We start from the raw sequence: 100,945 nt of genomic DNA, 5'->3' as shown, positions 1-100,945 counted from the left end.
GGTCTGGGTGCTTTATTGTTTGCTTTCTTTTCCCAAATATATTCCGATCTCCTCCGGAGATCGTCTTCAGGGGCTACATATATTGACAATTATTACATTTAATGACATAAAAACATTTTAAACCCTGTTTATACGTACAATGCTTTCAAATTAAAGCGCTCGACGTCCGATCTGTCCGCCGTGGAGTTAAAAAAATAAATATATACGAGTTTTATTTAAATAAAGACAATTTTCTAAAAATAAAAAAGTTCTTTATCGATTGAAGAAAACAATTCCTAAGTTTATGAAAAATACTTTCTATATTTTAGAAAAATATTTCTTCCTTTCAGAAAGTTTTTTCTATATTTAAAAAAATTTCTTTCTCGACAGTATGGTCAATCGCCATCGACTCAAATACATGGCGAATTTCTTAATGTAATGGCGATTTCGTTCTGCTTTTTTTGTGATCGTACACAACATATATTCACCACAATAAAATAAAAGAAACGAAAAATTAGCGAAACATTTGTATTAAATGAACGAGGTTCTTTGACCTTGCGCGGGTAAAAAGTACAATGAAATGTGACATTTAAAAAGTATATAAGCAATGCCTTACTACGCCACTGGGTCTGGGTTTTGGGAATATTCTATTTATTCAAAAATAATAATATACCAATGTTAACGGCAGTCCAAATTATTGAAATTACAGGACAATATTTTTAAATTACACCAAAAATGTCGGCTTCAGAGAGTCCATACTTTTTCAGAAAGGTGCAAGTTAGTTTATCAATTTTATCCTTGTTTTCAGCACCTAACTCATCCTTGTGGGAGCCGACAATACCACGACGCATAAATCTAAACATTAAATATGGATTACTTTTCAATTGCAAATAACACATATAACTTACTGGAAATCATCGTCACTTTTATGAAGAGCTTTCAACAAGCCGGTCTGATCACCATATTTACTTTCTGGAAGTACAACGTTTTAATTAAGAAATTGTTTGGAAGTATACACACCTTTCATATTCTTAAAGCTCAAGTGATTTAACAGCTTATCCATTTCACTTTCGGTTAATTCCTTGCAGCCTAGGAACCGTGATAGTCTCTTGATAACATCCTGAAGATTTCGGCTCATTTCCTCGTAGGTAACAAAGAAAACATTATCTTCATCGCGCATTCTATAAAAGTCGATAACATGCGCCCAGTAGGGGTTATAAGGAATCTTATCAGAAATAAATTCGTCCACATATTTATCAAAACTGCCATGCCAATAATTAAGCCCAGTGGCATAGTGATATGATGAAACCACAACATCCTTAGGATTTCGGGCCACGTATATAATTTTGCGGCCCTGCTTCCATAATTGTTCGGGTAGCAGTTGAGCAGGCAAATGAGATTTGATGAATCGAGGATTATCCTTCATTTCATCACAACGTGCGATAGAATCCGGACCATCAGGATACAGGATAGATCTTCTATAGAAAAAAGAATGCAGACATACATTCCAATTTAGCTCCTAATTTGTAAATAGCTTTACTTACTCCAAGTATGGACTCCTAACCATTGCATAACTGCTCTGAGCTGCTTCGTAATCCAACTGATTTAGCAAAAGCCAGGCCAGTTCCTGCATCCACGTAGTGCCGGATTTCATGAAAGTCACCAAGAAAACGTCACTACTTCGCGTCTCGAAGTCACGGATTCGGCGTGCGAATTCATTTGTAAATCGATCGGTTAGTGTACACCAGCGTTCGCTCCAATCCTGTTTCAAGGGCACCCACTCTGGACCAGATCCATTATGTCCTTTGCATTGCACCTGAATAGTTGGCATAGTTGCCGATGAATCACTCGGTCTAGTGGCGTACATGACGACTTTTGGATCACTTTCAGAGAAATGCCGCTACTATAACGAGAAGCCAGTGGCTCGGAATAAATATTTATAAGCTTTCAATTGATAAGATTGATAAGAATCTACACTATTCAAAATCAAATGTCTTAAAAAGTAAAAAAACCTTTACATTTTTGCACTACATTTCTATATTATTATTATTTTTTTTGGTGCTGCGTTGTTTGCCAAGTATAGACGGAAATGTTTATATAATGTAATTATTGATCATTGCGATTAACATATACGTTGCACAAGGCCACTACGTATACAGATTTAGTTATGAATGGTCGAATAGGAAATCAAATAGAAAATAAAAAAAAAGAAAGCTAACTTCGGTTAGCCGAAGCTTTATACCCTTGCAGATTATTCCTATTAAATTAAAAATTTCAAAATGTTTCATTTCGTATTAGTAATGACATTAATTTTTCTATCCTTCCTATAGCGGCTATAAAATATTGTCGTCCGATTGTTGTTGAATTTAATTTGAATTTCTGAAATATTAAGGAAGAGTCATATCCCAGAGTAGAAGAAAATAGAATAAAAACAAACGGAGCTATAATTTCTTTCCTATTAATTTTTCGATCGTTCTATGGCAGCTATATGATATAGTCGTTCGATTTTAATTAAATTAAATTCGAATCCCTCCTATCTGCAATAGAAAGAAGACTTTTAGGAAAATTTTAGCCCGATAGCTTGAAAACTGAGAGGCTAGTTTGCGTAGAAACGGACGGACAGGCGGACAAACGGACATGGCTAGATCGACTTGTCTAGTGATGCTGATCAAAAATATATATACTTTATGGGGTCGGAAACGTCTCCTACACTGCATTGCAAACTTCTGAGTGAAATCATAATACCCTCTGAAAGGGTATAGCAAGTGGTCAAATGCTTAATCGTTTTACGTCATAATAGTATATATTAGAGCTTCTTAATACATATTATACAATGTTCAATTTTAGTTTAAAAATTTCCATTAACCCACTTCCAGCAATCCCACCCAAGACTTTCCATTTTCTTTTTAAAATTGTACAATTATGAATCCCAGAGCAATCCCCGATAGATTTGCCGCTGCTCGCCTTGCCAATCAGCTGAAAGCAAATAGCCAAGTCTGAATAATGCATTATGCGGCACATCCCCTTCACTTTGCCCTTGCCATGGGGTAGTTTATAGCAGCACATCCCTCCAGGACGAGCCATTTGTCCAGCGCCCGCTGCAAGCCACTGATATCGAAAAGCAATTTCCGTTATGATTGCCACAGCTCCCTAATCCCCGCAGCGGATGCACGCAAATGAGGAGCCGAGGAAGAAGGCGTTGCCGGGACAACGGCGACAACAAGTAGTCCTGGCAACAGTCATCAATCAAATGGAAGCAGTAATAGAGCTCAGAGCAGGGAAGCATAACCAAATAAGTCCCAACGGAACCGAGTTAAAAGTAGAAATTAGAACTAAAGAAACAAGATGTTGTGGGGACTCAGTTCGGCTTTGGATCTGTACGAGGAGTATCTGAAGGCCTTTAAGATCAAAGATGATCCGGAAGCAGAGGCAGGAGCCGGTGGAGATAATCCCCTAAACATCCTGATTTGCGGCGGAGCTGATCCGCGTCATGTGATCAAGACCCTGGCCAAGAGATACACCCATCGTTTTCAGCCCAAACTCAACATATATCTGCTGGATGGATGCGCCGAGATTGCAGCCAGGAATATGCTGCTCCTGGGCGTGGCCCTAGAGGATCCCGAGTCCTTTAGCCTGGTGTGCAAGGTGCACTTGTTCATGGACCTCTATGGCAATGCGGTGATTCGTCCCAGCTCGCATCATTACATGGCCGCCAAGGGTCGCACTCTGCTCCAAATGGTCACCGATGAGGCCAAGCTGCAGCGTCTGGCTCCCATGCTGAATATAGAGGGGCTCAAGTACAAGGAGCGTGATGGCCTGGAAATGGCCTTTACTTTCTGGCAGCCGCATGAATGGAACGTCTTCGAGGTGACCAAGTACTGGGAGCAGCGGTCGAGGGTTCTTCTGGGCACCCGATACGATCATCGCGAAGGGGCCTTCGACTGGGACTTGAGCATGACTTTGAAGGATCGTGGAGGGCAGCAGATCTGCTCCCAGGAGTACCGCTACTGGCGGGAATCGGGTGTGGCCTTCGTTTTCCCCGAGTATGAACAGTGCAAGCCGAACAAGACGCTGGCCGCTGGATTGGTCCGCAATGGACGCACCTTCCTTCATCGTGGCTATGTGGGCGACATCCAGACGGGACCCTTTTGCGGCTTCGGACTGCGCACCTCGGAGGAGCGGATGCATCACTCGATGCATGGTGATAATGACTATCGCGCCACCGACATAACCGAACGCAATCTCCTCGAATTTTTCCATGAGCTGCAGACCCAGAAGCCTTACGAGCACGATCCCACGCGTTCGCGAAAATATGGTTCCGTTAAGCTGCTGATGACACCGTTGCTAAACCACCAGGAAGTGGATGCTGCGGGGCAGGCGTCGTACGAAAGACCCTGGATCAAAGTGCCCGGGGTAACCGTGCACTACGTGTCGCCATTGGAGATGGTCCAGTTGCAGCAGGGCTCTGGTCGCTGGAACAGCATGTTCGATGTGGCCTTTATGGCCTATAATTACTATAGTTTCCTGAGCAAGGACTTCTTTCAGGCTCTGCGCCCGCAGGCTCTCTTCATCCTAGAGACCAAGCTAATGACCGTGGAGCGCAAGGATCATGTGGCCGAGTACGAGACCAAGGCCAAGGAGCTGATGAAGCAGGCCGGCCTCAAAGCGGCCATCAACTATCAGGCAATTAATGTCAAGAACATGTGGCTCAAGTACAAAAAGACTGATGAAGAAGAGGCGAAAGATGAGCCGGAAGAAGAGGCGGAAAGGGTTCCTCTCGCTGATCCCTCTGAAGAGTTTTCCAGTCTAGTGATTGAAGAGATTCCGGCAGGGAATTCAATTGTTGCGGAGATCAAAAAGGAAGTAGAGGCAGAAGGTCCACTGCAGCCAAAGTACAACTTCCCGTAAATCATCTACAATCTGAGAACTGAAATAAATGTACAATTTTAATGAATACAACTGGTAACTTTAATTTTGTCTCTGCTTTTTCTTCTGCTTCCCCGTCGCCCAGGTGTCCAGCTGGAACTCCATGCCCTCCCGTCGCTGCCTGACCTTTTGCGGCGTTGCAAATGAGCTGGCCTGCCGGCGATCCTCCTCAAAGTCCAGCAAATGATCGATTCGCATATTGAGCTTGCGGGCCCGCGTTCCCGTGCCCCAGTGATCCTTCTCCCTGCGCTGCTGGAACTCATTTTCGATCACCTTCCGCCGGGGCACGTGCTTCAGGGCCGCCTCCCAGTCGCCGGTTTTCTTGAGGTCCAGCATGATGTTGATCATCTGGTTGAGAGTGAGTGATTTTCCTGATCCGGAACTCCACTGCAGGTAGCGATCCAGGGGCAGTCTCGCCATTCGCAGGCCCAATCGCTTGGCCTTGGCCAGCGACAGAGGCTCGTTGTTCATGGTGTCCACCATGGCGCCAACCACGTAGATGTCGTCCGGATTGTAGGTGACCAGATCCTCGCGGCAGTGGGGCGTTAGATAGACCAGATTCTGCTTGGGAAACAGCTCGGTGAAGCACTGCTGATGTACATTCATCGGGAACTCTGGATTGTGCATGGTGGGTATGTAGCGCTGGAGACTCTGCATGCACCGGCTGTCCATCTGGGCGTTGCAGTAGTGCAGATCGAAGGGTTCGTCGTTCAGCCGGTTCTCGGCGAAGCACAGCATAAGCTGTTTGGCTGCGTACGATGCCTCCCGGTTGTTCATGTGCTCGTCGTAGGAGCAGTCGAGCACCATTTTGGGTGCAAATTGCATGGCGCGGGTGAGCCGGTTGTTCTGCCAGTGATTAATGGTCGTGTCGTAGATGCGCAGGAACATGGACGTGTGACCGAGCCCGTAGATGATGTGCGTGTTCTCCTCGCGCTCCTTTCGCATCTCCGCTATCCGCTTTTCAGTGTCCTCCGCCCGCTGCGCCTTCTTGCGCTGCTCCGAGGCCTTCTTCATCTCGATCTGCCACAGAAAGGCGTAGTACTTGATGCGAGCCGACTTGGTGGGCAGGCTGAGCACGTGCTGCCAGTGGTGATCCTGGAAGAACTCAAAGGCCGGCACGCGGCGCCCCTCCTGGTGGGCAATGTCCGCCTCCAGCTGCAGCACCTTGAGGCGCTTGTCCCGATCCTCTTTGGTCTCCGCTATCTGATCATTTGTTGTTACGGGAGCAGCCTGGGCGAAGGGATTAACAAACTTCTTGGGGGATTCCTCCGAGCCGGTGGATGAGTTTCCACCGCTGGCGGATTTGGACGCCTGTCTGACTGAAGTGGCACTTGCCTTCAGCAGTTGGCTGCCCAGCCGCCATCGTGCCAGATGCTTTAGCATTTTATCTATAGCCTAATGGCAGTAAATCGTATTCTTAAGCTAAATCGAAAAATCGAATCGAGAATTAAATAACAGAAGCAACGTGCTAGGGTTGTCATCCCCCGCGAATTGTGTGCGCGTTTTACTGTGACTGGCAAACGGAAAGAACAGCTGACCATTTTACATATTTTTACATATACATACATATTATACATATTTTACATATAATATACCTAGCCATTTTACAGTAAAACATCCGATCTATTTTAACCACGTTACATATTTTGATAGTACATTTTAAGGGCAAATGACCTTTTTTAAATTTTATTGCATATTGCATTTATTTGCTACTCAAGTTTTATTTAAAAAAAAAAAACAAAAATGCATTGAATTCATAAAAAATGATGTATTATTTATTTTAGCTTTTTTACATATACAAAATAATAGCCAAATCCGTCCCATCTGGCAGCCCTGTTTTCGATAACTCCCGCGCGGCCGTGTGACTGGCATAATAACAAGAAGCGGCTTTGCCGACAATTTAGCGCTTGGCTCCGGGAAAAACGTGTAAAACATTTAATTTACCAACCAGACTGCGCGAAAAGCGAAATAGACACAAACAGCAATGGCTTTGGTTTGCGCACGTAAGTAAAGGGAAGTCCTTTCGGTGGTACAACTCTCACTATAGGCCGCACTTTCTGTTGCAGTGACAAACGAAGTCCCCGAGACGCCCGTGGTTTCCCCGCATTCGGGGGCCGTTTTCGAGAAGCGGGTGATTGAGAAGTACCTCCTCGAGAACGGCTGCGATCCGATCAGCGGCAAGGAGCTGAAGCCGGAGGAGCTGATCGAGATCAAGACGCCGGCGGTGGTGAAGCCGAAGCCGCCGAGCGCCACCAGCATTCCGGCGACGCTGAAGACGATGCAGGACGAGTGGGACGCCCTGATGATCCACTCGTTCACACAGCGCCAGCAGCTGCAGACGACGCGCCAGGAGTTGTCCCACGCACTCTACCAGCACGATGCCGCCTGCCGTGTGATTGCCCGGCTCAACAAGGAGGTGGCCGCCGCTCGCGAGGCTCTGGCCACGCTGAAACCCCAGGCGGGCATTATCAATGCCCCCACGGCCATTCCCCAGCCTGCGCTGGCCTCCGAGGCCGGTGGCTCGGCTGCCCATCCCATGGAGCAGGCGGGCATGAGTGCCGAGGTCATACAGAAGCTGCAGGACAAGGCCACCGTGCTGACGCAGGAGCGCAAGAAGCGCGGACGCACCGTGCCCGAGGATCTGGTCACAACGGATCAGCTGAAGGGCTTCCTCACCGTCGCCTCGCATCCCGGCCTGCACTCGGCCTCGGTGCCCGGCATTCTGGCCCTGGACATCAACAGTGCGGATCACAGCAAGATTCTGACCGGCGGCAATGACAAGAACGCCACCGTTTTCAACAAGGACACCGAGCAGATGGTGGCCATCCTAAAGGGGCACACCAAGAAGATCACCAAAGTCATCTATCACCCGAATGAGGACACTGTAATCACCGGCTCGCCCGACATGAACATCCGCATCTGGCATGTGCCCACTTCGCAGACCCAGCTGCTCCTGCGCTGCCACGAGGGACCCGTGACCGGGCTGTCGCTGCATCCCACCGGCGACTATCTGCTGTCCACGTCGTCCGACAAGCACTGGGCCTTCTCCGACATTCGCACCGGTCGCCTGCTCACCAAGGTCATCGACACCGCCGAGGTTGGCCTGACGACGGCGCAATTCCATCCCGACGGCCTGATCTTTGGCACCGGCACCGTGGACTCGCAGGTCAAGATCTGGGATCTCAAGGAGCAGAGCAACGTGGCCAACTTCCCCGGCCACACCGGTCCCATTTCGGCCATCTCGTTCTCGGAGAACGGCTACTACCTGGCCACCGCCGCCGATGACGCCTGTGTGAAGCTGTGGGATCTGCGGAAGCTGAAGAACTTCAAGACGATCCAACTGGATGACGGCTACGAGGTGAAGGATCTGTGCTTCGACCAGAGCGGAACCTATTTGGCCATTGCCGGCAGCGATGTCAGGTGAGTGAGGGGTTATTGTAGGTTGATGTGCACTAGAGCCCTGCTTGAATCATTACATTTTTGTTTTATCATAGTATGCCATGAAATTTCTGATTTGTTTAATTCAATTCTACGTGAAATAAATTGAATGTTTTTCTAATTTATTTCGAACTGAATGAAAGAGTGAAAAATTTAAATAAATTTTTTGAATTTGCCAGATTTTTTTTGTGCCTTCTTTCGAGAACAAAAAGTGGACAATTTTTAACAAATCAATGTTAACTGCTTAGTAAATAAAATTCAGGCAGATTAAATCACAAAATATGGCACTTTCTTATTCAAAAAAAATTGTCGTTTGAATTATTTCGGAATTCATGCCATTCATTCAATTCTATTAAAGTCAAAATTCAAATTCATTCAATTCTATTGAACTCAAAATTCTAATTAATTTATTCATATAAAACAAAAAATTCGAAATAATTCATTGAATCCATTTATGCAGGGCTCTTATGTGCACTTTATTAGTCATAAATAGTCCAGTTTAGACCTTGTTCTTCCATCGCTGCTCCACTTGCAGATGATGGTGCTTCTTGAAGTGAGCCATCCAGTTGTGCAGTCGGTTCTGTTTGACCAACGCACGACGAGACATCTCCTTCTCGGCAGCCATGCGACGGCGGACCTGCTGCTCCACGCTACGCAGCTTATTTGGTTCTATGTGGTCCAGTTTGGCCAGGAGTTCCTAAGAAAGTAAAACCATTTTTGGTAATACTATACATTAGCGGGCTCACCCCCGAAATTCGCGAAAAAATTATCCTCGATGGACCGCGATTTCTTAAGAATTTACGTGCAAAAAGAATTTGGCGGTCGGCCATGGTTCTCTTGTAATTAAATTTCAAAGTTCCCGGGTTTGCTATAAAAAACAAGGGTGCTTTTCTCATATTTTCAATCAAAGTAATTAAGTTTTAATGAGTTCCTATTAAATTAATAAATTGTTTAAATGAGTTCCTATAAAACTATTTAATTGTTTAAATGAGTTCCTATAAAAAAATGTAGAATTTTTTTAAATTAAAAGTTTTAATGAACACTTTTCCGCACCACCATTGAGGTAAAGTTCCAGGTTTTTTCTTTAATAACCTTTTATGGCCTAGATATCTCTCTGCTGAAGTATTCCCGAATAGGAAGTATTTGAAAGAAGTGCGTTTAAAAAAGAAATTTAAAAAAAACTGAGCCGCAATCGAAAAAAATTTAAGAAAAAATCGCGCGATTTTTTCTTAAATTTTTTTTGCCTGCGGCGCAGTTTCTTTTGTTCAATATTAAGCTAGTAGTTTCAGCTGAATTAGGGTTGGTGTGTCGCTCAGAAAAAACAAATTCAATCTTTAAGTTTAGTTTTGGGTGGAAAAGACTAAAAGAAAGGTTAAAATATATAATCCTCCTTGGACCGCGATTTCTTCTGATTATCATAATAAAAATACACATGTGGTCATCCATGGTTATGAGATTTCTTAAGAACTCGCTGTCCATCGAGGATCATTTTTACGCGGTTGTGAGGACTAGTTCCCTATAATACCAATTACTCAGATGTTTGGAATTTTAAATTAGTCTTATTTTGACAAAAAAGGAAAAGGGTACATATATACATATATAATTTTTATAGCAAACGTTAGAAAAGCATACTTGTTTTTTATAGCAAACCCGGGAACTTTAAAATTCAATTACAAGAGAACCATGGCCGACCGCCAAATTCTTTTTGCACGTAAATTCTTAAGAAATCGCGGTCCATCGAGGATAATTTTTTCGCGAATTTCGGGGGTGAGCCCGCTAATGTATAGTATTACCCCATTTTTTAGTACATTTTTGTGTTGAGTGAGCAGAAAAACCAATACCAGAACATGGGCTTGAATCTTCTCCACCTTGGCCAGTGTCGTGTCCTGCTCGTCTTCGTATGTGGACTTTGGTGGCGGCGGCGGAGGCTGCATGTCTTCTAAAGTCCGCCATTGCTTGGATGACTTCTGGGTTGCTGCTGGTTTAGGAGGCGCCTCCGCCACTTCTCTTTTTTGCTCTGGCTGCACTTTGTTCTGGATTTGCTTGAGTATTACTGGGATAATGCTGTTCAGTTTGATGTTCAACTTGCTGGCAGGAGAAAAAACAACTTAATTTAGCTGGAATCTAATCCCAAAACCCTTTTTAACTTACTCCTTGCAGTATTTTTGTTCGTAGTCATTCAGTAAACCCTTCGCACGCTCCTGTAGACCCGCCACACGTCGCTGCAGGAACTCTGGATCTTTGAGAAACACATTGGCCTTCACCTGGCGCTCGTATGTCTTTTCAGACTTGTCATGCAGGATGCTTACAATGTGATTTAATAGAGCCAGCTGAGTGAAACGCCTGTTGTAGTTGGAAACCTTCAAGCGGTTCCTTTCGTAGCCCCGAATCCAGATGTCCGCATTGAGGTGATTCCGTTTGGCCAAATAGGGTCGCACTATGTTCTCCATGTAACTCTGAACTTGACGCACTTGCTCCAGACCAGCTGGATGCCGTTCGGTGATCTCCATGGCAACAATTTCCTGCGGCATGATGAGTCTATTGCTGTCATCATCTCCTTCGGTCTGCTCCTCCTCCACCGTGTCGTCAAAGTAACTGATCAGCTTGAGCAGATACTGAAATCGACCGTAGACTTCCTGCACTTCCATCAGCACGCGCTGGTGCTCCAGCTTCACCTCGTTGAGCTCCTCGGCCAATTTGCTCTCCTTCAGTTTTTTTAGCTTTTCCTGGGCCTCGAGCATTTTCTTGAACTCATGCGCCTCCATTTTCTTCAGCGAGTCCTCGGCAAACTTGTGAAAATCCTCGGCCTTCTCGTACAGGTTGTCTTGGTACTCCTTCTCACGTTTCCGATCTAAAAACAATTCCTGCGTGGCGTAGTACATAAAGCGGTTGCGAGTAATCTCTCGCAAGAGTAGAATGTCCCTGAAAGAGGGATAGTCTATAGCTTTGCCAATAGTTTACTTTTCATTTCTTACGTTTTCATCCGAAATTTCCTGGCCAAGCGCTGCAGACTGGCATCTTTTATGTAATCGGGATCAATGGTGGTTACGACACAGGGAGCACGTGGATTGGCGATTTCTCCGCGCTAAGAAAAAAGGTTTTTAAGTGTGGAAATATTTAAAGGGTTCTATAACGCACCGCATTAAAGTCCTCGATTGATAAATTAATGGGCTTCGGCGGTTCCGGTTCCACATGGGTTTTGGGTCGTACGAAGTCTTGAAGAACAAAAAGTTACAGTAAAATATATAATTCTTTTATTACAAACTTACTTTCATATTCGCGGTATACTTTTCTTTTAAACTTCCTCATTTTAGATGTAGCTTCGCAATGAAGGATTCCCTTACTAAACTTGTTTATTCTGTTGCCAAGGTGAAAATATATGATTATGATGGATTTTTCGATATATTTACAGGGTTTACCTGTGCAAACAGTGGCAGGAACTGAAGGTATTCAACGACCACACGGCCCTGGCAACGGGTGTGCGATTCGGAAAGCATGCCCAGTATCTCGCCTCCACCAGCATGGATCGCACCCTGAAGCTATACGCCATCGAATAAGCACTTGCAGAGTCCACATATTTAGTAACTAAGTCCAGATAATTTTCTAATACAATTATATCCAACTGATTGTGTGTTTTCTTGAACAAATCTTGCAGAAAAATAAACCTGACCCTCTATCCAAAGTGATTTTGCAATTATTTACTACTTTATAATAGGAAATTATTGTGTCTATTCTATGGAAATGCAAATCTTCATGAAATGTAAAGTTAAAGAAAAGCCTTATAATAGGTTTTTTTATAGAGATTTCATGAAAATTTGTTTATTATCTTTAAAGTTTAATCATTAAAACCATGAAACGAACTTTTCGAAAGATCCAAAATGATTATCAAATCATTCACATATTTATAATCGGAAATTATTGTGTCTATCCTATGAAAATTCAATCCTTCATGAAATGTTTAGTTTAAGCAAGGGTTCATAATAGGTTTTTATACCCGTTACTCGTAGAGTAAAAGGGTATATTAGATTCGTGCAAAAGTATGTAACAGGTAGAAGGAAGCGTTTCCGACCCTATAAACTATATATATTCTTGATCGGGATCACTAGCCGAGTCGATCTAGCCATGTCCGTCTGTCCGTCTGTCTGTCCGTCTGTCTGTCTGTCTGTCTGTCTGTATGAACGCTGAGATCTCGGAAACTATAAAAGCTAGAAGATTGACATTTTGCATGCAGATTCTAGAAGTTCCTACGCAGCGCAAGTTTGTTTCAAAAGGGTGCCACGCCCCCTCTAACGCCCACAATCGCTTATATACGATTTTTAAAATTTCAATATTTTGGAAAAGTAAAAATGCAGTTTTATTGTGTTTATCAATACCTATCGAAATGTAGAAGAAATTTTTTAAATCGGACCATTCGTTAAAAAGTTACGCCGGATCAAAGTTTTTCTCCATCTCTTTCGCACTCCCTTTAGCTGAGTAACGGGTATCTGATAGTCGGGGCACCCGACTATAGCGTTCTCTCTTGTTTAAAATAGAGTTCTCATGATAATTTGCTTATTATCTTTAAACATTAAATCTATTAAATGAATTTTTCGAAAGATCCAAAATGATTTTCAAATCATTCACAACTTTATAATCGGGAATTATTGTGTCTATCCTATGGAAATGCAAATCCTTCATGAAATGTAAAGTTTATAATAGATTTTTATAAAAGAGATTTCATGATAAATTGCTTATTATCTTTAAAAAATGAAACCATAAAACGAACTTTTCAGAAGACTATTCACAGATTTAATTCAATGGTAATGCATACACTTATAAACGTATTCAGTTCGAAATATGTATTATCTTTATGAGGCCGAGATCTGCTTGAGGGGTCGCTCCAAATAGGAGGCCAGTGACATGGCCTTTTGCTTCAGAAGACCCAATCCCACGGTTTGCTTGGCATATAAACACAACAGGACACTGGCCACCTGAAATAGGGAGTAAAATAAGTAGTTTATAAAAGAAAATCTTTAGGATCACCCACCTGTGTGATGGCCACATGACCGTTTTCACAGTCAATCAGGACAAAGGTAAGCCGATCCTCGCGGAAGGCATTCCGGCCGTGCTTTTCGTAGGCTGCCCATATATTACTGGCAATGGCGGCCGTAATCCTGGCATCCTTATCGCCGTATCCCGAGTAGGCCAAAAGAGCTCCTTCCTGGCTGAGCAAGCTGTGGGCGTAGGGAAAACTCTTAGATGGTGGGCTAAAACAGGTAAGTAACTTCCTTACAGTGTGTTCTCCACTCCGCCGGTGTTGGCCTGGCTAAGGACCTGCGTCAAGGCCTTCGGTTTAAGCATTATATATGGTTTTAAATATGGAAAAAATGAAAACAACAGAACTACGCCTTCACAAACACTGCAATCTGAATGGCAAAAAATGCAGATGATAAGGTAAACGCGTTGCGCTGGGAATGGCAAATTTGTGGCGCCAATTGGAAAAATAATTTGAAATTCATTTTCGTTAACACCTTAAGTAGTTACCTTTATAAACATCACTTGGAGCAGTATGAAATTAAAATTTTTAATAAAATGTTACATTAATAAATTAACTTTTTTGCATATTTTTGTTAAAAGTGGATTGCTATTTATTTGCTAAGTATATTCTATTATATTAAATTTTAAATAATTGTTTAATAAAATTCTGAAAATATTAAATTGTTTAGAAATATAACCAACGCAATACATAATTTAATATGAAACGACTTAAAATTAAACGATCAGCTTTTTGTTAATAAATGGGGCGTATTTATCTTTTAGGTTTCAAATGATTGTGTTCCAGTTCTTAAAAAGATGTACTTTTTCTATTCTGCCATCAGAATTTCAGTTAAATATTTTCAACCCCTGTGGAAAAGTAGTTTTGGTGATTCATAATATAATCTCAGGATATTTTATGCTTAATGGTATCAGATACTTTCTTTAGGGCACTTATCTCAGCTGAAATGGCAGCAAAGTTATCTTTATTCCGCCCATAACTGCCAAATAACAAGAATTCTGAGGCGTATTCGGTGACGTCATTGTCAAATGAGGTCACGGTGTATTACGCAGCAAAAAATGCACTCTCCCTCGCTCATTCACTTCTTTTGTGCAATGCATCAACGCTCCACGGGGTCAGAGCAACAGTCGTCATTTTCAACCACCGATTCTAGTACGCTTCATCGCCCGAATACCTGTACTTTGGCCTTTGGTGCTACGCAGTTTGCCGAAAAAATCATGGCTAGCAGGGTGCATTTTTGGGACTGCAAATTGCGCATGACTCAGCAGCGCCTGCCCCCCATCCTTGCGAGAAATTCCAAGCCAACCATGGCCAGGGTTTGTTTAGCTGCGAACGCAGGAAACTGGGTCATTGGCAACTACGCCGTGGATAATCTGTACCAGGATGGGAAGGGTACAAATATAAAAAGACGATGTTGCATTAAAAATTTATTTATTAACTTAGATTCAACCAAATTTAGTCTTGGGTATAATATATAAACCGAGCAAACCGACGTTCGCCGCGGGGGCGAGCAGTACCTTACGCACTGCATTGGTACATGATATCGCAATAATGATGGAGTCTTATGTTAATTAAATATTACTACCGCCTAGTATTATGTACACTTTGACAAAAATACATCGGGGCTGCCCCCTCTATATGACATTGTTTGGTGTAGCCTTCAATATTGGTTCGTTTTGTGGACAAAGTGGGTTTGGGGGTGTGATGCATTTAAAGAAGGGTGATGTTTAGATATTTTTTTTGAGTAAGTTCTGGGGGGACTTGGTGAGATACTGTGTGTGGGGTGCGCTGGCTGATCTGTAAGCTGAAGTTTAGAATACATACGCATGGCCTGTCTCTGGCTGTTGTTCCGCTAGCTAAACTTAACTACAATCTTATTTACATGCTAAACATGTCCGCCTCTCCTTTCGAGTATCAAAATACATACATATGTGATGTGTACAACTATAAATGTCCTTCGTATTCGATCACAGCGCGCGCTCAATGTAAAACAAAACTTTTAAACAATAGTAACGTAAAGTTCTGCAACTGAAACAGTTTCCGTGGCGAGGAGGCACCGCTCCCCTCCTCGGATTCGATTTATTTTCGTGGTAACGAAACGGGGGGGCAGGCCTATTGCGTTGTGGAGCGGGCACGTTTTGGGTTCGAGTACAGCGAAATAATCATGGACGGGTCTGGCTGGCTCATGTCCAAGCGCCTCCTACGCTGCGGCGGCAGCCGCTCCGCGAAACGTTTGGGTATCCCGGCCCCCAGTAGCGTCTTTCGGTCGTACAAGTCCAGATTGTCATTGTAGTAGGTGATCGCGTCCCAGCACATCTCGCTCAGCTTGGGCACCGTCATCCACATCTTGTACAGGTCGTTGCGACGGCGCATCTCCTTGTCATTGTACTCGATGCCTCCGAACACGTACATGCATCCATTATCCGAGTGGGCCGCCGAATGGAAGTACAGGGGGCGCGGCAGGGTGGCGGTCTCTATGCGGAACCAGTGCTTGGTGCGCAAATTAAGCTTCCAAATGTCCGAAAAGTATGTGGAGAAATCGCCCTGAAAATAGAGATATTTTTAGTATATTTTAGTATAGTATTCAAGAGAAAGATTCTTTCAGACAATACTTAATTGTACCTAAATCTAAGGATAAACATCTTTAAAGGTATATATTAATACAAGAAGTAAAAATAAAACAATTCGAATTTTTGGGCACTTTGGGGTCGTTTTTTGTTCTAATTTGTACCTCACACGCGGCTCCAAATTATTTTATTAATTAATGTGATTTTTTCAGATTTTTATGACAATCCGTTCTGGTTGGAAATTGCTACTGACCGTTTTTTAGAGGTCGAATTTTATATTAGTTTAGATTAAATGCTTAGCTCACCTGCAGACCGCCCGTGATAAAGGCCTCGATCTCCCCGTTGGAGGACTGGTGCTGCACACAGGAGAAGCACTTGCGTGGCTTTGGATAGCCTCTGTTGCCATCCAATATATCAGCGGCACGACGATCGGGATACGTGTCGAAGTAATCCCAGCAGTTCGCCTCCAGGTTGTAGGCTGGAATGCGCTGCAAATCGTAAACGGAGTGCGATGTCCCACCGCCCAGCACAAAGATGTGCTTGCCATCGTAGACGACCTCGTGACGATAGCGACCCTCCGGATCGTCGCGCATCTCCGGACGACTTATGTACACATTCTCCCAGGTGCCGGTTTGCAAGTCCAAGCGATACACATCACAGGTGTAATCGAAGCCCGTCGTTCCGCCAATTGTATAGAGGAAGTTCTTGTGGATCACGATGCCCGGTCCGTACTGAGCAGTGGGCAAATCGCCCCTAACCTTCAGGCGCTTCACGCCCGGTGTCGCGCCAGCGCTGGCTGTGCAGTAAACATAGCAGTCGTTGGAGCAGGATTCTCCAAAGGGATACCCAGTGCCACCATGAGACTGAAAAGGGAACAAAAAAAAGGATTAGTTGAAAGTGATATAATATGTATGGTTTAAGAAAGCTTTAAAAAGGTGCTGATGATATTGCTAACTTATTTGAACAATGTAATAAAAAAGTTATTTATTAAATATTTAAAGTATAACCAGAGACCTTAATCATTATGAGTTTTATTTTAAAACTCACAAAATAATCATTATTTTTGATCAAAATAAATAAAATTCAAAAATAACAAGAGAGAACGCTATAGTCGGGTTGGTGTCCCGACTATCTAATACCCGTCACTCCGCTAAAGGGAGTGCGAACGCTGTGTCGGGTTGGTGTCCCGACTAATAATCGTAACTCAGCTAAAGGGAGTGCGAGGGAGATAGATATATGTTGACAATTTATAAATCGTATAACTTTTTAATGAATGGTCCGATTTGAAAAATGTCTTCTACATTTCGATAGGTATAAATATACACAACAAAATTGCATTTATACTTCTCGGAAATCTTTAAAGATGTGGGCGCAGGACCCATTTTAAAATCGTTAGTGGGCGATTGTGGGCGTTAGAGGGGGCGTGGCGCTCGGCTAAAATAAACTTGCGCTGCGTAGGAAGCCAAAGAATATGTGTGGGAAATCTCAACCTTCTAGCTTTTGTAGTTTCTGAGATCTCAGCGTTCATACAGACAGACAGACGGACAGACGGACAGACGGACAGACGGACAGACGGACAGACGGACAGACGGACATGGCTAGATCGACTCGGCTAGTGACCCTGATCAAGAATATATATACTTTATGGGGTCGGAAACGCTTCCTTCTAGCTGTTACATACTTTTGCACGAATCTAGTATACCCTTTTACTCTACGAGTAACGGGTATAAAAATAAAAAATAATCATTATTCTTGAGTTTTTAAATGAAAATAAAATATAATTATTATTTCCGATTGGAAAAAAATAAAACTAAAAAATAATGATTATTGTTGATTATTTTTTTAATCAAAAATATAACTCACTTGGACCCCACGGCTTTTCTATACCGATTTTTGGACTTTTTTTTTTGCATAGTCCTATTAAATATTTAAAGTAAATAGTATTTACTAAATACAAAGAGGAACCTAGCAGAAAATCCCTTTCCCTATCAAACTACTGTTATTTCTAGACTTTGCAGATCATTTTTGGTATACAGATATACAATATATAGAGAGTTAAGCGGGTGGCATCCATCATTAAAAATGTAATAAAAATGTATTCTATTAAATATTTAAACTACATCTAATACAAAAAAATTGTAGTAGAAAATCCCTTAACCAAACTATTCTTATTCCTAGATCATTTGCAGATCATTTCTGGTACATAGATATACGATATATAGAGAGTTAAGCGGGTGGCATCCACGCCCCTGGCATTGCTGCCGATGCATTCAATTAGCAGATACTTGAGCGGCAGCAGCTTATCATCGCCTGGTGGCGGAGGAAAATGGGAATGAGGAGGTGAAAGCATACAGAGATGAGGAAAATGAGGAGAAACAGCCGGGGGGAGGCTGAGCTGCAGCCCAGATAAGCGGAAACATGTGTCTCCAGTGTGTTTTTGTGTGTATGTATCGGGGCATGATTCGTCATCAAATTATAGCTAATTGTGGAATGCAAGGGAAGGGCATTGCTGCCAGCATAAAATGCCAACAGCTCCCGTTTGGCTTTGCTTTCGGTTTTTCTTTTCGGCTAGTTTGTTTCCTCCCGAATAGACAAAAAAAAAGCGCGCGCACTCAGCTGCTGGGTGGGTTGAAATGGTAAATACAATGTTTTGAGTTTTTCCAGCAGCGCGCGAGGTGGGGAAAGCTGGAAAACAAGTTGTTGCATGCGGCAGCAGCATAAACAACAACTGCGTAGTAACCAATGTGGAAAAGAGGGTTGCCTGGCATGCGCAGAGGCGGAGGAAAAGGGGGTGGAGGAGGAGGAAGAGCAGGGGGAGGAGGAGGAGGTTCCCCCGAGTGAGAGGCAAACGGCAATGGCCATGGGCAGCTGTTTGGGTTGACATTTTGGGTGTTTAGAATGCATAAACAAAAGCCAAAGGCGGAGCAGTGGAGGCGGAAGGCAAAGCAGGGCGTGGCATTGGCCCTGGCGTTTTTCATTGCCCAGAATAAACCCCTCTCTCTCTCAATCTCTCTCTCTAGTTTTCACTCTCTTTCTCTCGAGATCCAAACGATCAGCTCAGCTGATTCAGCTATGTGGGATTTCTCTGCTCATTTCACCATTCAATTGTGTTTTCTACTTCAGCGCAAACAAGTTTTTTTTATTGCAATTGATGGTTTCGCTAGCCTACACAGAAAAAAATACAATATTTATACAAAATACAATATTTAATCGCTCTCATGAAACATTTGGAACTTTTTCTTGAAAATATTATCCTATTGGCAAATGTTTTTTAATTCCTATTTAAAAAATAAACCCACTGATCCAATTAGAGAATCTTGTAAGGGCATAATTACATCTTAAATTCAAATCATAGGCCAAACATAAACGGAAATATCTGTAATTGGTTAAATAAAATACCTTGTTGAGGTCTAGATTTTGTAAAAAAAAAACTTTAAAACTTAACTTTAAAAGTGCTGATAACAACTTTTTTACAAACAAAAATGGCACATGGGTTACATTTTTCGTTATCATCGTAGAGATTTCGTTGGTTGAAACAACCACAGACCAATTTGTTTGGATAGTTTTTAAGTTTATCTGCATATCACCACCATTTTGAAGTGATCTACATTTTTCTCTGTGTTTACCAACACACCCAGCAATCGAGCGAGAGAGAGAGATAATCGAACTCATCTATTTTCGTCTGCTTAACAGCCCTCATCCCCGACCCCGCCCCCTTTTCCTACATCGATTTTGATGGCATCAAATGGATACTCACAATCAACACGTTATTGTGAATGGTCAACGCATTGGAGGCCAGCTCCACGGGCATATTGCTGGCATTGTCCGCATTCAGCTCCAGCCGCCAGGTCCTCGTGGCGAAGTTGTAGCTCCAGAGCTCCTGGAAGAGCAGGCAGCGTCCGTGGCGCGAGGCGGACATGGCGCTGCGCGGATTGTAGCCGCCCAGGGAGTACAGATGCGAGTTGGAGGCGATGATGCGGTGGCCACTGCGCGCCAGGGGGAATCCGCCGGGCATGTGCTTGTCCCTGTACTGGCACTTGACCAGGCGCAGCGGCTGGAAGGCGTACGAGGGACGTGGTTGGCTGGCCAACTGCTGCTCCGGCGAGAGGAAGACATTGAGCACGCTCTTCGACAGCTCCTTGCCCTCGTCCAGTTCGTCGCTGGAACTGGTCGACTCGTCGGAGAACATTTCCTCGAACTCCGATTCCGAATCGGTATCGCCATAGTCCACATCCACGTCGTCGTCATCCTCCTCCTCCTCCTCGTCCAGATCGCTGGCTGCGTCCATGGGCTCGCCGGCCCAAGGGGCAACTATGTCCACTTGATCCAGCTGCTCCAGCATTCCCACCTCCTCCTCCGCCTCCTCCTCTTCCGCCGCCGCCTGGGGCAGCTCCTCCTCCGGCATTTCCTGCTCCATGATCAGATCGTTGTTGTTGTTATTGTTGCTGTTGTTATTGTTATGCTGATTGGCCAGCTGCTCCTGGTGGTCCGTGGCGTAGAACTGGGCCAGAAAATCGCAGAGAAACAGAAGAAACGTCCAAGTGTGACGCAGTTGGTTAAATACGATGCACTTGAGTTTGGCTGGTTTTAGTATGTTCATAACACGCTTGCTTTGCTTTGGGTGACGATAACGTAACAAACAATTTTGATTTTGGTTTCGCTCGATCCTGTTTTTGTCAGAGAACAGAAAAGTTTTTGTCAAATATTGTTTTTCTACTTTTCAGGTTGGGGAGGGGGGGTGAAACGACCTCGCACAGCTGGCTGACTATACTGTTGTTTTTGTTGTTGTTGATTTGCTCTCTGCTGCTTTTGTTGTTGTCTTTGTTGTCGTTGCCACTGCTGTCATTTTGACACACGCTCCCTCTCGCTCGCACCCACGCATACACGCACGCACATGTGTTACGTTACGTGGTTCGTGAAAATGTTTGCTCGCTTGCTAATTGAACTGCAGCTTTGGTTTTTTTTGCTTTTCCTCCCCCTCGGGCTATTGCAATTTCACTAGTTGTGGCACGCGGGCGAATTGTTTAATTACTGCAGTCGATGGCATCCGCGCATCGTTTTGTGTACGACAAACTACGCTTTAAATTTAGATCTGAACGTTCGAGTGCAGTCGGACTAGAGATGACAGGCTATCGATTGTTACTGGCTATCGATAGCGAAATTGGGATCTATTTGATTTTTATTTTATCAAATTTTTAAGATCTCATTTGGTATGACTTCTATTTTTAAAGGTCATCTGAGAAAATCACACACTATCAAGAATTGACCATCATGTGATTCCCTAGTCTACAATTTAAAATATTCTAATAGTGAGCATAAGCTTTTTCTGTAGAACTTTTGTAACCATTTTTGCCATTTTTTAATTTATTTTTAAATTTGCTGCTCAAAGTTTAGTTAAAAAATTAAACAATTATTTTACATAAAAATTAAATTAAATTAAAAGTTAAATTAATTTTTTAACCATTGGTTCAAAGTGTGACCAAACCCAGCGTCATCCCTCAAAGTATGCCCCGTTATTTTGGCGCTCCCGATAACTTGCGCCTTTCAGCGCCATCGAAAAACGTCCACACCGAATTCTGAATTATAATATAAGACCGACCGTCGGCACACATTTTCCACACGATTCTGTTCTTTTCTTGTGTAATAAACGGATGCGGTGTCAACTCGTAAAAATGCAACACCCCCACAAAGCGCAAAAACTTTGATATCGCCCAAATATTCGGATGTGGTACGGATTCGTTTTCGGACAGTAGCGTCCAACGCTGCCGACTCGTTGGTCAGATTCAGATTCAGAAGTTCCCCCGTCGGCCTTTTGAGAGTATCCCGCGCAATCCCCCCTCTGGGCATGATTACCACGCGCCCGAGCGGCATTTGAATTGCAGAGCGCCAGGAGCGGAACAGCAGGATTCCCAGGATCCAGAAGCCAGGACACCAGCCAGCCGCAAGGAACTGCGTTTTCCCCTAGGCCTAACCTAAAAAGGCACGTGCAGCGCGCGTAGAAGAGTTTTCTGCGTGCCACCACAGCCAATCGGCTGCTCTCCAAAACAGAACAGAAAAAAAAAAACAAGTACAAAATTCCCGAAGTCGAACCATGGCCACTCTACTCAGCAACGGCCAGCAGTCGGTGATGGCCACCAGTAATGGTCAGGAGCATCAGAAGGACGAACCGGAGCAGGAGCAACAGCAGCAGCAGGTCGAGATCAGGAAGTCCAGCTCACCGAAACCAGGCGCCATGCCCAACTTGAAGCTCAACAGGATGGGTTCGGTGTCCCCGAAAGATAAGCGCGTCTACAAAATAGTCCTAACTGGCGGTGAGTTTAATTTGGGGTTCCCTCTTAAAAATCTCTGGGCCTTTTTCCTGTGTATCTGTTACAAGTGTCCTCGTATTCTCCTACCCGATTGCGATTTGTTTACGATTTGTGTCAAGGTCGCGAATTTCCACGAAGGGGTAGAGAAAGAGAGATTTTGTCCTGCGCGCAGCTTCCCAGGCTGCTTTCTCCACCTTTTTGTTCCGCCGATTGTTCTGTGATATTTTTTCTATTTTGTATTCAAAATAGCTACCGGCTTTTTGTCACCCCTCAGTCGGCGCTTCAAAGACCACCATCTCACTATTCATATGTAAAAACAGCGCCATAAAACCTGTTTGGACGACCATCATATGAGCAGTGGTTGGGCGCGTGGTCTAATCATTTAATTTGGCCCAAGTTATGGCTGTGATTAGAAGCCCCACAAATAGCATTGATGTATTGTCGGGCCTATCTCCCCAATACATACTTGCGCAAGTACTATCGCTTACGGGGCGGGCTTCCTCCGATCGGAATACTAATATTCTCAGGAAGAGGCTGATAAAAGACAGGCCCTATCACCACGTGTATGGCACTCGTTCGAAAATCCCCACTAAGACCCATTCAAAGAATTGCTTATCGGTTAGTCGGGGCTTCACTGACAGGCCCGACTCTTTTTAGAGTGCATTCGGTTTCGATTTCCCCAGATCGCTGCGCACTCAATGGAGGTAATTGCCTTCAGGGTCAGGCCGCAGACCTAATCGAGTGATATGCACATCGCCGAGAAACTCGGCTGCACTTGATTTTCATTGGTATTTGGGCCACGAGTCGTAATAATTCGTTTCCGCCTGGTCGAACCAAGCAATGAACAATTAAAGAAAATCATGCTGAACTAGAAGTTCCACATATCTTATCTGAAAAAATTAAATTGACATTTTACTTGAGGTTTATTTAATACGATTGCAAACATTGTAGGTGCATATTATCTTGAGGATCATTAAGGATTTTTTATTTGCATTATCGATAGACATTTTACTCTTCCAGAATAGATTTGCATTTTAAAACTATTCGTAATCTCCTATCTCCGATATGTAACGGCATTTACAAACTTAATTAACAAGCTAGATTTTTAATATATGTAAATTATAAGCACGTGTGAGAATTTCTGTGGCTAATTAAAACAAATAATTTTGTAAACTACAGAGACGTGTGGTTTCCTAAAGTCACTTTTCCAGTTATAATGATAAAACAAATGCAGAAAATTAAATTATGCAAAAAAAAACCTTTAAACAACTCAGTCAGTTATTTTATTTGAGTTGTAAAAGTATTTTATGGGAATTTTCCCACAAGTTTCAGCGCGCCTTTCTCCCGTTTCCCTGCCAAACCAAACAGTATAGAATTTAAGAACGTAACCTTAGCCCATTTGCCAATAAACAAATGAAATTAACGAATACATTATGCATTTTCAGGGCCCTGCGGCGGCAAGACGACGGGACAGTCCCGGTTGTGCACCTTCTTCGAGAACCTTGGATGGAAGGTGAGTGTCGTGGGTGTTTTCATTATGTTCGATTTGGGGAGGGATTCGACTGCCTAGATCCTAGACTTAGGCGAATTAGCGATTGCTTTGGGCCGCGGGCAGCTCTGTAAGTAGAGGAGAATGAAGAGAGCCATGGCGGTAGCGGGATTACCTTTAGATACTCCCTCATTACAATTCTATTGTCCCGAAAACTCGAAACAAAGCAATGAGCATGTTAAATATTTTCAGGTATTCCGCGTGCCTGAAACGGCCACTGTTTTACTCAGGTAAATTCTCTCTCCACACACTCTTACACTCAAAAAAAAAGTAAAGTAAATCAAAATAAAAGCATGGCTATCAAGGCGAAAGGAGCCGCTCAGGAGTCCGCCACCTGAGATCGGACCAAGTAGCTTTGCCTGCCGCTCGTCTTCTACCTGAGACGATGATCACCCTTGCGATAAATACTTAACTCGATTCGAGATCCATTCTCGATGCTCTTGAATCTTGAATCTTGAACTCTGAAATACTCTATCTAGTGAATACAAGTAGGCTTTTATGGATAGATGCTAATCCCCGCTTGTGTTTCTCTCTGTTTCTCCCCCGACATCCGAATATCTAGTGGCGGCGTGAAGTTCTCCGATCTGACCGAGAAAGAGGGTAAGTACAGGCGGTGCCATCGAACGGGAGACCAAAGATACTTGGTAGTTGACGGAGCAGAGGAGAGGAGTCTTACATTGCAAGCATTTTCCGAGACCAAATATCACATTTTCCGAGCACTGTCAAGTTCGACACGGCGGTTTCTCGAAACAACGAAAATAAATCAAAATATTTACTTTGCAAGCGAGAGCGACCAACACAAAGAATCCCTATACTAAACGTACATATAATATATGCTAGGGGTATTTTTAAAATCAAGCAAGTGCGACAGCCGCCATACTATAGATAGTACGAGTATATCTAGTCTATATCTGAGTATATAGCCAGAAGGCCCCCAAGAAAGTCACGTCTTCAATGAAACTTACGTAATTCCTTGGGACACGATTCGAATTCCCACTCGATATCCTGATTGCGTGACTCGAGGTCATTTCGCTAGCAGTCTTCCTTTTAACTTGGCAAGCAATTTGTCAATTATGGTTATTAATGGATTTGCCAACGGGGTTGACGGGTTTGCCGGGGGGCGGAGGCCCGTTCGAAATATCTAAATTGCCGAAAGCGCTATCAGATAAGATATAGAAAGTAGCGAAGTCTGTGATCACATGTCTGCCGATTAGTCGCCATTCCCCACAAAAGCCTTTATGAATAATGGCATTTGCAAGCAGGACAATTAAAGCCTTTATGAGTCACGACCGGACGGGGGAATCAATCTATATATATATATATAGGGGCTAATCTAATACCCACACAAAACAAATCGCCACCCACACTCACAGACCCGCCCACGCCAACCACGTTCGTTTACAAAGATCTGCCCTTCGCCGCTCCGGAGCACAGTCTCATCGACCTAACCGCATCCTGTCCGCGCTGCTTGGCCAAGGCTGCATCCCGGCCCAATGGCAGCGAAGGTGAGTGCCATGTGGTGAGCCGTCGGAGAGCCACAGATCGGTTGTTCTATCCTCGTTTTGCAACTGCCCAGCGATATAACCAAGTTACCCATGCCAAGTCCAAGTCCCGTCTACCTGTGCGTCCTTGAGCTGCTTTCCTAATACATTTTTTATCGGATAAAGTCTTGAACAGCAGACCTGTCCCGTATTGTGTTTGTCCCCCGGATGACTTGACATTTAACAGACAATCCAGTCTGCTCTCTTTTAACCCCCATTTATATATTATGTGTATTTCTGTTTGTTCTGGCTTCGTTCTATGATTTATGTGCGTTCCCATAACACTTGTGTCCACTAACACACGATCTGTACAATGTGTCTCTACCTAACAGATATGTATCTGCTCATTTCAATAATAATATTTCACGCCAAGCCTCTGCAATTCGTTTAGTCGCTGCCATTTCAGCCAATTTAAATGGGCCATTTAAATTTAGCCGCCACATAGGCAAAGACAAGAGTGGGTATATCTATCTATATCTATATATCTGTGTATCCTAGTGGTCTGTGGGGTTTGTGCCGAGCAACACGTGTGTGTGCTGAGGAGGTCTGATATCCGAGCACCCACTCCCAAAAGTCTGGATTGTTGAGACGTTGCAAAAATCGCTGTTGAATTTATTTTCTTTGGGGATTGCTTAAGACTTTAATTACCTTGGCATATACTTATTTTGCTTATGCAGACAGTAATACTCAGTCAAAAGTTACAGGGATTATATTTTATATCTTTTAAAAACACATTTTTTAATCTTTTTTACCTACTTTTATGTGTATTTTGCATTTTGTATTATGACTGGAAAAATTATTTTATTTTTTATTTTAAAAATTCCTTAAATTTCGTGGCATGTTTAAAGCAATTCCCACTGTGTATGCCAAATAGACTTTCGGCGATTGTTGGCCAGTCAGTCAGCCATGGCCACATGGCAATTTCCCAGCAGAGAGCAATTTTCGTTTTCATTTCGGCATTATTTATTTCTGTGGGGGTGACCGAGCTTTAGTATTCGTTCTATATGCTGGTCTTCTGACTGACTAATTAAATGTGTGTATTATAGGCAAAGAATGTGAAATGTTTCACCGCATCACGTGCCTGCTGACGCGAGTTCGACATCCGCTTCCCACCCAAAACGCGCCCCCTTTTCGACGCCCCTGTTGCGCCCCACGAGCGCCAATAGAACCCCCCCAGACTATTGTTTACTCTCTCTTCGCAGTTGGTCGCTAAATGCGCTCCATTCAATTACTTTTGTAGTGTTGCGATTTATACAGTTGGGGTCAAAAATATGGAACAATTTTATTAGCATTAAAACGATAGGAACTTTACTAATATCTCTTGTGGAAAAAACCATTGATATTATTATTATTATTGTTAAATTGTATAATTGCTTTAAATAATACGTTAGTGTTAAATATATTTAGCGGTTATAATAGTCATCATTTTTATTGTGAGGATTTTTGTTTTTAATATAAATATTAAATGAGGTATAATTTTGAAAAATGACTTCTCTGAAAAATATATATTTTTGAATGTAGTATAACATGCTAATAGAACAGATATTTCAACCGCAATTGTATGTATATGCAAGTGTGTGATAGTTATACAAAAACATATGTATGTATAGGAACATTTGATAGATAATATATTAGGAGAGGGGCGGGTCTGAGGGGCGGGCTTGTCGCAAGTCTTGCCAAGAATTCTCGTTTGAACTTGTTATCGCTTACTGTCTGTCACTCGCTTTGGTTGGTGGTCCTCTCTGCTCGATTGATTTCCCGAAATTGATTGCTAAACGATTTTGTTTTTTGCCTGTTGATTTGCTACCCCTGCTAAAATTCGCCCTTCATTTCGCTTTTTTTCTTGCGGTAAATACCTATCCAACTTCTTCATTAGACAACCCGTTTCTCTGGCATTATGTAAATTAACTTGACTAATTATGTATGTGGCTAAGAACCTCCTAATCTGCATACATTTTTATTATCTCGAGAGTCCATTAAAGGTTGGCTGGGCAATCAGAACACACAATCAAAATTAACACACACGTCCGCTTTAAAACAATCATCCAGATATTTAGTACACAAGAAGAATATTGTGGTTTTTGGTAGAGATTTTATATTTTGTTGAAAGAGTTATTAAAATTGTATGGTAAAAAAACCGAATTATTTAAAATGTTGTCTAGGATTATTATTATGGGTGCTATAAATATCAGCTAAAAAAAAATCAGGAATATATAATATAACAAATCATAATTGACCAAAAAGGATGCTTCATAAATACATATTATTTTGATGTCAAGGTTTTGGTTTTTTCTTGCCAGATTAAAATTAGTTTCTACCGGCTTATCAGGGGTATCAAAATTCTTTAATTAAATTCTTTCTGTGTATAGGTTTCCATTCCCTGATGCGCAATAGCTGGTGAAATTGCAAATACGCGTACACTAGGGGCTTACATACATCTTGAGGCTTTTTTTCATTATTTTCTCTTGCATCATCGTTGCTAATTGAATTAGAATTGGCAGGGCAAAAGAACAAACTCAGAAACCGAAACAAAACAGAGAGCAGCAGCAGTAAACAATAGCGAATAGCGTCCCACAAATTGATTGATTTCACCTGTCACCCGATGCACCGAGTCAAGTTCAATGCAATTGCATCGCACATGAACCAATAAAAAGCAGCAGCAACAACTACATACTAATGCGTAAACAAAGGCAGCTCGTTGGGCAGAAAACTTTTTATTTTGCACGCGACCAAAAAGCGCAACAAGTGTTGTTGCGTCGCTCCCCCAAAAGCACCTGACTTTGCCTCCTAATCAACCAGCTTATTTCATCTATCTAAAAAATGCAATGCAACCACAGTGGAACTTCAGTAACTGGAACACCTAAATTATTACTTCTAAAAAGGGTTTTGAGTTTTAGTAATCTATTTATGTTTAATTTATCTTATTTTTATTTTAAGAATTATATTTAGATTTTTAGGGAAGTGAAAGAATTGGGATATTGAACAAAAAAGTTCCAAGGAATGTTCCAGGTTCAGAATTTCGACTGTATTAGAAAGAGTGGGCTGATGAAATAGCTTATCGCTATAATACAGCCGGTGACTCCCTGTCTCTGGGAAAAAAATCCCCCCCATCGCCACTTAAACCAGCTGAGGCTGTGACGCAATCAGCGATTACTGTTTATTTACTTTTTTCAACTGCTTTGGATTGCTGACACATAATAGGCTAGTTCGGGCGGCAAGGCCATTGAATATTTTTCAAAACAACTTCCTAGAAACAATTTTGAATTAATACAGAAATTTACAAGTCTAAAATAAAGCACATTCATTGAAAAGAAAATCTTCCGTCAGAACATTTTCCGAATTCATCTGGCATAAAAATAATTTTCGATTCTGAATTTTTGTACTTTTCAAATCGTTTAAATCTAAAATAATGCACAAAATACAAATGATTGCCAAAAACTATTTGCTTAAAATATGATTTTGCTCTAAGAATTTAACAGAATTTTAGGATTTAATTTGTCATTTGATTAATTTGTCACATATTTTGCATTTCTTTTTAAAATTATAAGAAAGGTATTAAAATGCTTAAAATTTATTTGGGCTTGTGTATAAAAAGTAGTATATTATTTACGTTTCGTTGTTGTTTTTCCTGAGCAGCAGATTACTAAAAATAACCAGACTTCAACTGCTTTCGACCGCTTTATAAATTAGTATCACCATTGAAATTTAATTGAAAGTGAGGGAGCGAACAAAAAATACAATGCATATGTTCCGAACCTCCATTCAGACAGTAACATCTGGATGAGACGAATAATGCTGAGTACTCTTTAACCCGCAGCTGATTAGAAACTGTTTACTTGGGGGAAAAAGTACTATTCACATCGGTTGACAACAAGTTGATTGAACTTTTGAATTATATTTGTGATCTCGCCTTACCACTCCATCCACTCAAGTTCAGATTCAGATTAGGTTTCATCGCTTCAACCCGACATCGCTGAACTCAGCCACTGGATACTGGCCATCGTCCATCAAGCACTGTCATCACACTTGAATCAGAACCGCCCAGTCAATTAATTCTTTTGCGATTCGATGCCACAGTGTTATATTCCCTTCGATTCGAATTTGCTTGCAATTGTATTTCGATTTCTATTTGTTTCGATTGTAAATAAGCGTCGAGAGTCCAAAGAGTAAAGTCTCCTTCCTCCTTCCCCGTGCAGCCTACAAGTTCCAGGAGAATCTGATCCGCACCATGGTGCAAATCGAGAACACCTACTTTGAGCTCGGCAACTCGAGCACCCGCAACTGTCTGATAATCTGCGATCGCGGCGTTATGGATGCCAGTGCATGTGAGTATTTTATAATATTCCACTTAAGTTACAGGAATAACATATCCATATCCTTCTTTTCCAGACATATCAAAGGATAAATGGGAGAAGATGATGGCTGGCAACAAGTGGAATCCCGTGGAGATGCGCGACAATCGATATAACCAGATCCTTCACTTGGTCTCCGCGGCCAACGGCGCCGAGGACTTTTACTCCACAGAGGTGAGTTGCAGGCCATTGGTCGGCAGTACCGAATTCACTTGACCAATTCTCTTGTCCACACAAATAAATCGCCCGAAAACGGTAGAACAGAAAGCGCCACTATCAGGTATCCACGAATGGCTGCACTTCTAGCATCGGTTGCCACATTTGGTTCCGAAAATTAAAAATCCAATCCATCATTATATTTTGAATTTTATGGTTTACTTAATTTTTAAAGAAACCTTTATAAATAATGTGGCTTTCGACCCCCTTTTTTAATTTTATTCATTTATTAATTTTTAGAAGAATTTTATGTTGTATCTATTTGTAAATTACCTCATTAAAATGAATCTATATTATAGCAAAACATTTCATTATCAAGACATTTTAACTTAAATGTGTGAGTTATTGTGTAGAAAAAGTCCCTATTAAATGAAATTACCTTAATGTGAAAAAGTTTTAATAGAAAACGATTAGGTACTGTGGCAGCTGTATTTCAAACTATAGCTAGTGGCTTTCTAGAATGGGCTAAGATTGCAAATTCGAAAATAATATGAACTAACCCTTTAATTGTTCATTACAGGACCATGCCTGCCGTTCCGAAGGCGTTGATTTGGCCAGGGAACTGGACTACAAGTCGGCGGCTGCCTGGGTCGGTCATCCCTACTTCGATGTGATCGACAACTCCACCAACTTTGAGGCCAAAATGAACCGCATGATTGAGTCAGTGTGCCAGAAGGTGGGCATCGACATAGGCGATCGTTTGCAGGCCACATCGCGCAAGCTGAAATATTTGGGTACGTAAACTTTCTTTCATAACATAACAAGCACAATCCCTTCTAAGAACCTATTTTCTTTTGCAGTTGCCCTTCTGCCGCCAGACAGCGAGTTTCCGCCCTTCCAGGACTTCGATGTGGTGCACCATTACCTGCAATCCGCCGGACCCAAGGTGCAGGCCCGCCTTCGCAAGCGCGGCCAGAAGAACCACTGGAGCTACATCCACACGCAGCGGCGTCCCAATGTCCACGGGCAGGCCCGCATCGAGGTGAAGACCCAGCTGACGCATCGCGACTACATGAACCTGCTGGCCCAGCGCGACGATGCCCACTTCACCATCTACAAGAAGCGTCGCTGCTTCCTGATCAACAATCAATATTTCCAGCTGGACATTTACAAGGAGCCAGGCCACCCACGGTGCGTTTAGTTATCACCTAAATTGAGAGCCTTTCCAATAACAATCGTTTCAAATTCTGCAGCTGCAAGGGACTGGTGCTGCTGGAAACGTATTCATCGCTCACTGGCGATGCCCTGAAGAACTGCATGCCCAAGTTCCTGAATATTGTCAAGGAGGTGACCGGCGATCCGGACTACTCCATGTTTAATCTGTCCCTTAAGGAGGACTGGAGCACCACCAAGAAGTTCTGCCGATCGGCGACGCACGGTAAGCAGGACGAGCAGCTGCCAGAGCCGCCCAAGCAGTATCATCCCTATGACGAAAACAGCGACTAGATGATCAGGAGTCAACATTATGCATAGCCAAAGAATATAGAACCAAAAGCTTGAACTTTCACTACTGTACATACCATAAGCCTCTATCTTTCGTAGCTCCTGCATGCGCATGCCACCCCCATTTCACTTACTTTCCATTTCCAAATTTCAAATTTATCTACGGCACCCCTTGCTGGATCCCCGAAATTTTGATTTCCGCCTGACTGTGTTTCTCTTTTGATTTTGTAGTTAAGGGCGCCGCTAACGGAGTCTCGAGCACGCCTTTGCTCCTCAATGGTCAGTAGGCTTCTGAACTGTCCCTGAATCTCTTTTGCACACGCAATTACACGGCAGAAGCAAGTTATAAGAAAAACAAACAAACCAATGACCTGGCAACAAAATGTACAAAAAAAACACTTAAAAACTGTTAGTGCTCTGATTTATACCCCGGTCAATCCCCGATACACACACCAAACACCCACACACCCTGTTACTTATTTGCGTACTTAGCCCCCGGAGGATGAAGGAACCGCGAACGAGAAGCGTTTGTGTCGAGTCTATATAGTTTGTAGTGTAAACGCAACCGAAATCGGAGGTCGAGAGCCCCACCCGTACTTAATTTTCTTGTCATGTTTGCTCGTGTTAATTTTGTAAGCCATAACACTAGAAACTATGTAAATCCATGGATCCGCGATATCATGTGACGTTTTTGTGTCTTTTTGGAGAAATTGTGAACCGATAATTTTAACTCTACCTCTAAGCTAAAAAAAAAATAAGATTACGACTACAAGACCACCAAAAACCGAGTTGAACTTTCTTATTTCTTGTGTTTATTAAGGCCTAAATAAATAGTTGTATTTTGGGCTGAGACGACTAGTGGACCTTGGTCTTGTTGATGCGCTTGATGAGGGTGTCCACAGCGCGGTGGATGCGGAGCACCAGAAGATAGCCCACAATCAAGGCGGGCAGGCTGACGAAAGTGGCCAAAGCCTCGTAGATGAAGCGCGGCGCAAAGATCTTCCAAACCATCAGGTGACGGCAGTGGATGGTGCAGGCCATCATGGCGCAGAAAATCTAAAATGCAATAGTTAATTAGTAAAACGTCTTTGGATTAGAGCCCAGCGTGAATCATTCAATTTTTGTTATATGAAACTTTTGATTTGTTTAATTCAATTCTATGTGAAATAAATTTAATGTTTTTCTTAATCATTTCGAATTGAATAAATAATTTTTATAAATTTTTTTGAATTTGCCAGATTTTTTTGTGATTTCTTTGAGAACAAAAAGTAAACAATTTTTAACAAATCAATGTAAACTGCTTAGAATATAAAATTCATGCAGATTTAATTACAAAATGATAGCCCTTTCTTCTTCAAAAGAAATTGTCGTTTGAATTATTTCGGACTTCATGCCATTCATTCATTCAATTCTATTAAACTCAAAATTCAAATTCATTCAATTCTTTTAAACTCAAAATTCAAATTAATTCATTCATATAAAAAAAAAAAATTCAAAATAATTCATTGAATCCATTCATGCAGGGCTCTACTTTGGATTTAATGTAGTCGCTTACCTTGAGTCCCTGCAACATGAAGAACTGGGTGGCCAGCTTGAACCCGGCTCCCAGGAAAACATCCTCGTACTCGTACAACGTCAGTTCGCCCCTCGTCATATCGAAGCCAACCGCCTCGTTGGCCAAATCCGACATGGAAGTGGTCGCATCTGCCTTGCCACCACTCCTGCAACTCCGGATGAGGTTGGGGAACAAGGCGAACAGCGAAAAGGTCTCCGTATTTAGCAGAGAGTACATGCAGAAGAAGAAAATGGGTCCGCAAAAGGTGTTCAGAATGACCAGGGCGCCGGATATTAGATTCGACTGTCCAATGCCAGTGGTGCGACCGACGAAGGCGGCACGCCACTCAATCTGCGACAGCGTCGTCTGATGCGAGGTGGCAAAGAAGCAGAAATGGGCCAGCAGGAACCAGCCAACCAGGGCCGTAAAAGTGGGCTGGATGCAGCTCTCTGAAATGTCTGCATTAGTTACACATTTTAAGATATTTCCAAATCACTTACCAAAACTAGTAGCTGTTCGGTAACGCAATATACCGTGAACACTCAGCAAAATAGCTCCTACGGCCACGCAAACAACCAAACCGATGGAGGCACGCGGTTCCAGGAGAACAATCATCACCAGAGCCAGAAACACGCCAAAAGCAATGACAATGGAGGAGTAAACGGTAGCCAATCCATACACCACCGGTATCTGATTACGTCGCTCGTCGTCATCGCCTTCGTACATGCGTTTCATCTTCTTGAAGATCTCCGGCACAATGCTCTCGGTTCCGTTGATGGTTACAGTATGCGAATTCCTGGGAGGCAGCACAAAAGTCATCAGCGGCGCCCAGGAAACCACTATAATCTGCAGCAACAGCAGACCGTAGATAACCAGAGCCATGGCATCGATGTGGGTGCGCTGGATGTTCTTAATGGAGCTATTGGCCAGCAAGACATGACCGCCGGCGCAAATCGAGGCCACCGTAGGTCCATAGCGAGCCAGCAAGACGTTGGGCGAGTTACCAGTCAGATTGCCGCACGATCTCAGATATAACCGGGTGAGGGTGGTGTAAACTACGAGCACCACAACGGCTAGGATGTAGGTCTTGCCCGTTCCCGGCTTCTTGAGCGAGAATCCTGCTCCGCCGCTGTTGGCAAAGTCCGAGCAATTGCCCTGCTCCTCGCGGCATCGGAATAGTGTGTAGGCAAAGCGTATTAAGCATATAGCCAAAAAGCTGGCCAGGATCAGTCTCAGGGCCGTGGAGCGTAGGAACTGGGAGGCCTTGAACTTTGTCCTGAAATCCAAGCGAGCACTTAGCCGCAAAAGTTCGTGGGAGAGCAGCAGAATGGCTGCCGCCAAAAGGTACGACAAGATCTTGGCCTCTTGAATGACGAAGCTATTGGAGAAGAACACTCCCACGGAGGCGAAGAGCAGCAGCCGCGTGGGCATGTCTCCGAAACGCTTGACCGCTGACCAATTGGTGGCAATGTTGGTCCAGTGGCGCAGCGTATGGAAGGCCAGGATAGCAGCACTGGACAAGGCCGTGAAGAAGATCACTCCATGCTCCTCTGTCTTAAAAGAGAACGTCTTAAAGTAGCGATAGCCAAAAACTCCGGCGGCCAAATTGATGAGGTATGTGTAGAAGACCTCCTTGGCCTTGAAAATGTGCATATAGTCTGCTGGCCGCGAGTTGTTCACCAGCAGGAAGATGAAGAACAGCGGCAGGAAGCTGAAGAGCAGTCCCTGCGACATCTGTGTGGGATCGAACCTCACCCAGATCTCGCGGCAGGTGCCCAGAATGTCGCGCAGATTGGCATTCAGATCCCTGACAAAGGACTTGTAGGCCACCTCGTTGTAAACCGTCTGCACTCGGTGGCTGAGCAGTATGAATTCCGTCTCCAGTTGGTCCATCTGGTCCACATTGAAGGTGCGCTTGTTCTCCAAGGCGTACTGGAAGAAGTATCGATAGATCTGCTGGGCATTCTGCCAGGAGTGCAGCAGCAGAGTCTGGAACTTGTTCAAATGCGGCACTTGCAGATCGGGCACAATGTTAAAGTTGACCAGGCCCAGATTGGAGTAGGGTATCGGGACGCCTAGTATGGTGGCCAGCGTGGGGACCAGATCAATCTGGAAAGCAAATATCGTTGCTTATCAGCCGTGACGTGACTACCGCCTGTCTTTATCTTATCTCACCTGCTGCAGCATTTCGCTATCTGAGCCCGAATCATTGCCGTAGAATCTGTGCTGCTTGGAGTAGGCAAACAGCAGGGCATTGGTTTCGTCATCGGTGTCGCCGCCATGATCGCCGGATGCCGTCATGCCATGGTCGCCCATCACCAGCAGAGTGGTCTCGTTGTCCATGGCCGCCACCACGGATCTAAGTGATAAATAGATTTAATTTCTGATCCTAGCAATTAATATAAATATAACCCACCTTATCACCTCGTTCATCTCGCCCAGCTTGCGCGCCATCTCCTCGTGCATGGGTCCATGCTTGTGGCCGCAGTGATCCACGCCCAGGAAGTGGGCCACCAGCACCTGCCAATCATCGCTGGCCAGCTCCTTGGGCAGATGCTTCAGTATCTGATTGTCCACGCTGTCCAGATCGAATATATCGAAGCTGGGATAGGAGTAGGATCGCTTGAAGCGCCGCGGATACAGATCCGTCCAGGTGCTGTCGCCCAGGAAGACCAGCGGCAGATCGCTCTTGACCATCTGATCAATGACATTGTCCTCGTTGATCTCCGGCGAGGCAAAGTTCGAGCCAATGTCGATGAAGGTGGGCAGGCTGCCGGTGGTCAATCCTTTCAAGCGCTGCAACGTGGTGGTGGGCGGATCCGCCCGGAATCTCATGAGGCGGGCGTGGTCGGGACTCTGCTGCAGCAGCTCCTGCAGCACCGACAGTTTGTTTTCATAGGGCAGGGGCTCCGTGACGTGCTCCTTGTACAGGCCAAACTCGTATTTCAAAGCGTCCACAACCAGGACAATGACCTTGGACTTTTGCGGAAGACAGAGATTGGAGGAGGCGTTGACATCCTTGAAGATCTCGTTCACCACCTCATCGGTGAGCACGTATTCCTGTTTAAGGGTATGGGATTAGTTATCTATTGGTTTCTTCCTAGCTTCCAACTTACAGCATTCGGATCCGTGGACAACCTGCGGCAGGTGCTCGTCTCCGTTTTGGACACCCGGGCCAATAGGAATCCCCGCGAGAAGAGCAGCACTCCGCTGCTAATGAGGAAGGCCAGCCAAATGAGTACGAACACATACGTGAAGTTCATCTTTCGGCTGTGATTAATTAACTAACTAGGCACACAAATGCTTTCGCTTAATGAGTAAAAAACTTTTCGGCATTTAGAACAATGCTGCTGGTGGGTGGCGGAGGGGGTGTTCCTGCGGCTCGCCAGCCCGTTTACGTCGTATAAAACTATGTTATTTAATTGCACTTTATTTCGGAGTGGTTTATTAGGTCTCCGGCATCACGTTGCGTTCTATTTGATCGCTGTTTTCATTTAAAATTCGTCATTTTCAAAGATTTTCTTATGGGCCGAAGAAAAAATCTGAGGAAGATGTAAGAGCGTTGCCACCCTGTCAAATCAAACAGCTGCTTGACGTTCATCCCTGGATTTTGACAGGGTTGTCAGCTTGAAAGAGGTTATGGCGGGATTTTTGAAATTACTTTAATTATTTTTAAAAATCTGTTGGTAAAGAAATATATTTTTTAACATTAGATTTAAAATTATTTTGTATAGCTAAAATATATATTCCCAATCTAAAAAATAAATAACATAGTCCTTGTTTTTATGGGGCAAAAAATTTTGCATTTATTCAAAGGTTTATACACATATAGCAATTCAGCATTAGCAACAAATCGGGTGCGATTCCTCTCTCTTTAGCATTAAGGGTTCTACCCTCTTAAAATTACCAATTTTTATTATTATGCACGCAAGCTCTGATCATAATTCAAGTATAGAATTCTAAGTAAATTTGGAATTGGCTTTCTATCAGGATCGGGAACGCCATCTAACCAAGGAACTGAACGCCTAGAGAAGAAATAAAAGTGTAAAACAATTGTATATATAGGTACTTTAACTGCAATGCTCGATTTGCTAAAATTTTTGTTTTACTAAATATTGGAAACATCTGGGAATGACAACTGGTGGACACCCAAAATGGTTAAGTCTCTAAATTTACACTTAGATTGAAAGTTAAATAAATGAATGCAGCCAAGCCCTCCGATCTACGCTCATCGGCTTAAAGTTTACCATAATCATGCAGTTCGATGGTGTCTCACAGGCAAATACAATTAGATGCATACAATATGTGCTCCCTTTGGCCAAATATGACGCACAATTTTTAGTTAATTCAAGTTATATATAACCGTAACGACTACACACGCATATGAACTGTGGGTAATTAAATTCTGATCCTGTTGTTAGTGCGCAGACACGACAATTCGCATTAGTTTAATAAGTTATTAGAGTGGGTGCGTGGGTCTGTTTTGTGTGTAGTATAGATCTCTCCACTTTATCGACGCGCTTAGCTTCGGATTCGTCCCGAAATCTATTTAGTAAGTGAGTCTGTGGGTGAGTTCAGGCCCGAGGATGTGTTGTTCTCGTCCAAGGCGTCTGGAAAACTGGATACCGAGCCCGAACGGGATGTCACCTTGGTCTACAATGGAACAGAAAACCGAAGAGATTGTAGTAGAGATGCCGCAGCAGCATTGTCGCATAGAGTAACGTTGTGTAAGCAAGCAAATCAACCGAAGGATCCCAATTCAGAGTGAGTTTAGAGTAGTGGGTGGTGGTGAGCAAGTGTGGAGGTTAGTGTCAAACGGTTAGACGGGAACCAAACAGAAACAGAATCGCAACAGTATGAGAGTAAGAGATGTGTAAAGACAGATATATAATAAAATAGTAGTTACCGCATGAGATTGGCACATAAAATTGTTGTGTTCATAGCTTACTTTAACGTTCTCGTAGGCAGAGCCCACCGAAGCCTCGATAGAACGCATCGACTCGGAGTTTTTCATTTGCGACAGTTTCGACGAAATGCCACTGGTGATGCTGCCAAACACCGAGGCGGTCTTCTCGCCCGTGGACTTGAGCACAGACTCCGTGCGTTGGTATCTAGGGGAGAATGAAAGCAATCCCAGCATTAGTCACTCATCTAGGCAGTTGTTTTTAGTACAAAAAGTGGGCAAACAACAAATGTGCTTTTAGTTTCAAACAGGCGAGAGTAGGTTATTGTGTTATGTGTTAGTCCGGGGACTCCGGGAATATTCCACCGAATAAAAAGAGGCATCCTCAACCCAGTTACTTACAGGGGTGCCTCGTGCACGGCTTTAGTAAACGTGCCCACGCTCTGCTCCACCGATTGGTAACTAAATAGATATTTCAGCGTTTTAACATGAGTTCGAAACAAAAAGCATGGTTAGAAATTAAAACTGGCTAGTAGGTTAATGCCCTGAACTGCACCCTCAGCACAAACTTACACAGTGGTTTCCTTGAGGTTCTTGATGCCCTGGTTCATGTCGTCCGTCACCTCCTTCCAGACGGTGATGCCCAGCTTGCGCTTGAGATCGGAGGCATGGCGCGTCTTCGAGGCGAGAACGGTGCGCAGCGTGTTAATCTCCTCCTCAACGCGGGCGAGCTCCTAAAATACAGATATGATTAGGTAAAAGGATCTTCATCAAAAACGTAACTCTTACCTGACTCCATTCAGCACGACGCTGCTCCTTCTCCTCCACGGAAAGCGCAGCGAACTCGGCGGCAATTTCTGCGGATGCCACAGAAGCTGCTGGAGATGCTGGCTCCGACAGGTTGGCTGTATTATCTGGCCACGAAAAGAGAAACCATTAAATCTCTAAATCAATCAAAAGAAATAGTAAATCGGGTGCGTTGAAAGGGGAGGCTGTAGCTTAATTTCAATGTTGTCTGCGGGCAGTGTTTATGTACCTCCTTTGAAAGCAACCTCCTCAAAGACTTTGTCATAGGCTGAGAGTTTGTTTATGTACGGTTTTCAAATTGCAAAGACATGAGTTGGTTAATTGGTTAGTTCTGGGCTTGGGTTAATACTCACAAACTGTCGAGAGGCGAAAGGCAGCCAAAGAAAAGAGAAAGACAGAAAAGTTAGTCGGGTTAGTCATGGTAAAAATGGGGAGGGAAAGTGTGAAAGACCCAGAACAAAGCCCCAAAACCCCAAACTGGTACCTCTACTTCTTTGCCCAATATTGAGAAATCTCTTGTAGTTATCACTGTTCGATATTTTGGCCAGATACGGCTTGGAGAAGTCTATGAACGTGACCTTAACGTCGCGCATGCTTCGCTTGGCAAAGAACTTTAGCCGGAAGCGCTTGGCCATCGAGGAGGAGGGTGCCTGGTTGGCCAACTTGGCGCCAATGAACTCCGCCTCCACGGCCTGCAGTTCCAGGCTGTTCGTATAGTCCGAGTCCACATCGTAGAAGATCTGATCGAGAGTCAAATTACGCAGATAGAGCTCGGCCTCACTCTCCTCCTCCTGGCCATCTGCGTACCAATCCAAGACGGCATCGGTGGCTTCCGGATCCAGGGAAGGTGTGCTGGTGAGATCATCGATGCCTGGCAGGTAGGAGTCCTCAATGAACTCCAGGCTATTGGGTTCCGATTCGCTCATTCTGTGGCAATGGCGGCGGTCTCTTTCATCTTTGGCAGCAACTTTCTATTTTTGAACGTGGCAGCTGACGCGCAGGAGGAGCAATCCTAAGCGTGGGGTATCACGTTTCCACGGTCAGCTTCGAGCTCATTTTCTTGGCCCTGCTTTCAGCCACTTCGGTGGTTATTTGCTGAGCTTTCTGTTCTGGCCCCTCCGAGATCCACATATGTATTCCCCTCCCCATGCGATCGCAGCTGGTTTTTGGTTTCTGGCCTTTCGGTTTCGTTTTCGATTCTGGCCTGCTTCCACGCTCTCCTACAGCTAAAAGCCAACTGACTCGATCTCGGCTTAGAAATAGGTAGATGTGGACTGGCTGCTTGGCTCCGCTTGCTGATGATTCGTGTCAGCACGAAAGAAAGACGAGAAACGCCACAGAAAAGAGCGAAAGAAACCAAAGGGGCAGCAACAGACAGCAGCAGCAACTACCAAGACTACAGTAAATATTGATTAAGGGGCTCGGGTTCTAAACAAATCTATAGCCGTTTTAAGGTCCTCGACCTTGGAATACATTATCAAATCCGTAGATACTGACATTTTATCTTTCCGACGCCGTACTTTTATAAAATGTTAGTGATTTTCGGAATAAATTGATAACGGACTAAAGATAAGTATCCAATTAGTGGCAGCCACAATTATTATTTTATCAAATCTATTGGGCGAAGCGTTTGACGTTTGAAATCAAGGGTTGAACTCCGAAAATATGGCATTTCTAATATTACCTAATACTTAAATACTTCAAAAAATTGTAATATAGAAAAGTTTTATAAAAAAAATGTTATGGATTCATTAAAATTAAAAATCTTTCATTTTGGAAAAAATAAAATATATTTTTTGGGATTGTTAAGCATTTACTCATTAATTTAGTATCGTTTTTCACAAAATATTTACTAAATATACATATGCGTATAGGACTTTTTATTAGTCAAACCTCAGTCATCGCAGTTCTAACGTTATTTTTTGTTTTTTTTTGCTGAATAACTAACTATTAACTCATATGGAATTATGCTTTCAAGTTTCTGAATAATCTTAATAATAAATAATCACAAGCAGTAAGTAAAAAAGTATTTATTAAAACCTTTCTCTGTATGTTTTAGCCAATGACTACTGTACATAACTGCGATGGTTTGTTTGAGCCAAAAAAAAGAAAATAATAGACTATAATTTTATCTTCTTGCTAAATCCTAATAACCAGTAGAAATGTATTTTCCATATTTCTACCAGTTTTTTCGTCTATTTTAATTTTTTTAAGAATTAGGACAGAAAGCTTTACATTTTGTTTAAGAATTTAAGAACATTTCCTAAACCAATATTTAACTTGTCTTTATAATTAAGCAAAATTATAATTTAAGCCTCTTGCTAAATAGTAATTACCAGTTGGGATAATTATTCTCTGAATTTTGCCAGTTTCCCCCACTGTACGAGCACAAAGCAACTGTGCCACATTGATAGGGCCTACAAATATGTATGTGAGTTAGGTCTGGTTTTGCGCAAGTTGCTGCTGTTTATAAGTCACTGTTGTTGTGGCAGGCTCGATCCAATCTCGAAAACTCAACAAGTGGAAGCAATGACCAATTATTGAGTGGTTCGGTATGGGAACTGAGGTTCCAAACAATTGATGCCCCAATATGGTGATTAACCGGGTCGGAGGAGGCGTTTCTGGATGATAGGAGTACCAGAACTTGCGCTTCTTGCAGCCACGTATGCATCGGCGTCAGAATAAAATGCAATGTTTACACCAGCGTCGCAAATGCCACAATCGCCATCCACCTCCCCATCTTATAAATATAAATACAAATATATATGGGCGTCCACGACATGTCGAACGACTCCCACGAGTTTGCGAGCGGTTGGAAAGCCTTTCTCCCTACGCAAATCGGAAACATGACTCATCCGCCGATTTCCGAGGTTCCAAGGTTAACACATTGTTTATTCTAGCCCCCCGACTGTTTGCAAAGCCGCTGAATCAGCGTCCTACGATAATAATCCCTAATTACCCCAAAAGGTACGAAGGTGTCCCAATCACCAGGTCACAAGAACAAGAGAATCCCACGAAAACATGTGCAGCGGCATGTAAATTGCAAGGATGCACTGGCTGCATTTGCCACACACTTACGGTCCTCCATTGCGGCGATGTCTCCTGAAGGTTTCGGCAATTTTGTTAGTTGATTTAAAAGCGAACTTCACGCACTTGTCGCTAAAATTTTAAGTTGAGAATAATTTTTTTGTTTCTCTTGCTAAGCTATCGATGTCAGCTTTAACAAATCGGAGAGATGCCACTATCGATTGGAGCTTTCGGTAGAAAGATCCATCACTAGTTCAGCTATTTATGGCAGCGAACGACATAAAACAGATAAATACCACGCCCAAATGCAATATTTCATGTGTAATTGGATTTAATTTTTATAATTAAACAAAAATCTCATCTTTCCCCCTATCGATAGTTCCACAACCCTACTTGTTGCCGACCAGTCAAGAAACCTATCGGCCACCACCAGAGCTGCCAGATCGCGCCTTTATTTAAACAGAAAAGTTTCGGTTTAAAACTTTTGTATTTCAAAAGAAATAAGACATACGGTTGTATCTGCTATATCTGGTTTGGAAACAATAGTAAAAAATCGAATCGTGAGTGAAAATATCTCGATTGCAGCCAGCAAATGCCATTTGGCCTTTCGTCTCGTACATTTGATTTTGTCCGTTAATATAGGAAAATATATACATTTTATATCGTTTGTATTCTCTACGTTCTTAGAATTACTAATGCAGTTGTTGTAAATATGTATGTATATTTTTAAAAATTTACAATATCAGGTCTGTTATTCTTGGTGTTATCATACTTTTTTTTTACGTAACAGAAGCAATCCAAATACGAAACCAAAATGAAACAAAATAAAAAGTGGCAAAAAAGATACGATTCGTTTACGTTTTTTATTGGTTTTATATGGTTTTTTGTTTTTATTGAATAGTAATAGTAAAAAATTAAAAATTTTTCTCATACTTTGTGTTTCAACTGTCTGATATTGCGCGGTGAGGAGTCTAGAAAACTGAAAAACCAACACCCGATACTCGTACAAAGTACTGGAAGAGTTCCATATCATTTTTTGTTTTTTTTTTGACAATCCACACCGCGTCGCATACGAAGTTAGTTAAGTGGAAAACATAAGTCGAAAACAATTTAATATAAATCAAGGGGATTGCACAAAATTAAAATGTTGGTACTCATTTTGAAATGTGAATAGGGTTGGTGTGTGTTTTAGGGGGTTCGGTATCATGGCTGGAGGGTTTTGAGAACAGGAGCAGACGTGCGGAAAAGATAGTTAATTAATGTATAAGTAAGGTGTATATTTGCTGTTCAAATAAATCGACATCTCCACTTCCACTCTAGCCCCGCAACGTAAGAAACGTTTTTACAATACAATCAACGTTCATTTAACATTTACTTTCGCATAAATCATAATAATCACTTAATTGGGATACGGGGGAGGGGGGAAATGGAAATTCCGAAAACGAAAGATCTGAGTATGGTATAATCAAAACGGGGGGCTATAGAGGGTAGATGTAAATAATTAACATTTTATGCTTACAATTACTTTCGTTCTTGAACGTTTTTCGCTAGTCAGTTTCAATTCAATTAACAAACCATTTGCTGAACTTTCTGCTTACTTTTAGGGAGCTTCAACTAATTAGAATATTATGTGTTGCAATGAAGAATGGTTATATAAAAAGAAATTGGCAATTAAGTGTTGTATGTATAGAGTGGCCGGGGGTTTAGCCAAAACATCGGGGAACGGAACTGGGAACTGGGGGGGCGGTGAGTCAGTTGTCTGTTTCGATTCTCGATTCTCGTATTCTATATGTTGTATAAATGCAATTTCATGTGTGTGAGCGTGTGTTCAAGAGTCGTTGTGTGTGTAGCATATATGTAGGGGGTTTTTGTGTTTCTTTGATTGATCCTGTATCAAATCATACAAAAATAGTTTCTTGTTTTGTCATTCATGTTTTCAATTAACCTGCACAAATTGCGTTGTAGAAAAGCTCCTGGGAGACAACCTATACCGTTATTTTTGACACTAGTTTTCGACTAAAGAGACGTCCGCACGACTGCCGCTGCTCTGCCCGATATAATCCAGTTCCAGCTCCTGGTCCATCTCCACATCCACATCCATCTCCATCTCCAGATCCGATCCCCGGCGCACCCCGACGTGTAGTTGTATTGCTGCTACTGCTGGCGATCGGGACACTCGGCCCGATGCACTTAGTTTTTGGGGCCCCACACGGAAGTGATGGGCGTGGTGGCCACCGGAGCCCCGCCAGCAGCGAAGTGCGGGAAGTCCTCCTGCGACTGAGTGTTGGGCGCAGTCAGGTTCTTGGCCTGCTTCTGCTTCTCCCACGGCGCGTCCTTAATGACAAAGCCGTTCTCGCTGGCACCTCCAGCGCCGGATCCAGATCCCGATCCAGAAAGGAAGGCACCGACCGTCTGCGGCTGCGGCGATGGCGGCAAGTTCTCCAAGTAGTCACGCTCGTAGTCCTCGGCCATGCTGAGCAGCACCTCCTTGGCGTTCTCAACGTCCTCCTCCTTGCCAATGATGGTCACGGCATTGGGGTTGCTTTGAGCTTCGTCGGAAGATGGGAACTTGATGTCCACCTGGTAGAAAAAGAGTATAAATTGTTAGCATAGAATTCTAGATAAAGTAACAACTTGTTACAACTTGTTCGGAATTTAACACACATGTTAAAAACATGTAAAATTGTATTTTACAGTGTGACCAAAGTGTTTGACATGTGTGTCAAAAACAAAAGTGTTAAAATGTGTAAAATAATTGTTAGCACACACAGCTTACTTGTGTTTTTTACACAATGCGTTATTAACACGACGAGTTGTTTACACACTGTGTATTTAACACAAATGAAAACAAGAGGGAACGTTATAGTCGGATGCCCCGACTATCAGATACCCGTTACTCAGGTAAAGGGAGTGCGAGGGAGATGGAGATAGAGATAGAAAACGTTGATCACGCATAACTTTTTAACGAATGGTCCGATTTGAAAAATTTCTTCTACATTTCGATAGGTATTGATAAACACAATAAAACTGCATTTTTACTTTTCCAAAATATTAAAATTTTTAAAATCGTATATAAGCGATGGTGGGCGTTAGAGGGGGCGTGGCACCATTTTGAAACAAACTTGCGCTGCGTAGGAATTCCTAAAATCTGCATGCAAAATGCCAATCTTCTAGCTTTTATAGTTTCTGAGATCTCAGCGTTCATACAGACAGACAGACGGACAGACGGACAGACAGACGGACATGGCTAGATTTACTCGGCTAGTGATCCTGATCAAGAATATATATACTTTATGGGGTCGGAAACGCTTCCTTCTCCCTGTTACATACTTTTGCACGAATACAATATACCCTTTTACTCTACGAGTAACGGGTATAATTACATTTTATGGACATTAACGAATCGAAGGGAAAATGAAGAATCAATATTAGGCCAGGATATCTTAATTGTTAAAAACTCATTGTGTTAATAGCACTTTGTGTAAAAATCACGTCGTGTAAAAAACTTTTTTTTTAACTTAACACTTTGACATTTAACATGTTAATAACACAAGTTTTTTACAGAGCAAGAGTATTCTAGCTAAGTTGGAATATGCAAATAAGACTCATTTTGAAAACCCACCTTGTAGTCCTCGATGACCTTGCGAATGGTGCGTCCGCGGTGGCCAATGATGTGCGAGTGGATGCGTGTATCGATCTCGATGACCTCGCGATGAAGGGTCTGGAGGTCGCCCACAATCTCCAGGATGGCATCGCGCGCCGCCTCCGTCTTGGCCTGGTAGCCGGTAATAGAGATGATGCGCTGATTGGGATCGTCCCGCTTGGGCAGCGAAATGTTGACGTCGTGATCGGCACGCAGCTTGTTAATCACAGCGCCATGACGACCAATGAGCTTCGAGTGGTACTCCGTGTCCACGTCCACCTGGAGCACAAAGGAGCGCAGCTCGCGATCGGCCCGATCAGCCTCATAGTCCTCGATCATCTTCTCCAGCGCCTCGCGGGCCTCAGCCACGCGAGCCGGCGTGCCGGAGACCTTGATCACATCCGACTTCAGCTCACTGGGCGGCAGCTCCACGTGCACATCGTGCTTGGACATGAACTGGCGCACATTGGCACCGCGCGGCCCAATGATGGTGCGGTGAAGGTCGAAAGGCACCGTCAGCTCCTCCTCGATGGGGATGAGATCGAGCAGAGCCTGCTTGGCGGCCTCGCACTTCTCAATCCTGCCCGTGATGCGGATAACATCGCACTGACGCACCGGCTCCACGGTCTCCGCCTCCTGCTCGCCGCCCTCCTGGCCTTCGTCGCCGCCATTCTCGCCGCTACCGCCTCCGTTGGTCAGACCCTCAACGGGCTCGGTGGCATCGCGATCGGGGAACTTGATCTGCACATCGAACTCGGAGGTCACCTGCTGAACCTTGAAGCCGCGGGCGCCCATAATGGTGCGGTGCTGACGCTGAGGAATCACCACCTCGATGGTGGTCTGCGCCTCCAGATCGGCGACGATCTCCTCGATGCGCTGACGGGCCGCCTCGATGCAGTCCTTGGCGCCCTTGATCGTCACCTTATCGGAATTGGTGCCGGCGCGGGGGAAGGAGATCATCACGCCGCCGCATTCCTCGGAAATGCGGTGCAGGATGAAGCCGCGCTTGGCCACAAAGTGCTTGTGGTGCTTGGGATCGACCTCCACCTCACCCTCGGTAACTTCGTCGCACTCCTTGATGATCGCCTCTAGCTGCTCGCGGGCCTTCTTCACACTGTCCTCCTTGCCAATGATGGTGATCACCTCCTTGTCGGTGTCCTCGTTCGAGGGGAAGATGATGCGCGCACCAGTGGCATCGCGGATCTTGCGGATAGAGGCGCCATTCTTACCGATCAGGAACTTGTGGTGCTGCTGCTTGGCGCGCACCTCGGCGGTGAAAGAAGCCAGCTGCCGCTCGTTGGCCAGCTCCAACAGTTGACCCTTGGCCTTCTCCACATCGTCCTTGGGACCGCGAATAGTTACCTGGAATTGGAAATTAACGTAAATAATAAAGGAAACGAAATAGTGTTGTATACCACGCATACCTTATCGCTCTTGGAGTCGCTATTGGGGAACTTGATGGATACGCCACCGCACTCCTCCATAATGGACGAGATAAGCTTGCCACCGGTGCCGATGATCGAGTTGTAGTACTTGGGCGGGATCTGCACCTCCTCGGTGACAATGTCGGAGAGCTCGTTCTGGATCTTCTGGATGCGCTCCTTGGCCTCCAGCACGTTCTCCTTCTTGCCGGTGATGACGATCACCTCGTTGGTATCACCCTCCGCGGGCAGATCGATCTTGGTCTGCGTCTCGTCGCGGATCTTCTTGATGTTGGCGCCACCCTTGCCGATGACGAACTTGTGGAACTGCTTGAAGATGGGCACCTCGATGATGTGCGACGATTCCTGGATCTCCTTGACCAGCTTGAGCAGATCCTTGTGGCACTTGTCCACATCCTCCTTGGGGCCGCGCAGCTTCACGATGTCGGTGTTCTCCTGGGGCGTGGGTATCGTGATCGTCACCTGGCGGTAGCGATCCTTCACCTCGCGAATCTTCTCGCCCTTGGCTCCGATGATGGAACGATGCAGACGGCGGTCAATGATCACATCCTTCGATTTTTCGTTTTCCAGTTTGTCGATTTTTTCTTGTAACTCAAGCTGCGCCTGCCGCACACCCTCCTTGGGTCCCTCGATGCGAATGTTGTTCTGGCCCTCGCGCTCCTCGATGTTGATGTTAACCTTCAGCTCATCCTTCAGGCGGTTCACGTTGGCGCCAGCCTTGCCGATGATATGCTTGTAGTACGAGGGATTAACAGTCATCACCTCGAACGTGAAGTTCTCCTCGTAGTTGCTGATGATCTCGGTCAGATAGGAGACAGCCCTGTCCACGTTCTCGGGATCGCCCTCCAGCTTGATCTTGTCCTCCAGGCAGTTCACGTTCACATTGGGGCAGTCCTCCTCCAGCTGCTTCATGTTGGCACCCTTGCGACCGATCACGTACTTGTGGATCCAGTGCGGGGCATTGATCTCCACCGACTTGACCGAGTTGGCCTTCTGATAGACAACGGTCAGGGCATTTCCCAAAGCCACCTGCGGGCCACGCAGCGTAATCGTCTCACAGGTGGAGTCGTTGGGCGGCATCTCCACGGACACACCGGTCAACTGCAGGATCTCGGCGATGGTGGAGCCCTTGGGGCCGATGACGTAGCGATGCTGCGGCTTGGCCACCTCCACACTAACGGTGGAGCACTTCTTCTCCATCTCCTTGAAGATGGCCTCCACCTTGGCCTTGGCCGCCGCGACGGCGTCCTTCTCGCCCGAGATGATGATCTCATCCTTCTGCACCTGCTGCGGCGGCACGTTGATCTTGGCGCCAGTCTCCTCCTGCAGCTTGTTGAGGTTCTCGCTGTAGGGACCCACGATGAAGGGATGATAGATCTTGGGCACCGTGGTGCGGTCCGACGACTTCTTGTACTGCTCGGCGGACAGCTGGCGGATCTCCTGCTCGGCCTGAGCGATACCCTCCTTGGTGCCGGCAATGGTGATGAACTCGCTCTCGTCGCCCTGGCTGGGGATGTTGATGCGCGTGGAGGTGACGCGCTCGAGCTCGCGCAACCGCTGGCCACCCTTGCCGAGGATGACGCGGTAGTGCTCCCGGGGAACGGTCACCTGGCGACTGGCCTGCGTCGAGAAGCCCATCAGGATCTTGCGACGAGCGTCGAGCAGCTCGCTCTGCTTGCCCTTGATCAGGAAGGTCAGCGATTGGTTCTTGCCGCTCACAATCTCGATCTGGGCTCCCGTCTCCTTGGTGATCTGCTGGCAAATCCGCTTCGATTCGCCCTCGCCGAACTTCTCGGACTCCGTGGACTTGCGCTCCTCGCAGGGTACATGCAAAACCTATGGGATTTGGAATTTGGGTAAGCAATATTAGAGTATGAATTTGATTTAGGTAAACTACTTTAACTATAACAACTAGGGTTTATAATAGAGCCTTCGTGAATCATTAAATTTTTGTTTTATCATAGTATACCAAGAAATTTCTGATTTGTTTAATTCAAATCTATGTGAAATAAATTGAATGTTTTTCTAATTCATTTCGAATGGAATGAACAAATGAATAATTTTCATAAATTTTTTGAATTTGCCAGATTTAGCTTTTGCCTTCTTTTAAGAACAAAAAGTGGAACATTTTTTACAAACATTTTAATCACAAAATGATGGCCCTTTCCTCTTCAAAAGAAATTGTTGTTTGAATTATATCGGAATTCAAGCCATTCATTCATTAAATTCTATTAAACTCAAAATTAAAATTCATTCAATTCTATTAAACTCAAAATTCTGTTAATTCATTCTAATACAACAAAAAATTCAACATAATTCATTGAATCCATTCATGCAGGGCTCTACTTTAAATATATCTACTGGGATTCATTCTCCAATCTTACCTGCGTTTTCTGGGAGCTCGTCACACGGGCTAGCGTCGAGCTGGAAGCTCCGGATTGCGACGGCGCCGAGGTGTTGGCCGGCAGAGCCGGGAACAGGTCGTCGTAGCTGAAGGCGGGCGTGGCATTGCCAGTGCCGCCGCTAGTGGTGCTAGTGGGCGTGGCCACCGAAGTGGGCGATGATGGTTGCTGCTCGTTGGACACCTGCTCTTGGCCATTGATGAGGGCGATGGGCTGCTGCTCGATGGTAGTTGCTGTCGGTTGTTTTCAGGTTAGTAATTGGTTGGTAATTTCTCAATTTAGAATCACTCACCGTTGTTAGTTTCCTCCATCACTGCTGCTGCTTGCATTACTTAAAAAAAGAGAAGAGTCCTTTTTCGTTCCAAGTCGTTTACAGTACACTGAAAGTGAAGAATTAGAGATATCTTATCAAGTAGTGCTCAAAACTATTACACCATAGGGGACCTACGAACGAAACCTGTTTATCAGCTGGCGATAAAGCCTGCGATTAGTCACTAAAAAGTTTCTAGGGATTATCAGAACGTTGGTCGATCAATCAATAAGGGAAACGTTTAAATATCATTATTTCGGCAAACATGGATTTAATACAGCCCCCGTTCAGCTTCGTTTTTCATCTCTTCCTGTTGTCAGTTGCCCACAGAGCTACCAAACCCACTGGAAGTTGATAAGTGCGACCTACGAAGACCCGCATTTGAATGCCACCCGCTGATAAGAAGGTACATATGTACGTAAATAGTGGCTGCTTGGCTACAGTCAATCACTATGGACGGCAGTCCATGTAGTGACGAAGCGCACCAGGAGAGTGTGCGAAGGCGACTACTATATATACACGAAGAAATGAAAATCTGCTGTGATAGTCAGATCGTAAGAAGTAATACACCAATCGAAAGGTATTGCAAAAACTTAAAGGATTGCATACCAAGACTTTAAGAAAATCAATTGGATTGGGAGAGAGAGCGGTGAAAGTGAAAAAGTAAAAATTTAGAAATTTGGAGCTGTTGGGGCCGGTGGGGATAAATGCCCCCTCGCAATGATTTACTTGTATTCCTTTTGAAAATACCCGTCGAATGAGGGGTCATTTGTCAAAATCCGACGCTCCGTTCAAAAGTTATAGCCAAAATAAGATTTTCTTCTTCTTCCCAAAATGAAAATTTAATTCTGTTTGTCAGTTTGTCCACTTGTCCACTTGTCCACTTGTCCACTTGTCCAAAACATGTTTTTTAAGTTCTGAAAATTTGATATGACGTTCATCACATCGATATAAAAAACTTTTGTTCTACCACTTTTGGAAAAACTCGCTAGTTTAGCGGGAAAACAGCTATAAATAGCTAAAATTCGGAAAGCCGTAACTTCTATACTACTAAAGCTACAGACTTGTGCTGCATCTCGTTTGAAAGGTATTTTGAAATGCTATAAACGCCTTCTATATGCAATTTGTGTAAATGTAATAGTTAAAAAAATATGAACAAAAGACAATTTTTTAAAACTTTTTTTTTAGCTTTTTTTTATTTTTCTCAAAAACGGGTCTAACGATTTTCTTTAAAACCTTAAACTGTATAGCCCTTGAGATTCCTTAAATTTTGGTATATAACACATTACTGTAAAAAGTCACGTTTAATAGTTATTTTTATACGAAAATAGCCACTGTTGCCAGCTCGAACAATTAACGCTCCCTGAGTATTGAATTTTGTGGGAGGGTATCCGAACTGTATTTTAGGGTCATGGAATCAGTAAATTTGCACTTAAGAGTTCCATATAGGAATCTTTTGTTCTACGACTTTTGGAAAAAAGCCGCTACTTTAGCGGGAAAGAGCTAAAAATAGCTAAATTTCGTTAGTTTGTAAGTTCTACACTACTAAAGGTACAGACATGTGCTATACCTCGTTTAAAAGGTATTTTGAAATACTTCAACGCCTTTTTAACTCAATTTGTTAAAATACAATAGTTTAAAAATTATGATTGACCAATTTAAATTTAAATGTATATATTAGCTCCTATAAGAGCAAAAGTAAACAAACAAAAACTTCTGATATCAAATAAAAACACCTCTTAACGAGGTAAAAAACTAGTGACGACCGCACCTTCAACATACAAAAGTTCTGATATCAACATTTGTGACGAAAAATTATTACACTCGTCATTAAATAGACTTTCAAATATTTTCTCATTCGGCACGCTGCAATAGAAAATGCCTGTGAAGGGAAAAAGGTTGGAATAGTTTGCTAGGGCGGGCCGAATGAGAAAATATTAGAAAGTCTATTTAATGACGAGTGTAATAATTTTTCGTCACAAATGTTGATATCAGAACTTTTGTATGTTGAAGGTGCGGTCGTCACTAGTTTTTCACCTCGTTAAGAGGTGTTTTTATTTGATATATTAGTACTAAGATAATTCATTGGATATGCAGCGTGACTTTAGTCAAAACTTTTGATGAAAACATAAATTAATAAGGGAAGCGAAACCTAGAACAGCTTGAAAAAATAGTTCAAGATCAAAAATGAAATAAGAACATAATAATTTACAATAGAAAGGTTAAGTTAAAATAAATTAAAAAAAATAATTTATAAAATAAAGAAAGTAGCTTTTTATATTTTTCTACATTTTTAAAAATATAAAATATATAAGAACTCATTTCAGACTTTTGATAATCTATAATACTGAACAATTTCCATGTGCGATTTAAGTTTATAAAAAACCCAAAGTCTAATTTTACCACCGTTTTCCCTCAGAAATATCCATTAAGTCTAGCTGGTTCATAAATAATTCATCAACAGCACTTATTAAGCAGACGAACGTAAAATTTCTTTCGGTTTTATTTTTTGGATTGCTGGAGAGCACAAGCAGTTCGGAAGACCTGATTTCGTGGGACGCCACTGTAAACAGTGCGTGTCCGAAGGGGGTGCGTCAAATGGATTTTGTGGCGCTGATAAACCGAAATAGACTCGGTTTCCAGACGGACTTTCTGCGCTAGAACCCGAAAGTAAGGCCACGTAGTGCTTGGATCGGCGAGATGAGTGCCCGGCTCCGCTTTTCGCTGGTGATAAGTGGACGCGGCAATGGGCCACGCAGGCAGATTCTGGTGCCGAGTGATAGCTATCGGTACCGTACAGGCGGCTGATAAGCCCGTCGTCCGATCGCCACCAAGATATCGGGGTACGCACATACGAAAAGTGCAGGTCCAGAAACATTTATAAGCTGCTATCAGTCGGATTTGGATTGGGTGAAAGGTTGGGGACAACGGAGAGAGAAAGAATGAGAGAGATCTCAACGGTGGCGAAGAAGAGACCATGCACTTGCTCGACCAAAGCTGTTTTCTAAATCAATGCCCAACGAGTTTTCGTAGCCTACATTTTCCTCTCCACCGAAAGAACAACAAAGATATGGCTGTCTCTATTGAATGTCTCTTTGTATGTACGCGCAGAGGCGGTAGCAGGATTTCTATCGAGAGGGTTTTATAAGATTATACTTGTAGTATTTCTTATTCAGAAATTATTTGTTTAGCTACTTGGAAAATAAATAGTACTTGAATACTTTTTAATTTAATATTGTACAGCACATTTAAGGATTATTTTTAACCTGATTCAGATAGGAAGTTTTAAGGATAATTTGAATCATATTTAAGGAATTTACCTATCATATTTAAGTCTACTGATTAATTTAGATCATCTTCATTAAATATCCAAAATGGATTTCCTAATAATCCTAAGTAGAAAACTAGTATCTCAAACTATTCTGTCGTTGGAGTTTGACCCCCGAAAATCCCCCGTGCCTACGCCCCTGCGGGTGGGCATGAAAAATGTGTCAAAAGAAGAGCGGGCGAGCGACAGGGACAGGGAGAGGGAGAGAGCGAGAGCTTGACGAAGTAACTTAACGGAGCAGGGGAGCAGCTCCATATAAAACCGGATGATAGCCGGCAACTACAACAAAACGATCGAGTGCTAGTGTATGTATGTATACACGAATATATGTCTGGTTGTATGCCTGCACATTTCTGTGTCGCTCTTTTTCTTCTTCGGGCTACGGTTGTATGTGTGTTGGCACCTTTCGAGAAGGCACAGGTAAAAAACGAAAACAAGCAACATACCTACATAGCAAATACCATCGTACATACGTTCGTATGTGACGCCTGCAGCGACGCTGACGTCGACAAATGAAGACAAAGCACAAAAACAATGCGCTAAAGTTCAGCTTAAAAAAAAAAACTATACAAAATTGGTATGCACATATCGGATGGATTCTTGTTTTTGTAATTTCGATACAAAGATCCCAAAGAATTAAAAAAGAAAAGCTTGACGTAGTCAGTTTTAGGCATGGAACCGTTATGGGTGTTTTTTTTTTTTGGCAAAACACTTGTGTAAAATGTTAAAGTATGCAAATTAACCCTAGGCGAAGGTTGTTCAACTTACGGTACTGTAAAATCCAAAAAATCCGGCCTAGTTTACTCTCCTTTGACCAAATCCAGTTTGATAACTTGGGTGTCTGCTGGAAAAACCGAAAAACAATTGGTTCGAATTAATGCAATTAGCGGATGCAGAAGATCGTGGCATCGCCAGGATGCCCTACAATGCATTTCGTGGGGTAGTTCTGTAATTCTGCATTCTGCACATCCCCAATAGAAAGTCTGCGGTTATTTATCGTAGCGAGATAGAGAATGAGGGAGGGGTGGGCGGGGAGGTGGCGAGTGTAGAGAGGGCAACATATGCGGGCCACTTATTGGACAATTGTTTTTGTGGCAGCGGCAGCGGCATCGGCAAAGTGGAGCAGCGCGTGGGCGTGTGTGTGTGTGTGTGAGAGTATGGAAATGCGGAAATCAGAGCCGTATGTTTGCCAGGTGAAAGGTTGTGTGGATCCTCTTTTCCGGCATAGGGCGGGGCCTGCCCTCCGCCCCCTCTGCCGAAAGTAGGAAAGTTAAAAATGAAAAAAAAAACAGCACGCGCGCCTTCCAATCGGACAAATATGCTTATATATGCACGCACACACATCTGCACGGGATTTTGAGGCCCTCTGTGTGAGTGTCTGTATGTTTGTGTGGTCGACGTCGCCGCCTTCTGTGGCTGTGTGTGTGAGCGCGAGTGCGCCGCCCGTGTGTATTATCAACCATTGAAAAACACGTTGTTTTTCGCCGAGCGCACACAAATTTCAAGAAAATTAGCGGCCCGAATTTTCTTTCTTTTCTTTTTGATTTGCCACTGCGGCCGCCGCCGCTGCTGCTGCCTCTTCTTCTTGCTCTGCCGTCGCCGCCCACCGCTGCCGGCCCTTCATAACTGTAAATCCGTGCACTCTCTTTTCGCTCGCCGTAACTTATGCAATTCCGGCTGCAATAACGCCGCCGCACGGATCACCGGCCAATAGCGGTTGTTTTTCGCACTGCAATTTGTTAAATTCACACCCAGACTTTCTATTGGAAGGCAGAACCCACGGACGCGGAACTCAACGTTACCGACTCCAAGTAAAATGTGAATGAACATGAGCGAACGTGGCAAATAGAGATGGGCGATAGGCAGGAGTGGGCGTAGGGTTGTCGCCGTTTTCGGTGCTAAGGCGAACTGTCAAACGAACTATCGGCAGGTTGTGGCCAAATCCATTGCCGGCTTTTGGGGATTATCAAAATTGTAGTGAATTTATTTATCATAATTCAATTTCAGTGAAATACATTTTTTGAATTTTATTTAACTGATTTTTTTGTTAAAACTTATGTATAAATAAATGAGAGACATGAAATATTCTTTGTGACTTTGTAAGGTATAACTAAATCAAATTTTTTTTAAATTCGTATACAAATGATTGATACGCATTTAATTTATTAAATTAAATTATTTGCAGTAATCTGAAATCTATTACTTGTTTTCAAACAAAACTATTTGTTGTAATATTTATATTCGATTAATTTCCTCAGCAATCATCGGCTATGACTATCGATAGTCAGTGCCATCATCGGCCTGCCACCACCGAATCGCAAAGAATACAAAGGCAGAAAACTCCCCAATCTGTGGAATTTCCGGAGACGAGAGCCCATTCAGAGTGACGAGTTATCAGCGAACGGCATGTCGAAGCTCAGGAATCTGTTGCCCACAATCTTTGGCGGGAAGGAGGCGGCGGCGCAGAATCCAGCGGCCCCCGAGGAGGGACGCCTGGAAAGAGATGCAGCGCCCGTGGACGACGACGGCGAGCAAGATAACAACAACAGCGGAGCCCTGGCGCTGCCCTCCTCCGCTGGCACGCCCACCGCCTCCGCGGATCTCACCGAATCCGTGCTGCGCGAGCTCAGCGATCCCAACTACAACTCCATGGACGTGGTGCAGTCCGCCAATATTCCGGGCACCCTGAGCAGCGCCCAAACGAACAACACAATGAACGTGCACAGCGCCCAGCAACAGGTGGTCATGAACTTCTCGAATGCCAGCAATCTGCACTTCGGCTCCGTCTACAACATCAACCAGAACCTGAGCGCCAGTAGCTCGCGCAAGGGAAGTTGCACGGACGAGGCAGTCGCCTCACCGGAGGGCAAGCAACAGCGCTGCAATGTCGCCCGCAAAACGGTCAGCATCGTGACCATGATGCAGTCACAGGAGGAGCCGGATGTGCGTTTGCTCGACGCGGTGGCCACACATCTGGGCGAGGGATGGAAGCAGGTGATGCGGGACCTCGGCCAGTCGGAGGGTCAAATCGATCAGGCCATAATCGACCACCAAATGCACGGCAATATCCGAGAGGTGAGGCTTCTGAAGTTCTGTTGAACTTTTTCAACTTGAAATGGAGTTAAATCAGGCTAAAACATATTTGCATCAAATAGGAATAGCATTCAACTGAATTGCAATCATTACATTATTTTTGGTTTTAAAGAAAAAGTTCTAAATATGCAAAGCAAGAGGCTTTTGTGACGCATCAGACTAATTTAAAATTTCTAATTTGCATGACTCAAGTTCCTTTGTTAAGAAATTATAAAGCAAGGTCCTATGATTGAGATAAAATCTTAAAGTAAATATAAAACAGCAGTATCACTTTCAAAGCTCACTTTATAGCCATATTTCAACAACTTTTTGAATTGGCTTACATTATTGGCTGTTATGTATTTTATATAATACTTAAATTCCCTTTTACTGATACTGCTTCCATTTAATATATGATTACTTGCATGGATGAGATTAGATTGCTGTTTGAGGGATTCAAAACTTACATCTACGTTTTATTTTTTGTGAATAAGTGTTACAAAAAAATGTAAGGGCTATTGCTGAATTTAGAAATGAATATAGAAATCTCCCCCAGAATTCAAGTTGGAAAATTTCGAACGCATGACTAATATCATTAAATTAACACTTTATTTCTTGTGCATTCAGGTGATTTACCAGCTGCTGCTCCAGTGGGTTCGGAGCTCGGAGAACGGTGTGGCCACCGTCGGACGTCTCACAACGCTGCTGTGGGAGTCCCAGCATCGCGACTGCGTGCAGCGAATGAAACTGGTTTGGAAGGCACTGGAGAAACGCAAGACCAACAGCTAGCCGGTGAGGAGGATTCCTCAGCAACGATTCCAGAACGAAAACGATGCATTCGGAGCAGCCTCTCGATGTCCTGGCTTGCGGGAGGATGGAGATTGGGAAGCTTGGCCCAACCGACGTTTGCCAAATCCACAGCGGCCTTCGCTGGTCGACATCGAGCGGTGGAAATATGTGTGCAATATTTGTTTTATTAATCCAAACCTTCGAATAAGTGCCTAGATGATTGCATTAACTACTCTTTACACCAGTTTTATCTTTAAGATGTGATATTTGTGTCGAAAAGGGAACCAACTTGAAGCATTTTTGTAAAGTGTATACAAATAGAAGCTTTATTGTTACGTAACCAGAGACAATCTCATTTCTAACCTTTAAGCTAGAGTACAAAGTTACACAATCTTCGTGATCTTCGAGCTAAACATGTCGATCAGCATCTGTGCGCCGTTTCCGTTGAGTGACTGATAATTAGGCTGTCCGGCCATCCTGTTCAGCCAGCCACTCAGCTTGGGATAGCGCTTCTCATCGACTGCGGCCAAGCCCACAAGGCTGGAAACCGAGGAGACCATACTGTAGTCGGCGATGGTTATGCCCGTGCCGCAGAGGTACGGCTGACTGCCAATGAAGACCTCCAGAAAATCATAGGCCTCGTAGATTGCGTCGATCTTGGATCGCGGAACCTCTGTCTCGTTTTTGTAGAACAACGGAGCGGCAATATTACGAATGCAGCCCTGGAACAATACGCCCGACTCAAAGTGCAGGCGCTGATCCACCAGAGCGCGTTTGAAGTAATCCTTGGGATACAAAGCATCGTCCTTGGCATAGCGCCTTACAAGGTAAGCGCAAATGGCGTGGCTCTCCCAGATGCACTTGCCATCGTCTTCCAGCATGGGCACCGTGTGCTGCGGATTCTTCAGGGTGAACTCCTTGCTTCTGTGCTCCCCGGCCAGCAGGTTCACCAGCTTGTACTCGTACTGAAGTCCCAGAGCGTCGAGGGTCAGTTTACAGGCCCGCACCGGCGGACTGGCCTCTACGCCGTAAAGTACTAATTTTCCCATCGTTCTTAGGTGTCCGCTCGCTCCGGCTGTCGGTTCGAAACTAAACAAGCCGCTTCTATCGCTATTAACGATCGAGCAACAAGCGATTCAATTAATTCCATATATTACCACACCCCACTCGGCTGTTCAAAGCTTTTCCAGTCTTGCTGGCCGAGGTAATTACGATTCTACCTGATTGACATAATATTTATTCGAATGTGATATATTTAATGGAGATCTGTTCACTTGGAAGTCCTATCTCCTGTCAGTATTTTCAGCCAAAATAGCTGATAGGGTTCGATAAGGTATTCCTTTTAAACAAGTTTGAATATGGCACTTAGAGTCAAAATCTGCCAAGTGGGCCACCCCTGTTCCGAAGGTCCGATTTTCATCGAACTTTTTTACTTTTCCGGTTCACAACGAAAATATAAGAACTTCATTTGAACGGTTTTGCGAAATTTTGAGTTTTACCGGAGTTATAGGGGTCAAAACATGGCATTTTTGACACTTTTTCGAAAAAGTTGCACTCAGTCAAAAATTCATAACTTCGGAACGGTAAGAGATATCTTTATGATGTTTTCACTAATCGCTCAAGAATTATTATGGCTTTCCATAAAAAAATTTAAAAAAAAATTAAAAATTTTTTTTCTTAAAAATAAATCAACATTTTTTTTTAGTTTTTATTTTTTTCAGTGTTCTTCACCAGCTATAGAGTTTAAAACCATTTGAAAATGAAGTTTGATTCATTACGAAAAAGATCAAAAAAAAAAAAAGAGGGGCCCGGACAAAGGTTTTTCGCAATATCGATTTGAAGAAGGGCGCACAGCGGATTCCCATACAAAACGACAAAAAGTGCGTCATTGACAGCTGCAGTCGGCTGACGCTACGCGCGCAACGGCATGTGTTGACCAGCCAATTTTCACGAGCAAGCCGTTTTTGTATGGAAAACCGCTGTGCGCCCTTCTTCAAATCGATATTGCGAAAAACCTTTGTCCGGGCCCCTCTTTTTTTTTTTTTGATCTTTTTCGTAATGAATCAAACTTCATTTTCAAATGGTTTTAAACTCTATAGCTGGTGAAGAACACTGAAAAAAATAAAAACTAAAAAAAAATGTTGATTTATTTTTAAGAAAAAAAATTTTTAATTTTTTTTTAAATTTTTTTATGGAAAGCCATAATAATTCTTGAGCGATTAGTGAAAACATCATAAAGATATCTCTTACCGTTCCGAAGTTATGAATTTTTGACTGAGTGCAACTTTTTCGAAAAAGTGTCAAAAATGCCATGTTTTGACCCCTATAACTCCGGTAAAACTCAAAATTTCGCAAAACCGTTCAAATGAAGTTCTTATATTTTCGTTGTGAACCGGAAAAGTAAAAAAGTTCGATGAAAATCGGACCTTCGGAACAGGGGTGGCCCACTTGGCAGATTTTGACTCTTAATAAGTTGTCAGGTGTTTAGGCTTATCATATCTGTTTATTTGATTCTTTATCAGAATTTTGTGGAAAATTCTTTAGCTTGACCCATTTAGAAAGGGTCTAAATAAGGGTTTAGAATTTAAGTTATATAAAATGATGGAGATTTTTTCTAGGATGTTTGATAAATATAATTTTTGAAACCTTTTCTAGGAAAATTTATTTTTTATCAAAGTATAAATATACTGTCCAAATCAAACGTACGAAAAATATGAGTTTTTGTAAGAGAAAGATTTCAAAAAATCATCATGATTGGAAATATTTAAGGTTTTTTTTAAGAAAGCGGGAGAGCTTTTGTCTTTTGGGTATTTAAAATAACAATAATGCAACGAGAGAAAAATTAGGTATATGTATTTGAAATGTATTTATGGGTTTTGATTTTCTGTTCGTAGACCGAACGTGATAATAATTTATAGTAGTGACCAGTAAATTATACAGTTCTACAAAACTTAGGTAAAATTATATAAATTTTTACAACAAGTAATAACATTAAGAAGCGAAGGTAAAATTAAACTTTTTAAGAAGGTCTACCAATACCCGGGCTCCCTGGCCGTTGGCGTCTTCAAAATAAGGTAGTTTTTCCAGCTTTTTAATCCAGGCAGTGATTTTGGAATATTTAACTGGATCGATGTCCACAAATGCGGCCAAAGCGGTGATTGATGTGATGAGGCTAAAGTCCGCAATGGTCAAGTGATCTCCAGCAATGTAATCGTTCCCGGTGAGAAAGGTCTCCACAAAGTCGTAGATCTCTATGACGGCATCGTAACGCTCTTTGGCCAGAGGCGAAAAGTGGTTTGGTGATGCTTCTTAGTCCGCCGGCGAAAACCACTCCGGACTCGAAGTGCAGTCGCTGATCCACCACAGCCCGCTGGAGGAGATCTTTCGGGTAGAGACTGTCGTTCTTTCCGTACTTGGACACCAGATAAGCACTGATTGCATGAGAATCCCAGATGAAGTGGCCATCGTCCTCCAAAGTGGGCACCGTGTGCTGGGGATTCTTCTTCAGGAACTCCGGGGAAAGCGTCTCCTTGGCCAGGGTGTTTATTTTCACGTACTCGTAGGGCACATCAAGGGCGGCCAAGGTCAGTTTAACCGCCCGAACTGGAGGACTAGCCTCTGTGCCATAAAGAATCAACTTGGACATTTTGTCTCTTTGGGCTTTCCTCTATAACTGAACCTAGAGTGCAAAGAGCTAGAATATTTATTTAATTTTTAAAGAGAATGCTTAAAGAGGCACATTCTCAGAAGAGAATCAGATAAAAAAACGGTAATAACTAGTTGTTCTCTTTTGCTTTATAATACTTTTTGATTATGTCAATTTCATTCATTTAGCATTTTTAAAAAATTGTTTAAGAATTTTTATTTAAAGTATTTCTATAAGTAAAAGATGTAAATGGACGTAAACTGCTTCTGTTGTAGAAACCCTTTCATATTAAAACTTAAATATTTGTTATATAAATTTTATTCATTAATTTATTTGTAATTATTAGGTAATATACTAAGATTCGAAGCTAAAATTAGTCTTCTTAATAAAGGACTCGAATGTACGGGCTCCATTGCCGTTGGCCTCCTCGTAGTAGGGAAGCTGTTGCAGTCGCTTGATCCAGGCAGTGACCTTCGGGTATTTCGCCGTGTCCACCTCCACAAAAGCCTCCAGCGAGGTCACAGTCGAGATGATGCTGAAGTCGGCAATTGTCAGCTGACCACCGGCAATGTAATCATTACCGGCGAGGAAGGTCTCCAGGAAGTCGTAGATCTCAATGATCGCATCGTAACGCTCCTTGGGAATCTTCGTTTGGCCAGCGGCGAAAAGTGGCTTGGTGATGCTTCTCAGACCGTTGGCAAAGATCACTCCGGACTCGAAGTGCAATCGCTGATCCACCACAGCCCGCTGGAGGAGATCTTTCGGGTAGAGACTGTCGGTCTTGCCGTATTTGGACACCAGATAGGCAATGATGGCATGCGAGTCCCAGATAAAGTGGCCATCGTCCTCCAAAGTGGGCACCGTGTGCTGGGGATTCTTCTTCAGGAACTCCTCAGAGAGATTCTCCTTGGCCAGGGTGTTTACCTCCACGAATTCGTAGGGCACATCCAGGGCGGCCAGAGCCAATTTAGCGGCGCGAACTGGCGGACTCGCCTCCAAACCGTACAGAGTCAACTTGGTCATCTTGTTGTTTTCAGGTGCTTTCTCCGACTGAACTCGTAGGCCGAGAGACAGTGTATTTATATTGGATTTTGAAAGAGAATCATAAAGAGACGGATTCGAGCAAGAACAGATGATAAGAAAGCTATTGTTCTCTTCTCTCTTCTTTTACAATGGTGCTTCAGTTAATTTATTTCACCATAATAAATTCAGCTAGAGCACTAAAAATACCTTCTGGAAAGATCCGTTTAATTTAATATAATTAATTTGATTAGGCTTAGCAAAAAGTATTAAATAAAATATTTACAAATCAAAACTTTTTCACCCATTTGAAAGAATTCTTTACCACTTCCCACTCCAATGAAATTATGTAATATAGGCTCTTATGATTTATCAGAATTTATCTCAATTTATTGTGACGTTTTTGATATATGTATATGTAGTTTAGAAATCAGGATTCAAATGTAAAATTGGTCTTCTTGACAATTGCGATCAACTGGCGGGCACCCTTGGCATTGGCATCCTCGTAGTAGGGAAGCTGTTCCAGCCGTTTGATCCAAGCACTGATATTGGAATATTTGACCGGGTCAAAGTCCACAAAGGCCACGAGAGAAGACACCGAAGAGACGAGACTGAAGTCCGCTATGGTCAGTTGATCGCCAGCAATGTAATCGTGTCCCTTGAGGAAGGTCTCTACAAAGTCGTAGATCTCGATAATGGCATCGTAACGCTCCTTTGGCACTTTGGTCTGTCCAAAGAAGATCACTGGCTTGGAAATGCTTCTAATTCCATTGGCAAACACCACGCCCGTCTCAAAGTGCAGCCGCTGATCCACAACAGCCCGCTGGAGCAGATCTTTGGGGTAAAGCGCATCGGAATCGGCGTATTTAGAGACCAGATAGGCAATGATTGCGTGCGAGTCCCAGATGAAGTGACCATCATCGTCCAAAGTGGGCACCGTATGCTGCGGGTTCTTCTCCACGTAGGCCGATGAAAGGTGCTCCCGAGCCACGATATCAACGTTTACATATTCGTAGGGCAGATTGAGAGCGGCCAAAGTCAGCTTTACAGCGCGAACTGGAGGGCTGGGATCCAAACCGTATAGAGTCAGTTTAACCATCTTGTCGCGGTGGGGTCTCGTTCACAACTGATCGATGGGAGCAGTACCGCTGATGAGGCCTCGGGTCATTGGAAGAGAAAGCTGAAGAGAGATTTGTTTGCGAGCAAACACCTCCAATAGCGCTTTGGATGTATTGGAGGATTACATATCGGTATTACTGCATCAGGCCACAAATTACACTTAAAAAGTATTCGCTATGAGTGTTAAAAATTAAGACTTATTCGGTATTTTTTTTAAACTTAGAAAAATTGTTTTTGAAGCGCAGTAAATACATATGTTTTGTACCTTTGTAATCTTAGTTTTTTAAATAAATTTTAGATTTAAAAAATATTACCTTACTTTTTAATCCCAAAGCAGTAACTTAAAATTTAACATTTTTAACCAGCTTTGTAATCTTTTTTTAACCTATCCCAACACGTAAAGTTTATACGAATGTTTAAAGAGCTCGAAGCGTGAACACCAGAGAGCATATGAATCATATAGATAGTAAAGTGATAAGCTTCACTTGATAAGCCCCTATCAAATTTGTTTGGCACACAACAAGTAAACAAATAGAGGCACACAGCAGTCGGATGAGAAACTACAAGTCATGCTGACAGAGGGTAATAAAATGGAAAGGCCTCGAAAATGTTTGATTGCCGGCACAAAAAGTTCGCGTTTATTGTGGTGAAATTAATGCTGTTTGAATTTAAACACATGAATGCATAGTATGCATTGCATATATATATTATTTTTATAAACCTTGAATTTAAAATGTAGTTTTGAAACTAGTATCGCAATTATCAGTTAACCGTTTCTCTATTAATCAACTTTGAATTTATTTTATCTGTCTGCCAAAACTCTTTTGGGAATCAGGCAGATTTATTTTAAAAACTTTTTATGTTACTTTCACAGAAATTGTATTTTTAGTCGTCATCGTTAATTGCCCAGATATAATTAAAACAATTCTTTTAAGGGGGTGCTTTAAGTATTTTATTGAATTATTTATAACTAAAACACTTGAAACATTGTGAAGATTTGTTCTATTGTTATTAATCTTTTTGCGAATCTATATTCAATATTCTATATTTTTGTGCTGAGGGTTTTTCTTTTGCTATTTTACTGTTTTAGAGTAGGACTTTCCCTTAAGGCACTACGGTGAAGTTCTTGGACTTTAAGAGCTCCACAAACTGGGCGGCCCCGCTGCCGTTGGCCTCCTCGTAGTAGGGCAGCTCTTTGAGCCTTTCCAGCCAGGCGGCAATCTTGGGATACTTGGCCAGATCCAGCTCTTGGAAAACTCCAATCGAGGTGATGGTCGAGACAATGCTGAAGTCGGCTATTGTTAAATGGTCACCGGCCAAGTAATCGTGATCATCGAGAAAGGTCTCCACAAAGTCGTAGACCTGGTTAACGTGATCCACCTGATTCCGGGGCAGGGTGGGTTCGCCGCAGAAGAGCACCGGACGGGTGAGTCTCCTTAGAGCGCCCTCGAAAACAACGCCCGACTCGAAGTGCATTAGCTGATCGACCTTGGCCCGCTGCAGCAGATCCTTGGGATACAGCTCATCGCTGGCCGCATACTTCTCCACCAGATAGGCCATTATGGCATGCGACTCCCAGATGCAGGCATCGTCGTCCTGCAGCAGTGGCACCGTGTGCTGCGGATTCTTCTTCGAGTAATCCTCGCTGAAATTCTCCTTCTCGAACAGGTTGACAAACACATAGTCATAGGGCAGATCCAGGGCCTTCAGGGTGAGCAGACAAGCCCGAGTGGGCGGACTAGCGTCCAATCCGTACAGCGAGATCTTACCCATTCTCCGGTTGTTTCACAAGTGAGTGGTGAGTGGACGTTTCAGGACGAATTTATACCAAGAACCCGGGCATGGGAACCGTCAGTCTGGCATTGGATTTTTAATTAGCTCCGCCCTCACCAACTAGAAAACCTGCAGTGCACCACCATACCAAAAGCCACGCACTCTGAGAACTATTTGAAATTCAATTACCCACACTAAAAATAAGAAATAGTATGGCTTAAGAAAGATTTAGTTAGGAATTAAGCTAAAAGTATAAAATAAACCGAAAAAAATATTTAAAAATCAATTACTTACATAAAGAATGATAAATAATATAGCTAAATAATGAATTTTTAAAGAATTAAGCTAGATTATAAAATAAAGCAATTTCATAAGAAACATGCTTGGCAATATGGGGGTTAATCCCCCCCCCCTCCGCTGAAATATGGAAGGAAATGGGGTATTCAAAAAGTATGCAACACACAATTTGTACTAAAATCCCACCCCACAGCCAATTCCTAATTACTAAACGTATCCAACTTCAATGTGCCAAATGTATTTTTATTATTTTTCTGCTAAAAAGCTGTTTACAGATGTCAAACTTCATGTATGCACTTTTTATTCATTTCATTTCGGCTTCCCTTCTTTTTCTTCGAGTGTGGCCGATGCCAAAACGTTTGTCATCAACTTTCTTTAATTAGCTGAGAATTAAAAATTGATGCAGCAACGCACTCGGTAATTGTGGGAAAGCCGGCTGCCTACAGAAGGGTCAGTTGGTCCTTCAGCAAGTCCACGTACTTCCTGGCCCCGACGCCATTGGCCTCCTCGTAGTAGGGTAGTTCCTGGAGGCGCTCCAGCCAGGCGATGACCTTCGGATACTTGTCGGCCTCCAGCTGGACAAAGGCCAGCAGGGAAGAGGCTGTGGCGGCACAGCAGAAATCGGCCACGGTGAGGGTATCCCCGGTTACGTAGGGATTGTCGCCCAGGAAGGTCTCCAAATGGCCATAGCCATCCCGTACATTGTCGGCCTTTTCACGCGAAATCTCCGTGACATTGTTGCAAAAGTAAGGAGCACAGATATTCCGCAGAGGCATGAACAGAGCACTGGCATCGAAGTACAGGCGATGATCCACCTGTGCCCGCTTCACCAGATCCTTGGGATAGAGCTCGTCCGACTTGGCATACTTGCCCACCAGATAGCAAACGATGGCATGCGAGTCGCAGACGAGCACTCCATTATCATCGAGCAGCGGAATGGTGTGCTGGGGATTCTTCTGGAGGAACTCCTCCTTGCGATGTTCCCCCGCCAGGAGATCCACCACCTTGAACTCGTACTCCAACTCCAGGGCCCGCAGAGTCAGCTGACAGGATCTCACTGGGGGACTAATGTCCAAGCCGTAAAGCACAATACCCGACATGATCCAAGCTCAAACAGTTCTATCAGGGAAATGATATTGACTCTGGGGATTGCCAAAGTATTTATACCTTTTCGATGGCTTCAAAAGGGATCAGATTCAGTGCAACCACGCCACTTTCCCAAGAACTTGAAAGACGATCCTGGGTGGGGCTCCAGTCCACTGTTCACTTCTGTTCTCAGGAAAAGCCCTTCATGTTGGCGAGTTATTGTAAACATATCATATTTTAGGAGGCGTTTTCCACAAACTAGTTGTACTTTAAACAGTTCGGTTTAGCTTATAAAATTAATACCAATGGAAAACTGTTGAAAATGATGTATTGAAACATTCTTAATCTCCAGGATCAAAATAACTCAAAAACAAACATTTTAAAAAAGTAATAATTTATTAAGAAAATAAAGTAAATCATATATTGGTTTACACAATTGTGTACTTTTTGCTTTTGATGAAGGCAGCAACCTGCGACATCCGGGATCCATTGGCCTCCTCATAGTAGGGCAACTTCTTGATGCGCTGAATCCAATCCGCCAGCTTGGGGTATTTAGTGGCATCCACATCACGGAAGAACAGTGTTGTGGATAGCACAGCAATAACGTGGAAATCGGCGATGGTTAAGTTCTGGCCGGCCAGGAAGTCGTTGCTTTCCAGGAAGTAGTCGAGGGTCTTATAGACCTCCTCCAAAGCATCGAACCTGGCTTTCGGGATCTCCGTTTTACCCTCTCTCAAAGGAGCGGAGAGACCACGACCCGTGCTGGACAAAACACTCGAGTCGTAGTGCAAACGCTGATCAACAATGGCCCGCTTTTGCAGATCCTTGGGGTACAGGGAATCGTCCTTGCCATATTTGCTCACTAGATATGAATTAATGGCATGGCTGTCGTTGATGTAGAAACCATCGTCATCCAAAGTGGGAACCGTGTGAAGTGGATTGATCTTGAGATATTCCGGCTTCAGGTGGTCCCCAGCCATTAGGTTTACGATCTTGTACTCGAATTCCACACCCAAGGCGTTGAGGGTTAGGAGCACCGAACGAACCGGAGGACTTCCGTCGATTCCGTACAGAGTGAGTTTTCCCATCGTCCTGTTTTGCTACTTGATTTTCTGGCTTTTCACTGAGCTAGTAACTCGATGAAGTGCTCCAACGCTCTGCGGTTTTTATAGACGGGGAGCTCTCTTAAGCTAAGAGAGTTTTGCAGAGCTGTGATGACGGCGCAGTAAACCCAATCCGATGACATCAGCCAATATTTCTGTGCTCTTCGAATAACCGAACCGGTGGTAGGGGCCTCTGACGTAAGAGAGCTTTAATAATGACCAGTTCGTTGGACTTATAAAGCTCTTAGCTCCTACTCTTTGTACATTTTGATATACATAGGTTAATTACAAGACTTGGACTTTATTTTGCCTGTCTAATCACTACAATCCAAAAACCCCAATTACTAGGCATATTGATTAAAGTACAGTTTGCCTATGAATCAATATAATAATTGCATCTTTTCAAACAAAAACCTCAGTGGGTTAAGCAAATTGTGATATATTGTAATCGGTCAATATTTTATATCTTATCTTATGTACAGATAAGTTCCTGTTATACCGTAATATTCGTTTACAGTTGGTGTTTCAGAAAAAAAATGGGCTTCTGTCTGAAAAATGAATATATCTAAAGAACTTTGTTAATAAAATTGATATTTCATAGCTCTTAGAACGTGTTCCTGTTTGGAAGATTTTTGAAAAATTCAAACCCCTCTTTTAAATTGAAGAGAAAATAACTCTTAAGTTCAAGAGAGGACTTGAACTCAAGATGTAAACAATCAGTAAAAATATTAAACCCGTACATATTTGAAATTACCAAGGCAATACTAATATTTATATGGTTGTACAATGTACATTGTACGTATGTACATTATGTACCTTATCTCAAAGAAATAAAAAACCGCATATTGATTTGACAGTTATGATATTAAAAACTAATCTTGTTTGTCCCCATTTACCTTTTTAACAATACACCTGACCAATAGTTTTCCCTTATCAATTGCTTGAAAACAAGTTCCTACCGATAATAAAGCGGTACAAAAGTCAAGTGGTTTTGGTACTATTTGTTAAATAATTTATTTAGAGTATTTTAAAGGTTTTTAGACAATAGTAAAGTTCTTGCTCTTGATGAACTCGATGATTTGGGCAGCCCGGGAACCGTTGGCTTCCTCGTAGTATGGCAGCCTCTTGATGCGCTGGCTCCAGCCGGCCAGTTTGGGATATTTGGTGGCATCCACGGGCAGGAAGACCACAAATCCGGTCAAAGCGGCAGCGACGTGGAAATCGGCAATGGTCAGGTTATCGCCGGCCAGATAATCGCCAGAATTCAAGAAAAGATTCAACGACTTGTAGACACCTTCCAGGGCATCGATTCTGGCCTTTGGAATCTCCGAGTTGTTCTCCCAGAAGAGCGGGAAGGTGATAGCCCTGCCGGTGGAAGTGACCACACTGGAGTCGTAGTGCAGACGCTGATCAACGATCGCCCGCTTCTTCAGATCCTTGGGATACAGGGAGTCGTCCTTGCCATATTTGCTCACTAGATATGAATTAATGGCATGGCTGTCGGACAGAACAAACCCATCATCATCCAGGGTGGGCACCGTGTGCAGGGGATTTATCTTAAGGAACTCGGGCTTTAAGTGCTCCTTCTCCAGAAGATTGACAATCTTGTACTCGAACTCCACACCCAGGGCGTTCAAGGTGAGGAGCACGGAGCGGACTGGAGGACTTCCGTCGATTCCGTAAAGCGTAAGTTTTCCCATAGCTATGTTGTTTCGAGACTGGCTAGTAACTGTTTACAAACAGTTCAAATTCGGGGCTTTATATAGCCCCTGGTCGGTTCTCTTCAATTAAGAGAGCTTTGCTACGTTGTGATGACTCTGCAGTTTCACCTACACACCGTGTTTGGAACCTACATGAACTCACCGGCTACCACTATGTATTTCACAATACTCTTTTGACGTAAGAGAGCTTAATATTGGGCAGCTCTTTTGGGTCAAGTTTTCAAGCGTTTCTAAATGTTTGCCATCGTCTTGGAACTCAAAGGCCTATGGCTAATAGCTTGTTTATCAAGCTACGTTTTGTAAATAATGAATCGGCATTTTTTGGAATCTTAAGCAAAACCCCAAAATAAAAAAAAAAACACAAGTAAATAAGAGTTTTATGAAAAAATTTAAATTCTGTATGGTTCTCTTTCTCTCTCTTTTTTAGAAACACTTAAATTAAGTTTTCTCTTTCTTAAATATTTATATGTGTAGAGGTTTATACAAACCTGAAAATATTTCCATATATATATTATATTTGTTAAATGTGATATTTCACCTAATCCAGCTGAGAAGAAACAGCATTCCTGAATTCTTCAATATAATTTAACTCATTATTGTGCTAATCATTCTTTATTGTGTTAATAGGTTTTAGACAATTAATAATAATAATTTAAACATAAAAAGATGGGTTAATCAAATAAATCTCCAACATTTTTATAATTTGTATTATTTATTTTAAATGCAATTATTGCTCAAATTTTAAGCCGGGCTTCAGCATATTAATGTATTTCTCCAAGCTGCGAGAGCTGTCTTCCTCGTAATGGGGCAAACTGGAAAGACGCTTGAGCCAGGCCGCCACCTTGGGATATTTTTGCTGATCCAATTCGAGCACAGCAGCCAGTGCGGAGGCAGTGGCTGCGCAACAGAAATCAGCCAGGGTTATATTTGATCCAGTTAGATAGGGATTGTCACCGAGAAAGGTCTCCAAATGGCCGTAGGCATCTTTGATGCTATCGACCTTCTCCTTGGGCACCACGTTCACTTGGTGATAGAAATAGGGCAAACTAACATTCCGCAGGGACATGAATAAAATACTCGCATCGAAGAACAGTCGCTGATCCACTCGAGCCCGCTTTACCAGATCCCTGGGATAGAGCTCATCCGATTTGCCGTACTTGTCCACCAGGTAGCAAACAATGGCATGTGAGTCCCAGATGAATGTTCCATTATCATCGAGTAGCGGCACGGTGTGTTGAGGGTTCTTCTTAAGGAAATCTTCGCTGAGGTGCTCTCTTTCCAGAAGATTTATTTCCTTGTATTCGTAGTCCAAGTTCAGGGCTCGCAAAGTCAGTTTACAAGCACGGACTGGGGGACTGATGTCCATGCCATACAATACTAAAACACCCGTCATGATGCGAACACAACGAAGGATCGAGTTCTACTGAAACCTCATAACAACCAGCATACAGAAATCTCTATAAACTTAAATAAACAAGCAATTGGTTGCGCGGAGGCAGCCCCGTTTCTCTCTTAAATAAACTTTTGTAATTGTACACTGAAAAAATGAACTCTATAAACAAAGATAAGAGTCAATTTAAGAGAGAAAATTATATTTGATAAAAATAAAGCAAGCGAAATACGATAAAATAATTATTCAACCATTATCGCATTAATATATATATATATTCAGAACACATATTTTATATCGATTTATAAAATATTTATACCTATTTAGTGGGAGATATTTTAAACTCAAACTTATTAGGATGAGAATAACTTCTATACTAATAGAAATGTGTGTAAAAATCTATATAACCCAGATCAAAATAAATAAAAACATCTCAAATTTCTTGTTTTCAGTAAACAATTATAATTTAATAAAATCAATTAAATTAATTTAAAGGACATGTAATGAGTAAAATTTTTGATGTGGTCTTTGATCATAAGTAAGTCATTTTAGGCACCCAGTTTGGTCCACTGGCTGCGAAGGAAGCCAACGTAGCCCTGCACCGGGCCCTCGTTGATTTCCTTGTAGTAGGGAATTTGGTTAAGGCGATCCAGCCAGGCGGTGACCTTGGGGTACTCCACTGGTTCGATGTCGACTGCAGCGCGAAGGGAACTGACTGTGGGTCCAGCGGTCAGGTCGGCGACGGTCAGTTTATCGCCGGCCAGATATTGACTGCTGCCCAGGAAGGTCTCCAGCAGCTTCAGACCCCTATGAACGGTGTCCAGTTTTTCCTGGGGCACCTCAGTAATTCCGTTCGCAAAGAAGGGACCAACTACGTTGGCCAAGCTGGCAAAGGTAACGCTGGCATCGAAGATCAGACGTTGATTGATGATCGCCCGCTTGACCAGATCCTTGGGATACAGCTCGTCAGACTTGGCGTACTTATCCACCAAGTAGGCAGAGATGGCGTGCGAGTCCCAGAGGAAGGTGCCGTTATCCTCCAGAACGGGCACCGTGTGCTGGGGGTTCTTCTTCAAGAAATCCTCTTGAAGATGCTCGCCCTTCTGAAGATTCACCTCCTTGAATTCGTAGTTCAAATTCAGGGCCTTGAGGGTCAGTTTGACGGCCCTCACACAGGGACTAAGGTCCGTTCCATAAAGTACTAGTCCAGAGCTCGACATGTTGTGTAGTTAAAACCGAAAGTGATTCTATTTTGGCTGATATCCCCCCATTTCCTTTTTATACCGCTTTGCAAAAAGCTTTTTCCGAACTTTCTCGCATTTCGGCATGTAAAGATACAAGTCAGAGCTTTTGTTTGTTTGTTTGATTTTAAGTTAAAACTGCTTTGTTCAGCATTATTTGCTATTTTAATTATTTCATCAGGAGAAACATTGATAGTGTAGATTTCTGTGACGTTAGAAATCTAGAACTAAGCTAAAAATGCTGACGTTTAAAAAGAATGCGACAGTCATGCCTATTTATATTCTTGCAGTGTATTCAATAAACTGTAGTCATTGTTCTTAGAGTAAGAGGGCATACATGCGCGGATCCACCGGGGGGATTTTGAGAAACTACTGCCCCCCCATTCGGTTAAAAAATTAATGAAAATGTGGTATTCCAATTCGTGAATCCGCCACTTACATATACATTACGGACATGAGTGCATCTCAATGAAGTCTAACAAGTCAGACTGAACTACAGACGCTACTGGTTAGTATTTAGAAAATGTACACATTGTGAATGCGGTGTTTTTCCATTTTAATATTTCTTACTTCTCGCTGAACTTGGTCCATTTGCTACGGAAGGAAGGCTACAAAATTTAGCAACTTAGCATATAGTACGCTATCATATTGAGTCGATCCAGCCAAGCGATGATTTTCGAATAGACCGCAAAACAGATGGAACGGCATTAGCAACCGGACCAGAGCAAAACATTCTTAAGCAGAACATACACAGACTACCCTAATTGAATTAGCTTCTAATAAAAACGACAAAATTTTAATATCTTTCGAAAATAACCTGTAAACGAATCCAATAATCACTCTACCCTGTAAACAATTTATAGCGATTTGAAGAAAAGTCAGGAAATATATATTGTTCTAAGCAAACATTTTTAATAATTGATAAGATTATGTTTTACAAATGTAGGTGCAAATTGGGAAAGGATGGAACGTCAATAAGATGCCATTATTCGTATCTTTTTTCACTTATCGCCCAGTTTGGTCCACTGGCTGCGAAGGAAGTCGACGTATCCCTGTGCCGGAGCCTCGTTGATCTCCTTGAAGTAGGGGATCTGGTTGAGGCGATCCAGCCAGGCAGTGACCTTGGGATAGACCTCCGGATCAATATCGACTGCGACGGGCAGGGCGGTCACAGTGGGTCCAGTGCTCAGATCAGCGAGGGTCAATGAATCGCCGGCCAGATAGGGACTGCTGCTGAGGAAGGCCTCCAGCAGCGCCAGACCCCTGTGAATAGTGTCTATTTTTTCCTGGGGCACCACAGTAATGCCATTTATCCAGAAGGGGCCAGTTACGTTGGCTACACTGGCAAAAATAACACTGGCGTCGAAGAACAGACGTTGGTTGATGATCGCCCGCTTGACCAGATCCTTGGGATACAGCTCATCCGACTTGGCGTACTTATCCACCAAGTAGGCGGCGATGGCGTGCGAGTCCCACAGAAAAATTCCATTATCATCCAGTACGGGCACCGTGTGTTGCGGGTTCATCTTCAGGTAATTCTCGCTCAGATGCTCGCCTGCTTCGAGATTCACCTCCTTGTATTCGTAGTCCAAATTCAGCGCCTTGAGCACCAGTTTGATGGTCCTCACACAGGGACTTAGGTCCACTCCATAAAGTACAATTCCCGAGCTCGACATTTTGTGTAGTTTATCCAGCAGAGCTTCTATTACGACTGATCTGCTCTCGACTTACTATAAAATTTTTCCCTGAAAGCTTTTGGCTGAATGTGAGAGCGATTCGGAAATTACAGATAAAAGCTCGAACTTGAGTGTTTGCTGGTTCCTATACAAACATTATTTGTATAAAATTGTATACACCAAAAATAACCTCCGAATTTCCTTAAAATCTAGAAAACATATTCATGAATTTTTTCCCAAGTCGACCTCACAGTTGCTTAAATATCTCAATATTAAGGTGTTATGGTCTACGTTTTTTTAAGCCGATGTAATTGCCCTTCTCGTAATGGGAAAAACTGGAAAGGCGCTTGAGCCGAACCGCCACTTTTGTATATTTTTGCTGATCCAATTCAAGCAGAGTGGCCCCGCAAAAATAATACCTGATAACAATAAAACAAACACTATTGACAGGCTTCCAGCACTTGAGATAACAATTACTCAACCATTATCGCAATACCCCCAAGCTAAAGTGACGTCTAAAACGTATTTATATTCAGAAACCATAAAATGAAATTTTTTTCTAGGAATAGATTGATTAAACAATTTTTGTTGTATATTGTATGCTTAGAACAGGAGAACTGACTTAAAGTAAAAAATAAATTAAAACTGTTCTCTAAATAACTAGTATGTTTCAACGCTACACAGTGGTCTTAAAATTGGATGATGTCTTTTTTCCTCTAGAAGATTACTCAGGCACCAAGTTTGGTCCACTGGCTGCGAAGGAAGCTGACGTAGGCCTGAACCGGCCCCTCATTGATTTCCTCGTAGTAAGGGGTCTGATTAAGGCGATCCAGCCAGGCAGTGACCTTGGGGTACTCCACTGTTTCAATGTCGACGGCAGCGCGAAGAGCACTGACTGTGGGTCCACTGATTAGGTCGGCCAGGGTCAGGGAATCACCCACCAGATATGGACTGCTTGCCAAGAAGGACTCCAGCAACTTGAGACCCCTGTGTACCGTGTCCAGTTTCTCCTGAGCCACCTCAGTAACACCGCTAAACCAGAAGGGACGGACTATGTTGGATAATCCTGGATAGGTAACGCTGGCCTCGAAGAACAGGCGTTGATTGATGATCGCCCGCTTGACCAGATCCTTGGGATACAGCTCGTCCGATTTGGCGTACTTATCCACCAAATAGGTGGCGATGGCGTGGGAGTCCCAGAGAATGGTTCCGTTATCATCCAGTACGGGCACCGTGTGCTGGGGGTTCTTCTTCAGGTATTCTTCGCTCATATGCTCGCCCTTCTGGAGATTCACCTCTTTAAATTCGTAGTCCAAATTGAGGGCCTTGAGTGTCAGTCGAACGGACCTCACACAGGGACTAAAATCCGTTCCATACAGTACTATTCCAGAGCTCGACATTTTGTGTTAGTTATCCACCGAAAACGATTCTAATATGGCTTTATTATGGGCCCCATTTACTTTTTATACCGCTTTGTAGAAAGCTTTTTCCAACGCTCTCTCATTTCGGCATGTAAAGATAAAAGCTCTGGCTTCTGTTTGTTTGTTTGACTTTAAGTTAAAACTGCTTTGCTCATCATTATATGCTATATTGAGGAGAAACATTGGTAGTGTAGAATTCTGTGACGTCATTTTATAGTTGATAGTAGTAAGCTAAAAATGCTGACCTATTAAATAAATATGAAAGTCATGCTTATTAGTCTTACAGTGTAATCAATTAATTGTTATCATTGTTCTGAGAGTACGAGGGCATATACATATTCGGTTGCTATGTATGCACTACGGATAAGAATACGCTACAGTAAAATCTAGATTTTTTTTAAAAAAATCTATACAGTGGAAATTAATTATTTTCTTTATTTAGGTATTTCGTTATCCCCTAACTTGGTCCATTTGCTGCGGAGGAAGGCGACAAAATTCTTGGTTGTCTCCTCATTGATTTCTTTATAGTATGGTATCTTATTGAGTCGATCCAGCCACGCGGTGATCTTGGGATAGACCGCAGGATCAATGTCCACGGCACATGGAATGGCACTAACAACCGGACCAGTGCAAAAATCTGCGATGGTCAGCGAATCACCCGCCAGAAATTGGCTGCTAGTCAGGAAAGTCTCCAGCAATTGAAGACCCCGATTTACGGTGTCCAGCTTCTCCTGGGGAACCTCAGTGATTCCATTTATCCAAAACGGACGGGTTACATTAGCTATTGCGGCATAGATAACGCTAGCCTCGAAGAACATGCGCTGATTTATGATCGCCCGCTTGACCAGATCCTTGGGATACAGTTCGTCCGATTTGCCGTACTTATCCACCAAATAGGCGGCGATGGCGTGCGAGTCCCATAAGAAGGTTCCATTATCATCTAGCACTGGCACCGTGTGCTGTGGATTCTTCTTCAGGTAATCTTCGCTGAGATGCTCGCCAGCCTGGAGATTAACCTCCTTGAATTCGTAATCCAATTCCAGCGCCTTGAGGGTCAATTTCACTGCCCTAACGCAGGGACTCAAGTCCGTTCCGTACAGTACAATGCCAGTTTTTGACATGCTGATTGTTTATCCAACAAAACTTGTATAGCAATGATCTTCCCTCGGTCTATTATATACTGTTTTGGCGAAAAGCTTTTTGTGTGAATATACATACAAGTTAAAGCTCTATTTGGGGTGCTTATTCCGTACACCTTATCAATATTATACATATATCAGGGGCGTAGGCATGGGGGAGATGGGTTGGGGATTTTGGGGGTTTAACCCCCCTCCCCCTCGGCTAAAATCCTATGGAAAAAATGGTTATAAGAAGTGTATTCCACAAAATTTTTACTGGAAACCCCTCCTCAACTTAATCCTGTCTACGCCAGTGGTCTAAATTATTTATTTCTTCTTCTCACACACTAACCTAGTTGACTTAGCTCCTAATAAAGATGGCCAAACATAAATATCTTTCCAAAATAACCTGTAACCCAGCGGTCGGCAGCGTAAAGGGTATTGTTCTGCCTCTGTCAGCTCACTTACACTGAACAATGAACACAAACGATCAGGATAGATATTTTGTTTCAAACAAATATTTTTAATAATTGAAAAGTTTATGTTTTACAAATGTAGGTGCAAATTGGGAATGGATGGAACATAAATAACATGCCTTTATTCGTATTTTTGTTGGTTCTCGCTGATTTTTCCTTTAGCATATGGCTCACTTATCGCCCAGTTTGGTCCACTGGCTGCGAAGGAAGCTGACGTATCCCTGAGCCGGAGCCTCGTTGATCTCCTTGAAGTAGGGGATCTGGTTGAGGCGATCCAGCCAGGCGGTGACCTTGGGATAGACCGCAGGATCAATATCGACTGCGGCGGGCAGGGAGCTGACAGTGGGTCCAGTGTTTAGATCGGCGAGGGTCAGAGAATCGCCGGCCAGGTAAGGACTGCTGCTGAGGAAGGTCTCCAGCAGCGCCAGACCCCTGTGAATGGTGTCCAGTTTTTCCTGGGGCACCACAGTAACGCCATTCACCCAGAAGGGACCGCTGACGTTGCCCAAGCTGGCGAAGATGACGCTGGCGTCAAAGATCAGACGCTGGTTGATAATCGCCCGCTTGACCAGATCCTTGGGATACAACTCGTCCGATTTGGCGTACTTATCCACCAAGTAGGCGGCGATGGCGTGCGAGTCCCAGAGAATGGTTCCGTTATCATCCAGTACGGGCACCGTGTGCTGCGGGTTCATCTTCAGGTATTCCTCGCTCAGATGCTCGCCAGCCTGGAGGTTCACCTCCTTGTACTTGTAGTCCAAATTCAGAGCCTTGAGGACTATTTTGACGGCCCTCACACAGGGACTAAGGTCCACTCCGTACAGTACAATTCCTGAGCTCGACATTTTGTGTAGTTTATCCAACAGTGCTTCTATTACAACTGATCTGCTCTCCACTTACTTTATATGTACCTTTTTGGCCGAAAGCTTTTTGCTGAATGTGAGAGCGATTCGAAAACTACAGATAAAAGCTCTAGCTTGAGTGTTTGCTGGTTTCCATACAAACAATGTTTAGATGAATTTCTATATTAATTATTTCACCAGGAAAAACATATATTGCCTGGATTGGTGAATATTTCTGGAACGATTGTACTATATTTTTTCATGGTGAAATTTTTGATGGTCAAGTAGATAGTAGATGGTTTAAAAAATCGAAAAGTTCTTAATACAGTTTTTCGTTGATTGTAACTCACGTTGAGAACTCATAAAGCCATTTTAAATTAAAGAAAATGTAGAAAAGAGTCAAGGCTAAAAAAAATATAACTAGAACTAGTTAATTTACGTTTACTTGCTCCCTAGAGAACTACCCCTAACCACTTTAGTAAAACCAAGCAACGCAAATTCATCATTTCGCTTTTTGCATGACATGTCTGCCATCACATCGTTTGTCTAAAACTAGGGAAATGGGTCCCCAGAGGAAAATGTTGTTATAGCTTTCAATTCAGTTTTTAATTCACTTTAAAAAATATGGTAGGATAGGTAAAGTATTAGCTTCCCGTATATTTATACAATCTTCTTTACGTTAACATACACAATCTGTAAAATTTCTATAGACAATATATAAAAATCTTTAGTAAATTTATTACATGTTAGAATGTAAAAACTTCAGGTTTCAAACCAGGTCCCTTTAATTCTATGTCATAAAACAGAGATAAAATATTCGCTTTTATTAGCCAATTTTAATGTGTTTCACAGTGCTGTTTATATAATCTAGGTCGTTACCAAGGCAGTGTCCCATACCCATGTAGAGAGTACTCCGATGGCCAACCGCCACCTCCAATACTACAGGGTATGGGATATTTTAGATTCGTGTAAAGTGTAAAGTGTAGAATCCATGTTTACATATATGTATAATGGTTTTGTCAGTTTTCTTAACCAAGCTTAAAGTTCTTAAAAGCGAAAGCAAAGCTTCGAAATAAAATATCTAAAGCTAATATTACGCATAGCGCCTCATATCTAATTAATATTACCTCAAAACATTTTTAGTGAAATCTAAAAAATAAAGAGGATAATCTGAAACGTACTTTTTGAAAAAGCACGTAAAATAATAAATAAATAAAATTAAGAAAACGTTTTTTTTAAAGCTAATGTATTGAATAATCAGTTTGTTATGAGTTTTAATTTTTCTATTCAGAGGTATGCAGTACCTTTTTTTTTTTGTTCTCCACCCATGATCACGAAATCGTGGGACGTTGGCCAAATATTTACGCAGCTATAGATAGGAGGCCGACTTATCTCGGGCATTAATAAACAATCAGCCAAACTTAAACTTGCAGCATTATGACGTCTTTGTGATAATTACGAAGACACTAAGTTTAGTAACTTATCTTATCGGGGTTCTAGTTTAAAATCATTTCGGGTGCCTTGAGTCAGTTGTGGATGGCCCACTGTTAGCGACGAATCTCAATTTAAGCAGCTAGAAGGCGTAATAAAAAAGTGAAGTAATCAAGATGGTTAACCTGATTTTATATGGAACTGAGGTTAGTCCACCGGTTCGAGCCGTTCTGCTGACTCTACGCGCCCTCCAGCTGGAGCATGAGTACCGCCCCCTGGACATGCGAGCTGGGGATCATCTGAAGCCGGAAATGTTGCGCAAGAATCCGCAGCACACGGTGCCAATGCTGGAGGATGGTGACTCGTGCATTTGGGACTCGCATGCCATCATCGGCTATCTGGTGAACAAGTACGCCCAGTCGGACGAGCTGTATCCCAAGGATCCGTTTCAGCGGGCCATTGTGGATCAGCGGCTGCATTTCGAGACCGGTGTCCTCTTCCACGGCATTTTCAAGCAGCTGCAGAGGGCTCTCTTCAAGGAGAACGCCACCGAGGTGCCCAAGGATCGATTGGCTGAGCTGCGGGATGCCTACGCATTGCTGGAGCAGTTTCTGGCCGAGAATCCCTATTTGGCCGGTCCTCAATTGACCATCGCCGACTTTAGCATTGTGGCCACGGTGAGCACCCTGCATCTGAGCTACTGCCCCGTGGATGGTGGCAAATACCCCAAGTTAGCCGCTTGGTTGGCACGCCTTTCTGCGTTGCCCTTCTATGAGGAGGACAACTTGAGAGGAGCCCGCCTTCTGGCCGACAAGATCCGGGCCAAGCTGCCCAAACAGTTTGACAAACTGTGGCAAAAGGCCTTCGAGGACATCAAGAGCGGAGCAGGAAAACAGTGATTCCAAATATATATTTCTTCATTGTAAAGCAAGGATTACCTCAAGAGAAATTACGTGTAAAAGCCTCTTAAGAGTCGTACATTAAATATTTAATTTCTTTTGAAAAACTAAAACATTTGCATTTTTTTTTAGAGATTTCTGGCCTTATAAAGATGCTTGACCGGTAAAGGTCATTGTTTCCTGGAATTTTCCTCGCCTCGAGCAGCTACCTCGCATCTTTCGAATCACTCCCCTGGAAAAAGTTATTTCCGGGAGCATGGAGTGCATTTCCAATGGCAACGCAGCCAAAAGTTTACAACTTTTTTGCGCTCATTAAAATTATAAAATTTTCCCCTCCACAAAGCGACACAAAATAGAAGTAGGCGAAGGGAATGAAAAGCGCAAAGTTTTCCTGCCGTGTCGTGCATGCTAAAGTTGTTAAATCATAATTAATTTATGACGGCGCCATCCGCCCAAGCAGCTAGCCGTTGAACTCCCCATTTCCCCACCGCCCCACCATCCCAGCCACTTCCAAATTTGCCTCTTATCTACACTCGGGTCTCGGCCTCGAACTCCCCCGCCCTTCCTCCGTGAAGTTCCCAAAAAGGACCGCGTCGTCGTTTAAAATACTCTTAAAATGGAGCCCAAGTCTAAATACCTGCTGGGTGTAGTCCGTTTTTAACCCCACAAGTGTCCTGGAGGAGATGCTGTCGTGAGCCAAGCAGAAAGCACGCAATCACGTTTTCAGGATTTTAATAAATAAATATTCGGGAAAAAATCAAATATAATATATCTGCAAAGTGGTAGTCATAAGCAAACCAAAAAAAAATTTTCGTAGGACTTTCTTGTTAGAAAATTCAGTTTAATAATATTTTGTTTTTGGTAAAAAATTATTAAAAATATTTTGTTTTTGGTAAAAAAATATCTTTAAGCTAAGTTTGTAGGTCCTTAAAGTAGTAGTTTAAATTTATGCGCTCTTTCACGGGTTTTCCTTTAAATCTTTTTTTTTTGAAACGTTGATTGAATAATATTAAAATAGGGTTTAATGAGTATATTATGAATGTGTGTAAATACTTTTGCTAAGGTTCGTTATAAATTGATTAAGACTTAAAAAGAATAATTTATTTTTCGAATAAGTATTGGCAGACTCAAACCATTTTAATTAAATTTTCATGATTGGTTCAAAATTACAACAGTATTTCTGTTATAATAAAACACTTTATAATTCACAGGTTCCATTTGAGGCTTAATAATTTTTTTTCAATTTTTCTTTTCTTAAAATACAATCTAAGCCAGGAACCTGCAAAATCCCAAGGATCGGATTCAGGAACTCGTGACTCTGTGGGCATTACAGGGACTTACCTTGCGTCGCCAGGTTTTATGCGCCTCATTGCAGCGGCGACGGCGTCGAGAGTGGTGGCAGGCAAACTAATTGGTTTAATTTCAACTTTTACTTTGGCCCACCCTGTCGCCCAGCCACCCACCCCGTCGTCCTTGTGCCTTAAACACCCCACATTTCGCCCACCGTGTCAGTGGCATTTGAGAAGTTTGCTTTGCTTTACGCTTCGCCTGGCACTTCACTTGCCTTCGTGGCGGGACGCTTTTACTTTTTCCTTTTCCGCTTTTACAGCCTTCCACTTTGCCGGTTTATTTCCTCCTTTGCCTATTTTTTTCGGATCAAAGTCTTTGCAGAGGGAGGCGCATTAATTTATAGTATCATTATTTCCAAAAACAACGGGAATTTTGCTCAGAAAGACTAGAGAAGCATATGATAGCAGAATTTCAAGAATCCATACGAATTACCACCCTATCAAAGAAACATTTTTAATTATGGAAAATTTAATTATATTTATACAATTGAAAAAAAAACTTTATTTGGTTGCACGGCGCTTCGAAGTTCGAACTCGGTTCCAATGGGTTTAGTTAATATTTTCTCCCGAGTTGGACAAAGGTTTAAAACATCTGGATGGTTTTTTTGTTACTTGGTTGATATTTCCAAAAGATGGCACATTTGGCAGGAGGATACATTTATTTAAAAATCGGTTAACTTAAAGCTTATATTTGATGCTTCGCAGGATGGGGAATTTTTCGCCGGCACATTGACCTCGGAAGTCATCGAGGGACAGGTCGTGGAAGGACACTCCGCCCAATCCTTGGGCTTGGACGTAGCCGGCCTTGATGGCCGCTGTTGTGGGATCCTCGTAGCCCACCCACAGGCCATTATCTCCATGATCATCGGCCGCCCGATAGGCGTAGATCCCATAACGCTTGGTGGGATCGCCCACCTTGCGCAGATGCGGGACTTCCCGATCCTGCGGAGGCAGCTGCTGGAGCAAGTCACAAGTTTCCGGCCAACTCAGTAATCCGGGGGTAACAGTTTGCCTTCCCGCCGGAGCAGCTCCATTTGCCGCTGGAATTGGTGGATAGCCAGTGATTCCAGAGTTTCGAGTCATATTCCAAGCACGTCCATAACTGGCCACTCCCACGTGTAGTTTGTGGGCACTGATTTCGGAGGTTTGGTTCATCCAATACTCCACCTGGTACCGCACATTGTGGCTGGGATCCCGATCGTACATGGCGTACAGTGGAGCCGGCAGATCTGCCACCTTGGGATCTCGTTCCGGGGTCTGGAAGTCATAGGTGCCCAGGTTGACAAAGTCCACATGGCGTAGAACCGTGGGAACATCTATGAAGACTGGAGAAAAGGATTATATTAGTAAAAATCTTTACTAAAATCGTAACACATTAATTTGTTTCTGAGTTATTTAAAAGTTGTGCCAATTTTAAAATAGTTTGAAAACTCTTTGTCTTTTTAGTCCCAAAAAATCTACTATTACATAAGATATTATTATTTGTATGTAAAAAGTAGACTGTAAATGGAAAAAGGGTTTTAGAACGATCCGGAACAACCAGGTCTTAAATATTTTTCAAAACTCCGTTTTTAAAGGTCGTTTCGAGAACGATTTTTCTGTTTTTTAAAGTGTGTGGGAGTTATGTCCGAATCTGTTTAACAAGCATTATAAATTTAATAAAAAAAACGTAGCAACTAAAATGTGAAAACTTGAAAGTTTTCCTTGACTTTACTCACGTTCTGCTGAAACATGTGGCAGCATGGTGACGGTCAAGAGTTGTCCGCCGGGTCGCAAATCCGATTGCAGCTCTCCCAGAAGGGTGGCGAACTGGTCTCGATGCTCCTGGGCCTTCTCGTCCACCGATGAGGAACTAAACCAGCCACGAACAGAGCCCCAAACCCTCTTAAAAACTCCCTGCTGAACTTTCGGTTTGTTTTTGGGAAACTGCCAGGCGAGATCGAGTCCATCGAAGCCGTTGTTGTTCAGCTCCGCCATAACGCTGGCCTGGAAGCTTTTTCTGTGCTCCGACTGTTCCAGTAATCTCAGGTACTTGCCAGTATCTGCCACGCCCTCGCTGTCCAAGTCCAAGTCCCTACCACCGCCCACCGAGAGCAGGAACCGGACATGCGGAAATTTCTGGCGCAGAGCGGTAATGTGACGATAGTGCTGGTGGTCCCTAGTCAACGAAGGATTCAAGCTCTTGATCTTGTAGGTCTCGGCGTCGATACCCGCATAGCCGTAGACCAAAAAGTTGCAAAACTGCAGGGCGGGCTCCAGTTCCGCCAGCGACATTTGAGCGGGGCCTGAAACGAGAGATAACCCCCCATGTACTTGGCACTCATAGATTAGAACTATCCAAAACTCACCTTCACGCACAAAACTCTGAGCATCGTAGAAGCAGACTAGTTTTCCCACCTCAGCGGATATGCACTGCAAGAATGCTAGAAAACTGCAGAGCAGTAAGCCCTTATATAAATTGTTGGAGGCTGACATTAATGCTCCGTAGTACTGATCAGCTTTAAGTTAGATTAACAACTGAATTGGGACGACAGATTGTTATGATGAGCCACAGTCAAAGCTTTGTCAAAACAAACAGAGCTGATAAGAAAATATTGTGATTAAGTAGTGTTCCGATTTTTTATATTTATAAAAATAATACAATAGTTTAAATGGGTGTCTAAAAAAATAAACAAAAATACTAAGGAACCTAAATAAAATATATTAAAGTCAACAAAAATATTTAAATTTCAGAAAAATTCTACAAGAACTTAAAGGCGTTGCATACTTTTAAGCGAAAGGATTTTACAAATAAATATTTTCGATTAGATAATAACATTTTGTAATCAAATATCAAACTACATTTCTAACGCAATTGGTAAATCTTTAAATCTAAGAAAAAAAATCACTTGAAAATTTCTTTAAATCAAAAATTTGTAATTCCATTTGGACACACTTGTCCCTTCAGCTATTTATAAATTTTCCTTTATCTACAGTTGCCACAAACTGGCAAGCAAACACCCACCACACACATTATCGTACACCCATTAGTGTCTGTCAAAGTAAAGAGTGGGTGGTTAAGGTGGTGGTTTGGTTTGGGTATCAAAGTGTCACTTCCACAACTTCAATGCCAATCCGAAGTCCTGCACTCAGCACCAATTTACCGATTCCCACGAGACAATAATGTTTGTTCATGCTCGTAACGCTTAAGCACATTAAAGCCCTCGACTACGGCGACGGAATGATGAGTTGTCACTCCCCGGGAGAAGGCCGCCATAACTGGAGGTCACCACTCAAACATGTATGGCCATGTCCGTGTCCTTCATCCCCTTCACCACCACATGATTAGCCATTTTACTCACGTGGCAGCGGGGGCAAAATGTGTTGACTGCCTTGTCATTTGATGGGAATGGAAGGGTCAGCTCGCAGGCGTTGGGATCAGTGGTCAGTTACTGTTTTGCCTTTGAAAACTTTTTGGGGGTAATATGAAAAGGATTGAAAGTCCAATTGTGTAGTTATATGTGTACAATGCTCATGGAAAATCTTTTCTTAATTAACTTTTTTTAGGGAAAGCCCTTTTCAAATGTAGCTTCTTTAGCTTAACAATTTTAAATGTGTTAGCCATAGTATTAAATATTAAATTAAATAAGATTTACTCAAAAAAGCTAAAATAAGTTAATATTTGCTAAACATACATACAGAAAACCAAATAGGTAATTTTTGAATAATTAAAATGTGGTTTTCACCTTGAAACATTTGGTTCGCCCAAGAATGAACAGCAAAACTGGGTTAGCCGCGTGCCAAAAGGCACAAAATGAATTTCAAGTTTATGCATAAGGACGCAGTTGGTTGCATCATAAAATCAAATGGTGAAAGCTATAAAACTAACCGCAGCACAAAAAAAGGACAATAAAGGAGGCAGGCGGTGGGGCAAAGCCAACAGGAATCAACAGAATGTAACCGCAAGCACGGACGCTTAGGCAATCAACTAACAGAATGCACACATGTTCAGCAACACTGCTTTCTACTTTCCTACCCACTCGACTCCCAGCCCATTGTCAGTGCCACGCCCACTCCAGGGGCGCAACCAAGAGGATGTTACAAGATTTAATTAACAATAGAAAAGTAAAATTAAATTTCTGGTTATATAAATTAATAAAGTTTTTGATTGTTTAATTTTATTAAAAAAATCATACAACAGTGAAGAATTAAAGATTAAAAGCCCCTCTTCTTGCATCTTATAAAATCTTTACTACGCCCCTGATCCGTTAACCCAGCCCTTTCGCCTCAGGTTGACAGTAAACTAATAGAGGAGCAGCTGCCAGGAAGCCATTATATTCAAAGCGATAGGAAGAGCGCTGCAATTACACATAAATATAAATGCACAGGAAAAAACGTTAATGGGTTAAAAAGTGTTTAGGAAACGCATATATATCACAAAAAAATTCATAATAAACTTATTTTTATTTAAAAACAAGAGAGAACGTTATAGTCGGGTGCCCCGACTATCAGATACCCGTTACTCAGATAAAGGGAGTGCGAGGGAGATGGAGATATATATTGAAAACTTTGATCACGCATAACTTTTTAACGAATGGTCCGATTTGAAAAATTTCTTCTACATTTCGATAGGTATTGATAAACACAATAAAACTGCATTTTTACTTTTCCAAAATATTAAAGTTTTTAAAATCGTATATAAGCGATTGTGGGCGTTAGAGGGGGCGTGGCACCATTTTGAAACAAACTTGCGCTGCGTAGGAACTCCTAAAATCTGCATGCAAAATTCCAACCTTCTAGCTTTTATAGTTTCCGAGATCTCAGCGTTCATACAGACAGACAGACGGACAGACGGACAGACAGACGGACAGACGGACATGGCTAGATCGACTCGGCTAGTGATCCTGATCAAGAATATATATACTTTATGGGGTCGGAAACGCTTCCTTCTCCCTGTTACATACTTTTGCACGAATACAATATACCCTTTTACTCTACGAGTAACGGGTATAATAAACGAAGTCTACTTTGGTGTTTTATATTACGTATACGTAGAACTTCCGTTGCAACGCTAACCTTTTTTAAAGGATTAAAGTACCTAAGCTGTAATTAAATTAAATTAAATAATTATTAAAATATTATTATTTTATTTAAACTTAAATTTGTTTGAACAGCTAATTGATTTTTAAAGTAAGAAACAGTCAGCTAAATCAAACTTGTCTTTTAGTTAAATTAATAGAGCATAAGCATATCCACTTGAGACTCCTGACAAACCGCTCCTTAACACCACTTGAGTCTTCCAATTGAAACATTTGGCCACCGGGGTAACGCTTTAATCGTGCCACAAAGTCAACTCCTGGTTGCCTTTAACTCCTGAATACCCTCTCGACTGGATGATTAACTTTTTCGAGAGACATGTGGCAGCTGTCGCTGCCCGCAGCGTAATTAAATTGTTAACGCACACGTGTCGGCTGTCCGTCTATCCAGGGGCACATTTCCACGTATAAAGTGTACGCACATACATACGTTCATCCGGTTGAAGTTCATTTATCCGTAATGCCATCTACGTTGACAAATGTGTAAAAAACAACAACAGCATTTAGCACACGCGGCACTAATCCAGTGTGAGTGGAAGCTGGGTTGGCAGAGTAAAACCCTTTTCTCCGCCCCATTCGCATTCACCTTTCTGGTCCTCGAAACCACCGAATCGCCCCAAGCCCCCGAATCACCCAAAAAACTCATTTTGCATGGAGCTTGGCTGGTGGTTTTTAATGCTTCATTGGCTTAATTGCCAGCCATGTGCGAAAACACATACACAGTACAAAGAAGATTAAAATTAAAAAGGAAAAATAATAAAAATTAATTTCTTAAAAATACCAAAAATGCCAAATCAAGGTTTTTGATGCAGTTTTTTTTATAAATAAAACAAATTTAATAAACTAATATAACTTTTAAAAAAGTTGATAACAAAGCTTCAGGTTAATTTAAACGTATTCATACATTTTAAAATAGCATTTTAAATAAATATGAATAACCATTTTTTAATATGTTGGATTAATCACAATTTATGATGCGATTTTCTTTTCAGTGCACCTATGGACGAGCAGACTTACTTATAAACAGAATCAAGCAGACACACCTACAACAACTTTTGCGTGGCAAAGTTAATTCGACCACAAACACGTTCATTTACCTTTTGCGGGTACATAGACACACAAATCCTGAACAAAAAAACATTAAACAAGTTGAATTCCATCAAGGAAAACTCTGGTCAGGATTGTAAAAACTTTTCCATAAAACTTTTTACAAAATAAATATTTCTTTAAGCTAAGAAGTTTAAAATTCTACCACATTTCTATAACAAAATCAAACATATTTTTTTCCAATTTTTTATTTACAGTTAATTATATTTATAATTTCTATATTTATTTTTATTTAATATAGTTTCAATTTGCTGTATAAGATAAGAATATATACTAAATTTGAGAAAACGAATATATATTTACATTTTCTAATCAAGAATGTATGTATGTAATAAGTCCTACAATCAAATAAATCGGAAATTGGAAAATTCTAATAGTGGTTAAATGTATTTTTATTAGAGGAACACGCAAATCACAAACAAAGATCTTTTCAAAGCTATAACGAACGGGATAGGCTGCTGTTAAAATCAAGTTATGACGCATTTTTATATGTTTCTATATTATATTCCAAATGCCATGAATTAATTGAAAAAGTGCGCAATTTGCTAATCAATCCGACTTGGCGGGGCTATAAAAGAGACCTGTTCGAACGGATTGGCAAATTAGTCGCTGAAATCACTCACAATATGAAGCTGTTCTCGATCGCGTTTGTTTTGGGCCTCTTGGCTCTGGTCAGTGGTGAGTGAAAGGATATTCTAAATAATCTGCACTCAAAACTAACTGAATACTTTTGTATTTAGCCACTCCCCTTAATCCCGGCAATGTGATCATTAACGGCGACTGCAGAGTTTGCAATGTTCGAGGCGATTAATATAAACATCGGAAGATGAGCTCTTGTTGCTCTTTTGCGACAAAATATGAAATAAAATAAGTTCACATTATCCATTACTCACTGTATTTTGTTGGGGAAAGGAAATATGGTTTTAATTTTACAGCGCATGGTAAATTTCTTCATAAAGTTAATGACAATATGTGAAACAAGGCTCTTTAAAGAAAGTACAAAAGGTTTGTCGAGAAACAACCGCATTTTCTTTTTAATTTATGGTTACGCCACTTGACATCGATCCGGCTCAAAATTAGTTTGTTACCACCCAATTAATTTAAATTAAATAAATAATGTAGGTATGCTGAAAATATTTATTTTTTACAACTGTGAGTTACATAATGTTATTGGCTTCAGTTTAGCCTCCGTGCACATTACAATTTCGGCAATCTCCATTGATAATAACGTTACCAGGAACCAGCGGGGAAGCTTTAAAAATTAAAATGCACTTTAAATCTTTCACAAGGATTAAAGGATTTAAAGTTTACTCACCCTTGGCCATGGCCAACAGACCAACCAAAAGCAAGAAGGAAATCAACTTCATATTGCTTGCAATGCTTCAAACTCAACTAATGATAGAACACCTTGTTGGCTTTCCTTTATAGGAACCCTTAAAATGAAATCAATACGCTGGTATTTCCCGGAAAATAATTCTTTAGGTATAGGAAGGCGTATTCGAGTATATATACTGGAAATGCCCCACAAATAAAATATTTCCCACTGATAAGCCGATTTACAAATATCAAAAGTTGCATAACAAAAGCTGACGATAATGAAATCAATCAGTGTAATAAAAACATGATTAAAATTCCCGAGGGTTAGGAAAAGTTCAAGCACTTACAGAAAACAAAATGGGTAAAAGTGAATTGTTTTAAATTATTTATTATTTTCACAAAAAACTATCTACAAATTCGCCATATTTAAAAATACACATTGTACATTGTGCTTAACTACACGAAAAAAATACAAATAAAAATAGTTTTTATAAAATTTAAACATAGATTTGTCAAATGTTTTTTCTTAGTGTTTTAAAATAGAAACCACAAAGAAATTTCGAAATCCCATTACAATTTAGATACTTTGTACCCAAAAAAAAAACAATCACTAAAAGCTTGAATAAATCTTTGTTTTATTTACAAAATGATTAGACAGTCATTGAACTGAACAAATGATAAATAATTCCAAAGAACACCGCTCCGGATGTCAGAGTGTACGACGTAGAACCACCCGTCTTATGGTCAGAAGGCATTATTATACCATCATCGTTATCGGGCTTATTGCACTCAACGCACTGCCCATTAATATAAACCTTACCCGGTGTGGCTGCAATTGGGAAATTATTAGCTACAAAAAATATATATTTAATTGTTATAACAATTACCGTTGACCGCAGCCAGCAAGCAAAAGAGCAGCAAAAAGCAGCAAGCGACTTGAAGAGGTTTCATGTTCGTCGGAGACTTCGAATAAATCTGATGGAGAAAACCTTAGTGCTCGGCGCTTTATATAGGATCAGTATATAGTATTCCCCAACCTATGCGGGTTTTTACAGTTACTGATAAAGACCATATCAATTGGTAACAAATATTTTAAGATTTTAGAATTTTATTTATACATCTTAATAAGTAATGTTAAATTTTAAAACCAACGGTAAAATAAACAATTATTTTCACACTCATTGTAAGTAACAGTCAAAAAAATTCCGTTTACTTCCCAAAAAAGTTAAATATTTAAAATGAACACTTAAATTATTCAATTAAATAATTTTTGTACAGTTGTAACTATTTATTTTTAAAAGCTTTGAATTCTTTGAATTATTTTTATTTCCTCAAATTTATTTTTTTTTAATTTTATTGTGGCTCTGAAAAACTTTAACTGTCCGCCTTATCGCATAAGATGTCGTGCTCCTTATAACTGTCTTGAAAAAAGTAGAGAATAAGACATTTCCCAATAAAAAAGTATATTTTGTGTACTTTAAATATTTTTTTATTAAAAGGAATATTTTTTTTCAATTTTGTATTACATTTTTAAATGACTTAAAAATATTTGGCTGTGTGAACTGCAACTGGCTTGTTGACTTTCCCCCATCTCTGCTGCCCTCTCAAGCCCTCACATTGCAGACTCGGCAGTCGCCGTTGATGATGACATTGCCAGGATTCAGGGGAGTGGCTAGAGACGAAATATAATTAAAATCACAATTAAATAACTTATGTAGTTTGCAAATAGTTCTGTTTACTCACCGTTGGCCAGAGCCAGCAGACCCAAGACAAAGGCAAGCGACAGGAATTTCATGTTGTTTTGATTTTGTGGTTTGTTTTTGAGGTTGACTCGAGAGGATTTGCAGCTGACAACTGATGCTGAGAGTAGGGAAATCAACTGCTTATATAGCCACTATCGCAGAGCTTCTGGCTAGACCGATTCGTCTTATCAAGGTGGCTGCAGCGACACGGGGAAAAGTCTGCCAGAGATGCTGGGATTCTCCCAGAGCAAACACCCCAGACCAGAAATTCCCCGAGTGCAGTAGTGCGACGTTCTCAATGAAATTGAGCGTAAACAAGTGCAGGCTGATAGCCCCGGGGTGAGAGATTGGGGAAGGGAAATCCAAGCTGGTCCAGAGCGATATTCAATTCACGTGCGGTGCTCAGATTGCAAACCTGATTTCATTTGACTTAGCGCCCCTGCGATGTTTTCCAAGTATTGAGACCCGTTTTACACGTTCAATACCGTCGAAACAATAAATGTTTAAATTAACACCGTCTTTATTAGCAAGAATTGCGAAAAGTTGCAAAAAGGGGTAACCAAGTTAGTGGGAAAGGGTGTTATTCTTTTTGAGGCCGAAGGCCCAAAGAAAACTTTATATAGTATCCTCCTATAAATCGATTCTATTAATGTATTAATGAAATAAACCAATAATATTCCTTTTAATAAACTATAACTGATTGAATATCAAATAAAAACACCTCTTAACGAGGTAAAAAACTAGTGACGATCGCACCTTCAACGTACAAAAGTGCTGATATCAACTTTTGTGACGAAAAATGATTTAAGATGCGACTAAATAAGTACGCTACCTAAAATTTATTCATTCGGCACGCTACAACAGAAAACTTTCGTGTAGATATTAAATATTTGATAAAGCGGGCCGAACGAGTAAATTTTAGGTAGCGTACTTATTTAGTCGCATCTAAAATCATTTTTCGTCACAAAAGTTGATATTAGAACTTTTGTACGTTGAAGGTGCGATCGTCACTAGTTTTTTACCTCGTTAAGAGGGTTTTTATTTGATATGATCAAAGGAGCTTTAGAACATATTACAATATGGTCAAAGGGGCCTTAGAACCAGGGAACGAAAATAACTGTTATTGTAAATTTTTCATACAAAAAAATCACGCACTTAGAAGGGTCCTAAAAATTTTTTAAATACACCACAATTTTTATTAGCCATTGTAGTTTACAAATCCGTAATGATTTTTATTTTTTGATTTTTATAATAAAACTCAAAAAATAACTGTTATTTTTTGATTTTTATGAATAACAGTTATTCCCTTGACATTTTTGAAAAAATGAAATAATTAAAAAAACATGATACCCGTGCTTTTTATAACTTACTAAAAATTTGTTAAAAAAGGCAACCGCGCATATTTTATACCTATATTTTTTTAAAATTTTGTTTACCCACAAAATCGCCAAAAATCAAGTTTGAGTTTTATTTTTGATCACGACGAATAACTGTTATTTGTCAACTTTTATTATAAAACTCAAAAAATAACAGTTATTCTTTGAGTTTTACTTTACAAATCAGAAAATAACTGTTAAAGTGTGATTTTTAAAATAAAACTTATAACAGTTACGTTCCCTGCTAAGAACATATTACAATATGGTCAAAGGGGCCTTAGAACATATTACAATATGGTCAAAGGGCGCCTTAGAACATATTACAATATGGTCAAAGGGCGCCTTAGAACATATTACAATATGGTCTAAGGGGCCTTAGAACATATTACAATATGGTCAAAGGTGCCTTAGAACATATTACAATATGGTCAAAGGGGGCTTAGAACATATTACAATATGGTCAAAGGGGCCTTAGAACATATTACAATATGGTCAAAGGAGCCTTAGAACATATTACAATATGGTCAAAGGAGCCTTAGAACATATTATAATACGGTCAAAGGTGCCTTAGAACATATTACAATATGGTCTAAGGGCCTTAGAACATATTACAATATGGTCAAAGGGGCCTTAGAACATATTACAATATGGTCAAAGGGGCCTTAGAACATATTACAATATGGTCAAAGGGGCCTTAGAACATATTACAAAATGGTCAAAGGGGCCTTAGAACATATTACAATATGGTCAAAGGGGCCTTAGAACATATTACAATATGGTCAAAGGGGCCTTAGAACATATTACAATATGGTCAAAGGGGCCTTAGAACATATTACAAAATGGTCAAAGGGGCCTTAGAACATATTACAATATGGTCAAAGGGGCCTTAGAACATATTACAATATGGTCAAAGGGGCCTTAGAACATATTACAATATGGTCAAAGGGGCCTTAGAACATATTACAATATGGTCAAAGGGCGCCTTAGAACATATTACAATATGGTCAAAGGTGCCTTAGAACATATTACAATATGGTCAAAGGTGCCTTAGAACATATTACAATATGGTCAAAGGGGCCTTAGAACATATTACAATATGGTCAAAGGGGCCTTAGAACATATTACAATATGGTCAAAGGGCCTTAGAATATATTACAATATGGTCAAAGGGGCCTTAGAACATATTACAATATGGTCAAAGGGGCCTTAGAACATATTACAATATGGTCAAAGGGGCCTTAGAACATATTACAATATGGTCAAAGGGCCTTAGAACATATTACAATATGGTCAAAGGGGCCTTAGAACATATTACAATATGGTCAAAGGTGCCTTAGAACATATTACAATATGGTCAAAGGGGCCTTAGAACATATTACAATATGGTCAAAGGGGCCTTAGAACATATTACAATATGGTCAAAGGGGCCTTAGAACATATTACAATATGGTCAAAAGGCGCCTTAGAACATATTACAATATGGTCAAAGGGCCTTAGAACATATTACAATATGGTCAAAGGGCGCCTTAGAACATATTACAATATGGTCAAAGGGGCCTTAAAACATATTACAATATGGTCAAAGGGGCCTTAGAACATATTACAATATGGTCAAAGGGGCCTTAGAACATATTACAATATGGTCAAAGGTGCCTTAGAACATATTACAATATGGTCAAAGGGGCCTTAGAACATATTACAATATGGTCAAAGGGCGCCTTAGAACATATTACAATATGGTCAAAGGTGCCTTAGAACATATTACAATATGGTCAAAGGGGCCTTAGAACATATTACAATATGGTCAAAGGGGCCTTAGAACATATTACAATATGGTCAAAGGGGCCTTAGAACATATTACAATATGGTCAAAAGGCGCCTTAGAACATATTACAATATGGTCAAAGGGCCTTAGAACATATTACAATATGGTCAATGGGGCCTTAGAACATATTACAATATGGTCAAAAGGGCCTTAGAACATATTACAATATGGTCAAAGGAGTCTTAGAACATATTATAATATGGTCAAAGGTGCCTTAGAACATATTACAATATGGTCAAAGGTGCCTTAGAACATATTACAATATGGTCAAAGGGGCCTTAGAACATATTACAATATGGTCAAAGGTGCCTTAGAACATATTACAATATGGTCAAAGGGGCCTTAGAACATATTACAATATGGTCAAAGGGGCCTTAGAACATATTACAATATGGTCAAAGGGGCCTTAGAACATATTACAATATGGTCAAAAGGCGCCTTAGAACATATTACAATATGGTCAAAGGGCCTTAGAACATATTACAATATGGTCAATGGCGCCTTAGAACATATTACAATATGGTCAAAAGGGCCTTAGAACATATTACAATATGGTCAAAGGAGTCTTAGAACATATTATAATATGGTCAAAGGTGCCTTAGAACATATTACAATATGGTCAAAGGTGCCTTAGAACATATTACAATATGGTCAAAGGTGCCTTAGAACATATTACAATATGGTCAAAGGGGCCTTAGAACATATTACAATATGGTCAAAGGGCCTTAGAATATATTACAATATGGTCAAAGGTGCCTTAGAACATATTACAATATGGTCAAAGGTGCCTTAGAACATATTACAATATGGTCAAAGGTGCCTTAGAACATATTACAATATGGTAAAAGGGGCCTTAGAACATATTACAATACGGTCAAAGGTGCCTTAGAACATATTACAATATGGTCAAAGGGCGCCTTAGAACATATTACAATATGGTCAAAGGTGCCTTAGAACATATTACAATATGGTCAAAGGGGCCTTAGAACATATTACAATATGGTCAAAGGTGCCTTAGAACATATTACAATATGGTCAAAGGGGCCTTAGAACATATTACAATATGGTCAAAGGGGCCTTAGAACATATTATAATATGGTCAAAGGGGCCTTAGATCATATTACAATATGGTCAAAGGGGCCTTAGAACATATTACAATATGGTCAAAGGGGCCTTAGAACATATTACAATATGGTCAAAGGGGCCTTAGAACATATTACAATATGGTCAAAGGGCCTTAGAATATATTACAATATGGTCAAAGGGGCCTTAGAACATATTACAATATGGTCAAAGGGCGCCTTAGAACATATTACAATATGGTCAAAGGTGCCTTAGAACATATTACAATATGGTCAAAGCGCGCCTTAGAACATATTACAATATGGTCAAAGGTGCCTTAGAACATATTACAATATGGTCAAAGGGGCCTTAGAACATATTACAATATGGTCAAAGGGGCCTTAGAACATATTACAATATGGTCAAAGGGCGCCTTAGAACATATTACAATATGGTCAAAGGGCGTCTTAGAACATATTACAATATGGTCAAAGGTGCCTTAGAACATATTACAATATGGTCAAAGGTGCCTTAGAACATATTACAATATGGTCAAAGGGGCCTTAGAACATATTACAATATGGTCAAAGGGGCCTTAGAACATATTACAATATGGTCAAAGGTGCCTTAGAACATATTACAATATGGTCAAAGGTGCCTTAGAACATATTACAATATGGTCAAAGGTGCCTTAGAACATATTACAATATGGTCAAAGGTGCCTTAAAACATATTACAATATGGTCAAAGGGCCTTAGAATATATTACAATATGGTCAAAGGGGCCTTAGAACATATTACAATATGGTCAAAGAGCGCCTTAGAACATATTACAATATGGTCAAAGGTGCCTTAGAACATATTACAATATGGTCAAAGGGCGCCTTAGAACATATTACAATATGGTCAAAGGGGCCTTAGAACATATTACAATATGGTCAAAGGGGCCTTAGAACATATTACAATATGGTCAAAGGGCGTCTTAGAACATATTACAATATGGTCAAAGGTGCCTTAGAACATATTACAATATGGTCAAAGGTGCCTTAGAACATATTACAATATGGTCAAAGGGCGCCTTAGAACATATTACAATATGGTCAAAGGGGCCTTAGAACATATTACAATATGGTCAAAGGGGCCTTAGAACATATTACAATATGGTCAAAGGGCGTCTTAGAACATATTACAATATGGTCAAAGGTGCCTTAGAACATATTACAATATGGTCAAAGGGGCCTTAGAACATATTACAATATGGTCAAAGGTGCCTTAGAACATATTACAATATGGTCAAAGGGGCCTTAGAACATATTACAATATGGTCAAAGGGGCCTTAGAACATATTACAATATGGTCAAAGGGCGCCTTAGAACATATTACAATATGGTCAAAGGTGCCTTAGAACATATTACAACATGGTCAAAGGGCGCCTTAGAACATATTACAATATGGTCAAAGGTGCCTTAGAACATATTACAATATGGTCAAAGGGGCCTTAGAACATATTACAATATGGTCAAAGGGGCCTTAGAACATATTACAATATGGTCAAAGGGGCCTTAGAACATATTACAATATGGTCAAAGGGCGCTTTACAACATATTACAATATGGTCAAAGGGGCCTTAGAACATATTACAATATGGTCAAAGGGCCTTAGAACATATTACAATATGGTCAAAGGGGCCTTAGAACATAATATGGTCAAAGGGGCCTTAGAACATATTACAATATGGTCAAAGGTGCCTTAGAACATATTACAATATGGTCAAAGGGGCCTTAGAACATATTACAATATGGTCAAAGGGGCCTTAGAACATATTACAATATGGTCAAAGGGCCTTAGAATATATTACAATATGGTCAAAGGGGCCTTAGAACATATTACAATATGGTCAAAGGGGCCTTAGAACATATTACAATATGGTCAAAGGGGCCTTAGAACATATTACAATATGGTCAAAGGGCCTTAGAACATATTACAATATGGTCAAAGGGGCCTTAGAACATATTACAATATGGTCAAAGGTGCCTTAGAACATATTACAATATGGTCAAAGGGGCCTTAGAACATATTACAATATGGTTAAAGGGGCCTTAGAACATATTATAATATGGTCAAAGGGGCCTTAGATCATATTACAATATGGTCAAAGGGGCCTTAGAACATATTACAATATGGTCAAAGGGGCCTTAGAACATATTACAATATGGTCAAAGGGGCCTTAGAACATATTACAATATGGTCAAAGGGCCTTAGAATATATTACAATATGGTCAAAGGGGCCTTAGAACATATTACAATATGGTCAAAGGGCGCCTTAGAACATATTACAATATGGTCAAAGGTGCCTTAGAACATATTACAATATGGTCAAAGGGCGCCTTAGAACATATTACAATATGGTCAAAGGTGCCTTAGAACATATTACAATATGGTCAAAGGGGCCTTAGAACATATTACAATATGGTCAAAGGGCGTCTTAGAACATATTACAATATGGTCAAAGGTGCCTTAGAACATATTACAATATGGTCAAAGGTGCCTTAAAACATATTACAATATGGTCAAAGGTGCCTTAAAACATATTACAATATGGTCAAAGGGGCCTTAGAACATATTACAATATGGTCAAAGGGGCCTTAGAACATATTACAATATGGTCAAAGGTGCCTTAGAACATATTACAATATGGTCAAAGGGGCCTTAGAACATATTACAATATGGTCAAAGGGGCCTTAGAACATATTACAATATGGTCAAAGGGCGCCTTAGAACATATTACAATATGGTCAAAGGTGCCTTAGAACATATTACAATATGGTCAAAGGGGCCTTAGAACATATTACAATATGGTCAAAGGGGCCTTAGAACATATTACAATATGGTCAAAGGGGCCTTAGAACATATTACAATATGGTCAAAGGGCGCCTTAGAACATATTACAATATGGTCAAAAGGCGCTTTACAACATATTACAATATGGTCAAAGGGGCCTTAGAACATATTACAATATGGTCAAAGGGCCTTAGAACATATTACAATATGGTCAAAGGGGCCTTAGAACATATTACAATATGGTCAAAGGGCGCCTTAGAACATATTACAATATGGTCAAAGGTGCCTTAGAACAAATTACAATATGGTCAAAGGTGCCTTAGAACATATTACAATATGGTCAAAGGGGCCTTAGAACTACAAAATGGTCAAAGGGGCCTTAGAACATATTACAATATGGTCAAAGGGCGCCTTAGAACATATTACAATATGGTCAAAGGTGCCTTAGAACATATTACAATATGGTCAAAGGTGCCTTAGAACATATTACAATATGGTCAAAGGGGCCTTAGAACATATTACAATATGGTCAAAGGGCGCCTTAGAACATATTACAATATGGTCAAAGGTGCCTTAGAACATATTACAATATGGTCAAAGGTGCCTTAGAACATATTACAATATGGTCAAAGGTGCCTTAGAACATATTACAATATGGTCAAAGGGGCCTTAGAACATATTAAAATATGGTCAAAGGGGCCTTAGAACATATTACAATATGGTCAAAGGTGCCTTAGAACATATTACAATATGGTCAAAGGGGCCTTAGAACATATTACAATATGGTCAAAGGGGCCTTAGAACATATTACAATATGGTCAAAGGGCGCCTTAGAACATATTACAATATGGTCAAAGAAGGCTTAGAACATATTACAATATGGTCAAAGGGCCCTTAGAACATATTACAATATGGTCAAAGGGGCCTTAGAACATATTACAATATGGTCAAAGGGGCCTTAGAACATATTACAATATGGTCAAAGGTGCCTTAGAACATATTACAATATGGTCAAAGGTGCCTTAGAACATATTACAATATGGTCAAAGGTGCCTTAGAACATATTACAATATGGTCAAAGGGGCCTTAGAACATATTACGATATGGTCAAAGGGGCCTTAGAACATATTACAATATGGTCAAAGGGCGCTTTACAACATATTACAATATGGTCAAAGGGGTCTTAGAACATATTACAATATGGTCAAAGGGCCTTAGAACATATTACAATATGGTCAAAGGGGCCTTAGAACATATTACAATATGGTCAAAGGGCGCCTTAGAACATATTCCAATATGGTCAAAGGTGCCTTAGAACATATTACAATATGGTCAAAGGTGCCTTAGAACATATTACAATATGGTCAAAGGGGCCTTAGAACATATTACAATATGGTCAAAGGGGCCTTAGAACATATTACAATATGGTCAAAGGGCGCCTTAGAACATATTACAATATGGTCAAAGGTGCCTTAGAACATATTACAATATGGTCAAAGGTGCCTTAGAACATATTACAATATGGTCAAAGGGGCCGTAGAACATATTACAATATGGTCAAAGGGCGCCTTAGAACTTATTACAATATGGTCAAAGGTGCCTTAGAACATATTACAATATGGTCAAAGGTGCCTTAGAACATATTACAATATGGTCAAAGGTGCCTTAGAACATATTACAATATGGTCAAAGGGGCCTTAGAACATATTACAATATGGTCAAAGGTGCCTTAGAACATATTACAATATGGTCAAAGGGGCCTTAGAACATATTACAATATGGTCAAAGGGGCCTTAGAACATATTACAATATGGTCAAAGGGCGCCTTAGAACATATTACAATATGGTCAAAGGTGCCTTAACATATTACAATATGGTCAAAGGGGCCTTAGAACATATTACAATATGGTCAAAGGGGCCTTAGAACATATTACAATATGGTCAAAGGGGCCTTAGAACATATTACAATATGGTCAAAGGGGCCTTAGAACATATTACAATATGGTCAAAGGGGCCTTAGAACATATTACAATATGGTCAAAGTGCCTTAGAACATATTACAATATGGTCAAAGGGGCCTTAGAACATATTACAATATGGTCAAAGGGCGCCTTAGAACATATTACAATATGGTCAAAGGGGCCTTAGAACATATTACAATATGGTCAAAGGGGCCTTAGAACATATTACAATATGGTCAAAGGGGCCTTAGAACATATTACAATATGGTCAAAGGGGCCTTAGAACATATTACAATATGGTCAAAGGGGCCTTAGAACATATTACAATATGGTCAAAGGGGCCTTAGAACATATTACAATATGGTCAAAGGGGCCTTAGAACATATTACAATATGGTCAAAGGGCCTTAGAACATATTACAATATGGTCAAAGGGGCCTTAGAACATATTACAATATGGTCAAAGGGGCCTTAGAACATATTACAATATGGTCAAAGGGGCCTTAGAACATATTACAATATGGTCAAAGGTGCCTTAGAACATATTACAATATGGTCAAAGGGGCCTTAGAACATATTACAATATGGTCAAAGGGCGCCTTAGAACATATTACAATATGGTCAAAGGGGCCTTAGAACATATTACAATATGGTCAAAGGGGCCTTAGAACATATTACAATATGGTCAAAGGGGCCTTAGAACATATTACAATATGGTCAAAGGGGCCTTAGAACATATTACAATATGGTCAAAGGGGCCTTAGAACATATTACAATATGGTCAAAGGGGCCTAAGAACATATTACAATATGGTCAAAGGGCCTTAGAACATATTACAATATGGTCAAAAGGGCCTCAGAACATATTACAATATGGTCAAAGGGGCCTTAGAACATATTACAATATGGTCAAAGGGGCCTTAGAACATATTACAATATGGTCAAAGGGGCCTTAGAACATATTACAATATGGTCAAAGGGGCCTTAGAACATATTACAATATGGTCAAAGGGGCCTTAGAACATATTACAATATGGTCAAAGGGGCCTTAGAACATATTACAATATGGTCAAAGGGGCCTTAGAACATATTACAATATGGTCAAAGGGGCCTTAGAACATATTACAATATGGTCAAAGGGGCCTTAGAACATATTACAATATGGTCAAAGGGGCCTTAGAACATATTACAATATGGTCAAAGGGGCCTTAGAACATATTACAATATGGTCAAAGGGGCCTTAGAACATATACAATATGGTCAAAGGTGCCTTAGAACATATTACAATATGGTCAAAGGGGCCTTAGAACATATTACAATATGGTCAAAGGGGCCTTAGAACATATTACAATATGGTCAAAGGGGCCTTAGAACATATTACAATATGGTCAAAGGGGCCTTAGAACATATTACAATATGGTCAAAGGGGCCTTAGAACATATTACAATATGGTCAAAGGGGCCTTAGAACATATTACAATATGGTCAAAGGGGCCTTAGAACATATTACAATATGGTCAAAGGGGCCTTAGAACATATTACAATATGGTCAAAGGGGCCTTAGAACATATTACAATATGGTCAAAGGGGCCTTAGAACATATTACAATATGGTCAAAGGGGCCTTAGAACATATTACAATATGGTCAAAGGGGCCTTAGAACATATTACAATATGGTCAAAGGGGCCTTAGAACATATTACAATATGGTCAAAGGGGCCTTAGAACATATTACAATATGGTCAAAGGGGCCTGGCCTAGAACATATTACAATATGGTCAAAGGGGCCTTAGAACATATTACAATATGGTCAAAGGGCCTTAGAACATATTACAATATGGTCAAAGGGGCCTTAGAACATATTACAATATGGTCAAAGGGGCCTTAGAACATATTACAATATGGTCAAAGGGGCCTTAGAACATATTACAATATGGTCAAAGGGGCCTTAGAACATATTACAATATGGTCAAAGGGGCCTTAGAACATATTACAATATGGTCAAAGGGGCCTTAGAACATATTGCAATATGGTCAAAGGGGGCCTTTCATATTTATTTCTTAGAACATATTACAATATGGTCAAAGGGGCCTTAGAACATATTACAATATGGTCAAGGGGCCTTAGAACATATTACAATATGGTCAAAGGGGCCTTAGAACATATTACAATATGGTCAAAGGGCCTTAGAACATATTACAATATGGTCAAAGGGGCCTTAGAACATATTACAATATGGTCAAAGGGGCCTTAGAACATATTACAATATGGTCAAAGGTGCCTTAGAACATATTACAATATGGTCAAAGGGGCCTTAGAACATATTACAATATGGTCAAAGGGGCCTTAGAAAATATTACAATATGGTCAAAGGGGCCTTAGAACATATTACAATATGGTCAAA

The 100,945-nt window shown here is 41.7% G+C and overlaps 32 protein-coding genes across 44 annotated transcripts; 6 read left to right on the top strand and 26 right to left on the bottom strand.

Annotated features, from left to right (window-relative positions):
- Positions 1–675: 675 nt before the first annotated feature.
- LOC108069279 (luciferin sulfotransferase-like) lies at positions 676–1,906 on the bottom strand. The gene is made up of 4 exons (XM_070213241.1): positions 1,524–1,906; positions 1,000–1,457; positions 888–951; positions 676–834 (listed from the first exon to the last, which is right to left on the bottom strand). The coding sequence occupies exons 1-4, from the start codon at positions 1,844–1,846 to the stop codon at positions 699–701; spliced, it is 981 nt and encodes a 326-aa protein (XP_070069342.1). The 5' UTR covers positions 1,847–1,906; the 3' UTR covers positions 676–698.
- A 957-nt stretch (positions 1,907–2,863) lies between these two features.
- Dnaaf3 (Dynein axonemal assembly factor 3) lies at positions 2,864–4,937 on the top strand. The gene has a single exon (XM_017159487.3). The coding sequence runs from the start codon at positions 3,325–3,327 to the stop codon at positions 4,885–4,887; it is 1,563 nt and encodes a 520-aa protein (XP_017014976.3). The 5' UTR covers positions 2,864–3,324; the 3' UTR covers positions 4,888–4,937.
- Positions 4,901–6,386, bottom strand: rswl (tRNA methyltransferase roswell). The gene has a single exon (XM_017159488.3). It carries the CDS (start codon positions 6,286–6,288, stop codon positions 4,948–4,950), a length of 1,341 nt encoding a protein of 446 aa, XP_017014977.2. The 5' UTR covers positions 6,289–6,386; the 3' UTR covers positions 4,901–4,947.
- A 373-nt stretch (positions 6,387–6,759) lies between these two features.
- Prp19 (pre-mRNA processing factor 19) lies at positions 6,760–12,029 on the top strand. Its single transcript, XM_017159388.3, has 3 exons — positions 6,760–6,908; positions 6,972–8,325; positions 11,756–12,029. The coding sequence occupies exons 1-3, from the start codon at positions 6,890–6,892 to the stop codon at positions 11,898–11,900; spliced, it is 1,518 nt and encodes a 505-aa protein (XP_017014877.1). The 5' UTR covers positions 6,760–6,889; the 3' UTR covers positions 11,901–12,029.
- Positions 8,821–11,652, bottom strand: LOC108069343 (uncharacterized). Its single transcript, XM_017159389.3, has 6 exons — positions 11,613–11,652; positions 11,482–11,558; positions 11,319–11,428; positions 10,495–11,265; positions 10,185–10,431; positions 8,821–9,040 (listed from the first exon to the last, which is right to left on the bottom strand). The coding sequence occupies exons 1-6, from the start codon at positions 11,650–11,652 to the stop codon at positions 8,843–8,845; spliced, it is 1,443 nt and encodes a 480-aa protein (XP_017014878.2). The 3' UTR covers positions 8,821–8,842.
- A 1,079-nt stretch (positions 12,030–13,108) lies between the features above and the next one.
- Lamtor2 (Late endosomal/lysosomal adaptor, MAPK and MTOR activator 2) lies at positions 13,109–13,765 on the bottom strand. The gene is made up of 3 exons (XM_017159390.3): positions 13,616–13,765; positions 13,370–13,556; positions 13,109–13,313 (listed from the first exon to the last, which is right to left on the bottom strand). Exons 1-3 carry the CDS (start codon positions 13,681–13,683, stop codon positions 13,191–13,193), a joined length of 378 nt encoding a protein of 125 aa, XP_017014879.1. The 5' UTR covers positions 13,684–13,765; the 3' UTR covers positions 13,109–13,190.
- A 1,027-nt stretch (positions 13,766–14,792) lies between these two features.
- Positions 14,793–21,069, bottom strand: slim (scruin like at the midline). The gene is made up of 4 exons (XM_017159387.3): positions 20,694–21,069; positions 19,703–20,612; positions 16,251–16,808; positions 14,793–15,922 (listed from the first exon to the last, which is right to left on the bottom strand). Exons 2-4 carry the CDS (start codon positions 20,543–20,545, stop codon positions 15,491–15,493), a joined length of 1,833 nt encoding a protein of 610 aa, XP_017014876.2. The 5' UTR covers positions 20,546–20,612; positions 20,694–21,069; the 3' UTR covers positions 14,793–15,490.
- A 448-nt stretch (positions 21,070–21,517) lies between these two features.
- Positions 21,518–32,142, top strand: Ttd14 (TRPL translocation defect 14). 4 transcript variants are annotated; one of them, XM_017159378.3, is made up of 11 exons: positions 21,521–22,256; positions 23,699–23,766; positions 23,995–24,032; positions 24,365–24,402; positions 25,176–25,307; positions 29,540–29,668; positions 29,733–29,869; positions 30,432–30,645; positions 30,712–31,042; positions 31,105–31,289; positions 31,586–32,142. In XM_017159378.3, exons 1-11 carry the CDS (start codon positions 22,037–22,039, stop codon positions 31,639–31,641), a joined length of 1,548 nt encoding a protein of 515 aa, XP_017014867.2. In that variant the 5' UTR covers positions 21,521–22,036; the 3' UTR covers positions 31,642–32,142. The 4 variants fall into 4 exon arrangements, with proteins under 4 accessions (XP_070070241.1, XP_017014867.2, XP_017014868.2 ...); XM_070214140.1 differs by having other exon boundaries at positions 21,518–22,256; positions 31,105–32,142; XM_017159380.3 differs by lacking the exon at positions 25,176–25,307 and having other exon boundaries at positions 21,524–22,256.
- A 7-nt stretch (positions 32,143–32,149) lies between these two features.
- Positions 32,150–36,501, bottom strand: PIG-O (phosphatidylinositol glycan anchor biosynthesis class O). The gene is made up of 6 exons (XM_017159377.3): positions 36,026–36,501; positions 35,326–35,969; positions 35,085–35,268; positions 33,410–35,018; positions 32,910–33,358; positions 32,150–32,410 (listed from the first exon to the last, which is right to left on the bottom strand). Exons 1-6 carry the CDS (start codon positions 36,170–36,172, stop codon positions 32,210–32,212), a joined length of 3,234 nt encoding a protein of 1,077 aa, XP_017014866.2. The 5' UTR covers positions 36,173–36,501; the 3' UTR covers positions 32,150–32,209.
- Positions 36,502–36,686: 185 nt separating this feature from the next.
- On the bottom strand, positions 36,687–41,856 carry LOC108069383 (tumor protein D52). 10 transcript variants are annotated; one of them, XM_017159454.3, is made up of 6 exons: positions 41,698–41,856; positions 38,602–38,726; positions 38,386–38,546; positions 38,215–38,274; positions 37,816–38,020; positions 36,687–37,562 (listed from the first exon to the last, which is right to left on the bottom strand). In XM_017159454.3, the coding sequence occupies exons 1-6, from the start codon at positions 41,705–41,707 to the stop codon at positions 37,455–37,457; spliced, it is 669 nt and encodes a 222-aa protein (XP_017014943.1). In that variant the 5' UTR covers positions 41,708–41,856; the 3' UTR covers positions 36,687–37,454. The 10 variants fall into 10 exon arrangements, with proteins under 10 accessions (XP_017014943.1, XP_017014944.1, XP_017014947.1 ...); XM_017159455.3 differs by having other exon boundaries at positions 37,858–38,020; XM_017159458.3 differs by having other exon boundaries at positions 36,687–36,934; positions 37,858–38,020.
- A 634-nt stretch (positions 41,857–42,490) lies between these two features.
- Dp1 (satellite-binding protein 1 Dp1) lies at positions 42,491–54,642 on the bottom strand. Its single transcript, XM_017159386.3, has 7 exons — positions 54,574–54,642; positions 53,540–53,615; positions 49,426–49,513; positions 49,116–49,366; positions 46,714–48,567; positions 45,269–46,651; positions 42,491–44,226 (listed from the first exon to the last, which is right to left on the bottom strand). The coding sequence occupies exons 3-7, from the start codon at positions 49,460–49,462 to the stop codon at positions 43,837–43,839; spliced, it is 3,915 nt and encodes a 1,304-aa protein (XP_017014875.1). The 5' UTR covers positions 49,463–49,513; positions 53,540–53,615; positions 54,574–54,642; the 3' UTR covers positions 42,491–43,836.
- A 427-nt stretch (positions 54,643–55,069) lies between these two features.
- imd (immune deficiency) lies at positions 55,070–56,778 on the top strand. The gene is made up of 2 exons (XM_017159429.3): positions 55,070–55,846; positions 56,471–56,778. Exons 1-2 carry the CDS (start codon positions 55,178–55,180, stop codon positions 56,630–56,632), a joined length of 831 nt encoding a protein of 276 aa, XP_017014918.2. The 5' UTR covers positions 55,070–55,177; the 3' UTR covers positions 56,633–56,778.
- A 151-nt stretch (positions 56,779–56,929) lies between these two features.
- On the bottom strand, positions 56,930–57,799 carry GstE9 (Glutathione S transferase E9). The gene has a single exon (XM_017159431.3). It carries the CDS (start codon positions 57,679–57,681, stop codon positions 57,016–57,018), a length of 666 nt encoding a protein of 221 aa, XP_017014920.2. The 5' UTR covers positions 57,682–57,799; the 3' UTR covers positions 56,930–57,015.
- A 1,667-nt stretch (positions 57,800–59,466) lies between these two features.
- LOC108069370 (glutathione S-transferase 1) lies at positions 59,467–60,326 on the bottom strand. The gene is given in 2 exon segments (XM_017159430.3): positions 59,467–59,915; positions 59,917–60,326. Coding segments are annotated over 2 exon segments (654 nt in total). The 5' UTR covers positions 60,279–60,326; the 3' UTR covers positions 59,467–59,623.
- Positions 60,327–60,604: 278 nt separating this feature from the next.
- On the bottom strand, positions 60,605–61,332 carry LOC108069397 (glutathione S-transferase 1-like). The gene has a single exon (XM_017159474.3). It carries the CDS (start codon positions 61,299–61,301, stop codon positions 60,633–60,635), a length of 669 nt encoding a protein of 222 aa, XP_017014963.2. The 5' UTR covers positions 61,302–61,332; the 3' UTR covers positions 60,605–60,632.
- Positions 61,333–61,657: 325 nt separating this feature from the next.
- LOC108069398 (glutathione S-transferase 1-like) lies at positions 61,658–62,436 on the bottom strand. Its single transcript, XM_017159475.3, has one exon. The coding sequence runs from the start codon at positions 62,395–62,397 to the stop codon at positions 61,729–61,731; it is 669 nt and encodes a 222-aa protein (XP_017014964.2). The 5' UTR covers positions 62,398–62,436; the 3' UTR covers positions 61,658–61,728.
- Positions 62,437–63,500: 1,064 nt separating this feature from the next.
- On the bottom strand, positions 63,501–64,247 carry GstE4 (Glutathione S transferase E4). The gene has a single exon (XM_017159271.3). It carries the CDS (start codon positions 64,188–64,190, stop codon positions 63,522–63,524), a length of 669 nt encoding a protein of 222 aa, XP_017014760.2. The 5' UTR covers positions 64,191–64,247; the 3' UTR covers positions 63,501–63,521.
- A 462-nt stretch (positions 64,248–64,709) lies between these two features.
- On the bottom strand, positions 64,710–65,623 carry LOC108069272 (glutathione S-transferase 1-like). The gene has a single exon (XM_070213687.1). It carries the CDS (start codon positions 65,585–65,587, stop codon positions 64,928–64,930), a length of 660 nt encoding a protein of 219 aa, XP_070069788.1. The 5' UTR covers positions 65,588–65,623; the 3' UTR covers positions 64,710–64,927.
- Positions 65,624–66,001: 378 nt separating this feature from the next.
- LOC138911804 (glutathione S-transferase 1-1-like) lies at positions 66,002–66,938 on the bottom strand. The gene has a single exon (XM_070213098.1). The coding sequence runs from the start codon at positions 66,659–66,661 to the stop codon at positions 66,002–66,004; it is 660 nt and encodes a 219-aa protein (XP_070069199.1). The 5' UTR covers positions 66,662–66,938.
- A 724-nt stretch (positions 66,939–67,662) lies between these two features.
- Positions 67,663–68,427, bottom strand: LOC108069389 (glutathione S-transferase 1-like). Its single transcript, XM_017159465.3, has one exon. It carries the CDS (start codon positions 68,374–68,376, stop codon positions 67,714–67,716), a length of 663 nt encoding a protein of 220 aa, XP_017014954.1. The 5' UTR covers positions 68,377–68,427; the 3' UTR covers positions 67,663–67,713.
- A 593-nt stretch (positions 68,428–69,020) lies between these two features.
- GstE2 (Glutathione S transferase E2) lies at positions 69,021–69,809 on the bottom strand. The gene has a single exon (XM_044393190.2). The coding sequence runs from the start codon at positions 69,788–69,790 to the stop codon at positions 69,125–69,127; it is 666 nt and encodes a 221-aa protein (XP_044249125.1). The 5' UTR covers positions 69,791–69,809; the 3' UTR covers positions 69,021–69,124.
- Positions 69,810–70,263: 454 nt separating this feature from the next.
- On the bottom strand, positions 70,264–71,025 carry LOC108069280 (glutathione S-transferase 1-like). Its single transcript, XM_017159283.3, has one exon. It carries the CDS (start codon positions 71,005–71,007, stop codon positions 70,336–70,338), a length of 672 nt encoding a protein of 223 aa, XP_017014772.3. The 5' UTR covers positions 71,008–71,025; the 3' UTR covers positions 70,264–70,335.
- A 925-nt stretch (positions 71,026–71,950) lies between these two features.
- LOC108069268 (glutathione S-transferase 1-like) lies at positions 71,951–72,751 on the bottom strand. The gene has a single exon (XM_017159272.3). It carries the CDS (start codon positions 72,702–72,704, stop codon positions 72,030–72,032), a length of 675 nt encoding a protein of 224 aa, XP_017014761.2. The 5' UTR covers positions 72,705–72,751; the 3' UTR covers positions 71,951–72,029.
- Positions 72,752–73,229: 478 nt separating this feature from the next.
- Positions 73,230–74,163, bottom strand: LOC108069408 (glutathione S-transferase 1-like). The gene has a single exon (XM_017159486.3). The coding sequence runs from the start codon at positions 74,102–74,104 to the stop codon at positions 73,433–73,435; it is 672 nt and encodes a 223-aa protein (XP_017014975.3). The 5' UTR covers positions 74,105–74,163; the 3' UTR covers positions 73,230–73,432.
- A 372-nt stretch (positions 74,164–74,535) lies between these two features.
- LOC108069407 (glutathione S-transferase 1-like) lies at positions 74,536–75,286 on the bottom strand. Its single transcript, XM_017159485.3, has one exon. The coding sequence runs from the start codon at positions 75,244–75,246 to the stop codon at positions 74,560–74,562; it is 687 nt and encodes a 228-aa protein (XP_017014974.3). The 5' UTR covers positions 75,247–75,286; the 3' UTR covers positions 74,536–74,559.
- A 457-nt stretch (positions 75,287–75,743) lies between these two features.
- Positions 75,744–76,602, bottom strand: LOC108069412 (glutathione S-transferase 1-like). Its single transcript, XM_017159491.3, has one exon. The coding sequence runs from the start codon at positions 76,562–76,564 to the stop codon at positions 75,890–75,892; it is 675 nt and encodes a 224-aa protein (XP_017014980.2). The 5' UTR covers positions 76,565–76,602; the 3' UTR covers positions 75,744–75,889.
- Positions 76,603–78,103: 1,501 nt separating this feature from the next.
- On the top strand, positions 78,104–78,893 carry GstE10 (Glutathione S transferase E10). The gene has a single exon (XM_017159490.2). It carries the CDS (start codon positions 78,169–78,171, stop codon positions 78,889–78,891), a length of 723 nt encoding a protein of 240 aa, XP_017014979.2. The 5' UTR covers positions 78,104–78,168; the 3' UTR covers positions 78,892–78,893.
- Positions 78,894–80,775: 1,882 nt separating this feature from the next.
- On the bottom strand, positions 80,776–82,750 carry Idgf5 (Imaginal disc growth factor 5). Its single transcript, XM_017159411.3, has 3 exons — positions 82,589–82,750; positions 81,959–82,525; positions 80,776–81,565 (listed from the first exon to the last, which is right to left on the bottom strand). The coding sequence occupies exons 1-3, from the start codon at positions 82,713–82,715 to the stop codon at positions 80,919–80,921; spliced, it is 1,341 nt and encodes a 446-aa protein (XP_017014900.3). The 5' UTR covers positions 82,716–82,750; the 3' UTR covers positions 80,776–80,918.
- A 4,215-nt stretch (positions 82,751–86,965) lies between these two features.
- Positions 86,966–87,319, top strand: LOC108069360 (bomanin Short 3-like). Its single transcript, XM_017159417.3, has 2 exons — positions 86,966–87,100; positions 87,163–87,319. The coding sequence occupies exons 1-2, from the start codon at positions 87,049–87,051 to the stop codon at positions 87,231–87,233; spliced, it is 123 nt and encodes a 40-aa protein (XP_017014906.1). The 5' UTR covers positions 86,966–87,048; the 3' UTR covers positions 87,234–87,319.
- A 230-nt stretch (positions 87,320–87,549) lies between these two features.
- On the bottom strand, positions 87,550–87,897 carry LOC138912766 (bomanin Short 5-like). The gene is made up of 2 exons (XM_070214071.1): positions 87,738–87,897; positions 87,550–87,674 (listed from the first exon to the last, which is right to left on the bottom strand). Exons 1-2 carry the CDS (start codon positions 87,787–87,789, stop codon positions 87,604–87,606), a joined length of 123 nt encoding a protein of 40 aa, XP_070070172.1. The 5' UTR covers positions 87,790–87,897; the 3' UTR covers positions 87,550–87,603.
- A 459-nt stretch (positions 87,898–88,356) lies between these two features.
- On the bottom strand, positions 88,357–88,737 carry BomT2 (Bomanin Tailed 2). The gene is made up of 2 exons (XM_017159413.3): positions 88,627–88,737; positions 88,357–88,568 (listed from the first exon to the last, which is right to left on the bottom strand). The coding sequence occupies exons 1-2, from the start codon at positions 88,688–88,690 to the stop codon at positions 88,390–88,392; spliced, it is 243 nt and encodes an 80-aa protein (XP_017014902.2). The 5' UTR covers positions 88,691–88,737; the 3' UTR covers positions 88,357–88,389.
- A 468-nt stretch (positions 88,738–89,205) lies between these two features.
- Positions 89,206–89,641, bottom strand: LOC108069362 (bomanin Short 3). Its single transcript, XM_017159420.3, has 2 exons — positions 89,483–89,641; positions 89,206–89,411 (listed from the first exon to the last, which is right to left on the bottom strand). Exons 1-2 carry the CDS (start codon positions 89,532–89,534, stop codon positions 89,344–89,346), a joined length of 120 nt encoding a protein of 39 aa, XP_017014909.1. The 5' UTR covers positions 89,535–89,641; the 3' UTR covers positions 89,206–89,343.
- Between the last annotated feature and the right edge of the window lie 11,304 nt (positions 89,642–100,945).

This window comes from Drosophila takahashii, chromosome 2R, assembly GCF_030179915.1.
Source record: "Drosophila takahashii strain IR98-3 E-12201 chromosome 2R, DtakHiC1v2, whole genome shotgun sequence".
NCBI lineage: Eukaryota > Metazoa > Arthropoda > Insecta > Diptera > Drosophilidae > Drosophila > Drosophila takahashii.
This window is presented reverse-complemented; position numbering and strand designations above follow the sequence as displayed.

What these genes read in the sequence shown, in the direction of transcription:
- LOC138912766 (XM_070214071.1), bottom strand. Translation starts at nt 87,789, where the DNA reads ATGAAGTTGATTTCCTTCTTGCTTTTGGTTGGTCTGTTGGCCATGGCC. An exon ending in TCTGTTGGCCATGGCCAAGG is followed by an intron (nt 87,675 to 87,737) that starts GTGAGTAAACTT and finishes TAATTTTTAAAG; the next exon opens with CTTCCCCGCTGGTTCCTGGT.
- Lamtor2 (XM_017159390.3), bottom strand. Translation starts at nt 13,683, where the DNA reads ATGCTTAAACCGAAGGCCTTGACGCAGGTCCTTAGCCAGGCCAACACC. An exon ending in GGCGGAGTGGAGAACACACT is followed by an intron (nt 13,557 to 13,615) that starts GTAAGGAAGTTA and finishes CTACGCCCACAG; the next exon opens with CTTGCTCAGCCAGGAAGGAG. An exon ending in GTCATGTGGCCATCACACAG is followed by an intron (nt 13,314 to 13,369) that starts GTGGGTGATCCT and finishes TCCCTATTTCAG; the next exon opens with GTGGCCAGTGTCCTGTTGTG.
- LOC108069268 (XM_017159272.3), bottom strand. Translation starts at nt 72,704, where the DNA reads ATGTCGAGCTCGGGAATTGTACTTTATGGAGTGGACCTAAGTCCCTGT.
- Idgf5 (XM_017159411.3), bottom strand. Translation starts at nt 82,715, where the DNA reads ATGTCAGCCTCCAACAATTTATATAAGGGCTTACTGCTCTGCAGTTTT. An exon ending in TCAGAGTTTTGTGCGTGAAG is followed by an intron (nt 82,526 to 82,588) that starts GTGAGTTTTGGA and finishes CTCTCGTTTCAG; the next exon opens with GCCCCGCTCAAATGTCGCTG. An exon ending in GCCACATGTTTCAGCAGAAC is followed by an intron (nt 81,566 to 81,958) that starts GTGAGTAAAGTC and finishes CCTTTTCTCCAG; the next exon opens with TCTTCATAGATGTTCCCACG.
- LOC108069389 (XM_017159465.3), bottom strand. Translation starts at nt 68,376, where the DNA reads ATGGGAAAACTTACGCTTTACGGAATCGACGGAAGTCCTCCAGTCCGC.
- GstE10 (XM_017159490.2), top strand. Translation starts at nt 78,169, where the DNA reads ATGGTTAACCTGATTTTATATGGAACTGAGGTTAGTCCACCGGTTCGA.
- LOC108069398 (XM_017159475.3), bottom strand. Translation starts at nt 62,397, where the DNA reads ATGGTTAAACTGACTCTATACGGTTTGGATCCCAGCCCTCCAGTTCGC.
- LOC108069383 (XM_017159447.3), bottom strand. Translation starts at nt 39,545, where the DNA reads ATGAGCGAATCGGAACCCAATAGCCTGGAGTTCATTGAGGACTCCTAC. An exon ending in AACCTCAAGGAAACCACTGT is followed by an intron (nt 38,275 to 38,385) that starts GTAAGTTTGTGC and finishes ATATCTATTTAG; the next exon opens with TTACCAATCGGTGGAGCAGA. An exon ending in TTATGTGCCAATCTCATGCG is followed by an intron (nt 37,563 to 37,815) that starts GTAACTACTATT and finishes GTTCCATTGTAG; the next exon opens with ACCAAGGTGACATCCCGTTC.
- LOC108069397 (XM_017159474.3), bottom strand. Translation starts at nt 61,301, where the DNA reads ATGACCAAGTTGACTCTGTACGGTTTGGAGGCGAGTCCGCCAGTTCGC.
- Dnaaf3 (XM_017159487.3), top strand. Translation starts at nt 3,325, where the DNA reads ATGTTGTGGGGACTCAGTTCGGCTTTGGATCTGTACGAGGAGTATCTG.
- LOC108069360 (XM_017159417.3), top strand. Translation starts at nt 87,049, where the DNA reads ATGAAGCTGTTCTCGATCGCGTTTGTTTTGGGCCTCTTGGCTCTGGTC. An exon ending in CCTCTTGGCTCTGGTCAGTG is followed by an intron (nt 87,101 to 87,162) that starts GTGAGTGAAAGG and finishes TTTTGTATTTAG; the next exon opens with CCACTCCCCTTAATCCCGGC.
- GstE9 (XM_017159431.3), bottom strand. Translation starts at nt 57,681, where the DNA reads ATGGGAAAATTAGTACTTTACGGCGTAGAGGCCAGTCCGCCGGTGCGG.
- BomT2 (XM_017159413.3), bottom strand. Translation starts at nt 88,690, where the DNA reads ATGAAACCTCTTCAAGTCGCTTGCTGCTTTTTGCTGCTCTTTTGCTTG. An exon ending in CTTGCTGGCTGCGGTCAACG is followed by an intron (nt 88,569 to 88,626) that starts GTAATTGTTATA and finishes TCCCAATTGCAG; the next exon opens with CCACACCGGGTAAGGTTTAT.
- LOC108069362 (XM_017159420.3), bottom strand. Translation starts at nt 89,534, where the DNA reads ATGAAATTCCTGTCGCTTGCCTTTGTCTTGGGTCTGCTGGCTCTGGCC. An exon ending in TCTGCTGGCTCTGGCCAACG is followed by an intron (nt 89,412 to 89,482) that starts GTGAGTAAACAG and finishes TTTCGTCTCTAG; the next exon opens with CCACTCCCCTGAATCCTGGC.
- LOC108069279 (XM_070213241.1), bottom strand. Translation starts at nt 1,846, where the DNA reads ATGTACGCCACTAGACCGAGTGATTCATCGGCAACTATGCCAACTATT. An exon ending in GAGCTTTAAGAATATGAAAG is followed by an intron (nt 952 to 999) that starts GTGTGTATACTT and finishes TTGTACTTCCAG; the next exon opens with AAAGTAAATATGGTGATCAG. An exon ending in AAAAGTGACGATGATTTCCA is followed by an intron (nt 835 to 887) that starts GTAAGTTATATG and finishes TTTAATGTTTAG; the next exon opens with ATTTATGCGTCGTGGTATTG.
- LOC108069407 (XM_017159485.3), bottom strand. Translation starts at nt 75,246, where the DNA reads ATGTCAAAAACTGGCATTGTACTGTACGGAACGGACTTGAGTCCCTGC.
- Prp19 (XM_017159388.3), top strand. An exon ending in ATTGCCGGCAGCGATGTCAG is followed by an intron (nt 8,326 to 11,755) that starts GTGAGTGAGGGG and finishes ATATATTTACAG; the next exon opens with GGTTTACCTGTGCAAACAGT.
- LOC108069280 (XM_017159283.3), bottom strand. Translation starts at nt 71,007, where the DNA reads ATGTCGAGCTCTGGACTAGTACTTTATGGAACGGACCTTAGTCCCTGT.
- Dp1 (XM_017159386.3), bottom strand. Translation starts at nt 49,462, where the DNA reads ATGCAAGCAGCAGCAGTGATGGAGGAAACTAACAACG. An exon ending in CGAGCTCCCAGAAAACGCAG is followed by an intron (nt 48,568 to 49,115) that starts GTAAGATTGGAG and finishes CAAATCCCATAG; the next exon opens with GTTTTGCATGTACCCTGCGA. An exon ending in AGGTCATCGAGGACTACAAG is followed by an intron (nt 44,227 to 45,268) that starts GTGGGTTTTCAA and finishes TTTTTCTACCAG; the next exon opens with GTGGACATCAAGTTCCCATC.
- LOC108069343 (XM_017159389.3), bottom strand. Translation starts at nt 11,652, where the DNA reads ATGAGGAAGTTTAAAAGAAAAGTATACCGCGAATATGAAA. An exon ending in CAATCGAGGACTTTAATGCG is followed by an intron (nt 11,429 to 11,481) that starts GTGCGTTATAGA and finishes CTTTTTTCTTAG; the next exon opens with CGCGGAGAAATCGCCAATCC. An exon ending in AGGAAATTTCGGATGAAAAC is followed by an intron (nt 11,266 to 11,318) that starts GTAAGAAATGAA and finishes TCCCTCTTTCAG; the next exon opens with GGACATTCTACTCTTGCGAG.
- LOC108069412 (XM_017159491.3), bottom strand. Translation starts at nt 76,564, where the DNA reads ATGTCGAGCTCAGGAATTGTACTGTACGGAGTGGACCTTAGTCCCTGT.
- Ttd14 (XM_070214140.1), top strand. Translation starts at nt 22,037, where the DNA reads ATGGCCACTCTACTCAGCAACGGCCAGCAGTCGGTGATGGCCACCAGT. An exon ending in CCGGCCCAATGGCAGCGAAG is followed by an intron (nt 25,308 to 29,539) that starts GTGAGTGCCATG and finishes TTCCCCGTGCAG; the next exon opens with CCTACAAGTTCCAGGAGAAT. An exon ending in AAGGAGCCAGGCCACCCACG is followed by an intron (nt 31,043 to 31,104) that starts GTGCGTTTAGTT and finishes CAAATTCTGCAG; the next exon opens with CTGCAAGGGACTGGTGCTGC.
- LOC108069408 (XM_017159486.3), bottom strand. Translation starts at nt 74,104, where the DNA reads ATGTCGAGCTCTGGAATAGTACTGTATGGAACGGATTTTAGTCCCTGT.
- GstE4 (XM_017159271.3), bottom strand. Translation starts at nt 64,190, where the DNA reads ATGGGTAAGATCTCGCTGTACGGATTGGACGCTAGTCCGCCCACTCGG.
- rswl (XM_017159488.3), bottom strand. Translation starts at nt 6,288, where the DNA reads ATGCTAAAGCATCTGGCACGATGGCGGCTGGGCAGCCAACTGCTGAAG.
- GstE2 (XM_044393190.2), bottom strand. Translation starts at nt 69,790, where the DNA reads ATGACGGGTGTTTTAGTATTGTATGGCATGGACATCAGTCCCCCAGTC.
- LOC108069272 (XM_070213687.1), bottom strand. Translation starts at nt 65,587, where the DNA reads ATGTCGGGTATTGTGCTTTACGGCTTGGACATTAGTCCCCCAGTGAGA.
- LOC138911804 (XM_070213098.1), bottom strand. Translation starts at nt 66,661, where the DNA reads ATGGGAAAACTCACTCTGTACGGAATCGACGGAAGTCCTCCGGTTCGT.
- slim (XM_017159387.3), bottom strand. Translation starts at nt 20,545, where the DNA reads ATGAACATACTAAAACCAGCCAAACTCAAGTGCATCGTATTTAACCAA. An exon ending in TTCACAATAACGTGTTGATT is followed by an intron (nt 16,809 to 19,702) that starts GTGAGTATCCAT and finishes TTCCCTTTTCAG; the next exon opens with TCTCATGGTGGCACTGGGTA. An exon ending in TTATCACGGGCGGTCTGCAG is followed by an intron (nt 15,923 to 16,250) that starts GTGAGCTAAGCA and finishes CTCTATTTTCAG; the next exon opens with GGCGATTTCTCCACATACTT.
- PIG-O (XM_017159377.3), bottom strand. Translation starts at nt 36,172, where the DNA reads ATGAACTTCACGTATGTGTTCGTACTCATTTGGCTGGCCTTCCTCATT. An exon ending in TGTCCACGGATCCGAATGCT is followed by an intron (nt 35,970 to 36,025) that starts GTAAGTTGGAAG and finishes ACCCTTAAACAG; the next exon opens with GAATACGTGCTCACCGATGA. An exon ending in ATAGCGAAATGCTGCAGCAG is followed by an intron (nt 35,019 to 35,084) that starts GTGAGATAAGAT and finishes TTTGCTTTCCAG; the next exon opens with ATTGATCTGGTCCCCACGCT.
- imd (XM_017159429.3), top strand. Translation starts at nt 55,178, where the DNA reads ATGTCGAAGCTCAGGAATCTGTTGCCCACAATCTTTGGCGGGAAGGAG. An exon ending in TGCACGGCAATATCCGAGAG is followed by an intron (nt 55,847 to 56,470) that starts GTGAGGCTTCTG and finishes TTGTGCATTCAG; the next exon opens with GTGATTTACCAGCTGCTGCT.